General features: G+C 45.1%; 5 protein-coding genes across 7 annotated transcripts; 3 read left to right on the forward strand and 2 right to left on the reverse strand.

The window, feature by feature from the left end:
- The first annotated feature begins 445 nt into the window (after positions 1 to 445).
- Positions 446 to 7569, forward strand: LOC105030356 (tubulin alpha chain-like). The gene is made up of 4 exons (XM_010904185.5): positions 446 to 573; positions 3862 to 4084; positions 4272 to 4420; positions 6297 to 7569. Exons 1-4 carry the CDS (start codon positions 571 to 573, stop codon positions 7269 to 7271), a joined length of 1350 nt encoding a protein of 449 aa, XP_010902487.1. The 5' UTR covers positions 446 to 570; the 3' UTR covers positions 7272 to 7569.
- Positions 7570 to 20561: 12992 nt separating this feature from the next.
- Positions 20562 to 24813, forward strand: mnx2a (motor neuron and pancreas homeobox 2a). Its single transcript, XM_010904186.3, has 3 exons — positions 20562 to 21949; positions 22802 to 22962; positions 23374 to 24813. Exons 1-3 carry the CDS (start codon positions 21526 to 21528, stop codon positions 23740 to 23742), a joined length of 954 nt encoding a protein of 317 aa, XP_010902488.2. The 5' UTR covers positions 20562 to 21525; the 3' UTR covers positions 23743 to 24813.
- Positions 24814 to 26616: 1803 nt separating this feature from the next.
- On the forward strand, positions 26617 to 56000 carry cfap65 (cilia and flagella associated protein 65). Of its 3 annotated transcripts, XM_020041171.3 has the most exons (34): positions 26617 to 26754; positions 27889 to 27965; positions 28446 to 28630; positions 31627 to 31729; positions 32743 to 32909; positions 33134 to 33333; positions 33506 to 33630; positions 33725 to 33947; positions 34163 to 34431; positions 34807 to 35004; positions 35133 to 35336; positions 35471 to 35638; positions 35893 to 36030; positions 36174 to 36413; positions 37097 to 37321; positions 37764 to 37910; positions 38722 to 38887; positions 38996 to 39124; positions 39270 to 39483; positions 39772 to 39900; positions 40509 to 40685; positions 40806 to 40872; positions 41171 to 41281; positions 41421 to 41612; positions 42005 to 42163; positions 43069 to 43200; positions 44355 to 44471; positions 45006 to 45155; positions 45298 to 45348; positions 45789 to 46015; positions 46421 to 46537; positions 46976 to 47263; positions 51661 to 51795; positions 55735 to 56000. In XM_020041171.3, exons 2-34 carry the CDS (start codon positions 27891 to 27893, stop codon positions 55853 to 55855), a joined length of 5349 nt encoding a protein of 1782 aa, XP_019896730.2. In that variant the 5' UTR covers positions 26617 to 26754; positions 27889 to 27890; the 3' UTR covers positions 55856 to 56000. The 3 variants fall into 3 exon arrangements, with proteins under 3 accessions (XP_019896730.2, XP_019896731.2, XP_034144592.1); XM_034288701.1 differs by lacking the exon at positions 26617 to 26754 and having other exon boundaries at positions 27718 to 27965; XM_020041172.3 differs by lacking the exons at positions 26617 to 26754; positions 55735 to 56000 and having other exon boundaries at positions 27712 to 27965; positions 51651 to 51725.
- A 93-nt stretch (positions 56001 to 56093) lies between these two features.
- On the reverse strand, positions 56094 to 91362 carry LOC105030358 (fibronectin). Its single transcript, XM_029115393.2, has 46 exons — positions 91025 to 91362; positions 90673 to 90798; positions 89655 to 89792; positions 88271 to 88402; positions 87844 to 87981; positions 86805 to 86963; positions 86333 to 86542; positions 85938 to 86120; positions 85061 to 85237; positions 82630 to 82785; positions 82321 to 82449; positions 81430 to 81573; positions 78116 to 78237; positions 77579 to 77747; positions 76818 to 77003; positions 76179 to 76307; positions 75768 to 75857; positions 75220 to 75426; positions 73177 to 73455; positions 72387 to 72650; positions 71938 to 72032; positions 71301 to 71469; positions 71068 to 71154; positions 70646 to 70837; positions 69559 to 69831; positions 68712 to 68903; positions 68301 to 68390; positions 67935 to 68201; positions 67705 to 67830; positions 67311 to 67475; positions 66967 to 67122; positions 66774 to 66887; positions 66313 to 66582; positions 65912 to 66102; positions 65444 to 65531; positions 64994 to 65173; positions 64744 to 64833; positions 63974 to 64165; positions 62800 to 62889; positions 60252 to 62335; positions 60001 to 60139; positions 59279 to 59443; positions 58573 to 58698; positions 58048 to 58154; positions 57818 to 57940; positions 56094 to 57492 (listed from the first exon to the last, which is right to left on the reverse strand). The coding sequence occupies exons 1-46, from the start codon at positions 91179 to 91181 to the stop codon at positions 57403 to 57405; spliced, it is 9156 nt and encodes a 3051-aa protein (XP_028971226.2). The 5' UTR covers positions 91182 to 91362; the 3' UTR covers positions 56094 to 57402.
- Positions 91363 to 121263: 29901 nt separating this feature from the next.
- LOC105030362 (melanoregulin) lies at positions 121264 to 125870 on the reverse strand. Its single transcript, XM_020041052.2, has 5 exons — positions 125698 to 125870; positions 124550 to 124760; positions 122588 to 122678; positions 121872 to 122044; positions 121264 to 121444 (listed from the first exon to the last, which is right to left on the reverse strand). Exons 1-5 carry the CDS (start codon positions 125769 to 125771, stop codon positions 121364 to 121366), a joined length of 630 nt encoding a protein of 209 aa, XP_019896611.2. The 5' UTR covers positions 125772 to 125870; the 3' UTR covers positions 121264 to 121363.
- Positions 125871 to 141317: the final 15447 nt, after the last annotated feature.

Consider the following 141317-nt stretch of genomic DNA (forward strand, 5'->3'; position numbering starts at 1 on the left):
TACGTGTCTGTGCCACCTACTGGTCACAAATGAGAATGCTAGAGACACCAAACTGTAATGTCACTGATTTATTGTATCGTGTTCGGTAGGGAAGATACAAATCACATCAGTGAATAGATTAGCCTACATCAAAATAATATGTGCATCTCAAACCAAGCCAAAACCAATGGCTACCTCAGTAGCGCAAACAAAAATATGATCTCTCACGAAGTTATAATCTGCATGACTGTATCAACAAAAATGTATGTAAGCATTGAACAAAAAAATAAAGAGTATTTTGCCTCTTCCTAAAATATGTCACTCTTTGGTGGATTCCACCTTTGCGGTTATGGACTACCGTACGACAAGTTGCGATAGGCTACGGACACTGCGTATACTAATAAAATGAACAGCAGTAGGAGGGACCGTTTCATGACGCCACTACAAGATTGAATATATCGTGACTGACCGCCGCACAGCGGGCACAACTTACTCACGGAGACCACATTAACGGGCGCTGCGAGAAGTCTGTTTGACATTGTTATTTTTTCCTTCTAGAGACCCGGCAGGTAGTGCTACTTTAAAGGCGAAATGGTGAGTATTTGTATGTGGAGAGCTTCAATTTTGGTCTATATGGCATGTGGAAATGGTCCAACTTACATTGTTGTTTTAATTGCGTGTGTGTGTGTTATGCAGGACATCTGACTATGGCACAAAAACGATATACTAAACTTCATCATATTTAATTGTTGTTTCTCAGTGGCTGTTGAAGCTTGTATGTATGATATTCGGAATATTTAGCACAGCTACCATGCGCCACCTATCCATTCCACCCCAAAACCCAGACAGACGGTTCAGAAGGTGCATTGCAGATGTGCCTACCGATCGTATAGTGGGCAACTCCACCGAACCACAGTGACGCATTAAAAAACCCACTTCTACTGCACCTGAAGGGAGACATACAGAACACTTCAGCACTATAGACACTTCAGCATTTATTATTCATCCGGATTATTCATTGAATCTTTCGGGGTAGATGTCACTTCGAAAACGGTTAGAAGCAACCTGAATGGGAAAAAACTGTCTGTAATTGCAGATTACTCAGGCTTACTGAGCAGGATCCGCAAACACTCAAATATTTACTTTATGTCTTGCTCTCCCGGTAACGAGGGCAGTTAGGGTTGGGGTGTGTCTAACAGCAACATGCTCAGGGTGTTATTTGAGTTGTTGCGCAATCTCAGGCCACAGCAGAATCTGCATGCGATATTTAAATTGGAGACTCGATGACGTAATGAATTACTCCTCCAAACGGACAGGCAACCCACCGCTGTCAAATACTTAAAGCAAACTGTCTCCAAGGAGTTTGGGGTCCCATTCATTATCATCAGTACCATACACCAGGGTGGCCCTCACGTGGCCAATATTATGTTGCAGTACCTACAGAGGTAATTATGGGTCTATTCTCGGTTCAGCAGCCCAGTCTCAACTTCAGAAAGCCTGGTTACAGCAGACTGAATTCACTGAAGCGCTGGGCTCGCTTTTAAGCAAAGCATTCAGTGTGGGGAAACCAGGCTGGAGGTGCAGCCTTTTGAAGGGTTGTAATCTGCCTATGGTGCGTTGTGGTTAGTGTGCTTTGCCACGCAGCCACACCCTGTTTGACTGTTACAGGCCGAGGATCAGGAGCACGGTGGCTGTGTCATGGCCGCGTTTTACCGCTTGACTCGCCGGTCGAGTCATGTGGTATAACTACTTTGACGTCGTTGTTGGTAGAGGCTGTGTAGCTTGCCACGGTATCCTGTGACACAGTTCTAGGTGTATGGTAAGAGTTTCGGTTCCAGAGAATTAACAGTTGTGTGGACGTTTTTTTTCCTTTCCCTTCCGGTGTTACACAGACTCTGTCCTTGAGAGAACGTGTTATACAATTCCAGAGTTATACAAGTTCCCTGTCTGAGACTATGCTTCCTGTTAAAAATTTATTTTACTAGGTCTGGGTATTGAACGGGGAGTCAGGACTGAGTCAGATCATTTGGTCAGGACTCGACATATTGAGGCCAACAGATGCTTTTCAGAGATCCCCAGAAATAGCGGTCAGCTGGTCCCCTGACCTGGGAGGCGCTGCCCAAACTTGGCCATCATCTTCCCCCCGGCAGGCCACTGTCAGTCACTGCTCCGGGAGTCGGATTGGGACAGACGGGGGTTAAAAATAGTGCCCTGACGAGTGTGGGGAAATTATCACCAGTCCCTTGCAGAGGCCCAGAAGCCCCACAAGCGGACCAGCCTTCATGGCTTACGTCTACGGACCAAAGCCCAGTCTGGTGCATTTTAACTGGTGACTCGCCAATGAGAATCATTTGTGGCGCAGAGGCCAGGCCTAGTCTGAGGAGAAAATCTGTGTCTTTGCGCACCGAACGACGCAGGGCCTGGAAAGTGTGTGAATTAGCCCGGTACCACCGGGGGTATCGGGAGTCAAGACCGAGACACAAATGACTCGTTGTCCTGCGGTCACCTTCGGTCAGGTGTTTAGTTTTCCCCTGCAGAGTTCTGTTCTCAGACCATCACAGGCATTGGGGTTTTATGGCTTTAATATATTCTAGCGGATGAGTAATGGAGGCTCTGCAGGGACTGGCGATGGCCTAGTTATCTCTCTGTCAGAGATGTAAAGCTGTCACAAACTGCACCCTATCGTGGGTATAGTGCACTATTTTTGCACCACATAGGGAATAGTGTGCCATTTGTGACGTGGAGGCAGTTTTCCTGGATGGAGCTGCTGAGCAGAACAGAACAGGGCTTAAAGAACCGCAGTGTCGTTTTGGAATGGTGTCAGAGAAAGAGAAGAGGATTACACTGTTAGTTCACTCTGTTCTTGGCTGCTTGTTATCTCTGCAGCAGGCACCCAGAAACCCTCCTCTGCTTTCTCTTCTCCTATCGCCTTTCTTATCCACTCAAATCTCCTATCTCCTGTCCTGTCTACTCAACTCTCCTATCTCCTCTCTTGTCCTCTCCTCCTATATCCTTCTGTCAGCTCCCTCTCTTCGTATCTTGTCTCCTTTCCCACTCCTCTGTACTCTCCTCTTGTCTCCTCTCCTTCTATATCCTCTTCCCCTCTCAGCTTCCTCTCCTCCTCTTCCCTCTCTCGTCCTTTGCTCCTATGTATTGTCTTCTCTTTTCTCCTCTCTAGCTGGTTGTTTCTGTTTAAAATGCGAATCACAGAGTAGCAAACACCCTTTACAGCCTATTTAATGCACTACTTTCCCCAATGGCCCAAAGGGCTGTGGTTAAAACTAGTGCACTAATTTCCCCAATGGCCCAAAGGGCTGTGGTTAAAACGAGTGCATTATGTTATGAATAGGGTTTCAATGTGAATGAATGAACTGTACAACTGACATACTGCCCTGACCTGGTTGGTTACTGGCCTGTCTAGACAACTCAAGTCAACAACCGCAAAGTAAACACTACTACTGGGTCAACTCTGCCAGGTCAATGCAAACACATTGTCATGAGGCAAATATACACTGTGAATCAGGGATCCCTTCACAGACGTCTCAACACAGCAACAAGGGGCCGCCAGCCGAGTGTCATAAACATGATCTTAAACAACAGGTGCTCCCTACCTCACCCCTCCCTCATTCTGGTCTCTCTCCCTCCATTCTGTCTCCGCCTACTGGAGACTATGGGAAACACCACAGAGATCTCCAGGATGACACAACACCAGTCGTCCTACCCCTTAGGGGCCAGACAGTGCACTTAATCTGCAAACACATCGCGATCATTACGATTATGTAATCCGTATTATGTCATCGCTCACTGTCTATTTAATCCTTGTCCGTCACCCATTCTGGTCTCCACTCATTTAAAATGGATAACTCTGTCATCTCTCTCCAGCGTGAGTGTATTTCTGTCCACGTGGGCCAGGCAGGTGTCCAGATGGGTAACACCTGCTGGGAGCTGTACTGCCTGGAGCACGGGATCCAGCCGGACGGACAGATGCCCAGTGACAAGCCCATCGGAAACCTTGACGACTCCTTCACCACCTTCTTTAGCGCCACGGGGACGGGCAAATATGTGCCCCGCGCCATCTTTGTCGACCTGGAGCCCACGGTCATTGGTAGGTTGTTGGTCTTTTTTTCACAGTCCATTTGATGAACCAATTTGTTAAAAAAAAATATTTAATACACCTTTTAAATGTGCTTTACAGTAATTCACCTTCATCATAAAGACCAACCGGATTCACATAAAGCATCTACATGTGTCTAATCATGTATATTTTAAATGTGTGTTTTCGCTTTGTCCAGATGAGGTCAGGACTGGTACGTATCGCCAGCTGTTCCACCCCGAGCAGCTGATCTCAGGCAAAGAGGACGCTGCCAACAACTATGCCCGCGGTCACTACACCATTGGCAAGGAGATCATCGATTCCGTCCTAGACAGGATTCGTAAACTGGTAAGAATTCTTCTGTACTGACATTTTGATGAAGTATCTTCAGAAGATGATATTATCCAGGGTGACTTACAGTTACACCTCAGCCCCATCCAACGTGTCGTGTTACCGTCTGCATTTTGTTAATGTGAAGTTTTACTCACAACACTTGAAACCAACCGAAATAAGCGGGTTCATCTTAAGTTGGCTAGGTGAGTCAACAGCTTATCATAATTTAAACAAGTACATTTTCCCTCAACAATTTATTTATCAACTGCAGTTGCGGAGGAGGACCTAGACACTCCTTTATGCTTTTACAGAGGGCCTAAACACTCCTTTGTGCTTTTACCTAAACGTTTGTTCCAGGTCGGGACCAGTTCATTGATTCCACTTTGCAACTTATTGAAAACTTGAAAGATGCCAGAGGTGGTGTAATGGAGAGTTTTAGCTGAGCCTAAAGTTACAGAGACAGGCTCTGGTTTGGTTTGAATCCTGCTTGCGGATTTGCCCAGGGGTCCCACAAAGAGCAGTGCAATTTACCAGCACTGTCTGGCTTTCGGGACTAGTAATTGAATCTGATTTACTTGCTTTACCAACTCCATGTGGCGGCTTTGGCTTCAATGAGGTAAATTGAAGTAGAAGACTGGAGAGTGCTTTAATGACATGCTGTTGTCCAGGGTAACGCCAAGGTAGAATCCAATCCAATGAATGTCAGAATGGGAAAGAAAGGTGATTTAAGCAATTTTGAGCGTGGCATGGTTGTTGGTGCCAGACGGGCCGCTCTGAGTATTTCACAATCTGCTCAGTTACTGTGATTTTCACGCACAACCATTTCTAGGGTTTACAAAGAATGGAGTAAAAAGGGAAAAACATCCAGTATGCAGCAGTCCTGTGGGCGAAAATGCCTTGTTGATGCTAGAGGTCAGAGGAGAATGGGCCGACTGATTCAAGCTGATAGAAGAGGAACTTTGACTGAAATAACCACTTGTTTCAACCGAGGTATGCAGCAAAGCATTTGTGAAGCTACAACATGAACAACCTTGAGGCGGATGGGCTACAACAGCAGAAGACCCCACCGGGTACCACTCATCTCCACTACAAATAGGAAAAAGAGGCTACAATTTGCACAAGCTCACCAAAATTGGACAGTTGAAGACTGGAAGAATGTTGCCTGGTCTGATGAGTCTCGATTTCTGTTGAGACATTCAGATGGTAGAGTCAGAATTTGGCGTAAACAGAATGAGAACATGGATCCACCATGCCTTGTTACCACTGTGCAGGCTGGTGGTGGTGGTGTAATGGTGTGGGGGATGTTTTCTTGGCACACTTTAGGCCAATTGGGCATCGTTTAAATGCCACGGCCTACCTGAGCATTGTTTCAGACCATGTCCATCCATTTATGACCACCATGTACCCATCCTCTGATGGCTACTTCCAGCAGGATAATGCACCATGTCACAAAGCTCGAATCATTTCAAATTGGTTTCTTGAACATGACAATGAGTTCACTGTACTGAAATGGCCCCCACAGTCACCAGATCTCAACCCAATAGAGCATCTTTGGGATGTGGTGGAACGGGAGCTTCGTGCCCTGGATGTGCATCCCACAAATCTCCATCAACTGCAAGATGCTATCCTATCAATATGGGCCAACATTTCTAAAGAATGCTTTCAGCACCTTGTTGAATCAATGCCACGTAGAATTAAGGCAGTTCTGAAGGCGAAAGGGGGTCAAACACAGTATTAGTATGGTGTTCCTAATAATCCTTTAGGTGAGTGTAGACAGCCTTGTTGTAAACCTTTCCACACATTTTAGGGTGTCTGATCATGCTTGCTGTGTTGAATTAGCTGGCGGAGAATTAGCTGTCATTCTAAATGCCTGTATTATTGTCTTCCTCAGGCTGACCAGTGCACTGGGCTTCAAGGGTTCCTGGTTTTCCATAGCTTTGGAGGAGGAACTGGCTCTGGATTCACCTCCCTGCTGATGGAGCGCCTATCTGTGGACTTCGGGAAGAAGTCCAAGCTGGAGTTTGCTATCTATCCAGCACCCCAGGTGTCCACAGCTGTGGTGGAGCCGTACAACTCCATCCTGACCACCCACACCACCTTGGAGCACTCTGACTGTGCCTTCATGGTTGACAACGAGGCCATCTATGACATCTGTCGCAGGAATCTCGACATTGAGCGTCCCTCATACACCAACCTCAATCGTCTGATTAGTCAAATTGTCTCCTCCATCACTGCATCCCTGCGATTTGACGGAGCCCTGAATGTGGATCTGACAGAGTTCCAGACCAACTTGGTTCCCTACCCTCGTATCCACTTCCCTCTGGCCACCTATGCCCCGGTCATCTCTGCTGAGAAGGCCTATCATGAGCAGCTGTCAGTCGCTGAAATCACTAACGCCTGCTTCGAACCTTCAAACCAGATGGTGAAGTGTGACCCTCGTCACGGCAAATACATGGCATGTTGTCTCCTGTACCGTGGTGATGTTGTTCCAAAAGATGTGAATGTAGCTATCGCTGCTATCAAGACCAAACGTTCCATCCAGTTTGTGGACTGGTGTCCCACTGGGTTCAAGGTGGGAATCAACTACCAGCCTCCGACTGTGGTTCCTGGTGGAGACCTGGCTAAGGTCCAGAGGGCTGTGTGCATGCTGAGCAACACCACGGCTATCGCTGAGGCCTGGGCACGTCTGGACCACAAGTTTGACCTGATGTACGCCAAGAGGGCCTTTGTGCACTGGTATGTGGGTGAGGGTATGGAGGAGGGAGAGTTCTCTGAGGCCAGAGAAGACATGGCAGCCCTGGAGAAGGATTATGAAGAGGTGGGCATCGACTCTTTCGAGGAAGAGGAAGAAGGAGAGGAATATTAGAAGAATATGTTGATCAGGAACAAGATGTAACAAGATGAATTGCCAAATGAGTCAAAAGGAGCCATCGTCAAACATATATATTTTTGTCTCTGCATTATGCATGGTTGAATTTGAAAGTCTTCAAAACTTAACATCTATATCATGTAATGTTTTTGCCTCGCAATGTTTTTGTTTTTTACAGAGTTATTCTCAATCACTATTTTATGGAAGGCTTAAGGACTGTACAGGAAGATTATAGTTTTTATAATGAGGCCCTCATTCGGATGTCCAAGCTCAATAAAGTTATCCTCAAAATTAATTACTTCAGTCTTGGATATTTATTTTAAACAACTCAACAACAAAAAAATGAAAATGCCTGAAATGAAAAAACATAAAATCTGACTTTTCCCAACACAATGTACACACATTACCCGACAATGTCCAAGTGAAAGAAAATGTAATCAGTAAAATACCCTGGTGTGGTTGTTACCAATGTAGATGTGAAAGGCCAAAGAACACAAATGAAATTAGACAAAAAAAATATTATTTTCACCAGTCGGGCAATGGCTATAAAAATATCACTACTCTCCTGAAAATATCCCTCTCCATTATTGGGGCAATAAGTAAGAAATGCAAAACAGTGATGAGTCTGTCTGGAAGAAGTATCTTGCCACATGTATCTATCTACCTCCATACATCGCCATGCATTAAGTAACCTGATCTCTAACAGACAGGTATATGCCTTTCCAAATCACGTCCAATCAGTTGAATTTGCCACAATTGGCAAATCTCAAGGATGATCAAAAGACATAGTATGAATCTGAGCACAATCTGGTGTTTTGAAATGAAAATGAAAGGGTAAATATGTTAGTAAATAAATTATAAGCCTTCATTTAAGGATAATCCACTGTTGCAATGGTTACAATAAGTATGTTTCAGGAAAGCTTTGATCTGCCAGCAATTCATATAGGCATTTATTTACAGTAACTGGATACAACTGACCATGTTAAATCCTCATATGGTACATTATCATACAGTGCCAATCTACTGACATTTTGATTACTGCCATCAGTCTTGAATTGATTAACTCGTCTCGACCTTCATAAATGTCATCTTGAGAAGATATATTGATGATAGAATAAGGTTTGACCATGTATCAACAGTGCATTTGCTATATTTATGCATACATGTTGTACATAAAATATGACTTATTTAACTACCTAAATTAAGGTATGCTGTGCAAATATTTGTTTTGCCTATACTGCAATGTTCAGTGAGATCATCTGCCAATTGGTACCTTATTGTCTTCCTTCTCAAAACCCATTAAATTAGACGGTCAAAGAGGAGCGACCTCTGATGACTTCACTAAGCGTCTTTTGAGAAGGCAGGGAAAACGGACTCAAGGGATAATGGAGATAATGGAGTTAATGGAGATTGTCCCGCTGCCTGGATCTGCTTGGGACAGTTGTAGAAACATATTCGTTCCACTAGGTGTCAGCAATGTCGTATCGGTTGAGTGTAAAAGGCTGGTCATATAAAACCCAAGTATTCAACTCTTACCCTATTGGATCCGGAGCCATTGGGTTTTCTGTTTTACCTCATCATGAACTGTACCCGCCTGGTATCCCAGGTCCACGAATGTTGAAATGAAACGTAGTGGAGCCGACCTTGAGATGTAGAGTTGAGTATGAGGGCCATAGAAAATGACACATAGAAATCATACATTGTCATACTGTCTTTCACTGTGCTGGTCACAGGGGCCTGCTAGGTGATCAAACCAACAACCCAGTTTATATAGTGCTCTAGTAGCCAAACAACAACCGCATTTCCTAAAACAACTACATTGTTTTAGGACATGCGAGGATCATGAGGATCCAACATTGAGGATCCAACATTGAGGATCATGAGGATCCAACATTGAGGATCCAACATTGAGGATCATGAGGATCCAACATTGAGGATGCAACATTGAGGATCATGAGGATCCAACATTGAGGATCCAACATTGAGGATCATGAGGATCCAACATTGAGGATCCAACATTGAGGATCATGAGGATCCAACATTGAGGATGCAACATTGAGGATCATGAGGATCCAACATTGAGGATCCAACATTGAGGATCATGAGGATCCAACATTGAGGATCATGACAGAGGCGGGAGGAAGCAGGCGGCACTGAGGTCAAGAGAACAACGCTACACCTTGCTGGATTCAGCGCTTCTCTGCCACAGTGATGCTAGAGCTGAGGGGGGACACAGACAGCCAGCTGAAGAACGGTTTAGGGGCCATCTAAGCTCCAACCGTCTACCCAATGTTCCCAAACTGCCACCGGGAGTTATCCAAGAGATGGCGCCGGAGAGCGGTTTGTCCTTTGATTTTCCCCACAGCCTCTATGTTGCCATTAATAAAACACACTCCAAGGCCCTGAACACTTGTGATGTGTGAGTACCTGATGACTCTCCTTGTTACAAAATGTACCAGAGCTAGTTCAGGATTTACAGATAGAAACTATTACTGTAGGCTGTTCTGGATTTACAGATAGAAACTATTACTGTAGGCTGTTCTGGATTTACAGATAGAAACTCTTACTGTAGGCTGTTCTGGATTTACAGATAGAAACTAGAACCGTAGACTGTTCTGGATTTACAGATAGAAACTAGAACCGTAGACTGTTCTGGATTTACAGATACAAACTATTACCGTAGACTGTTCTGGATTTACAGATAGAAACTATTACCGTAGACTGTTCTGGATTTACAAATGTCAAGGTTGGCAGGACCAAACAGACGTACCTTCGTCCAAACCAATCTCCACTGCATCAACACACAGCCCTCACCAAGACACAGACCCTCAATTAACCACAGCTAATACTGTATGACTACCCATAAACCTTATCAAATTCAGACACACCCTCTCCATTTCTCTCTCTGACTCTTTCTCCCCTCTCTCTCCAAACAGTGGAACTGTGTCTCTTATTAACCCTTTTCCAAGTTATGGCCTGATTTCACCTGTCCTCTATCTCCCGAGACTCTGTTAATAATTTCAGAGACTCTGCTCAACACTAAGCATTAGGTGTTTCAAATCTGCTGTTATAACATCCTTCCACAACATCACATGGTAAATTAAGGCAATTGGACTTAATGTCTGTTATAATGGCTTATAATGTTAAACTGTTAAATGGGAATCTTCAGCGGCTGTTGTAATTCAACCCAGCAGGTGATGTCATGAACTGACTGCAACAATGAAAAAAGAACATCCCTCGTGCTTTAACGATTATTGTGATTAATCAATTAGGTTTTTATTGAATTAGTGCTGCATTATGGGTCAGCGCTGAGTGCCTCTGATAGCGTAGCGTTGCCATGGCCATCTCAATCACCACGGTCATTTACAGTGACGGAGGGAGATGATTAAAACACGTCATGGTTGCCTCCACAGCTGCTGGACGCCTTATCCCGCGGGGCGCTAGTTTTGACACTCGTACCAGGCCCTCGTCAGATGTTGTTCACTATGTAGGGCGTAGTGTAGCTACAATTTTAGATACTGTACATTACGTTCGCGCCATACGCCGTCGCCTATCAAAGCGGTGGGGAAATTAGAGCAATCTTTAGAAGTCTTAAACGGTCTTTAAGATGCGTCAGATAGTGTTGACAACAAACAGAGATGTTTGCTTTTAAAGTGACTGAAAAAATGGCTCTGGTGGGTTAGACCAGGCCAAAATAATTCTGGTGTGTGCACTCGAAAAAGAAAATGTTCTTGGATAATCCTTTATGGGTTCTCTACACTGAAACTGTGTACCTTTTGACATTTTGCACAGAAGAACTTATAAGATTTCCCTCGGCCATTTTAAAGTAGAGGCTACTCCAAGAACCTTTTCTTTTTATGATGTGTGTGTGTGTGTGTGTGTGTGTGTGTGTGTGTGTGCGCGCGCGCAGATGGTGATACAAGAGCTCCCCCCAACCCACACTCCTCCCTTGTTGCCTATTGCCATGATAATGGATACAAATTGATGAAGACATTTCACTCACTCTCTGACAAGTGTTTGACGCGGTACACAAACAGTCCACCGCCCACTATCAGACATTTATCACACATCTCCTCCCTCCGTCCTCCGTACCCACTGCCGCTCCGCCAGCTTTAATCAGCTAATTCCCCCAGTTCCTCTGTAACTCTCTCCCAAGACACCGTTTGCGTGTGTGTGATTACTGTGTGTGACTGGGTGAGACTGTGTGTGACCGTGCCACGCTAGAGCCAAGAGCTTAATAACTAATGGAGTCCTGATCCAAAAAGTAGGTCCAATCACAAAACAAACCTTTTCTTTTTAGGCTACGATTAAATAATAATCAAGCGCTGATAGGATGTCGCTATAGTCTTCATTTGAATACCTAATTGGACATTTGAATATGGGACTTATACCAGTATACCTCAGTTGAACGAAGTGGACCAGATGCCCGTAAAATGGCGGATAACCCATGAAGCCTCATTGTTCAATGCATGAAGTCAGCGTTGCTGCGGTGTTTTTTGGGATGTAAGTATATTTGATCACTATTGTGTCATTTAAGAAACGTATTTCTCAATTAAACTGTGTACACCTGGACCTGCACGCAAGCCAAAAATGCACACAAGTGGTCTCAGAAAACGTCAACCTGTAAATGACTCGCGCACAAATGAAATGCACCTGCTTCCAGAATCCAAAATGAAAATGGATTGATTCCCTAAAAGACGGATCGTTGTTCGGCTGTTCACCTCCAGAGGTGTGCTTTAATTTGATCACTGAGTAATACCTGATTTATACCTCAGAAAATCAACTGGTGGACCTCCCAAATGGAACCCTACTGCCCGTATGAGGCACTACTACGGAATAGTGTGTCCCCAACGTGTTTCAATACGGACACATGCGCACCTTCCATGATGAAAAGAACCCAGAGGTGGTTACAAATCAATATGATCGATTCACGCAACTAAAGGCTGACTGACACCTTCAATTTCATGCAGGAGACAGTTTCAGTCTTTCGAAGTCTTCGTCCTGGCCTATCCCAGGGGGCGACAATTCCATGCTGATCCTTGATCTTACCAAGTAAGACACATAAAAGGTCCTGTTCTCAGCAGATTCTATTACCTATGGAGGTACAGGGGGAATGGTCAACCGATATGTTCACTTCTTAGCAGGCATGGATCACATCGAACAACTTACATCCAAGAGTAAATTTCAACAGCAACGTAGTTGTTTGAAACTCTGTGTCCCCTTGTAAAGATCGGTCAGATTGTTATTAAGTTTTTTTTTTTGTTGACTGCTGTTTCAAATGTGTTGCTATTGGCCAATAGCATGGCTGGTCATTAGCCTCCACTGTGACCTGTTCTAAATTCTAGAGATATATTTTAATGAATAACACCCTGGCAGGTCAAAGGTGAGGGAAAGTGCCAAGCTGTGTAGTGCAATATCACTTTGGCCTCGGCACGAGCTCTCTGTGAAGCCCTTTTGGACTGTGCGAACCGCAACAGCTGGGAGATGGCCAGATAGACAAAGTGCCTTTACACACATCATTATCTGGTAATTGACACAAGTTAAAGCAGGTGTACAGGTAGTTCTGACTGATAAAGAGAGCCTACCTTGACTAATAGCCCCGATAAGGGACGCGGTGACACCAGACACCGGGCGATGAAGCAGATCGACCAGGGCCACATTATGACGCGCCCTCGGTCAGTTTAGCCCAATCTACCTCCCCTACGGCTCCCTCAGGGTTCAGCTTCGTACTAATTAAGATGTTCACACAAGGCTGTGTCATCTGTTTGGTCGAACAGGAGTACCAGGGACAAACGGAGGGACATCTGTCGACCGTTTTGCTTCCAGTGGGCGGTATCTAAATACTCTTGTTAAATGTATCCACCTGCTTGTGTAGCTCCCATATGAAGACATTTCTAGACCACGTGTGTGCTTGCTGCTGCGTGTGCTTGCTTGCGTGTGTGCTTGCGCACCTGTGCGTGAGTTTGTGTGTGTCTGTGTGAATCTGTGTGCGTGTGTATGTGTGTGTCTGTGTGAATCTGTGTGTGTGTGTGGCTGTGTGTCTGTGTGTGTGTGTGTCTGTGTGAATCTGTGTTCGTGTCTGTGTGTGTGTGTCTGTGAACCTGTATGTGTGCGTGTGTGTGTGTGTGTGAACATGCCAGCGTGTGTTTGACCTTGTCCACGGTGACTCCTGTCCCTTTGATGTTGTGGGACGGAAACTGCTGTGTGTTTTGTTCCATAAATCATCTGTATTAATCAAACCCCCTCATTCCTTTTTTACAGTGAAGAAACGCACTGACACACCACCAGTTCAGGGGACCCAGTTACCACGGACGCTGGGCCAGCTGGTGGCAGGGCCCCCCCCAGGAGGCGATAAGGGGAGCGGGGAAGCAGCAAGTAGGGGAGTAGGTCGAGAAATGAATGAAGGAGGCAGGAAGGGAGGCATAAGAGGAGGTCAAAGAGACGTAGCTGGATTCAAATTAGCGGCTGAAATTTCACGCTCGATGCGGGAACGGGAGATTATTTACGGTTGCCGGCCCCACCCTCTTAGACCCGTCAGAACCACTGACAAAACAACCAATTAACGGATTGGTAATTCCCCAGTTAGCCTCATGGGCCCTTCTGTCCAGACTTTGAACGACCACTTCTAAAATTAGCATACGTTTTGTTTTGTTTAGCAGGTGGTTGGCCGGATGGCTCGCGGCCCCGTCCAATGGAAATCCTTCAGACTCTTACAGGAAGTTCCAGATAACCCCTGTAGAATTTGGAATATTCAACCAGTTCTAAAGAGAAAATCCACATAAAGAGTCTGATTATGTTAACAGTGGAAAGCCTATAGAACTACACTCTATCCATTCATCTATAATGCATCAGTCTCACTGGTAGTGCTGGCCAGGTGAATGTTCTTTTCAAACCTTTTAAATCTGAGAATTGACAGTATATTTACTGAGAGGAACATATAGTGCCTGCAGGTTCGGGAGATGTGAATTACAACAGCGCATAGCAAAAGCAGTTGCCAATTAATAATTCTTGATTCATGTAATGGAGATTTAATGAAATTATTTAAATCGGATCCCATTGCAACAGAAAGTATAGTTTAGCCTACTATTGATTGTCGAGTTCAGAAAGTGCCAAAGTTGCAGTAGCCTACTTCCGTTGTATAGCCAACTTATTTGCGTGAAAGATATGGTGTGGCGATAAATTCCGCTGTATGTGTGTCAGCGGCGCTACTGAGGTTGCAGCAAAAGATGTCTCCACCAAATACTACCTATTTTTTACATATATTTCCCAATGGAAAGCCAATGTCTTCTTTAAAATGTTATTTCAGTGCTTTAAAATGCTTTTTCAAACAGATCAAAATTCCAATATAGGCTACCATGCGTAATTCTGTAATATGAGAGAATTGGACGTGAGTTTTAACTCTTTTGTTAGGCATTGTAAGAACATACTTAAAGTATTGATTAAGAGCGGATGTTCGCACTAAACCAACAGTTTGCACTACTACGAAACTAGAAGCTGACCTCTACACTAGCAGTAGACATGTTTTTGTTACTTGTGCCAACCCAGTCAATGAGGAATACCATCCTGAAGGCAAATGTGTTGACATAGAGGAGATCAGTCTCTCCAGAGTGTTTGAGCAGCGGAGACCCGTGTTTGTCCCTCTGACCTTGGGTAACAACACATAGATCAACCAGGCAGGACATTTAAATACCCTTGACAGGCCCTGCATATACAGAACAGAGGCTCCAGAAGCACTCAGGAAATTACCATGTCTGTTTTACATGCAACAGCCCTCGAAGCATTCAGATAAGGCGCTGGTTTTAACAGTTAACCCCGTCTGTCACCTGATGACAGGTCGAAACAGCATGCCCGTCCTGTATCATTCTAAATAAGGATGAGCACACAGCAATCTTTCAAACCAACATGCTTGGTATGGTAATTTATGTTGCGATATAGCAGGCGTGGACCTGAGCTATGTGCACGAGCTTCTTTCCGGTGTTCTACCTCTAACGCATGAGAGTTTCTAGATCAGCAATCCCACTCAAAGAGTCGATCAGGTACAGAAAATGGATAGACAGCTCGTAATTGAAGTACCTGGCCTAAACTAACATATAACATATTTTGCAGGCACACAGCCAGGGGCGATGACCCCACTCCCTATTGGTGTCTGGGGGGGGGGGGGGGGGTGTAATGGAGAAGAAAGACATTTCCATATGTGACAGCACACATTTAACACTGGCATGTCCCAGAATCAATTTAAGCAAGAGTAGAGGAGTTAAATTATCCTTAATGTTTCTACTTTCACATAGGCCTACATGTGTTTACTGAGGAGGAACAGAGGATGAGGGCATCCCAGAATAGTCTACTAGAAAGACAACCTGCCATTTCGGACACATCCAGGATACGTTTAGGGTTAGAAGGTGATAATAATTAATCATTTATTTCCTCCCGTCCTGGCCCTCCCAGAAGGAGGAGGGAAACACCTGATTAAAAACAGGCGGTTCTATTGGCGGGTGTGTCGGCTCATTAGCTAACCGAGCAGAAGGCACCCGGCTAATTGAACTGTCAACTTTAATGTCCTCGGTCGCTGCTGCAGGGACGAGAACGGAAAAGATGAAGCCCAGATTAAACTTGGTTAGAAAATATATACCTGAAGTGTCGTGGATGCTCATGAGGACAAACAGGAGCTATATGATTAGATCAGGGAAAGTTATCAATCACCCGCTTTTATGCCTGCCAGTCTGTCCTGAAGGTTTGAGGGTATGGTCAATGGGAAGTATAATCACATCAAATCTAACAGCCATTTTGTTCCTTCTTTTAGGAATTCCCTGCAATAGTTTAACAGCCGTCGTGCCTTTGTAATGTCGTAGAACCTATCAATACACGTGTAATTCGTGGTTTTTTATCAATTATTGGGTAAACAGGGTTATTGGAATTGACATCAATCTGCATACAGCAGAGCTTGCTTTAACATACGCTTTATTAGCCCGTAAACTGGTTAAAGATAAAGGAGAGAGTTGTTTTTCTTGTAAAAGCTCTGGGCCAAGTGCGAACCGGCACTGTAGCGGAGGCAGCGCAGACCGCAGGACCAGGCCACACCGCAGGGCTTGTTAAATTAGCCGGCCCATCGGTGCCCCCAGGCGCGCTCCGAGTGACTACAGCCCAACCGTACCGCAGCCTTGGTCGTGGCATAACAGATGTTTGAGACAGCTCTCCAATCCCAATCAGTCCCTTCACCTCCCTTTCTCCACTCTCATTGTGCTGCATGCCTACGTGTGTCTGTTCGCCGCGGCGGTAGAAAATCACCTCGTTCACAGAGTTAGCATCCAGCAGTAATTATCGGCCAACACGCCCCCCCCAACAAACCCTCCAGCCCCCTTCATTGTGTTGACGTGTCACCGCGGCCGCCATCGTTAATCACGTCATTTAGGACTGAGGTGAACCCGGAGGCCCTGTGCCGCCCCTCTGCCTACGGCTGGTTAGTGAGGAAATGTTCAGTGTTCCGTCCCCTCCCAGCTGGGTCACGGAAATACAAGGACACAAAGAAAGACACGGCACAGAGGGGATGATTTTCTTTTTATTGTTTTGTCATATCTGTCAAGTGTCTAGACATGACGGCCTATCCACGCACTATTCAGCCAGTTCTGAATTAGTTTTTTTAATTATTTAATACGTCTTGTTCTTGTTTTTCATGGTTGGGTTTTATTTATTCAAGTATTCATATATTATGTTTGTAATTTGTTTTTGTTAATGTAGGATGTGAGAAACTTAAAATAACGGCAAGAAATATTTACAATAAGGGGAACCTAAAAACTAATTTTCATTCGCTGCATGTGCATTAATAAAATAGTAAAAAGACTGAAAGTTAATAAAACCAGTCTACACCATTTCCTGGTTGCACCTCATTGGTCCACTGATGAAATGTCAATGGAATTGGCTCTTACATAAAGTAGGCCTATGTTTTGTCTAGCAGAAGCCTGGGCTCATGCAGTCCAAATTTGTTTGATTCCTGTCCTGGGATCCCCCCACACGTCAGATATATGCACCTAGGATTGTGATTCGCATTCGCACCGTTGGCTAAATTGCGTTATTAAGGATAGGCTTATTTTCGCTGAGTATAACATCTAGCGTTCAACTATAGCGCTGTGTTCTCTCTGCCTTCTTTGGCTGCGATGTAGTCCAGAGGTCAGAGAGGGGCAGCAGGGCATCCAGGGAAACCCCTGAATCTCCGAGTCACATTTGTATATGAATGACTGAGGGTTGAATGGCTCCTTTACTGCCTACGGTTGGGCTATAGTGTGGCTGCAGCCCTCATCTCGTCCCCTCCAGCCGGACAGTGGGTCCATAGTGTGTATGTACCCTATTGGCTTTTCTGAGCATCTGTGCGCTCCTGACTGTCACTTCAGAAGTTCACTTTAGTTTACTGTATGTTTAGCGAACAAACAAAGAAGGAATTGTGCACAATTAATATATAATTGGAATTCGTTTGTAAAGGCGCTGCGTCTTAATTCTAGCATGTGGTTGCAAAAACTGTCCCGCATAGCAGCACATGCTAAATAAATGGCGATTTCCTTTTGTGTCAAAGCCTCAAAGCCAACAAGAAAATGCTATTTTTTTATTAAGCATATTTCCAGTTTCTTTAGGACGGTTTCCTGTTGTATGAAAATCAATTAACCAAGATCCAAAATGCTGAGAAAATATTTTAAATGGATTTCCCACCATTGCATTTACTATTTAAGTGCATTATTTGACCAATGTTTCTTTTTTCCATGCTACCCAGGTATGGGCAATAAAGGCGGCTATTGTTCAAAAGATCATACAATCAACAACACCTGACAGTGTGGAACTGATCATATCATATTTACAGTCATAGACGTTTTACAACGTCTGGTAGCCTATACAGCTACAATGCATGCCTTTGTTTTACTGGTCAGACATCAGCCATAAACCATCATCAAAAGGCCATGATGCTATGCTAACTATAATGATTGTTTGATCGGTCCTTTCATACCTTGCGTAAGGGCCTATCGGACGATCACAGAGTGTGTAATAATGATTTTACAACCGGAATTTACGGTCATAACTTTCACACGTAAGAATTGCCATAGAAACGAGCGAGATCAAAGAGAGAGAGATCAAAGCATATGCAGATATGATGATTATACAAGTTTCTTTTTTCCTCAAAACACTTCCAGTAAACCAGACACCTTTTCCAAACAGTATCACTTGCAGGGGATGTTTTATTTACACGATTCTCCCAGCCAAAGAACGGTTCTATGAGTTCCAACCTAGTTAATGAATGACGGGAACGCGTTTAATAAATTACCGCTATCTCAGTAATGGATTGACCGTAATTGGGGTTCCAAGGTCTGGCTAGATGTGATGATTTATCTGGTCATTCGAAATGTGTGGGAATTAGCCTAATTAACAGGCTAGCAGGCCATCCGCCCACTCTTTCCCATGCATTGGGGGAAAAAACACTCTGTTTACATATACATTTATCAAAGATACGGTAGTTAGGGACTGCTCAGACCCTGGACTGCAGTCTCTCCCGGATTATAGCCTACGCGTTTGTGAAAATCACTGAAAACGTCACATTTCTCGGTTCCAAATAACATGAACCGACATTGTGGTAGAGGTAGATATTATTTCTGTAGATGGCCTGTTGATTATAGCACACAGGTGTAGTCTGTTTGTCTTTGATTTACACTGGTAGGCTCCTTATCAGCGCTGAACAAACTGTTCTATGACTAAATTAACCGCAGAGTTTGTCTATGATTAGGTATAGTTATGATTAGTGGAAAAAATCCCTTAAAGAGTGAGACGCGTTTCCATCAACTTCAGCAGGCGATAATGGTGTTTGTGATGGATGATAAGCACCGTAATGCTCTTGCTTTTTTAATAAGTTTAATATCATTAAAATGAATTATATCATTAATACAGGCCTATCAGTTATAGAGTGATGGGTTCAATCGACCTTTATATTTGCTGTACAGGTGTGTGTGTGAATACTACAGAATTACACCAGTGGGTAAACGGTTTTTATAAAGATGTTTCCCAAGGAATGACACGGTCTCACTCGTTTACAATTGTTTTGTTTTTAAAAGATGAAAACAGTGTCGGAATGATTGCAAATAGAGGTTGGAGGATGTCAAGGGGCAGTTCGCAGACTATTCGAACCCAGGCCAAATATGTCAGCCACTTACTGAAACCTCTTTAGACACCATATAGGTACGGCAAGTGAGAGAAAACCATGTCTCATTGGCAGCAGTGAAAGCTAGAAAATAGACGGGCATATTAAGATTAAGGTCAGATAAATTATACAACCCTTTGACCCTACAATGAATGCACACTTTTCGAACCCTATATTCAATGTCCTTTAAAATGTGAAACTTAATATATTCGTTATATCGCCCATTCGTTACCGCAAATCAATATACAGTATACAAACAAACAACATTCCAACATCCCAAAGAACATTTCATTCATTTGTGTATTTGTTGTGTATGCTAGTTGTGTCGTGTTTTTCTTTATGCATTTGTTTTATTTGTGTCTGTGCTGTAGATACATAAATAATAATAATGGTGATTCTTGAACAAAAGTGTCTAAACTATGGAAACCCTCCTTCAACAACACGTAGAAAAATTACAAAGCGGGACTACCACACTCCACAGAAATACAAGCACATTTTTCGTTTGCAGTTGTCCGAGATACTATTTGATAAGTCAGGCTTTTAATCTAGACAGTATGTTTAAAAACAGACGCGAATGTACCTTAACAAAATGTTAGCCATAGTAGAACATAATCTGGAATTACTCTTTAAAACAAAGGGAGAAAAAAACAGTTTAGGCCCATGCTAATTATTTTCTGCATGTCCAACTGTATGGGTTATGATCTCATGTTTAATCATTATAGCCTATTCACTTTCAAAGGGATAATGTAAAACTTGTTTTATATGGGGGGAAAAACGAATGCCGTATCATAGCAATGTTGGCTACATTTGTTTATACGAATTTGTTTCACACGCTATGTTAAATTATACTCAAAAGGCTTAAAGACTTATGGCCAAGCTTGTTCTTTATTGTCTAACAAACGAAAACTGTGTCTAAATGTGAAGACTGAAATGGTTAATCCCAACTGTGCTTTTAAGATTTATATTGGGTTGAGATAAACCTATTTACTACACAACATAAGGTTATTTCTCTGCAGAATGGATGTAGGCTATGTTTACTCGGAAATTCCAGTGATTTTCTTCCTGGAGTATGCTAGGCTATAAAATAAAACTGCAAACTATTTCAACATTAAGGACATTGTATAGAAATAGTAATCTATAAATCCATGTATTGTAGGCTGCAATCGATATTTTTATACACCCCAAAACAGACTAAATGTATTCTAACACGGGCTTCATTTTGTAAAAATTAAGGTTTTTAACTCAATTGCTCCTCATCTTACTGAAGATTTCTCATTAGTTATTAAGTCGGATTGTGTTGCTTTCTATAATGGCAAAAACAACAACAATCACTGTTTGATTCTGACGTTTTCATGTTTTTTTTTTCCTTAACGAGTTTGAGCAGCACATATTGTCTTTTAAATGTATTTTTCGACACCATTGTTGCAGGTTTAGGGTATTTCGGCGTGTGCCGGCGCTGAGTGGGGAGCGTGTGACAAACTCGAGCGCACTGGCACGGGTGAATGGGAATGTAATTAGCTAATTACAAAGCTGTCTGGGGCTCTGACCCTCGCGTGCACGCTGAGATTATAGCCAATCAGATGCCGTGTTGGGGAGGTTCAACTGCAGAGCAATGTGAGAAGAGTTCGCAATAGCTGGTGGAAAAATATTATAGGCTTCAGAGTTGAGGAAGGATCCAAGACTGGACGAGCTGCTAGAGAAATTCCGTTACAACAAAGACTGAAAAGGGATATAGTCCAGAACTTTACGTTTCAGTTGTTATTTAAAGTTAAAAACTGAAACGGTAGGCTTGCACCGTATGAAAAGCATTGTTTGACAACTGAATTATAGATTGATTCGTTTTTGCCCAGAACAGGGCTGCAACTTTGGTCAAACAGGGCTGAAACACCTCTTGTTTTTCTTACTCATATTCGAGGACTAATTCATCCCTGGGACACAAGGTTAGTTAAATTAACTGGTAAAAACAAGATCATATTCATTTCGGCGCAGAAAAACTATAGCTTAACAGTCATAACACATAAAAAGAAGCTGATTGGTAACCCACGTTTTGAGTTGGTCAAATAGAGTTTCACGAATACAATGGCGAAATCTAAGAACTTTGGAATCGATGCGCTGTTGGCGCACCGGGTGGACCGGGATAGCTTTCCGGGACTGTGTTCTGAGGATAACCCTGTCTCGTGCCACCGGTCGGAGACACCATCCCCGCGGAGGACCTCGAACGGTATCCACATTCAGGCGGGACTTATTCCCAAACCGGGTGTAATGAACTTCTCTCACACTGGATTGAGCCAGTTGTCTCAGGGGGGCTTCCCAGGAATGTATCCGACACATATGTACCCCATTGCGGCCCTGGGGGGCCAGCACCCAGCATTCACTTACCCTGGCTTCGCCCATCTTGCCCAGCCTTACCCAGAGCATTTGAAGGCGGCAGCTATGTCTGGGTTCCCGCTAGAACACTGGATTAGAGCTGGAATGGTGATGCCGAGACTAGGGGACTATTGTGGTAAGGAGCCGTCCGTTTGGATTTATTTTGAATATATTTAAAATAACTAGCCGACAACACTGCTCCATTTAAGTTAGCTAAGAACCGAATGTTGTCTAACCCTTTGAAACCAAATTCATATACTGGATCTGCATTACCCTACTTCGGTAGTTTATTTTTATTTTTATTGAATTCATTGATTGCATTATTTTGCATTTTATTTCGTTGAACATTGTCCATTTACTACAATTAAGTATTCATCAAGTGGATATTAGAGTTGGCTACTATTTATTATTTTAAGTCACGGAATGTTATGTAGGGCCTATTATAAAATTCGTTATTAATTGAGAAATGATTGAGGGGAATCAAACATTAACCGCCTTTAATTGAGCTACATCCGGAGGCTTTTTACTCTTTACTTATTTGCCTGAATTCATTTACCTTTTTCATAAATAAAATGTCAATTCATATGTTATAACCAAGTGGACGATTTAACAATATAGCAATAAACACCTGAAGCAATAAGCCTATTTCAATAAAGTCCTCGGTATACATTCATATAGCATTTTCATTAAGATAATGGCACTGAGTTTTATAGGCCTGCTAAAGCAATATGTCCTCGCCCTCATGGCAACTGTAAACTGAAGTCCAATAAAAAATATCAGGAAAGGACAGCTGTTGAGGTAACATTTTACAGTCGCTATTTTATCCTGTCTTGGACTTCACATGCGAAATGTCCACAAATTATGCACACGTTCATTCTCATAATGCTGCATGAATGTGATTTTATGTAATCCATTTTCTTGTGTATTATTCTAATGATTAGGCCTTTATTATTAAAAAGTGATTGATAACGCCTGTCTCACTCCCCAGCTTCTCCTCAGACAGGTCTGATGGGCAAGTGTCGGAGGCCCAGAACAGCCTTCACCAGCCAGCAGCTTCTACAGCTGGAGAATCAGTTCAAACTCAACAAATACCTTTCCAGACCCAAGCGGTTTGAGGTGGCCACCTCTCTAATGCTCACTGAGACACAGGTAAGCAGCTACAACAGGAAGATTATTTAAGATTTAGTAAATTCACCTGCAATTGAGTGTCATTGATGTTAAAGATCAGGAGTCGAGTTTATTTGACATTATTAAAATGATTCCATTGGAAATGGTACTCACCAAAGATCTCATTATGAAAATGGAATTTAAGCAGAGCAAGATATCGATGGAATGCATTATAGACTACATAGAATATACACTAACGAATTGTGGCAGATGCTCTCATCCAGAATCACTTTCAGTAGTCAGTGTTTGCCATCCTGTCCCAGTGCGGGAATTGAACCCACAACACTGTCGCACGTGCCACATTCTACCAGTTGAGCTACACAGGGTTAAGCAGCATATTGTTTGACTGGTCTGTTCAGTCCTTCCCCGGCCTAATTCTCCCATTCCGTCCAGGTGAAGATCTGGTTCCAGAACCGGCGCATGAAGTGGAAGCGGAGCCGCAAGGCCAAAGAGCAGGGCGCCCAGAGCCAGGGGGACTCGGACTGCCCGCACGGCGGAAAGCAGGGTGTCAAGACCGAGTCCGGGGTCACTTGCAGCTCTGGAACCCCGGACCGAGACCGCCAAGACGAGGAGGACCTGGAAGGCGAGGAAGAAGACGATGAAGGGGAAGACATGCTTAGTGCCGGCTTGGGGTCTCGTCCGACAGATTTCCTGAGGCACAATGCGACGGAGCTCGGCTACAGCTCTCAGGGATCCTACTCGGATGATGAATTAGAGCAGGCCCGACCGGGGTTGGAGCGGAGGGTGACCGCAGGGCTATGAGGAGACGGGATTCCATGGGGGCATCCCAACTGGCACCATATCCCCTAAATAGTGCTCATAGATCTGGTCTAGATCTGGTAGTTCAGTTAATAGGGGATAGGGTGCCAGTTGGGATGCCAGTCATCCTCGTTAGTGACTAGTGATCAGGACTGTGCATGCATTCCAAATTAGCCATAAGACAGTAATTTTTGCGTTATTGCTAATATTTTCTCTTTTATGCTCATTGTGATTTTCTCTTTGCCAAATGTCACACTGTGTTGTTCGATTGTCTTCGGTGTCGCTGATGTCAGTCTGAAATGCCTCTTGTTGAACAATCTGCAGTACGTTTCACAGTCCTATTTTATCAATCTTCCCCCCAAAGGTTTGTCCTACTTTTATTGTAGATGTTGGCTTTGACTAGCACTGTTATTCTTTTATTCAACTCACCAAAAAGGATGATTACCTCCAATGAAGAGTTTTGCTCTCATTTTCCTGCAACTTGATGCAGGCATCTAATCTGTCTGAGCCAACTTTGAACGGGATCTGAACTGTTACTTTTCACTTTCGCTCAGGTTTGAACAGCTGTACACACACTCTCCACTACACATACCTTATTGCTTTTAAAATTAACCTTGTCTTATCTAGGTAAATTGTCGATTACTTTCTGTCATGTTGTGTATTATTTAAACGTGTTTTTATAAGTAATATATTTATTGAAAATATAACACTAGTGCTCTTATGATTTATGAAAGAAATATTTAAAAGAAGGTAATCATTAAAGTCGTGGATGCAATGTTGTAATTGCAAAACCTCATAGAAGTTGCTAGCAACTGTTTCTTGATGAACCTAACTCAATAATAAATATATGATTTGGCATTCTATTAGAAACTTCTATTAGGAAAAAAAAAATATGAGTTCTGTTTACCTAATTATGCTGCTCAGTATTTTTAATACAGGCATATTTACAGCAAACGTTGGCTTCTGATAATGAAATGATTTACTTTATTTTATACTGTTTTGCAGTGAGGTAAAGTAGTTCAATGGTACATTTATGCAAATGCATCTCTGCCCTACTCATCATAGTCAGCAGCAGTCCACTCAGCTTCTGTTTTAACCTCCAAATGACACCCAGTGATTCAACACATGGATGAATCTACACCAGTGTACAGTGGAGAGGAGAATTTATGGTCATGGCTTTCAAATATGAATTACAGATGGCAGGTTTACTGATAGTCAAATAATTAAGTTAATGATGAGGAAGTAAAATAATCACGATGATGTCAGCAAGGCTATTTAATGTGTGGAGAAGTAAATTATGATTATCTCAGACTGAATGGAACTTTACTGGAAGCCAGAAAGAGAGAGGTGATTAAATAGAGTGTGACTCCCAAAGAGTGGTGTTATATATATCCACTCCACAATACCGGTAATTTATTTATTCAATAATGTTTTTTATGATTGTATTGTTGGTGATTTGACAGACATTACATATTCCCTAAATTATTAGGAAGGATGTGATTTCGTTCAGATGAGATTAAATGTTTACTCCTTGACATAATTTCTTATGCGTAACCAAAACAATTTATAGCAATAGCATACAGATTAGAAGCCAAAGGGTTTATGGTGTCCAGACCTTGTTTTGATAACTGTTGCAGGTATAATTGTTTTTATATCTAGTTGGTGCCGGATAACACCTTATCTGAACGTGGAGGTGAATGGATTCGGAATTCCAAAGGTCCTGTTCAAAAGAGGTGGTGAACTAAGATTCAAACAGTTACAAAGAGTTGTCCCAGGTATTACAAATTAGAAAAGTTTATTTGAATAAATATATTCAACAGTCCCCAAAGACTCTAGACTCTAGAGAGTTAGTATTGAGGTATGTGTCCTACGGAGCACATCCGATGCTATTCTGGTTCATATCTAGCTGCTCGCGCAGCCAGGAAGTGTATGTACCACAATCTCAACACGCTGGAGGGGATACACTCTCTGCTCCTCTACATTGAGATCACACGTACCCAAGCTGCCACAAGGAGACGTTTGACTGCAACGAGGCAAGGCAACCATATTCCATTACACTGCACAGGTATCAACCCGATTTCACAGAGGGCCTAGTGTATGCTGGTTTAGTTCCCAGTTCCCAGACCTAAAACACCGGGTGAGGTTAGAACCTAACCAATTAGTGACCTAATTAATCAATCAAGTACAAGGGAAGAGCGAACACCTGCAGACACTCGGGCCTCAGTGGAACCAGTTAGACACCTGTACGTTACGGATACCCAAACCCCAATTGCATCGCTCATTCAACTCAGCGTGACCCCTGCGCAAATCTTCGAGCAGGATTCACAGCCTGATCTCCTTATAATGAGGCAGTGACTTTACCACTACACTATTCAGAGGTAGGCCATTGTCATTAGATTTTAATTTGGAAATCAGGTCAACTAATCATTGTCTTAAATCAGTGGCTCCCAACCTTTTTCAGTTACTGTACCCCCAAAAAGAATTTGCACTGCTTGGAGTACCCCTGAATTACCCACTCATGTTAATTTCACTAGTAAGTCTATGGTGTCATGAGTGTTTTCAAGTACCCCCTGTGGAAAGGCCAAGTACCCCCAGGGGTCCTAGTACCCCTGGTTGGGAACCACTGTCTTAAATAAAGAGTCGATGTATTACAGCTGTATGCAGGAAAAAAAAATATTTTTTGCAATCCCTTCCTTTAACCCTTTCTCTTAACTTATTCTAAACCAGGTTAACAAACATAAACAGTTCTCACAGCCTATAGTGTAATCCTCCAAAGAACTAGACTGCATCTTTAAACCTACCGTTGTTTCGGCTTTCCTATCGCCAGGAATTTGCTGGAGAATATAAATGTCCCCCTTAGGCTGCCGTCGTTGCTATGGAGACAAAAACAATTCCATCCTGTTCATGACAACTTGCGCAAGGATGACTGCTTTAAGTTGGTATAGACAATTAGACAATCACTAAATCAAACCTTTGCTACATTTATATTTATTTTTTCGGCAGCAATTGAATCAGGTAAGGCCAAGGGCTCTAAGCAAAAAGCAAGCTGTCAGAGGTCTTACAAAAAATATCCACGGGTGCAACTCTTAACGTCGCTAGATAGCTTGCTAGCTAGCTATACTAAAGTAGTGCCTAGCATTCTTTTTTTTTTGCCAAAAAAGCTTTTACTTATACAGGACCTCCTCTCTAGTTTTGATGACAAACCTGTGGAAAAAATATACTTATAGTATTGGCTTGAATGTTTGCCAATAAAACGAGTACATATCAAACATGCCCTTTTTATTGGTTAGTTTTGTAATATCAGCAACATGACCTAGTACAATACTAGCTAGTAAAATAAATCTCGTGTGGTTGGACCAATCAGCAAATTATTTAATCAGCGACAGATTGGATAAGTAATCCCTGTTATTGCTCATTTCTCCCCATGCCTTCTTGCCCAGTCATTTCACTTAAGGTAATAAGAAATGGAAAGCAAGGGAATGAATGACGGGGTCCATAAATCGAATGGCTGTTTTGTTTTTGTGATAATAAAGGAGAAAGATATATTTTTTTCCCGTGGCATCAGATATGCTGACATGGTAGATGACCTCACATCTGAATGTGTACGGGAATCCATATCTTATTGATTGATCAATATATACAAAACAGTTATGGTGAGCTTGGGTCGTGCATCAGCCCAGCATAAGCAGGATTAAGCAACAAGGTTTATAGGTCTTGTGGTATATGAAACATTTACAACGCAATGCATGGAGTGCCTGGATTTAGCCCTTAGCTGTGGTATATTGCTATTGAAAACAGGTACTAATGCAATTAGGTGTAGAACACAATAACGTTCCGTGGTGTTATACCTGTGGTATACTTAAGAAATAAGGCCAGAGGGTGTGTGGTATATGGCCAATATACTATGGCAAAGAGCTATTCTTATGTGCCTAGACACAGCACTTAGTCGTGGTATATATTGACAATATACCCAAAAGGCCCAAAACCCTGTTATAAGCTGGTTACCAACACTGATATATACCACGAGACCAAGCCAATCAGCATTCAGGATTAGTAAGGTTTATTTAATGACCTGTAACCGATTCCCTTTATGTGTACAGTTCTAGTAAAGATGTTTTTCACCCAGCTTCACGTTGTCTTTCTTCCTAGAGATGTCGGCCGAGGTCATGGGGAACTCTGTCCAGGACTGTGGTGTCTGGACTGACACCCCTGGTTATGAAAAGAAAGTAAGAAGTAATTAGCTATTTATTAAAGTTTTTCTTGATACCATTTTAGTTGGTTTAATGAAAAACAATCAGATGGGCTACAGTTGCTCTGGCAGATGAAACTTTAAGCTAAAGCTAGTGGAGCAGCACCCCCTAGTGGCACTATGCATATACTACACACTGTGGCATTGCTATGTTATCACTGACTGTAGCAGGTTTGTCTCTAGTCTTTAATGTGCATATTCTGATGAGGGCTTTTTCCTCTTTGCCAGGAGACCCCATTTAGCTCAGTTCTTGTGGAGTTACATTTGAATTGAAGTCATTCTTATGCAGACAACATAGAGTAAAGGTTACATACTTTTTCATACTTTGTGTTACTGCCCCCCACGGGGATCCAACCCAGAGCCCTGCCATTGTAAGTGTCACAATTTACTAACTGAGCTGCATGGGGCCCCTTGTCTGCAGTTAGTCTGTTTTGCCTCACTGTCATGCCTCACCCAGGGCTTAAGACCAGACCTGCAGTGTCCAGGGGCTCTGCAGGGGAAGATGCCCCCACAGCGGTGCTGCTTCCTTGGGGTGGAGACGAGGACAGAGCTGCGGTGGGAGAACTGGAAGCTGGGAGGGGAGTTCACTAAGACCCTGCTGCTGAAGAACGTCCACAGCAAACTGCAGAAATTACGCTTCAGGTGATGCGAGTTTAGGAAATGTCTCTCTAGGACTTTGTAGTGCATTAACATTGACTGGAGTCAGTTAGAAACAACACGCAACTTGCAGGAATTAGATTAGAGAAGAGAGTAACATCCAGGAGGCTCATTGATGGAGATAGAACAATGTAATGTTTTGTAATTGTCTTTCTCAGGGCTCCTGTGTTTAGTAATGTGTTCATTGTCTTTCTCAGGCTCCTGTGTTTAGTAATGTGTTCATTGTCTTTCTCAGGCTCCTGTGTTTAGTAATGTGTTCATTGTCTTTCTCAGGCTCCTGTGTTTAGTAATGTGTTCATTGTCTTTCTCAGGCTCCTGTGTTTAGTAATGTGTTCATTGTCTTTCTCAGGCTCCTGTGTTTAGTAATGTGTTCATTGTCTTTCTCAGGCTCCTGTGTTTAGTAATGTGTTCATTGTCTTTCTCAGGCTCCTGTGTTTAGTAATGTGTTCATTGTCTTTCTCAGGCTCCTGTGTTTAGTAATGTGTTCATTGTCTTTCTCAGGCTCCTGTGTTTAGTAATGTGTTCATTGTCTTTCTCAGGCTCCTGTGTTTAGTAATGTGCTCATTGTCTTTCTCAGGCTCCTGTGTTTAGTAATGTGTTCATTGTCTTTCTCAGGTCTCCTGTGTTTAGTAATATGTTCATTGTCTTTCTCAGGTCTCCTGTGTTTAGTGATGTGTTCATTGTCTTTCTCAGGTCTCCTGTGTTTAGTAATGTGTTCCTTGTCTTTCTCAGGTCTCCTGTGTTTAGTAATGTGTTCATTGTCTTTCTCAGGTCTCCTGTGTTTAGTAATGTGTTCCTTGTCTTTCTCAGGTCTCCTGTGTTTAGTAATGTGTTCATTGTCTTTCTCAGGCTCCTGTGTTTAGTAATGTGTTCATTGTCTTTCTCAGGTCTCCTGTGTTTAGTAATATGTTCATTGTCTTTCTCAGGTCTCCTGTGTTTAGTGATGTGTTCATTGTCTTTCTCAGGTCTCCTGTGTTTAGTAATGTGTTCCTTGTCTTTCTCAGGTCTCCTGTGTTTAGTAATGTGTTCATTGTCTTTCTCAGGTCTCCTGTGTTTAGTAATGTGTTCCTTGTCTTTCTCAGGTCTCCTGTGTTTAGTAATGTGTTCATTGTCTTTCTCAGGTCTCCTGTGTTTAGTAATGTGTTCATTGTCTTTCTCAGGTCTCCTGTGTTTAGTAATGTGTTCATTGTCTTTCTCAGGTCTCCTGTGTTTAGTAATGTGTTCCTTGTCTTTCTCAGGTCTCCTGTGTTTAGTAATGTGTTCATTGTCTTTCTCAGGTCTCATGTGTTTAGTAATGTGTTCATTGTCTTTCTCAGGTCTCCTGTGTTTAGTAATGTGTTCATTGTCTTTCTCAGGTCTCCTGTGTTTAGTAATGTGTTCATTGTCTCTCTCAGGTCTCCTGTGTTTAGTAATGTGTTCATTGTCTTTCTCAGGTCTCCTGTGTTTAGTAATGTGTTCATTGTCTTTCTCAGGTCTCCTGTGTTTAGTAATGTGTTCATTGTCTTTCTCAGGCTCCTGTGTTTAGTAATGTGTTCATTGTCTTTCTCAGGCTCCTGTGTTTAGTAATGTGTTCATTGTCTTTCTCAGGCTCCTGTGTTTAGTAATGTGTTCATTGTCTTTCTCAGGCTCCTGTGTTTAGTAATGTGTTCATTGTCTTTCTCAGGCTCCTGTGTTTAGTAATGTGTTCATTGTCTTTCTCAGGCTCCTGTGTTTAGTAATGTGTTCATTGTCTTTCTCAGGCTCCTGTGTTTAGTAATGTGCTCATTGTCTTTCTCAGGCTCCTGTGTTTAGTAATGTGTTCATTGTCTTTCTCAGGTCTCCTGTGTTTAGTAATATGTTCATTGTCTTTCTCAGGTCTCCTGTGTTTAGTGATGTGTTCATTGTCTTTCTCAGGTCTCCTGTGTTTAGTAATGTGTTCCTTGTCTTTCTCAGGTCTCCTGTGTTTAGTAATGTGTTCATTGTCTTTCTCAGGTCTCCTGTGTTTAGTAATGTGTTCCTTGTCTTTCTCAGGTCTCCTGTGTTTAGTAATGTGTTCATTGTCTTTCTCAGGTCTCCTGTGTTTAGTAATGTGTTCATTGTCTTTCTCAGGTCTCCTGTGTTTAGTAATGTGTTCATTGTCTTTCTCAGGTCTCCTGTGTTTAGTAATGTGTTCCTTGTCTTTCTCAGGTCTCCTGTGTTTAGTAATGTGTTCATTGTCTTTCTCAGGTCTCATGTGTTTAGTAATGTGTTCATTGTCTTTCTCAGGTCTCCTGTGTTTAGTAATGTGTTCATTGTCTTTCTCAGGTCTCCTGTGTTTAGTAATGTGTTCATTGTCTCTCTCAGGTCTCCTGTGTTTAGTAATGTGTTCATTGTCTTTCTCAGGTCTCCTGTGTTTAGTAATGTGTTCATTGTCTTTCTCAGGTCTCCTGTGTTTAGTAATGTGTTCATTGTCTTTCTCAGGTCTCCTGTGTTTAGTAATGTGTTCCTTGTCTTTCTCAGGTCTCCTGTGTTTAGTAATGTGTTCATTGTCTTTCTCAGGTCTCCTGTGTTTAGTAATGTGTTCATTGTCTTTCTCAGGTCTCCTGTGTTTAGTAATGTGTTCATTGTTTTCTCAGGTCTCCTGTGTTTAGTAATGTGTTCATTGTCTTTCTCAGGCTCCTGTGTTTAGTAATGTGTTCATTGTCTTTCTCAGGCTCCTGTGTTTAGTAATGTGTTCATTGTCTTTCTCAGGTCTCCTGTGTTTAGTAATGTGTTCATTGTCTTTCTCAGGCTACTGTGTTTAGTAATGTGTTCATTGTCTTTCTCAGGTCTCCTGTGTTTAGTAATGTGTTCATTGTCTTTCTCAGGTCTCCTGTGTTTAGTAATGTGTTCATTGTCTTTCTCAGGTCTCCTGTGTTTAGTAATGTGTTCATTGTCTTTCTCAGGTCTCCTGTGTTTAGTAATGTGTTCATTGTCTTTCTCAGGTCTCCTGTGTTTAGTAATGTGTTCATTGTCTTTCTCAGGTCTCCTGTGTCAAAGTTCTTCACCACCCTGTTTCCACAGATGATCACTTTGAGTCCTGGAACCTCGTTCTCTCTTCCCATTACGTTCCGACCACTGGACAGGGTATTAATACATGTATAATCCTGGGACTATTAATCCCATATTCAGTTAGAAACTTCTGAGCATTTGGGATTGCAACTGTTTTAGTTACGCTTGAAATAGTTAGTACACAATAACAAAGCGGCATCCCTGAAAAGGGATGTGGCAATGAGACAGTTTTCGTCTGTGTCTGTGATTGTTGTGTGTTGTCTGTTGACCAGTGTGACTACCAGGACAGTATAGAGTTCTCATCTGTGTCTGTGATTGTTGTGTGTTGTCTGTTGACCAGTGTGACTACCAGGACAGTATAGAGTTCTCATCTGTGTCTGTGATTGTTGTGTGTTGTCTGTTGACCAGTGTGACTACCAGGACAGTATAGAGTTCTCATCTGTGTCTGTGATTGTTGTGTGTTGTCTGTTGACCAGTGTGTCTACCAGGACAGTATAGAGTTCTCATCTGTGTCTGTGATTGTTGTGTGTTGTCTGTTGACCAGTGTGTCTACCAGGACAGTATAGAGTTCTCATCTGTGTCTGTGATTGTTGTGTGTTGTCTGTTGACCAGTGTGACTACCAGGACAGTATAGAGTTCTCATCTGTGTCTGTGATTGTTGTGTGTTGTCTGTTGACCAGTGTGACTACCAGGACAGTATAGAGTTCTCATCTGTGTCTGTGATTGTTGTGTGTTGTCTGTTGACCAGTGTGTCTACCAGGACAGTATAGAGTTCTCATCTGTGTCTGTGATTGTTGTGTGTTGTCTGTTGACCAGTGTGTCTACCAGGACAGTATAGAGTTCTCATCTGTGTCTGTGATTGTTGTGTGTTGTCTGTTGACCAGTGTGACTACCAGGACAGTATAGAGTTCTCATCTGTGTCTGTGATTGTTGTGTGTTGTCTGTTGACCAGTGTGACTACCAGGACAGTATAGAGTTCTCATCTGTGTCTGTGATTGTTGTGTGTTGTCTGTTGACCAGTGTGTCTACCAGGACAGTATAGAGTTCTCATCTGTGTCTGTGATTGTTGTGTGTTGTCTGTTAACCAGTGTGACTACCAGGACAGTATAGAGTTCCAGAGTAACGACGGGTCCTTCACGGTGACTCTGAGTGCGACCCTCCCCCGCCACGCCCTGGACCTACCCGAGTCTGTCCTCGTGCCTCCCTGCGCTGTTCTCCACCAATCACAGACCACCTTTATGTTCCGCAATATCAGGCAGGTGACACCCACTAACCAGGATGTTTGAAGGGATCACCACGAAGGTTCAAATCGTATGGTGAGGAGTCCTGTCGTTTGACAGGCCTGGTGATCTGTGGGTCACTGGTTCTGTGCTGTCTGACTGCAATGTGATGATCTCAAGCAGTGTCCAGGTTGTGGCTTCTGAGTGCGCTGGTTGGTTCTGAGGCTGTTTATTTACCCCTGTTCCCTCCAACACCCAGTAAGCTCCAGACATGGTTCCAGTGGGAGGTGTCCTGTCCCTTCCAGCTGTCTCCAGAGAGAGGAGTGCTGCAGGCCCACCAGGAGTGTCAGGTCACGGTGCTCTTCAGACCACAGGAGGCCCTGGTCTACCAGGTGGAGGCCAGCTGTGTCTTCGGAGAGGAGGGAGAGAACAGCTGTACTGTCTTACTGCAGGGCCTGTGTGAGTGACAGACTGACAATGCCAAAATGAATGAAACTCTTTCATGAGGTTAATGAGGGCTGCACGGTATATTGAAAGCAGGTGATTCACCACGAACCAGGCATGACAGGATATGTTTTCACAGTAATTATTCGTTCATTTTGCCATTACAAACGATTTATGTGTTCCACAGCCAAGTACCCGTTCCTTCAGGTCAACGCCTCGGGCCAAGAGGAGGGGTTCAAGGTGCTGGAGTTTGGCAGCGTGCCCGTGGGCTCCACGGCAGAAAGACACTTGGAGATCCTTAATCCGTGCTCGGTGTGTTCACCCCTCCTGTACACAGTGATCCTTTGACCAGAGCTTGTCATTACATTGAACCCCCTCAACCCCCCCCCCTTTCATTTTCTACCAGATAACGACTTCCTTCAGTGTGTCCCGAATGCGTCACCCAGCGCTGTCTGAGTCTTTGTTCCAGTGCAGCGTCCAGAAGGGGGAGTTGGCCCCTCGGACCTCCATTAAGGTCCCGGTGTTGTTTACTCCTCTGGAGGTGGACAGTTCCTCTGTGGACTACCTGTCTCTCAGGTGGCCCGGAGCTCTCAGCAAAACCCTGATCAAAGTCACCGGCGCCTGCATAGGTACACAACAGGAGCAAGCCTCTCTGGGCCTCCCAAACCTCCTCTCAGGCCTCCACAGAGGTTTCCCTTATTTGGTTGAAGCCCTGATTGGACTCACCTGCTTCAGTCAGTGACTGAATGAGGTTTGAAATGTCTGGAGAGGCCGGTGGAGAGTTTGGCGAACGCTGTTCCGGATCTGAGCGGAACGTCCTTTGACACCCCCCTGTGTCCCGCAGGCCCCCGGGTGACCCTGTCCTCCTCTGTGCTGGACTTTGGCTGCGTGGAGGAGGGGCAGGAGGCCAAGCGCTCTGTCGTCATGGTCAACTCGTCTTCGGTGGAGGCGCGCTATCAGTTTGACCTGGATGCCTCTGGCAACGGTGTCTTCAGCCTGGAACCAGCCTGGGGGGTCCTGCCGGCCAACAGCAGCCAGAGCCTGAAGCTGACCTACAGACCTCAGCACCCCATCGGACACCACCGTAGACTGGCCTGTCTGCTGCTGCACAGGGTGAGCCTGAGCAACTACACAGGACACTATCACTAGATTATCACTGTACTATCACTAGATTATCACTGTAATATTACTATATTATCATTGTACTATCACAATACTATCATTAGATTATCACTGTACTATAACTACACTATCACTACATTATCACTGTACTATCACTAGATCATCACTGTGCCATCACTATACTGTCACTAGATTATCACTGTAATATCACTATACTATGACTGTACTATCACTAGATTATCACTGCACCAACACTGTACTATCACTAAATTATCACTGTACTGTCATTATATTAACACTGTACTATCACTGTACTATCAGTATGATGATGATAATGATGAAATGCCTGTTGTCCTTCCTGCTTAGGAGCCTCTGTTCCTGGATCTGCTCGGCACCTGCCACTCTGAGCAGCAGACGCCAGCCACCCTGAGACCCAGACACCTGGTTCTGTACCAAAAGAACTGGTCCCGTGGTCTGACCTACTACCCTCCAGATGTGCTCAGTGCCATGCTGGCAGAAGGCAAGCTCCAGGTGGACCAGGAGGGAGCTCTGCTGTTACAGGAGGTGTGTGCAACACATGACGACTCCTCTCTCGACTGCGCTGTTGAATAGCTGGAGTTTCAGTTGAAGTCTGTGAAGTCAATGAGAACATTGCTTTGACTGCGTCCCTGATCACCGTGGCACCTCCTCAGTATTGTTCACAGCCTGATGTCGTGGTGCCTGAGGAGAGAAGCCCAATGGAGGAGTATTACCAGGACTGTGCCGGGGGCATCATGGACGCCGAGCCAGGGGTCAGACTCTCCTCCTCCCACATCACGGTGGACCCCCCGGAGCTGACCTTCTACAACAGTTCCTCCTCCTCCTCCCAGTCGGTGACCGTCTACAACCACACCAAGGTTGGTATGACTGGAAGAGGACTGGCGACCACTCTGGTTCTGGTCCGGTAGCCCCTGGGCCTCTGCTTTGCTCCTCTGGGTTCATCTGTAGGCCAGGTGACAACTGGTGGATGAATGTGTTGATTTCATTGAAGGGCAAGCTCAGCCTGTTCTGGACGTCGGCTAAGGACTCCACCTTCTCCGTCTCACCCTGGTCATGCGATCTGGGACCCCTGAAGTCGACCTCGTTCAGGGTCAGCTACACTCCCCGGCAGCAGAATACCTTCCACGGGGCACAGCTGGAGTGCTTTGCTCTGTACAAGGTAACATTCAGCAGGCGGAGTGGTGAGTCACGTCCGTTCTGCCTCACTCTCTCCGCGCTGTGAATGGGGGGGGGGGGTGACTCCTGCACAGCAGTGGATCTTTAGGCTCAGTAATGAATGAGACTCTCATGGAATTCCAGGTCTAGTTGCGGTTACAGGGATTCTTTTGCCGACCTCGCTCTCTCCCTCTCTCTCTCTTTCTGTATTTCTCTCTCTCTCTGCCCTTTTCTGTCTCTCTCTCTCTCTTTGTCCAGGTGTTGAGGGATTTTACGCTGGTAGATGAGCGAACCCTGTGTCCCTCCTGGTGTGTGACAGTCCGGGTCAGTGGACACTCTTTCCAGCCTGACCGGGAGCACTTCATACCCCGCCTCTCCCTGCAGCGCCCCCAGGTGGTGGGTACCGTCATTATTTTATGGCATTCTTCCTCTCCTTTTGATCTTCTTCCTTTAGTTTTTTCTCAGACACTTTAGATGAATCCTCCTCCTCCTCCTCATCATCATCATCGCTGTGTGATTCGTCCCTCCCTCCTGTCCAGGTCTTCCCTCCTCTCAGCCTGGTCTCATACCGTACCGTGCTGTTGGAGAACCTCGGGGACCTGCCCCTGGTCTTCAGGCTGGACCCAGAGGAGTGTCCGTCGGTCAGTGTTCGGCCCACCAGCGGCCTGGTCCTGCCGGGACAACACCAGATCCTTACGCTCCGGGCCGCCCCGGCAGAGCACTGTCCTGTCCGGTTGCCCATCTCCTTGCATCTCAACTCCAGCCCCAGATACACACAGGTTGGTGGGACTGATGTCAGCAGAACGGGCTAACGGACCAGTTTAGTCTGTTGTCCCACACACACGGGGGACTAGGACTAACTCTAGCCCATTACCAGGGGAATAACTCCAGCCCATTACCAGGGGACTAAATCCAGCCCATTACCAGGGGACTAAATCCAGCCCATTACTAGGGGACTAACTCCAGCCCATTACCAGGGGACTTACTCCAGCCCATTACCAGGGGACTAACTCCAGCCCATTACCTGGGAACAAACTCCAGCCCATAACCAGAGGACTAATTCTAGGCCATAACCAGGTGACTAATCCCAGCCCATTACCTGGGAACTGACTCCAGGCCATAACCAGGGGATTAACTCTAGCCAATAACCAGGGGACTAACTCTAGCCCATAACCAGGGGACTAACCCCAGGCCATAACCAGGGGACTAACTCTAGCCCATAACCAGGGGACTAACCCTAGCCCATTACCTGGGAACTAACTCCAGGCCATAAGCAGGTAGAAACATTCTCCTCCTGTCATTTTATCCAGAAATCACCTTGCATCATAAGTGTCCGGTCGGGCCGAGCCGAGCCGGTCTGATGATGTGTGTGTTCTGGACTGACTTGTTGGAGTCTGTGTGCGTTAGTGCCCGGTCGGGCCTAGCCGGTCTGATGATGTGTGTGTTCTGGACTGACCTGTAGCAGCTGCGGGTGGTCAGCGTGCTGGAGAAGCCGCGTGTGTGTCTGGAGGGCGACGGCAGCCTGTTCTTCAAACCCACAGCGGTGGGCTCCTGCTCGCAGCGACCCCACAGGGTCAGGAACCTCAGCAGCCTGCCTCTACGGTTCCTCTGGAGGATCTCCGGACCTGACCGGCGCCTCCTCTCTGTGGAGCCTGAGACGGGCGTCCTGCTGCCCAACGACACCATGGTGAGAGGAGGAGAGGAAGGCTGGGTGTCTGAACATACATGATACTCACACACTGTTGATTTAAAGTCGTCGTTAGAACTTTGTCTCTTGGCTGAACGGTTTCATTTCCCTTTAAGTTAGAAATGACTGATTAACGGGAGTGGATTCATATGATTGTTGGGATGAATAAAAATGTGTGATTCCTATTTGACCTGTGTTGGTGAATGTTTGAACTGTGTTGGTGAATGTTTGAACTGTTTTGGTGAATGTTTGAACTGTGTTGGTGAATGTTTGAACTGTGTTGGTGAATGTTTGAACTGTGTTGGTGAATGTTTGAACTGTGTTGGTGAATGTTTGAACTGTGTTGGTGAATGTTTGAACTGTGTTGGTGAATGTTTGAACTGTGTTGGTGAATGTTTGAACTGTGTTGATGAAGTGGCGTTTGTGATTTTCATTATCTTAGGTGCAGACTTGGTCCTTCACTCCATCAGAGGAGATGGTTTACAATCTGAAGCCCAAACTGACCTTCTGGCCAATCCAGATGCCTGGTTGCAGGAAGTCCCGCCTCCCCTTGAAAGTTGTGGGCATGGCCTCCAAAGGTTCCATCCAGGTGATTGACTTCTCCAGTTCATGAGTTAAGGAGAGTGTTCAGAGGCCAGGTACATCAGGAGGCGGTAAAGTGAGAAATAGTTCCATGGCTCTGGAGATCCGAACCCCATTTGGGATGACTTAAGACTTTTATAATGACTTATATCTTTCTTGCTTTGTCTCGATCCTTTTCCTCCCCTGCTGAGCTGACCACTTGACAGTGCAGGTGACATGTAGTCTTTTTAATATGCCGTGACTCCCCTTCCTCCAGAGTGTTATTTAGGTACTTCCTTCCCTCCAATCAGGGTGTGTTATGTCATGACTCCCCTCCCCCCAGTCAGTGTGTTATGTCATGACTCCCCTCCCCCCAGTCAGAGTGTGTTATGTCATGACTCCCCTCCCCCCAGTCAGAGTGTGTTATGTCATGACTCCCCTCCCCCAGTCAGAGTGTGTTATGTCATGACTCCCCTCCCCCCAGTCAGAGTGTGTTATGTCATGACTCCCCTCCCCCCAGTCAGAGTGTGTTATGTCATGACTCCCCTCCCCCCAGTCAGAGTGTGTTATGTCATGACTCCCCTCCCCCCAGTCAGACTGTGTTATGTCATGACTCCCCTCCCCCCAGTCAGACTGTGTTATGTCATGACTCCCCTCCCCCCAGTCAGACTGTGTTATGTCATGACTCCCCTCCCCCCAGTCAGAGTGTGTTATGTCATGACTCCCCTCCCCCCAGTCAGAGTGTGTTATGTCATGACTCCCCTCCCCCAGTCAGAGTGTGTTATGTCATGACTCCCCTCCCCCAGTCAGAGTGTATGTTGTGACTCCCCTCTCTCCAGGCAGAGTGTGCGGTGCTGGCCCTGGGGGAGGTGTTGGTGGGAGATTGCAGGACCTTCCAGGTTCCTCTGATGAACAACAGCACCTGTCCTGTCACCTTCTCCCTGACCGTGCTGCAGAGGCTGCTTGACGGGGACCAGGCTGAGGATGTCCACGGTGACCCTGTCGGTATGACAAATACCTTGATGACCTGTGACCCTTCGGGTGTTGTCTCATGAGAACACAGCTCCTCCAGGTTCATTGAGTAATATATTGGACCTGTCCTGCATCTTGCAGCTCTGGAGTTGGACTCTATGAGAGGCACCATCCCAGCTCAGTCCAGGCTGCTGATCCGGTCAACAGTGAGGCCTGCTAGGAGGGCTAGATACTGCTGGGAACTGACCTACCAGACACTCAGCTCTGCAGGTACAGCTGGCCCACAGCCATGAGAAGTGCGGACCGTAGCGGGACGTAACCTTTGACCCACACCAGTCGGTCTTGTCTTTCCCCCGTATTGTTCCTGTTCCTCACACCTGTCCTGTCTTTGCCACGGTCTCCTGTCCGGTCCCAGGGTGTGTCCTGGAAGTCCCCCAGCCTCTCTGCCAGGTGCAGGCTGAGGGGGTGTTTCCCACCCTGGAGGTGACAGACGGCCGCTGTGCTGGCAGCATGGAGGGGCTCAGCAAATTGCAGCTCTGGAGCCTCTTCTCACTGGACCACCTCAATTCCTACCTGAAGAGAGACCCCGCCCCGCCAGAACTCACCTACCGCGTCCCCACCAGACACAGGTCAGTTTCCCAAACTCTGCCCTTGGGACCCCAGTGGATCAAATGTTTGTAACTTGTCAAATACTTTCAGGGTTGGTATCAATTCTAATATAAGTAGATTTTAATTGAGAAATGAGAATTGGCCCTAACCCATACACATCCACATCTGCAATATTACTTATTGCTACTCGGCAGACATGGGTTGTCCTATGAACATTCTGGTGACTTCTTAAGAGGCTTTCTTCCTTTTGATTGGTCTGGATTAATTGCTACGTACCGCACTGTATGTGTGCTTCTTTACCCCTCCAGTTTACGTCGCTGCCCCTCCGTCTTCACGTCAGCCATGTTGGATTTTGACTTCAGTGCTGCTCCACTGGGCTCGGCTCCCTCCAGCGTGCTTCTAATGTTTGAGAACACTGGCAACATCCCTGTTGAGTGGTCAGTACCTGTCAGATACTCCCATATGTCACCATGCTATGCTGTACTGGGTCATGCTACGCCATGCTGGGTCATGCTATGCTATGCTAGGCTATACTGGGTAATGCTAGGCTATCCTGGTTCATGCTAGGCTATCCTGGTTCATGCTAGGCTATGCTATGCTGTGGCATGTTAGGCTACACTGGGTCATGCTAGGGTATACTGGGTCATGCTAAGCTATCCTGGGTCATGCTAGGCTATGCTATACTATGCTAGACTATACAGGGGCATGCTAGGTTATACTGGGTCATGCTAGGGTATACTGTGTCATACTAAGCTATCCTGGGTAATGCTAGGCTATTCTGGGTAATGCTATTTTGGGTCATGTTAGGCTGGCTATACTGGGTCATACTAAGCTATCCTGGGTCATGCTAGCCTATGTTATAGTATGCTAGACTATACTGGGTCATGCTAGACTATACTGGTTCATGCAAGGTTATACTGGGTCATTTATTGCCTGCAGCCCAAAATGTATTGCCAACAGCCCAACATTTCTTTCTCTGTGGCAAGGAGTTGTAAACACCAACAGATGCTTCATCGTAAGGTCCTGTCATTCGCGTCCCCCCCAGGTCATTTCTGTTCCCAGAGGACCAGCAGATAGAGCTGGAGTACTGGGCTGAGACGGGGGAGTTTAGCAGCACAGAGCTGCACCAGATGAAGGTCCAGGATAACAGGCTGTTCAACATAGAGCCCCGCTCTGGAAAACTACAGCCAGGACAGCAGAGAGCAGTGTCTTTTACCTACAGGTGTAGACACACACACAGTATGCCTTTGCTGTCATATGGGGAAAAAGTACTATCGTTAACAAATGATCCAATGTTTTTTTCCATTCTTTGTGTTCTTCATCCTCTGGTCATTCTTCTTAGACATGACTTTACTGGTCCGAACCGCCTCCCAGTCCTGTTCAAGCTGTCTCATGGCAGAGAGATCCTGGTGTGACTCCATATTTCTTAATCTCCTTTAAATCCTTACGTCTGTTAACACCTGGTTTTAACACGCAACCTCCATCCATTCTGATTAGTGCGATTGAAAGATTGCTATGAGACCATACATGTGATAATAGCTGAGATCGGGTAAAAAGATCAGGATGATGGATGGGTTTTTAGAGGCAGGTCTGAACAGGGGTTTACGTCCGTCTCGGTCTTATTAGATGTCTGGGTTGAGAAAGGTTCATTGGAACTGAACCGTACCTTCTGTTCGTTCTGTCTCCCGTGTGTGTGTGTGTGTGTAGTTGAACTTCATGGGGGTGACAGTGTTGAAAGACAAACCCTACCTCCGCCCTACCTCCACCAAGCATGTCTTTGCCCCCGTCGCCATTGGAGGGTTCAGTCCGCCTAAACAGGTCAGTAACTCAGTACGGCCTTCATAATAATGTGTTGAATGCTCCCAGTGTTGCTCAGCTCATCTACCACCACTGGTTTAAAGCCTACCGGGTGGAGCCATGTTGCCGTAATCTGCCGCGTTACGTGACTGTATTCAAGGTGTTTGAGCTGTACAACGGCGGGGCAGTCCCGTTGACCTACCTGGTGGACACGGACCCCCTGGAGCAGCTGACGGCTGATAACTTTGGCCACCCGGTCCTGCAGTGTCTCACCCGCCAGGGAGAGGTGCAGCCTGGGAGGACTGCCCTGCTGGAGTGGGTCTTCTACCCCTTGGAGGCCAAGACCTATAGTGTGAGTAGCCAACGCCTGTTCATTAACCATGGTGGGATGAGAGAGGAGGCCCTGCGTTCGGGGAGATGGAGTTCCAGTCATGGTGGAAGTTTCCTTTAAGGCAGTGTTTCTCTACCCTGCTCCGGGGCGCCCCCTGCCCTGCATGTTTTAGATCTCTCCCTGCTGTGTCACACCTGATTCAAATGATCAGCTCATTATCAAGTCAGGTAACAGGTATGGTAGGGCAGGGAGAGGAGGGAAGCCCAGGAGCAGGGATGAGAAATACTGGTTTAAGGGATGTTCTTGTTTACTTTCAGGGATTTTCAAGTTGAACTCCTGCTTCAACCTCCTTGTCTTCTTCATCTTCCACCTTCCTCCTCTTCCTCCTGAAACAGTCCTGTGTTTGTTTACAGGTGGACCTCCCTATCACTGTCCTGGAGGGGGACACCCTTCTGATGACATTTGAGGGCTGTGGTTTTGATGAACAGGTTCTGGCGGAGTCGGCTCCAGTCCAGCTCATGAACCCCCACATGTCCGTGCCCAGCACTCAGAGGTTACCGCTGCCTGACCAGGTGGGCCGACCCACAGCCCCCTGGGGAAGTGTTGCTAGTTGGTTACACTTTACAATAAGTTCACCTTTATATCTTTTTTAAAGACTTACTCTGGACATTCTGTGTCTACATTACCTACGGCACTTGTTGCTTTAAGCATGTGTAGTGTATGATACATTTTAAGTGTTGCTTTAAGTATGTGTAGTGTATGATACATTTTAAGTGTTGCTTAAAGCATGTGTAGTGTATGATACATGTTAAGTGTTTCTTAAAGCATGTGTAGTGTATGATACATTTTAAGTGTTGCTTTAAGCATGTGTAGTGTATGATACATTTTAAGTGTGGCTTAAAGCATGTGTAGTGTATGATACATTTTAAGTGTGGCTTAAAGCATGTGTAGTGTTTGATACATTTTAAGTGTGGCTTAAAGCATGTGTAGTGTATGATACATTTTAAGTGTTGCTTAAAGCATGTGTAGTGTTTGATACATTTTAAGTGTTTGCCAGTTTCCTAGCAATTCCATTTCCATTTCTACACATGGGACATAGTACCCATTTTGGGGGATCTGGTTTGGCTATTAAGTGCTGCTTACATAAATACATTCAGTCTTTTCAACTGAAATGTCTTTAGTTGTAGAGCTAACTCACTTTGCTCGTTAGCTAAGTAGTTGTAATTAGCTAGTTGTTATTAGCTAGGTCTTATTAGCTAGTTTGTATTTGCTAGATCTTATTAGCTAGTTATTATTAGCTATACCTTATTAGCTAGTTGTTATTTGCTACTTCTGATGAGCTTTTTAGTTTGTTATTTAATTATTAGATAGGTCTTATTAGATGTGTCTTAGGTTGTTCATATTAACTTACCCTCTGTGGGCATGGTGTGTGTGTGTGTGTGTGTTAATAATACATTTGTGTGTGTGTCTTTCTCAGGTGGTCTACCTGTCAGAGGAAAGAGTGTCCATTGGAGACATCCCAGTCTGCTCTCGATCCACGCGGATCCTTTTCCTCACCAACGTGTCCCACACTGACAGAGTCCTCTATGCCTGGAACATAACAGACCAGGTGGGGGGGTGTGTCCACGTACATGTCTGTGTATGTCTGTATGTGTGTGCTCTTCTCATTTCACGTTTATGTATACATGCTTTTTCACGTGGTGTCTTTGTGTTGGCGTGTGGTGTCTTTGTGTTGGCGTGTGGTGTCTTTGTGTTGGTGTGTGGTGTCTTTGTGTTGGTGTGTGGTGTCTTTGTGTTGGCGTGTGGTGTCTTTGTGTTGGCGTGTGGTGTCTTTGTGTTGGCGTGTGGTGTCTTTGTGTTGGTGTCTTTGTGTTGGCGTGTGGTGTCTTTGTGTTGGCGTGTGGTGTCTTTGTGTTGGCGTGTGGTGTCTTTGTGTTGGTGTCTTTGTGTTGGCGTGTGGTGTCTTTGTGTTGGCGTGTGGTGTCTTTGTGTTGGTGTGTGGTGTCTTTGTGTTGGTGTGTGGTGTCTTTGTGTTGGCGTGTGGTGTCTTTGTGTTGGCGTGTGGTGTCTTTGTGTTGGCGTGTGGTGTCTTTGTGTTGGTGTCTTTGTGTTGGCGTGTGGTGTCTTTGTGTTGGCGTGTGGTGTCTTTGTGTTGGCGTGTGGTGCCTTTGTGTTGGCGTGTGGTGTCTTTGTGTTGGTGTGTGGTGTCTTTGTGTTGGCGTGTGGTGTCTTTGTGTTGGTGTCTTTGTGTTGGCGTGTGGTGTCTTTGTGTTGGTGTCTTTGTGTTGGCGTGTGGTGTCTTTGTGTTGGTGTCTTTGTGTTGGCGTGTGGTGTCTTTGTGTTGGTGTCTTTGTGTTGGTGTGTGGTGTCTTTGTGTTGGTGTCTTTGTGTTGGCGTGTGGTGTCTTTGTGTTGGTGTCTTTGTGTTGGCGTGTGGTGTCTTTGTGTTGGTGTCTTTGTGTTGGTGTAAGGTGTCTTTGTGTTGGTGTGTGGTGTCTTTGTGTTGGCGTGTGGTGTCTTTATGTGTTGGCGTGTGGTGTCTTTATGTGTTGGCGTGTGGTGTCTTTGTGTTGGTGTGTGGTGTCTTTGTGTTGGTGTGTGGTGTCTTTGTGTTGGCGTGTTAGTGTGTATATCTGTAGTGTGTTATATGTGTTGGTGTATATATCTGTAGTGTGTTATATGTGTCGGTATGTTTAGCTGTAGTGTGTTATATGTGTTGGTGTGTATATCTGTAATGTGTTACATGTATTTTGTGTGTCTGCAGGCGGTTCTGATCCAGCCAGATCATGGTACTCTGGCCCCAGGGGAGACTTCTCTGTGTGTTCTGACACTCCTGGCCTCGGGCAGTCCCAGCTTCTACCAGCTAGACCTCATCTGTGAGGTGACTTACCAACCAGTACCTTTATCAAACACATTTCTCCACCACATTCTTGGCCCCTTTATGGTCATTGTGCTGTCTGAGTGTACTGTTAAACAGCTACTCGGTCCAACTACACTGCTGGTTATCTTGACTCCTAAACCTTGAATAGGTACTGAATTCTCTGTGGTGATCTGTTGATTTAAAAGGGTAGAAATCACTTAAAAATGTCTATAGTGTTTGGAGAATGTCAATGAATGACAGATAGTGAGCAATGCAAGTCCAAGTTTTATAATCAAACACTTAAGATTATCTTTACAGGGATTTTACGTTAAGTTTACACTATGTTTACCCTAACTTAACACTATCTTTGCACTTACTTTACACAAACATTACACTATCTTTACATTAACTTTACACTGATGTTACATTAAATTTCCAATATATTTCACTATACATGTATATTATACTAAGTTTGTACCTCCTTTACGCTGTCTTTACTCTTACTTTGCACTATGTTTACACTGGTCCATTGACATACTAAGTTGTGGTGCCCAGGTGACCCTGGAGGAGGCTGTGTCTCAGTACCACCAGGAGCTTCAACGGTGGGAGCAGGAGAGAGAACGACAGAACAATGAGTTTACTATCACTGAGAAAGACCTGCAGCAGACAGGCAGCATTCCCCTGGGTCACACACAAAACACTCAGGTCAGAATCACACACACACACAGACACACACACAGACACACACGACATTAAGGTCAGACTGTTTAACACAATAAACAATATCTGTGTTATCTCTGTTGTTGTAACAATGTTGATGTTGATCTAAAATATTGTCCTGTGTCAGGAGTGTGATCAATTTCCACAGAGACCAGGCCCAGCCGTCAGGAAATACAAGGTGACTGAAAACCTCTTATTAAAGCCTTAAATTAAGTTTGTTTGACCACTTTTATTTTTGCTTTATTACCTCGTTTGGCGTCAGACCTGTTTGTAATATGAAGCTGTGAACTTCTGTGGATTTTCTCTTGCCAAGTTCAACACAAGTGGTTTTGCAAAATTCCAGGGACTATTAATAAATTCCCTGTTTTTCCCCCAAATCTCTCCTGAATGATTTGCAGAATTAGGAGGGGAATAGGCAGAAAACTCCGGATTTCCAAAAAATATATGAACAGCTCCCAGAATATAGCAACATAAGACCTGACTGTTAACCTGAGAATTGTCAAGAGAGCAATAACAGATGAAGACATATTCTCTCTGTTTTTCTCCTCTCCAACCTCTTCCTTTCCTTGTCTGTCTCCTCTCCCTGTCTCGTCCTGGTCCTCCCTCTCTCCGGCGCAGACCCTGCCTCCTATCCGTGGGAGCAGCAGCAGCTCCCTGGTCGGAGGCCCGTGTTCCAGGCCAAGCCGCGCCGAGCGGAGGGCCCAGAGAGAGGCAAGCAAGGTGTGGAGGAAACCTGAGCCTCCCCGCCCCTCCATGCTTCACCTGGGGGTCACCGCCCGCTCACACTCCCTTCTGGAGTTCCAGGCTTTCTTCCCCACCCTGCTCAGCAGGCATCATGTCAACAGGTACAGCGGCCATCTTGCCAGTGTTAGGTCATGTCCTATGGTCTCCTGTGAGGAGGCCAGGCACTCTCAGTGGAACCCCTGTGAGGAGGCCAGGCACTCTCATAAGAACCCCTGTGAGGAGGCCAGGCACTCTCAGTGGAACCCCTGTGAGGAGGCCAGACACTCTCAGTGGAACCCCTGTGAGGAGGCCAGACACTCTCAGTGGAACCCCTGTGAGGAGGCCAGACACTCTCAGTGGAACCCCTGTGAGGAGGCCAGGCACTCTCTGTGGAACCCCTGTGAGGAGGCCAGACACTCTCTGTGGAACCCCTGTGAGGAGGCCAGGCACTCTCTGTGCGACCAGAGACCCACCAGTTATCTAGAAGGGGCTACGTCATTATGTTTTACATGGTTCCGTTGTTCCAGTTTGTCCCAGGCCATGGTTACCCGCTCCGGTTCCGGTCTCCCGCCTGCAGACATCCCTCATGTTCTCCACGGGCCAGAAAGAGAGATCCTCACGCATGTCATCACCTCCATACTCAGGTGTTCCTCCTCTCCACTATTCACCATGAGAGTGCAGGTGTATTTAAAAAAAGGCCCACACATTAACATTAGGCTATATGTGCACTTCCTGTAGTTTGGTCACAGTGTGGAAACTAGTTCTGTAGTTTGGTCACAGATGACGCTGTGTGGAAACTAGTCCTGTAGTTTGTTCACAGAGGACGCTGTGTGGAAACTGGTCCTGTAGTTTGTTCACAGAGGAAGCTGCGTGGAAACTAGTCCTGTAGTTTGGTCACAGAAGACCCCGTGTGGAAACTAGTCCTGTAGTTTGGTCACAGAGGACGCTGTGTAGAAACTGGTCCTGTAGTTTGGTCACAGAGGACACTGTGTAGAAACTGGTCCTGTAGTTTGGTCACAGAGGACGCTGTGTGGAAACTGGTCGTCTGTGACTAAACCTACAGCTTCACCATTTCCCTGCAGGAACCTCCTGGACGATCCTCAGTTCCACCTCTGTCTGCTGGAATCCGAGGCGGTGCCGTACTACGCCCAGCTGACTACACACGGCCGCGCCTCCTTCCCAACTCCCCCCGCCGCCTCCACGGCCTACCTCCACGGAGCCACTCCTGGGGAGGCTCCTCCACCGAGCCCTGGCCTACCTCCACAGCTCGGCACAGGGGAAGGTCTATGTGGCGCAGAGGTAACAGGGTCGCAGATTCAGGAGGCAGTGAAGAAGGAACACCAGCTCAACGTTCAGGAGACCATCCGCAGGTTAGGGGGAGTGGGCCAAGGGCAGTCAGTTAGGAGATATGAGACAGGCAATACTTTAACATACAAAACCTTAAAATACAATTTTAACATTCAAAACCTTAAAATAACACTTTAACATACAAAACCTTAAAATGAAATTTTAACATACAAAACCTTAAAATAATACTTTAACATACAAAATCTTAAAATAATACTTTAACATACAAAACCTTAAAATAACACTTTAATATACAAAATCTTAAAATAATACTTTAACATACAAAACCTTAAAATAACACTTTAACATACAAAACCTTAAAATAACACTTTAAAGGTCCCCTGACATGAAATTTTTTAACATTAATATGAGTTCACCTAGCCTATATATGGTCCCAAATTTTCTAAAAATTCCATTCGGTGTAAATTGAGCATTTTCTATCTTTCTCTGACTTGGAGAAAACGGAGAATCAAACAGGCTGATCTGGACCCGTCTCTTTGTGACGTCGCAAGGAGAAATTGTTAACTCCCATGGTAACTCCCCTTTTTCTGCTTTGCCCGCCCAGAGAAAGAATTTAAATAGAGCCAGGTGTGAGGCACACGTGTGTGAGCGCGACTTCAATTTGTCTACGCGACGAGGAGGGGCATCATGGCTTTTGAGCGAAGGAAACACAATAATTGCTCAGTAATAGGATGTAGAGATGAGCAACAAAGCCTTTTTTTACTTCCTTCGTACATGCCACAGAAGAACCAGTGGAATGATTTCATTTTCTCCGGAAAAGCGCCGACACAGCTTCCCAAAGTTTTGCATGTCTGTGGCAAACATTTCACTGACGACTATGTACATAATGTTACACAACAAAATGATTTACTCCTGCGCGCACATAAATATATAGGCTTTATATATCTTGTGTAACGTGACTTCATGATATGAAGGGAGAATTTTTACATTTAAAAAAACCCTCTTCTCTAAACTAGAATATTTACTGATATAGATGCTAACACAGCTTTAAAATCATCACAAATCAGAGAAACATGAAAAGGCAAAAGCAGATTAGCTTTAGCTTTAACTTACATGATAATCAGACATCCTAACAAAGTATCATATAGACATAATATTTTTAACTAACCATTCGGAAACATCCTTCTGGAGGCGCTGAGTTGCAACTTCTTCATCCGTTGCTTCTCCATCTGGGTCAAACTGAAATGCTTCAATGTGTCTTCGTGCCATTGCAATATGATCCAGACATACCGGTAAACATGCACGTTACCTTTGCCGCAAGATAGTAAAGGCCACGCCCACCCACCACCATGCCCCGCTCACCCACCACCTTGCCCCGCCTTTTTCATCTTCATTAAAATTTAAAGTCACAGACACCAATATGGGCCGTTTGAAGGAAGCTCATTCTGTGACTGTATTGTAGTGGCTATAATTCTGCAGCAAGGCTGAATTTTTGAAAAAAAGATTTCAGATACAGTACTAGGGACCACTATGGCCTATATTAAAGCCTACAAAAAGTAGCATGTCATGGGACCTTTAACATACAAAACCTTAAAATGAAATTTTAACATACAAAACCTTAAAATAATACTTTAACATTCAAAACCTTAAAATAATACTTTAACATACAAAACCTTAAAATAACACTTTAACATACAAAACCTTAAAATAACACTAACATACAAAATCTTAAAATAAAATGTTAACATACAAAACCTTAAAATAATACTTTAACATACAAAATCTTAAAATAAAATGTTAACATACAAAACCTTAAAATAATACTTTAACATACAAAATCTGAAAATAAAATTTTTACATACAAAACCTTAAAATAACACTAACATACAAAACCTTAAAATAATACTTTAACATACAAAATCTGAAAATAAAATTTTTACATACAGAACCTTAAAATAACACTTTAACATACAAAACCTTAAAATAACACTTTTACATACAAAACCTTAAAATAACACTTTTACATACAAAACCTTTAAATAACACTAACATACAAAACCTTAAAATAATACTTTAACATACAAAATCTTAAAATAAAATGTTAACATACAAAACCTTAAAATAATACTTTAACATACAAAATCTGAAAATAACATTTTTACATACAAAACCTTAAAATAACACTAACATACAAAACCTTAAAATAATACTTTAACATACAAAATCTGAAAATAAAATTTTTACATACAGAACCTTAAAATAACACTTTAACATACAAAACCTTAAAATAACACTTTTACATACAAAATCTTAAAATAAAACTTTAACATACAAAACCTTAAAATAAAATTTTAACATACAAAACCTTAAAATAAAATTTTAACATACAAAACCTTAAAATAAAGTTTTAACGTACAAAACCTTAAAATAAAATTTTAACATACAAAACCTTAAAATTAAATGCTAACATACAAAACCTTAAAATAACACTTTAACATACAAAACCTTAAAATAACACTTTTACATACAAAACCTTAAAATAACACTTTTACATACAAAACCTTAAAATAAAATTTTAACATACAAAACCTTAAAATAAAGTTTTAACATACAAAACCTTAAAATAAAATGTTAACATACAAAACCTTAAAATAATACTTTAACATACAAAATCTGAAAATAACATTTTTACATACAAAACCTTAAAATAATACTTTAACGTACAAAATCTTAAAATAAAACTTTAACATACAAAACCTTAAAATAAAATTTTAACATACAAAACCTTAAAATAATGTTTTAACATACAAAACCTTAAAATAAAACTTTAACATACAAAACCTTAAAATAAAATTTAAACATACAAAACCTTAAAATACATTTTTAACATACAAAACCTTAAAATTAAATGTTAACATACAAAACCTTAAAATAATACTTTAACATACAAAACCTTACAATAAAATGTTGACATACAAAACCTTAAAATAAAGTTTTAACGTACAAAACCTTAAAATAAAATTTTAACATACAAAACCTTAAAATTAAATGCTAACATACAAAACCTTAAAATAACACTTTAACATACAAAACCTTAAAATAACACTTTTACATACAAAACCTTAAAATAAAACTTTAACATACAAAACCTTAAAATAAAATTTTAACATACAAAACCTTAAAATAAAGTTTTAACGTACAAAACCTTAAAATAAAATTTTAACATACAAAACCTTAAAATTAAATGCTAACATACAAAACCTTAAAATAACACTTTAACATACAAAACCTTAAAATAACACTTTTACATACAAAACCTTAAAATAACACTTTTACATACAAAACCTTAAAATAAAATTTTAACATACAAAACCTTAAAATAAAGTTTTAACATACAAAACCTTAAAATAAAATGTTAACATACAAAACCTTAAAATAATACTTTAACATACAAAATCTGAAAATAACATTTTTACATACAAAACCTTAAAATAATACTTTAACGTACAAAATCTTAAAATAAAACTTTAACATACAAAACCTTAAAATAAAATTTTAACATACAAAACCTTAAAATAATGTTTTAACATACAAAACCTTAAAATAAAACTTTAACATACAAAACCTTAAAATAAAATTTAAACATACAAAACCTTAAAATACATTTTTAACATACAAAACCTTAAAATTAAATGTTAACATACAAAACCTTAAAATAATACTTTAACATACAAAACCTTACAATAAAATGTTGACATACAAAACCTTAAAATAACACTAACATACAAAATCTTAAAATAAAATGTTAACATACAAAACCTTAAAAAATTACATTTTAACATACAAAACCTTAAAATAATACTTTAACATACAAAACCTTAAAATACAATTTTAACATTCAAAACCTTAAAATAACACTTTAACATACAAAACCTTAAAATAATACTTTAACATTCAAAACCTTAAAATAATACTTTAACATTCAAAACCTTAAAATAACACTTTAACATACAAAACCTTAAAATAAATTTTAACATACAAAACCTTAAAATAATACTTTAACATTCAAAACCTTAAAATAATACTTTAACATACAAAATCTTAAAATAAAACTTTAACATACAAAACCTTAAAATAAAACTTTAACATACAAAACCTTAAAATAATACTTTAACATACAAATCCTCACCGTAGTTCTTTAACATACAAAACCTTACCGTAGTTCTATAACATACGAAACCTCACCGTAGTTCTTTAACATTCAAAACCATACCGTAGTTTTTTAACATACAAAACCTTACCGTAGTTCTTTAAAATACAAAACCTTACTGTAGTTCTTTAACATACGAAACCTTTCCGAAGTTCTTTAACATACAAGACATTTGATGTATATACCCACAAGGAGGGCCTATTTTTAAGATTCCTGGTGTTTTTCGCATAACACATCAGTCTCTCTTAGGTTGCCAGAGTTCTGTGACCTGGCAGAAGAAGTTCTCCTCAACACCATACAGAACCTGATGGTGGAGGCCTTCCTTGGGGAGCTGGTCCTCACGGCCCGTCCGAGAATCATCGCCCTGCCGCCGGTTTGTAACAGGTCCGTCAGAACCTCCACCAGAACCTCCAAAGTGTATGATTGTGTACTCCTCTCCAGGCACATTTTAAAACACCATGAATGGAAGTCAGCCAGTATATTTGGGACGTGGACAATCATTACTAGGGATGATGCCTAAAGCACACAATCCCTAGTAATATGACGCAGCCCCCACAATACCAACATCACTGATCACGGTTCAAACCCCCTACCGCCAGGGTGGAAGCTATGTTTTTCTGTCCATGAGCAAGACAGTTAACCCTTATCAGACTGTCAATGCCTGTCTTGTCTGATAAGAGTGTTTTCAGTTATCTACAGGTACGTGTTATTGCTGTTTTTTTGCATATGCCGACTTGCACCTTTAACTTGCCTTCATTGCACATTTAGAACTGCCACTGTTCTTGCCTTTTCAGTGGCTGTACATGTCTACCTCGGGAACCTCATTGCTGCTATCCCTGCTTTTCAGTTGCACATGCTACCCTACGCCTTCAATTTGCCTCGATTGAAAATTCAGAATGCCATTTAGAATTGCCACTTGTACCCGCACAACTATTTATCCCACTTCCCATTTCTGTAAATGTTGCACTGCACAATTAGAATTGCCATTTGTACTTTTATTTCCTCATCGCACAACTATTAATTTCCAACTTGTACATACAGTGGATATAAAATGTCTACACACCCCTGTTAAAATTCCGGGTTCTTGTGATGTAAAAGAATCAGACAAAGATAAATCATGTCAGAATTTTTTCCACCTGTAATGTGACCTATAACGTGAACAATTCAATTGAAAAACAAACTGAAATCTTTGATGTTCAGTTGGATTCAGGTCTGGGCTCTGACTGGGCCATTCCAAAATGTTGATCTACTTCTGGTGAAGCCATGCTTTTGTGGATTTGGATGTGTGCTTTGGTTCGTTGTCGTGCTGAAAGGTGAACTTCATCTTCAGCTTTGTAACGGATCGATTTGTGCCAAATTTGCCTGGTATTTGGAGCTGTTCATAATTCCCTCCACCCTGACGAAGGCCCCGGTTCCAGCTGAAGAAAAACAGCCCCAAAGCATGATGCTGTCACCACCATGCTTCACTGTGTGCAGTGTTGTTTTTGCGCCAAACATACCATTTGGAATTATGGCCAAAAAGTTCAACTTTGGTTTCATAAGACCATAAAACATTTTCCTACATGCTTTTGGGGGCTTGATGTTTGTTTTTGCAAAAACTTCAGCCGGGCTTGGATGTTTTTCTTTGTAAGAAAAGGCTTCCGTCTTGCCACCCTACCCCATAGCCCATTCATATGAAGAATACGGGAGATTGTTGTCACATGTAGCACACAGCCAGTACTTGCCAGAAATTCCTGCAGATCCTTTAATGTTGCTGTAGGCCTCTTGGAGGTCTTCCTGACCAGATTTCTTCTCGTTTTTTCGTCAATTTTGGATGGATGTCCAGGATGTCTCTGTTGTGCCATGTACATACAGTACTGTAATAAAGTTGAAAAGGAAGGTTTGGAGTGAGGAACAGAAGGGTTAAAATTCAGATACCACTGCAAATTGAACGCTTCTGTTCATCTCTTTTTTGGAAAGGAAAGAAAAAGGGGCATTGGTCTCTTCATTTCTCCGGAGCTGTACACTTAATACTTGTACATTTTCTGTCCTCCTCTATTTGCTTCCTGCCATATGTAATGCATTTGCATTAACTGCACATTTACACACCCCACCACATCCCACATACATACAGGTGCTGGTCATGAAATTAGAATATCATACAACAGTTAATTTATTTCAGTAATTCCATTCAAAAAGTTAAACTTGTATAATGTATACATTCATTTCACACAGACTGATATATTTCAAGTGTTTATATCTTTTAATTTTGATGATTATAACTGACAACTAATGAAAACACCAAATTCAGTATCTCAGAATATTAGAATATTGTGAAAAGGTTCAATATTGAAGACACCTGGTGCCACACTTAATCAGCTAATTAACCCAAAACATCTGCAAAAGCCTTTAAATGGTCTCAGTCTAGTTCTGTAGGCAACACAATTATGGGGAAGACTGCTGACTTGACAGCTGTCCAAAAGATTACCATTGACACCTTGCACAAGTAGGGCAAGACACAAAAGGTCATAGCTAAAGAGGCTTGCTGTTCACAGAGCTCTGTGTCCAAGCACATTAATAGAGAGGCGAAGGGAAGGAAAAGATGTGTTAGAAAAAAGTGTACAAGCAATAGGGATAACCACACCCTGGAGAGGATTGTGAAACAAAACCCATTAAAAATGTGGGGGAGATTCACAAAGAGAGGACTGCAGCTGGAGTCGGTGCTTCAAGAACGACCACGCACAGACGTATGCAAGACATGGGTTTCAGCTGTCGCATTCCTTGTGTCAAGCCACTCTTGAACAAGACACAGCGTCAGAAGCGTCTCGCCTGGGCTAAAGACAAAAAGGACTGGACTGCTGCTGAGTTATGTTCTCTGATGAAAGTAAATTTTGCATTTCCTTTGGAAATCAAGGTCCCAGAGTCTGTAGGAAGAGAGGAGAGGCACAGAATCTACGTTGCTTGAAGTCCAGTGTAAAGTTTCCACAGTCAGTGATGGTTTGGGGTGCCATGTCATCTGCTGGTGTTGGTCCACTGTGTTTTCTGAGGTCCAAGGTCAACGCAGCCGTCTACCAGGAAGTTTTAGAGCACTTCATGCTTCCTGCTGCCGACCAACTTTATGGAGATGCAGATTTAATTTTCCAACAGAACTTGGCACCTGGACACAGTGCCAAAGCTACCAGTACCTGGTTTAAGGACCATGGTATCCCTGTTCTTAATTGGCCAGCAAACTTGCCTGACCTTAACCCTATAGAAAATCTATGGGGTATTGTGAAGAGGAAGATGCGATACACCAGACCCAAAAATGCAGAAGAGCTGAAGGCTCTCATAACACCTGAGCAGTGCCACAGACTGATCTACTCCATGCCACGCCGCATTGCTGCAGTAATCCAGGCAAAAGGAGCCCCAACTAAGTATTGAGTGCTGTACATGCTCATACTTTTTAAGTTCATACTTTTCAGTTGGCCAACATAAAAAATGTTTTATTGGTCTTAATATTCACTTTCTGAGATACTGAATTTGGGATTTTCATTAGTTGTCAGTTATAATCATCACAATTAGAAGAAATAAACATTTGAAATATATCAGTCTGTGTGTAATGAATAAATATAATATACAAGTTTCACTTTTTGAATGGAATTACTGAAAAAAAATCAACTTTTTAATGATATTCTAATTTTATGACCAGCACCTGTATACTTACTATACTTAATACTTAATACTAAATGTTCTGCCCTTTTCTATTTGAACTTCTGGTTAGATGTTAACTGCATTCCATTGTACAGTACTTGTACTTGTTCAATGACAACAAAGTTGAATCTGATCTAAAAAAGACAGTTAACCCTAATTTCTCCTCCTCCTCCCCTCGAAACGTCCCCCCCCGCCACCCCCATCGTTGCTGAAAATAAGAATTGGTTCTTCATCAACTTACATCTCATCTCATCTTCATCCGCTTGATGTTTAATTCAAATGTAAATGATATAATTCCACCATGGGTTTCTGTAGATTTGTGGCCATTGTATCGTTTTATGTCATTGCGCATTAGCTGTTAGCTTGTTTCCTGAGGTACTCAGGAAACAAATCACTCAGAATAAAGACATTGATAGATTGAAGTGGTTTTATTTAACCTTTATTTTAATCAATCAAATAGATTTTATGAAGCCATTTTCCCCAAATCAGTTGTCACAAACTGTTTTTACAGATTACCGGTCTGAAACCCCAAAGAGCAGGCAACAAGGGTTAATGTTGGTTTATTGGTTCATTTCCCCAGCCAAGTAGATTTAGAACAAACTCTTACAATAATGGCCTGGTGGTCTAACTGACTGCTGTGTCTTCTGGTTCCAGAAGAACCAGCTGTGGTTCCGCAAGGCTGTCAAGAGCAGCTGCGGGCCCAGAGAGGAGCAGAGAAACCAGGGGGGCTTCTCCCGTTCTCAGCTCCAACCCTACTAACCTGGAGCTCCAGTGACCCCTGGGATCGGTGGTATGACACGGACCACACCGGTGTTGCTCTCCACACCATTCAAGCATTAACATATGACTTCACACCCATTAAGTATTTCCATAAACTCTTGCTGTTTCAGTGCCAAAACGGCTCTACTGTCAGGGCTTGTGGACTTTCATTGACCCCATGGTACCTCTGTGTGAAGAGCTAAACAGTATAACTATTTGTGGACTTCATAATAAATTCTGACGCTGACTACAGATTGTATCCAATTTTTTTGTAAAAGTTTATTAAAAAGGAATTTAGTCCACAGTAGTTCAGACCTTGGCACCTACAATATAAAAAAAAGAAAAAAATAGTGTACACCCCAAATAGCATTAAAACAAAATGCTTGTATAAAAAGGGATAAATAAAAAGTTTTGTTTGGGTTTTTTTAAGCTTGAAAAATACAAAAATGCACACCAGCTGAGATCAGTTTCAAAGAACGCATCTCAGCTGATGACTTTCCATACAACCGTACACAAAATGGCGACAGCAGATGAAACAAGATACTACTCCTGGACAAGGACTTGACACCAGCTAACTGTGGCTCTGTGGTACAATGCTTGAATTACAGACAGTGACAGTGCTTGGTTTAAAAAAAAAAAGGGAATGTTGTCAGAGGAATAAACACACTAGCTAGTCACAATAGGCCCGACTCAGACATGAGATGAATTTACTTAACATGGGACGATAGTATGTTAACGTGAACTTCAGTTGAACATGTTAAACCAAATAATCTAAAATCTGATTCCGGCCGACTTTCATTACTTACGTGTAGTGTTAGAGAAAGAGAACAAGACAACAGTATAATTCTATGTGAGAGCAAGGCTGTGTCCAATATCCTCCCGTTCTCTATATCGTACACTAATTCCAAGTGGAGCTGACAGAAAGTAGTGTACTATGTAGGGAAAATGATTCTCAGATGCAGCTCTTTGTTCTCTGTAGGACCAGTTGAGCAAAATGGGTTGAAAGATGAAAATATTCTCCAGGCGTGTGATGAACGCAGTCAGACATTCCATTGTAAACGTCTTAATGTCTCTCTGGGTCAAGGTCTCACAGAGATGGAGAGCTCTGCTTGAGGCAGCGCGGGAAGAATACTGGACAGCTTTACAATCCTTCTGGTGATTTTCCTTTTTCTCACAAGAGAGAAAACACAAAACTTCTAAAGACCATTCCTTTGCCTTGGGGGCTCTTTTGGTGTGATGCTGTGAAAAGGCGTGGCGATGTGGACAAGCAGCAGGATGGTAGTCATCGGTCAGACCAGACCACAGATTAATTACTGAAGGAACAGTAAGGCACTATAGAGTTAGAAAACCTAGAAGGCGCACATCATCTATCTGTACCATTCAGCTGTTCTGTGATAGCATTGAAATACAGCACACAGACAGTCCCATCAAGTTGAGTGATGATGGCGTTGCGGTCTGGCGCCAGATGAACCATCTATGTTTTATAACTCTGTGGAAGGCACACACACATAGTCTTAGGAGGAGGGTATTCCCCCTTTCATTTCCTTTCTCCCCGTTCCGGCTTTACTCTGAGGGCTGCTGTGTATCCGCCAGGAGCAGCTGTGCCGACGCCAGGAGATCTGGTCTCAGACACTCGATGGGACACTGGATGTTCTGTTGTGGAAAACCAAGGAGGGATTAGCATTTTAGCAACTGAGTAAACACTCTTATCCAGACAGACTTGCGCTTAGCTCACTCATCTTCATGGTAGACTCTGCAGTATAATGTAGTCGCCCAAAGTCAATGCCACAACAACTAAGAGCATTGCAGAGTAAGGAACAACTTGTCTACTGTTTTAGTCCAATGGCGGCCATGCTGAGACAGCTAACTCACTGTGCACATGCAGAAAATGTGTGAATATTTGAGCTCGTTGCGAAAAGCTCCAGTCTACGTTAAAAAGAGAGCCAGTGAAACTGATCCAGAATACAGAAACTCCCACCAGTTTTTTCAAGGCGTTCTCTCTGTAGCGGTCGAACGCGTCTTGGGGTATCTGGGGGTGCAGGACATCCACTTCCACCTCGGTCTGACCTCCTGGCCTCCTGCAGTTTTCACAACGCCAGCCCTGGCAAAGGGGGGACACGTGGTTAAGGCACAGCCGGTAAATAGGTGCGTGGTCTCGAAAGCGAACAGCAGACCTGGCCGTCAAGAGGGCCGTCTACAGGGTCCTACCTGCTGTCCTCCATAGCAGGTGCAGGTACAGATGGCTCCCAGGTACTCCTTCTGCCACTGGTTGCCCACCTGGTACATCTTTCCATCATCGTAGCACGTTGACTCATCTGTGGAAACATGCAGAAAGATGGAGACAGAGATGATTCACAACATCTGGGATCAACATGGCAGTCGGTACCGACCCACTGACATGCAGATGCGTCTGCTGCTTTTGTATATCGGAAATGTCTGACCTTCGACTCCGGTGCTTTTGAGAGCATTTGGAACTAAACAACTGGAAACTAGCAATCCAATAAATCTTAACATGCATTTAAGTCAGAATTCCCAGTTGGAATCCCTGCAGTCATACAGCTCAGACATTCCGACCAGAAGACTGCAACATTTTTCTCAGACTCCACTTAACAAGCGTGAACACATTTACAGCAACAAACTGGGAGTGATTAGGGTTAATTGCCTTGCTCAGAGATCCCATGTGAACTCTGTCCTGAGAGGACTTTGAACTAAGACAGCCACCAGCAGACTTACGTGGTTCACACTTGAACTCTCCCTTCCCATTGCCAAGACAGGTGCAGCTCATCATGTGACCATTCTCAGCATGCCGGTCCCACTTCTCACCAATACGATAGTTGTTGCCGCTGTCATGGCACCACTCTGTTCCGGTGGAGGGGTAGTGGAGAGAGGAGAGAGGTGGTGGGGGTAGGAGAGAGGTGGTGGGGGTAGGAGAGAGGTGGTGGTGGGGGTAGGAGGGCCCGTCAGGTTTATTGTGAACAATGCTAGAAAGATGGCCAAGACTGGCTCACTGGACACAACAGTTTGAGTTTCGTCGAGATTTGACTGGACAATTCTTAGCTCATTACACAGTGTCAAGTAGTCAATAATTGGACCTTTAACCCCATGACCTTTAGCATTCAGATGTGATGACAGAGGTCTTGAGGTTTAGCATCGTCTTGTTATAGATTGCCAATACAAACCCCAGACACAACAACAACAAGCTGGTGTCCCTTTAAAGGGGCATGTTTTAGGGTGACAGGACACCCAGAACATGCTAACAAAAGCGGGCTAACATAGGCAGACCTTGACCTTCAGTCAAATCTTCATCCCGTAGGATGCACTTTTTAAAATGTTTTATCTTTCACACTTTCACTCTGGTTGATGCTGCCAGGCCTGCCCATGCTAGGCTGAGATATAAGCGCTGACACAGTTAGAGGCATTATGGGTTAGAACCACTCACTGGACGAATCACATCTGAAATGGCCACTGCCCAGCCCCAGACACCTGCACCACAGCTTAAAGCCGGTTTCTGACATGCGCTCCCACTCTGCGCCTGCTTCATGGTAGGTGGCCGTGAATGTGTCGTAGCACACATCCCTGTTCACTGGCAGGCTGTCTCCTGGAACTGGACGGGAAGGAAGGAACCGAGCAACGGGTTAAGAAAAGGATCAACTGCTGAGGATCAATAAAGAGGTCAACATAATCAGCTGTAGCAAAACAACACTTCTATATAAAAACACTGACGTGACCCAATGACAGATTAATTGGACACTGGATGAAAACACTTTAAACAACATTGTTAAACTGTTATAGTACAGTGTAATTCACTGATTCTGACCCTTCCAAGACCAGACATTTGAAATTGAACAAACAGAAAAAAAGGTATTCAACTGTCATTGACCCATTAGGGTAGATGTGCGTTTTCCATGACAGACTTTGAGTTGAAGGCTGCACTGCTCCAAAGGCAGAATCACGTTATTGGTTAGGTCAATAGTAAGAGCAGAGGTCACAATTTGACGAGGGTTATTGCTTATCCTAACCCAAACTTAACCCCTAACCTGAAAGCTAAGCGTAGCCCTTGTCACTCAGCCCACATTTGGTGGAGTGCTACTTCCGAAATAACACGACTGATGCTAAACTGCTATTAGCAAAGGTTAGGAAGTTAGTGGAATGTGGTCCTACCAGAGTTGTCGGCCGTAACAACCTCCTCCAGAACCTTCTCCCTGCTCTGTCCTCTCATGGCCTCCACGATAACGTTGTAGGAGGCTCCAAATGTCAGGCCGATCAGTGTGGCGCTGGTGGAGGTACCTGGTAAACGCATCTGAAGGAGGGATCAAGACGTCCGATCAATCACAGTGATTGTTGGGGACTACATACTAAAAAACACCATGTTTCCTTCACCTGTGTGTGTTTAATGTGTGCAGAACATTCACCTGGAACGTCTGCTCGTTGAGGTTGCTGATGGGATTGCAGGTCACCACATACTCCGAGGTCTGAGGAACCCCGGGCCAGGAGATGGTGGTGTGTGTCTGCGCCTCTTGTGGCAGCCCAAACCCTAAATCTGTATCGTTCTCCGGGAACCCAAATGGCAGACCTGGTAATGGACCCTCAATCACCCGGACCAAGGGCACCCTCTCGCCATCGGGGCCCGGGACAGGGATGTAGACCAGGGGCTGGCGGTGGTGGGGAGATGGGCCCTGGTTGGGCCCCAGGTTCTGGTACTCCGTATAGATGTGCTGGCCCTGCTGGCCCAGGCTGTCCTGGCCGGTGGTCCCCACTACCTGGAAATTGTTGTTGAAGCTGGGGATCCCACTGGGGTTGGCGTTGGGGTTTACATTGAAGTTAGGGTTGTTAGGGTTGCCGGGTAAGTTGGTATTTGGGTTTCCGTTGGGGTTGAACTGGTCGGGGTTTGGGTTAGGATTGTTGTTATAATTAGGGTTTGGGTTGCCAGTACCATGGAAATTGGGGTTCCCGTTTGGATTGAGTGGAGAGTTGGGATTAGGGTTTGTATTGGGGTTATGGGGCAAGTTGGGGTTGGTATTGAAGTTGGGGTTCACATTGGGGTTGGTATTGGGGTTACTATTGAAGTTGAGGTTCATGTTGGGGTTGGTATTGAAGTTGGGGTTTTCATTGGGGTTAAGGGGGAAGTTTGGGTTCAGGTTGGGGTTGGTATTGGGGTTTATATTGAAGTTGGGGTTCTCATTGGGGTTATGGGGGAAGTTGGGTTTCAAGTTAGGGTTGGTATTGGGGTTTATATTGAAGTTAGGGTTCGTGTTGGGATTAGTATTGAAGTTGGGGTTCTCATTGGGGTTATGGGGGAAGTTTGGGTTGGTATTGGGGTTAATATTGAAGTTGGGGTTGGTATTGGGGTTACCAATGGGATTCAGGGGGAAGTTTGTGTTGGGGTTTATATTAAAGTTGGGGTTCTCATTGGGGTTATGGGGGAAGTTGGGGTTCATGTTGGGGTTGGTATTGGGGTTAGTATTGAAGTTGGGGTTCATGTTGGGGTTTGTATTGGGGTTGGTATTGAAGTTAGGGTGCACATTGGGGTTGGTATTGAAGTTTGGATTCTCATTGGGGTTATGGGGGAAATTGGGGTTCACGTTGGGGTTGGTATTGGGGTTAGAATTGAAGTTGGGGTTCACATTGGGGTTATGGGGGAAATTGGGGTTCACGTTGGGGTTGGTATTGAAGTTTGGATTCTCATTGGGGTTATGGGGGAAATTGGGGTTCACGTTGGGGTTGGTATTGGGGTTAGAATTGAAGTTGGGGTTCACATTGGGGTTATGGGGGAAATTGGGGTTCACGTTGGGGTTGGTATTGGGGTTAGTATTGAAGTTGGGGTTCACATTGGGGTTGGTATTGAAGTTGGGGTTCAGATTGGGGTTTGTATTGGGGTTGGTATTGAAGTTTGGATTCTCATTGGGGTTATGGGGGAAGATGGGGTTCACGCTAGGGTTGGAATTGGGCTTACCAATGGGATTGATGGGGAGGTTTGTGTTGGGGTTTATATTAAAATTTGGGTTGTCATTGGGGTTATGCGGGAAATTAGGATTCCCGTTGGGGTTGGTATTGAAGTTGGGTTTCATGTTGGGGTTGGTATTGAAGTTGGGGTTCTCATTAGGGTTATGTGGGAAGTTAGGGTTCACGTTGGGGCTGGTATTGGGATTACCAATGGGATTCAGGGGAAGGTTTGTGTTGGGGTTGATACTGAAGTTGGGGTTCTCACTGGGGTTACGCGGGAAGCTGGGATTGTTATTAGGGTTGGTATTGAAGTTGGGTTTCCCGTTGGGGTTGATACTGAAGTTTGGGTTCTCATTGGGGTTAAGTGGGAAATTGGGGTTCACGTTGGGGTTGAAGTGGTTAGGATTTCCAATAGGGTTGTTGTTATAGCTGGGGTCGACAGGGCTGAATTCAGGGTCGATGGGGAAGTTAACCTCGTCCTCTGGCACATCCAGGATGTCCGGTCTGGGCCGGTGGGACACAGGGAGCTGAGGCACTAGCTGGGACGCCAGTTCTAGCGGAGAGAGGGGTTAGGAGCAAAGCAAGCACAGCATTAAGAGATGACAGCAGTTGCAGTGGCTAGTTTTAACCAGCAGGGGGCAAGAGAGGGATGCTGCATCCGGTCATCCCCACGGGAAGTGGATTCAGTAGCCTGCTGTTACTGTACTTCACAACCTTTGCATCCAATAACCCTGGTTTTGGATATTCAAAGGACAGAGCATTGTTTTAAAGCACCTCGGCTTAACAGGTAGTATTTTGGGTAACCGATAGGATGTTGGGTTATGGGATGTTTGGTGAGAATAGAATGATTGGGCAGGAATGGAGAGGTAGGCGATATGGAATGATATTTCTTGCTTGATGAATTAATGTAACTCAACTATCGCAATTACATCATCTTTTTCTGTGACTGAATTATTGTTAAAACACAGAAATAAAACAGATGCTAATTTTCAGATGCTTAGAACTAGTTGTACTTACGAGTTCTAGCCTTGCCCACTAGAGGAGTGCTTCTCAGAGCATTCTGCAGTGTAACAATCTTGATGATGTACTCAGTTCCTGGTTTCAGACCTACAAGCAAAGCAAAAAGAAACTATGAAGGAAGCTATAAATGGATATCTAATCAGAAGACCATATATATTAATATACTTTTTTTAAACATATTAAGGAACAAAAAAAGACAAATGCCCCTAAACGCAGCTCAGCAGCTTCCCCTAACATGGAACCCAATCAGGCCTCATTTGAGGGAAGATAAAAAGACCCCAGGAGAGCAGCTCGTGGAAGATGACATGTCGGAGGGAGACGCAGAAGCCAAATTGACACATCCGATGCCGGCATCCCTTCAGGTCACACTGCCTTAGTGATGATGAAGCCGACCAAGGAAGGAGGAAGACCGTTGACAGAGGACCAACCCAGCCAGGGTAGGAAGAGAGCCGACCGAAGAGGAAGAGAGCCGACCGAGGAGGAAGAGAGCCGGGGGAGGAGGCCGGGGGAGGAAGGGAGCAGAAGCCACCTCCCCAGATGGAGTCTGCCTTATCCAGACCCCAGTGGTTTATCTTTTCATTCTCCCGCTGGTTCTCCTGCGATTTCTTTTAACAGACAAACTGCACCACCAGGGCCCTGATCTCCTGCCGGGTGTTTCTTCCATGTCTCATCCATGTCCCTTCCATGTCTCATCCATGTCTCATCCATGTCTCATCCATGTCCCTTCCATGTCCCTTCCATGTCCCTTCCATATCTCATCCATGTCCCTTCCATGTCTCTTCCATGTCCCTTCCATGTCCCTTCCATGTCTCATCCATGTCCCATCCATGTCCCTTCCCGTCACAACATATGGAACATTTTAACAGTAACAACTACAACACGCTGAGTGTCATCTAATAATAATGCAATTCAATTAAATCATGTTTTAATGCCCATTTCAACCTAACTTTGTAGTTTCACCCTGTTGTTCTGCTGTATATTCCCCTCTGATGGATCGGTTGAAATTCCCCTTGCCTTGGTTCAATGCAGTTGTGTGAACCGCCCTTAAATCTGACACAGAAGAGCCATTCCAAAACAAACCGAAATCTAGGGGTACGTCCCAAATACCACCCTACTCGCAGTGGGCCCCGGTCAATACTAGTGCCATGTACGGTCATCTGGGCCCGTTTACCTGTGATCATTGCGTAGCTGCGTGTGGCAGCGGGTCGTGGGGTGAGTTCTCGAGGGATGCCCCCTGCTTCTTCATGGGTGACGTAGTAACCTGTGACCCCGGGACTACGGGACGGCTCCCAGGTGAAGGAGATGCTGTTGGGGGTCAGGGAGGTGAAACGGATGTTGGTGGGCGGAGACACCACAGGCTTAGCTGGATAAAAAACAGACAAGGTATCATCAGTTATATGAGTTGAACTGATGTCAGTGTTTATACTGTTCTAACAACACGTCTGTAGGATATGAACTGAGGTCAGTGTTAAGGCTGGTTTATATTGTTCTAACAACACGTCTGTAGGATATGAACTGAGGTCAGTGTTAAGGCTGGTTTATATTGTTCTAACAACACGTCTGTAGTATATGAACTGAGGTCAGTGTTAAGGCTGGTTTATATTGTTCTAACAACACGTCTGTAGAATATGAATAACGGCACCAGGTCCATGCTAACCCATAGTATTGGGTCTGTTTTGATAAATCCAGCTAACGTTAACGGAGCACGGACCTGTGGGAGAGGGGCGGGCCATGTAGAGGAGGGGCGGGACGTGTAGGAGAGGGTCGGGACGTGTAGGAGAGGGGCGGGACGTGTAGGAGAGGGGCGGGACGTGTAGGAGAGGGGCGGGACGTGTAGGAGAGGGTCGGGACGTGTAGGAGAGGGTCGGGACGTGTAGGAGAGGGGCGGGACGTGTAGGAGAGGGGCGGGACGTGTAGGAGAGGGGCGGGACTGTGGCCTACCTGTGGTGGCAGTGAGGGTGAACGGGGCACTGCGGCCGTTCCCATTCAGGGTATAGATGTTGATCTTGTAGGTGGTGCCAGGCTGCAGCCCTGAGGAAAACAACGGAGGATTAATTACAGGTTAATATAATCCAGGGCTCAGTCTGGGTCAGGTTCATTACGCGACAAAGAAACAGGGACAGGACTGGCTGGACTGGTCCAGCGAGCCGGATGGGGTGTGGAAGCTGGTTCGGGAGGGGCAGCTGGGTACCTTGGATGGTGTAGGAGCGGGAATCAGAGGGGATAGTCCTCTGGATTGGGTTGTCGCCTCCGGTGGTGGGCAGGGCCTCAACCAGGAAGCCAGTGAATGGCTCGGCCTTGGAGCGCCAGGTCAGCGCGATGGAGGAGTCCTTAACGTCGGCGATGCGAACACGTCGGGGCGGACTGATATCTAGATTCGAAGAGACAGGAAGTGAGTTTGTTTTCTGACTGGTTCTGGCTGGTGTAGGTTCTCATGCATGTTGCTGTGATTGTGTTGTCATTTATCCATGTCAGTCTTGTCTGGAATAGTTTCAGACTTACTAGCATTTACTTGGCTGATAGATTCTTTATTACGACACATCACATTTACTGACTTTGACGGCTGTGTTATTCCCACCTAGCTAACCTAATGGAGTTGTTCGGACAAGAGCATCATCCAAATAACGAAAGAATAACTCACTGTCCAGCGTGGTGATCTCTCCTAGACCTGGGCGGCTGGTGAGTGTGTTCTTCAAGGCATAAACGTGGACCTCGTACACCGTGGCGACCTACACACCGGACAGCAAAAGACAGTCAGTTCCTCACGGCCCTGGTGACCTTTGCTTCTTTGACCTCACACGCATCATCTTGAGGACCACAGCAGTGTCTACACAGTGTGTTTTGCCGCAGATGGTGAATACAGGGAAGAAGAGTGCTGTGGTGGCCCTTTAACGGTCCCAGCTGGAAAATGACAAGGCTATCCCCTCCAAGGGGCCCCCCAGGGCCGTGGTGAAGCTGGTGCAACATGTACGGAACAGGGTGCCCAGTTGGACTCCTGCTGTAAATGAATAGGCGGGATGAAAACCCACAGGCATTTCCGCAAACCAACAACCCCTGCTAACCAACCCACTGGGTCTTAGTAGTTCAGTGGGCTTTGCCTGGTCTTTACCATGAGTCCCGGCACGTGGACGTGTGTGGTGTCTGGGGCTACGTTCATCTCCTTGGTGGGGCCGCTCTTGTTCTTTGGGTTGACGACCACCCGGTACCCGGTCAGATGGGCGTTGGGTTCAGGCCGCCAGGTGATTGTGAAGGAAGACGAGGTGATCTGGGAGAACTCCAGGTTGGTCGGGGCAGGGATCGCTGTGGAATGACAGAGCAGACTATTATTCACTCATTTAACTTGGATGATTTCAAAGACACTCAACGGTGTGCAGTTCCCAAACGATGTGGCGTCCAAAATAACCTTCAATTCAGCACTTCACCACAAAACCCTTTAGACCCACTATGTGTCAGGAGAGGTCCCAACGGGGGCGGGGGGTGTATCCAATCAGTCTGAGGTGTCTAGTCTACCTGTGGCCTGAACGCCCACCAGGGGAGGACTTGGTGTGCGGTCGTGGATGGCGATGACCTTCACTGTGTATTCACTTCCGGGTCGGAGGCCGTGGATCGTGGCTGACTCGGCATCTCCGCGGGGCGCCGGGAGCAACTCCCTCTCGCCCTCCAAGGGGCTGGCGTACAGGACGCGGTACGACGTCACCTGGCCTTCGGGCGAGTCCCAGGATATCGTCATGGAGGTTGAGTCGACGTCGGAGAAAGTCAGGTCTGTGGGTCGGCCCACCGCTGCAATGGGGTGAGGGGGGTCAGAGGTCAGACGGGTAACATTCAGGAGGTGAAAACTGCATGAGTGGTGGTCGGTCATAGAGCTGACCTGAATACGCACCAGGTCATGAGGCATGTTCACTCAACATAACGTTCCCCAGCGTTGTGCCCGGCTGAATGCACCCCAGGGCGGCCCTGTTAATCACACTCACCCGTCACAGCGGTCTCAACCAGGGGAGGACTCTCTCCGTCCTGCCCCAGAGCGTACACACTCAAGACGTACTCCACTGTGGGCTGCAGGCCCGAGAATGTCATCTCCGTCTGATCTATGGAGTTATGCAGGTGTTAACAACAGGAAACACAACAGAGTATGTTCTACAGAGGTGTACAACCACATGTTCCTACCTGGAGCAACAGTCTCGGAGAAGGACGGCCCCTGTCCATTCCTTGGGACCCCAGTAATCCTGTATCCCTGAACGGGCCCCTGGGCCGGGGCCCACCGCACAGTGATGGTGCTGTCCTTCACGTCAGTCACCTTCATCTCCGTTGGAGACTCAACATCTACAAAGACAGACGGCAAAAGAGACTTAATATCTTAACACAGAAGAGAGGGGACCAATCAGAACCTGTCAAAATTACAATAATAACTTTGATTCCATCAGTAGGCTGTATCTGTGTCTATTAGCATTAGAAAACAAACGTAAGCCATCCTGATCGCAGGCCAGTTTCACAGACTAGTTTCCAGTCACCTGTTGTGTGTGTCACGTAGATGGGTGTGCTGGAGGCTGGGCTGTCTCCTCGGCCGGTCACAGCATACACCGTGATGGTGTAGTCCGTACCCGGTCTCAGGTTCTGGATGGTGGCCGTGGACTCGGACCCGGGAACCGTGAACTCCTTGGGGATGCTGTGTCCACCTGGGGGTTGGGGCCCACCCAAAAGTATGTTTTTACATTCTAGCTAGAGATGTAAAACAATGGATGTCGGATCTGGCTTCAGTTAAGCTGAAGAAGCGGCAAAAGACCACCCAAAATGCAATGGGCTTTTTGAGGCCTTATGCTCCACAGAGAATTAAGAGGTGTAAGTAGCCACTTCATACTGACCCGTAATCAAACGACAGATTACGGGAGGCTGGTTCTGACATACCTGATAGGCCAGACTCTCCATGGGTGATCCTGTAGTAGCGGACAGTTACCGAGGGGGCGTCCCAGCGGACGGTGATGCTGGTGGGAGACGATGAGACGACCTCCAGGTCCGTAGGGGCATCAGAGACTAGAGAACGCAGTGAGGAAGGACAGGAGGTTCAGAGTAACAAAACACAGCAGCCAGGATTGATTTGGGAGGAGGAACTGAAAGTGAAAGCAAGGTCTTCATACTGGTTTTCTGTTTGCCGGTGAGTGGCTCGCTGTCCGTCTGACCACTGACGGCGAAGATGTGGACGATGTACTCCGTTTCAGGGGTCAAACCAGTCAGGGTGAAGTGGTTCCTGGACGGCGGCAACCTCTCGTCCTTGGCCCGTCCCCCAGTGGTCATCTGGTAACGGATACGGTAGCCGGTGATGATGGCGTTGGGGGCCTGCCAGTGCACCGTGAAGGAGTTGGTCAAGACCTCGGAGAAACGCAGGCCGCTGGGAGAGTCCAGGGCTGAGGGACAACGCAGAATGAATGGAGTCAGCAGTGGCTTAGGAATCATTCAGGTGTCGTTTAAGAATCATTTAGGAGTCAGTAAAGAGTGAAACATACTTGTTCTCTGGGTGCTGACCAGAGGCGAGCTCTCCCTCCCTTCATAGACACAGACAACACTGACCAAATACTCAGTGTTGGATATCAGGTCTACAGGGACAAAAACAAAGTCAGAATAGATGGGCAGCACAACTTCGCTCAATAGGACTGACTGGGTAAAATATATGTATCCAAGCCAGCATGCATAACCATGAGTAACCAGGCGTAACCATTTGTAACCAGGCTTAACTATGTGTAACTATGCGTAAACAGACATAACCATGCATTACCAGGCATAAATATGTGTAAACAGGCCTAACCATGCATATCCAGGCGTAAACCTGATCCTATATGCCTTTAAACAATTTTCTCAGATGGCCTCAGACCGTAGCACAGTATTACACATGTGGTACAACCGTCCGGGAAACTTACTCTTAAGAACCACGCTGTCTTCCTTCCCCGCTACACTGCTTTCTGTGATGTCGTCCTCCTCGTCGATGGGGTGGTAGCGAATCACAAAGCTGTTGATGTGGGCGGGGTTAGGGACGACGGGGGCGGACCAGGTCACCCGCATTCTGTCGGGACCCACCTCGGGGAAACCCAGGTTTGTGGGGGCAGGAACGGCTGGGGGGGGGGCGTAAACTGTTTACTCAGCAGTTTGACTGTTTAGTGTCTTTAAAGTGTCTAACGGTTCCAGTTCTGTACAGATTCTAACGCCCCAGGGAGAACCCTGGGTATGGAGAGCTATCCCGAAGTAATGTGAATCTTTTTGTCTACGGTCTCACAACATGTTATAGACCATTTTGTGAGGGAACAAGCCGTTTTTGGGAAGGTAGAATGAGTAAAAATGAGCTAAAGCTTGCGTTGAAGAAACAGGAGTGAGTTCAGGTCAAACTAGAACAACATGGCCCTGAACCAAACGAGCAGACATGTTAAGCTCATGCTTCAGTCCCCCACCTCTCCCACCATCAGAAATGAACCCCAACGGATGAATAATCACCCAGTGGATCACAGAGAACATACTGTATATCTGCATAAAGGGACACTGCCATAGCACCCAGACTTCCATTTGAAGCGATAGATGATCAAACACACTGAATTTGCTAAATTAGGACATTTCTGATTATTCCGTCTTGATTCCTACATTTTCCCAAGTGAGAGTCCTGGAAAAACCTGGGCGTTTTTTTGGCAACCCTAACCTAAATGATATGGAGGGGCAGAGATTTCCTCCAATCCATGGGTGTTCATTCACACATTTGTGTCCATCTCAAGTGATTACCGGTTTGCTGCGTGAGCGTGGTGGGCTTGCTCTGGCCGCTCTCGGTCACGGTGATGACGGAGATGTCGTAGTCGATGCCGGGCTCCAGGCCGTGCACCGTGTAGTAACTGGTGCCGGGCTCCACCATGTCCTCGAAGATCGGCACGCTCTCCCCGGCCGTCACCACGGTGATACGGTAGCCGGTGACCGCCGTGTAGTTCAGGGGATTCCACTTCAGGCCGATGGTGGTGTCGGTGATGTCCACAAAGTTGAGATCTGTCAGCTGGGGAACGTCTATTGGGGGGGAAGAGGCCGGGGCGGGGGGGGGGGGGGGGGGGGGGCGTGCAGGCCGAATGGACAGGAGACGACACAGACCGGTGACGGTGGTTAGCGGGCTACCAGGGAAGCATTAGGGAACTGATGATCTGATTACCATCTCAGGAACTGATTACCAAGCAGATTTCTCTGAATTGAAATCTAGGTTACATTCCTGAGGGTGAGCTCAGCTGACCAGCTTTATTCACATTTTGTTAGCTTGGTAAATATTTTGATTAGCTTGGTAAATATTTTTTTACATTTCAAAAGTATCCTAATTGGGACAGTACAAAAAGTGCCAATATTGACAGAAAAAAGTTCCCAATATAGATAATTCTCAAATGTATGTAATATACTTAAAATAAAAAGTTGACAGTAAATGCATTTAAATTGCTCACACACTGTTGCAATTTAGATCGTTTTAAGTACATTCCTTATAATTTTCCTTCTTGGGACTGTTGGAATTAGCTATGAGCAGGGATAGTGCCAAAACAGAGTCCTTTCCATACTATTTATACAATAATTGTCTGGTAATCTCTGGTGTCTCTTAAAGCAGAGACCATACTTGACCATATTAGAGTCCATCATGGTACTAAAAGCAGAGATCATATAATACCACACTATAGATCCCATAGTGTTAATCTGGTAGGTTAAATGATAGCTGATTGAAATGACAACCAACTAACAACCAACTGGTTGTCATGGTATCATTTATAACCTAATAAAACCGTCCTGGACCCTCTTGTCCACACATGGCGATGTCACCGGTCACTTGACATTAAGCCACACCCACCCAGTGTGATGGTGGCCGAGACGGGGACACTCTCCGCGTCGTCCTTCACGGTGAAGACAGAGATGTTGTACTCCACGCCTGGGCTGAGGTTCTCCAGCTTGCTGGAGGTCTCGCCCGCATTCACAAAGCCCTCCAGGCTGTCTCCTCGCTGCCCATTGGTCGGGGTGCTTGTCACTCTGTAGCCAGTGATGTCTGTTTGGTCGGATGGAATGGATGGAGCACATTAGAATGCAGGAAGAGGACCCTGGTCTTGTTGACGTACCACGTTCGATCTCTAACTGTGACCATTCTTTTGTACTTGATGTGTCAGCACAAATACTGCTCTGATCCGTCCTTGTGTGTGTATGTGTGTGTGTGTGTGTTCGCATTTGTGTGTGTGTGCACGTGTGCCTGTGTGTGTGTGTGTGTGTGTGTATTCCCACCTGGGGTAGAGGCTTCGCTCCACTGGACGGTGACTTCACCGGTCTCGGGGTGAGACTCGAGGCGCAGGTCCGTGGGAGGTGACAGAGCTGGGGGAGGAAAGGGGATACGAGGAATGACTTTGCTGGGTTGCTCTCAGCTGATGAACTGGGCTTTATCACTTTTATCCATAACGCGTGGCAACCTGGTTAAAAAGGCCAAAATCCACACGGACACACAGACTGTGCTGACTCACGCGTGACTACACGTCGTGTGACCGGGTTGCCCTGCTCACGTCCGTTGACGATTGGCTGGACGCTGTACGTGTACTCAACCCCGGGGGTCAGGCCAGAGATGTAGATGCTGCCTGAGTTAGAGGTCACATCTCTGGGGGCCTCGCCACCCTGGCTGGGTTTCACTGTCAGCTGCATGGAAGGGAGACAGGAAGACGGACAGGGAGAGAGAGACAGACGGAGAGAGAGACAGACAGGGAGAGAGAGACAGACAGGGAGAGAGAGACAGACAGAGAGAGAGACAGACAGAGAGAGAGACAGACAGGGAGAGATGGACAGGAAGAGAGAGACAGACAGGGACGGGGAGAGAGACGGACAGGGACGGGGAAACAGAGGGAGACAGCGAGGGAGACAGGGACGGGGAGAGAGACAGACAGGGACAGGGAAACAGTGGGAGACAGCGAGACAGAGGTAGACAGACAGGATGAGAGGAAGGGATGGAGACAGACAGGGCAGAGTTAGAGGTTAGGGTTTAGGGTTAGGCCCTTCTCCCAGGATCACAGGAGCCAGAGCACATTCACAACTTTAGTGTGACATTGTTGTACAAACAGAGTCAGTGTGTGTTTGTGTGTGTGTGTGTGTGTTTGTGTATATGTGTACCTTGTACTCCACTCGGGGCACTGGGTTCCAGGAGATAATGATGGAGGTGTCTGTGACATCTGTGCTGAAATAAGGGGTGCTGCCCATTGGCTGGCCTGGAGACAACACACAGGGTCACGGGGTTAGAGGTCAGAGATCAGGTCAAACAAACAGGGTCCTTTCCCAAGTCAAATCCCTGCTCAAAACAGCACCAAACTATGCACTGATAACTCATCCAAGAGATAGGGAAGGCGTCTGTTGAAATAAGTGCTCAATAACACGCCAAGGTACCGTCAGAGATGAGTTAAACTTGTGAATAATTCGGTTTGGCTGAAATAATAATGACTCTGTGGTCCTGGAAGGCAGCAAGAGCGGAATACAGCACACCTCAGCAGACAAGAATATATTCAAAAAAAAATCTAAGCAAAAACAATGACAGTGGAGACCAAGAATGCAGGAGCACTACGTACTGGTGTAGAAGGTTCCGGAGGCCCCTTCACTGAGCGTGTTGTCCTGCTCGGCATGCAGTGTGGCGATGTACTCCGTGTTCGGCCGGAGGTTCAGCAGGGTGTACTGAGACAGGCGGACGGGGAGGCGCAGCTGCTTCGGGCTGGACCCTTCCATGGTCAGAAACAGCCGGTAGCCGGTTATACGGGCCTGGGGAGCCGACCACAGGATCACGGCGCTGTTCTCGGTCACGTTGATGAAGTGCAAATTGGCGGGGGAATCGGGCTCTGGGGATTGGGTCAACAGGAACCGTGGCGTTTACGTCAGGGGAGACGGGTTGCAGAATGAAAGACGGAACATTTTGATCTTGGTCTAAAAACCTTTCATTGATCAAGGGTTTTAGAGAGAATTCTGCAGCAACACAAAGGCCGTGGGTTCGAATCCCTGAAGGACGTCATACCCTTTACATTTAGAGAGTCTGCTTGATCAGAGGTTCTCGAGCCTCTCCCCGCAGACGACTCACAGTTTGGTCGTAGCCCCGAGCTAGCTCGACTGAATTTGGTCGTAGCCCCGAGCTAGCTCGACTGAATTTGGTCGTAGCCCCGAGCTAGCTCGACTGAATTTGGTCGTAGCCCCGAGCTAGCTCGACTGAATTTGGTCGTAGCCCCGAGCTAGCTTGACTGAATAAAGCAGCTGAGGGCTTGACGATCGGCGATCAGGCGAGCTAGCTCTGGCATACGTCCAGTATGCGGACAGGCCGTGGGCCCTGGGAGAGGTTTGAGAACCGAACGGTCGGCGTGTTCCTTCACTCACTGGTAGCCCGTTCTCCGACCAGCGGCGTGCTCATCTCCCCACCCTTCAGGGTGTAGACGCTGAGGCGGTAGGGTGTCCCGGGGCTCAGCGGGGTGACCTCTGCGTATGGGTTGCGTGTGACAGGGAGGTGGAGCTCTCCCTGAGGGGTGCCGTTGGGGCCTATCCGAGCCACGGTCACACGGTACCCCGACACGTCTGTATTGGGCCCGGTCCAGGTGATCACCATCTTCACGTCGGACACCTCGAAGAACTGCAGGTCCGTAGGGGACGGAACCTCCTCTGCAGACAGGAAACAGGATGTTGTCAAACACAGCGCCACGTGAAGTAGGCCTCTATCTAGTTTCGGTGTTGAGGTGGCTACTCAGCGCTTCAACCGGTTTCTAATCTGACCCTCTTCACCATGGAAACCTAATCATCCCCAGCATCCAACTGGCTTACTCGTCCGTCTCTTCCCCCCCCATGACTAAAAACTAGAAGAACTGTAATGTACTTGCACACGTTGGTAATTAATGTCAGATTTTAATAATGACAGCAGGCTGACCTGGAAAAGAGTTTCAGCTAAATGCATCAAATGTAATGGAATACATCGGAATGGGTCAGCTGGAACGAAATCCTGTGCCACTAACAAACTGCCATCTCCGTCTGACCGGTTGAAGTAGTACCGTTTCCTCCAAAAGCCTACTGGAGGAAAAGACCGAGTACCTCCCTCAGACTGCCTCGTCCAACCACCTTTCGGGAGGCGATGAAGAGGCACGGCCAGAGGGAGTAAAGGCGGGAACCTTCACAGGCCACCTAAACCTCCTGGACCTGGGATAGCCAGTCAAGCGCTACAACTGTCTTCTATAAACTCCCACAGAGAGGGAGGAATCCAAAAAAAGAGCCGGCCATCCAGCCAGACAGGAGAGTCGCCGGGAGTTGTGGGAGGAGAGATGGTTTATTATACTTCAGCAATGGAAAACTTAAAGGGTAGAGAGGAGTGGCGGCCACACACAGTCACAAAACAATTCAACCATAAGTTGAGAGGAGCACCTGTCTGAACCAGACCGAGGCCATGAGGCGCTCAGATCTCAGTATCTTATGTCACAGATAGGCAAAACGCTACCACACTGCGGGCGCCAGAGTGCACAGCTGGAAACCGAGAGCTCACTTCAACAGGTCTAGCTGCCTAGTGATGGCCCTTGTCTTAACCCCCAGACCCGGTGGTTGTATTCCACTGTCCCGGGAGGTTTAGGGTCATAAAGTCTTGTTTGTTCAGTGACATTGTTAGGCCAATTAACAATTCATTCAAGACAGAATAACAAAAAGTAAAATGGTCATTACGGAATTTTGGAGAAAAAAAGAAGTCCCTACACTTTGTACATTTATGCCTCTCATTGGCCAATTCTGATTGCAGACAGACCTGCTGACAGACAGAAGTAGTCAGCAAACAGACAAAAGGTGAAGGACGGTTGAACTGCATTCTGAGAGTTTATGGGAGAAAAGAAATATGGGAGAAACAGCGGAATGTCTTTCTGAGAGTCCAGTTCAAAAATTTGACTTTCCCTAAATCGGGCCTAAAAACAGTAGGAATCGTCAGGAGGGACTCTGTCCAAAACAGGAAGAGCTGACGGTTCCCAGTCCATCATACATCTTCAGCCCATGCGGCTGACGGAGCCCCAGTCAAGCAGGCCAGCCTGTCTGAATGAGTAGCTTCACAGCTGCGTTTGTTCTCCTGGCTCCATCTCTGGCCGGCACTCAGGGGAGTATTAGAAGGGCTTACATAAGTATTTCCACTGGACTATTGATGGAGCCTTTGGGCTGTGAACAGGGATACGTATTTACTGAACTCGACACAGTGGAATCTAAAGTTCATCTAGTTGCTTTAATGAATAATATGCGGGGGGTGGGGGGATGGTGTCCTCAGAGCACTGTCAGCCAGCCTGCCCTCTTCACGAGCCAGAGACAAGATAGCGAGTATCCCTCCCCCAACAGAGACTGGAGGTCCTGGCGTCTACGTTCCACGGACTCTGCATTCCACACCCCGTGTTTCCTCTTTGCTCCTACCTGGCAGGGGATCTCCAGTTGTGTTGACCTGTACAAAGACTGGTACACTTTCCAGGCTGTCCTCCACAGCGTAGATACTGATGTTGTACAACTGGCCAGGCCGAAGGTCACCCAGGGTCACAGAGGTCGCGGTGTCTGGCAGGGTCAGTTCTGTGGCGTCCCCATTGCTGCTGCCCTCTACGGAGGGCGTGTAGACCACCCGGTACCCTATTGGACAGGACACGCCCTCTTCAGGAAGTGACACATCTAACTGACACATTTACTTTCTACTTCTTATACTGGTTACTTTCTACTTCTTATACTTCTTATACATTTTGGAGATCAGATACAATATATTTGTAGAGAAAGGATTATTTGTTTCACCTTTTATTTTAATCTGTAGATCTCCATATGCTTAGAAATGGCAAGAATAACTTTCTGGGACATAAAGGTAGTGAAAGACAGAGCAGAGGGTGTTTGTTGAAAAGGCGCAGGTTTGGATTTGGGCCCGTGTTACTGCGGTACAGCTCAGACTGCTGGATCAGGCCACACACACACACACAACTGACCTGTGATGGGAGCCAGGGGTTTGTCCCAGCTGACTGTAATGGAGGTCTCACCCGCCTCGTCCACCTCGGGGTCAGAAGGAGCGTCTGGGGCTGAGGTAGAGAGGAGGAGACGTAAGGAAGATAGTTAGAAAGGAAGAGAACCAGGAAGGAGGAGAATGAGAAGGAAACAAGGGAAGGAGAAGGATCGAGAATGAGAAAAAGGAAGGAGGAGAAAGCGAGGAGAACGAGAAACAGGAACCAGTAGGAGGAGAAACAGAGGAAGATGAGAAGGAGAAACAATATGAGGAAGGAGGAGGAATTGAGTAGAATGAGGAGGATGAACAGGAAGAGGAAGGACGAGAATAAGAGGTGAGACAATGGCAGTAGTAGGAGTAGGTGTGCGTGCGTGTGTGTGTGTGTGCGCGCGTTTACCAGTGGTCTGAGACGTAGTGAGAATGAGGTTGGGCTCTCCGGTTGGGACGACCTCATACACATTGACCGTGTACTTCCTGCCTGGCAGGAGCTCGTTGATGTTGACCGAGGTGGCGGTGCGTGGGAGGTCTGGACACAGAGAGAACCATCACAAACCCGACAACAACACAGAACCATCACAAACCCGACAACAGAGAGAACCATCACAAACCCGACAACAACAGAGAACCATCACAAACCCGACAACAGAGAGAACCATCACAAACCCGACAACAGAGAGAACCATCACAAACCCGACAACAGAGAGAACCATCACAAACCCGACAACAACACAGAACCATCACAAACCCGACAACAGAGAGAACCATCACAAACCCGACAACAACACAGCCTTTAGACAGTCTGCAATACCATCCATCCTGTCAGAAAACAGTTACCAAGCCAGAACCATGAGACCAGAGACTAGAAGGGCAAACGTGACACAGACATGTTGAGGTCTCCGTCAAACGAAAGCTACGATCAGCGTCACGTGCCAAGAATCACAACGAGCCAGGCGATTAGGGCTAAAACACTGATTGCGATAAATTGCCTAAACAAAGCGTTTTCCCCCTTTATTGCGTAAACGTTGCCAACACGTACCCAGGATCATGGGCTGTCCCCTCTCTCGGCCCTCTTCGCTGAGCTCATACTCGATCCTGAAGCCCGACACGGTGTCGGAGGCAGACATCCAGGAGATGACGAAGCTGCTGGAAGTGATCTCTGTCACGGACTCACTGGTGTCCACCACTGGGGGGAGCTGGGTGGACTCGCCTTCTGAGGTGGCCACTGGAACACACACACACACACACACACACACACACACACACACACACACACACACACACACACACACACACACACACACACACACACACACACACACACACACACACACACACTGTTTACAGCAGCTTTTGCTTTGATTACACACAATCGAGATTACATTTTCAGATACAAACCTGTCTGGGAATAGGGTTTATGACCAGTGCAATTTGAAATACTTGCCCCTTTTTAAAAGCATTTCACAATGTATCTCCTTTGTACAAAAACACACATCTAGTTGTCCAAAAAGTAATTTTTAACCGCAATGTATATGACATCTGCAGCAATTGTGCCCTAAAACACATAAATCCCAGACCAGAGGCAGAAAAATTTTAACACACTGGTAATGCCATCAACACACTGGTAACGCCATCAACACACTGGTAACGCCATCAACACACTGGTAACGCCATCAACAGACTGGTAACGCCATCAACACACTGGTAACGCCATCAACACACTGGTAACGCCATCAACACACTGGTAATGCCATCTAAAGGAGACAACAGAAGGATGCCAACTGGCTTGCGGTCACTCACAGGAGCCAAATGTGGTGGTGAAGTCAAAGCGTGTAACCTCCCGCCGTCCGAAACGTAGAACGCTGATCAGCTGACCTTCGTAGGTGAGGCCCGGCTTGAGGCCTGCGATGGTGTAGGAGTTGACGTGCCCTGGGATATTCACCTCCCTCCAGGGTGAACGGCTGTTTTTCTACCAGACGGAGGAGGGGATCATATTATCAACTAAAATACCTTTAAAAAAAGCATTGCTGCATGTGAACATCTACAGAAAGGTGTATGTCAACGCCCCCCTACTTCCTCCGGTGTATGTCAACGCCCCCCTTCTTCCTCCGGTGTATGTCAACGCCCCCCTACTTCTTCCGGTGTATGTCAACGGCCCCCTACTTCTTCCGGTGTATGTCAACGCCCCCCTACTTCCTCCGGTGTATGTCAACGCCCCCCTGAACGTCCCCTTAAGTCCTCCGGTGTATGTCAACGTCCTCCTACTTCCTCCAGTGTATGTCAACGCCCCCCTACTTCCTGCGGTGTATGTCAACATCCTGACATTCCACTACTCACCACTCTCCATTTAAGGATGTACTGGGTGATGTGAGCGGAGGGCGGGGCGTTCCACTGGATGGGATGAGAGTTGGGCAGGTTTCCAGACTCTGTGAGGATGACCTGGACTGGGCGGTGACCACCTGAGTGAGTGAGAGAGAGGGAGGGGGAGAAAGAGAGAGAGAGAGATAAAAGGGGAAACAGTTACAAAAGGAGTATCCACAATCTACATACACTGGAATCCTACAGCATCAGAAGACACTCATCAACACAGCGTAGGCAGACAGACAGGACCGTTAGATGTGTAGGTTAGAGGTGGAGCTGGCCACCCACAATGTTGTTGGCACTCAACTGTTGACTTGGTCCTATAGTATTTGTACATGTAATTTTCAATGATGCTTTCAGACCAGAAGATACAGAGCTGTATCTTTTAACATTGAATTAGATGAATTAGATAATATTTTTTTAACATTGAATTAGATGATGATCCGTTGACACTTCAAAGCTGTTACTTTTGAACTTTGACCCAATGTTTTTGTCCTGTCAGCCATTAGGGTATCTGTCTTGAACTGTTTGGTATGGCACTGTAGTTAATCTGGATCCGACAAGATAACAGATTCATACGAACTCAGAACATAGTATTACAAGTTCAGCCCTCTCAGTTAAACCTGCTCTGCGTTGAACAGCACATAGGAATTAAAGCAGTGCAACGTTTCTGGGACAGGAGGCAGGGAGGGAACAGTGACACGTCCCTGTGAGATTCTTGAGAGCTCAGGTTAGAGCAAGTGGAGTCGAGACAGAAAACTAAGCTTCAGCAAATGGAGAACTCTTCAGAACGCTACATCCCTAAATTGATATAATATTGTGAACTGCTATTTGGAGCCAATGATTGCAAGTTTCCCAAAATGGATAATCTGTAATTTATGACAAGTGCAGTAATTTTCCACAAAGAAAAAAAAACAATCCACAAAAAGAGAGCACTGAAAGGAACTGTAGTTCTTTTGAGACTCAGGCCTGAGTGTCGCTACTTTACTCCCAGTACAGAACAACTTGTATCTAACCGTCTAAGCAAGTGAACGGGTTAAGCCGGCCAATAGGATTGCCGATATGAAAATCTGGTCTCAATTTCTCCCAATTACAGTTCCTACGGCCCAGTGACTGGGTAGATTTTATACAGCGTTTAAATCCCACTTAGTTTGCAATAGTTCCCAGCAGCCAGCCACCAGCAGGCTCTTCAGCCACTCCTCCAGACATGGGTTCAGTTTGTATTCGGAGTATTTCAAATCACGTCATCGGAGCTTGATTCAGCTCGCCAGGGTGTAATGGGACCGATACATGAGTCCAAACAAACCGTCAAACCTTGTATATCTGGCTCTCTGGGCAGGCCAAAGCAAACATGAGGTTTAAAAAGAGTTTCTGTTGATGTGTTTGAACCAGGGTTGGCTCTCCTTCCCAGCCATCTAACAGCTGCATGTAATTAAGAGTTATTACGCTGAACTTCAGTGCCCTTCACTTGAACAAAACACTGGGGGAGGAGATTGTCTTTTTCCCCTCAACCTGTGTATACATATTCAGTCTAGAATGGACAGGCCACAATATCTTTGTGTTGCTGATTCAAATGACTGGATAACCATCTTAAACTATGCAGAGTGTTTTGATCATGAGAAAGTGATACGAAAAATCTTTGAGGGCTTGCAAAAAAGGTTTTAACTTCTCACTCAGCAATTGTCACTCGTCTCTAAACAGTGGTCAACACTGTGCTTGCTCGTGGGCAGTTTTAAAAGCTGTATCAGAGAAAAACAAAGGAAGAGACAGAGACAGAGAGAGAGAGAGAGAGAGAGAGAGAGACACACAAAGCGTGTCAGGCTTAAAACATCTCACTAACATGAGAGGAGGAACATCAGTCAGTGCCCCTGGATGGTAAAACTAGCACAACGCGACGACACACAGAGAAGGAGGTGATTTCCCAACGTGTGAGGAGGTGGGTTACCAATGTGTGAGCCACCCCCTTTCTACCTGAACACCAACTAACAACAACAGACTTTAGAGGAGATCAGGAGGTGGAGGGTATAAAAATGTGTGCCAGCCCCGCCCCTCCTCTCTCCACTTCTTAAGTCATTTAACAGATGGTCATATGTACACCACTGGAAAAGTCTCCCCTGCTCCTCCACCCCCTGACACACACACACACACACACACACACACACACCCTTCCAGAGGTGATGAGAGGAGGGGGAGGTGAGCAATATCAACAACTGTATTCCTCCCCAACTAACCTCCAAGGGTTTAACAACACCCCCTGCCAGCTAACCAAGCTCCCAGGAAGCGAAGGGGGAGGTAGGTGGGTTTATCAACGTGTGCTACATAACGCCCCCCCCCCCCCCCCCCCCCCCCCGGCTCCACACCCCTCTCCACTTCCCTTGACTTCAAAGTGCATTTATGAAAAGTTTGAAACAAACAAGGGGCAGAGCGGAGGAACACACTCAACAGCCCTGGGGCAGATGGGTAAAATGAAAAGGGCTGGGTTGAAGAGAACGCCCTGCTTAGTGATGACATCATGTCATGCGTGTCCCAAATGCCACTCTATGTACTCCATAGGGTACCACTTCCAACCCAGAGCCCGGATGAAAGGAGATGCATTTCCTTACATATTTCTACTGTAGCCAGGGGCAGGAACAGATGTTTCAGGGGGGAAGAGGATCTAGAAGAAGGTGAAATGTTCCTCCCCCCTCACCCCATGGGCTCTGGGAGAAAACATTCCTCACCCCACGGGCTCTGCCATGCAGGGCAACATACCTATTCAGACCTACATCTTTTTCTTCACTCTTTTAATATCCTGGAAAAGAATGAGGGGCCTCAATCAGCCAAGTCATGTTGTGGCTGAAACCACTATGTCACTTTGAGTCTGATATGGGTCTCAGACAGTCGTGGCCACTGCCTGATGTTCGCGTCATATATCTCATACATCCATAATGTACATTAGTACAGTATGGTGTGTTACATTATCGATAATGTATGCTAGTACTGTATGGTGTGTTTGTTACCACTAATGTATGTTTGTACAGTATGGTGTGTTCCATTATCGATAATGTATGTCAGGACAGTATGGTGTGTTCCATTATCGATAATGTATGTCAGGACAGTATGGTGTGTTCCATTACCAATAATGTATGTTCGTACTGTATGGTGTGTTTGTTACCAATAATGTATGTTTGTATAGTATGGTGTGTTCCATTACCAATAATGTATCTTTGTACAGTATGGTGTGTTCCATTACCAATAATGTATGTTTGTACAGTATGGTGTGGTGCATTTTAGTATAGTCATGTGCTTACCACTGAAAGACTGCTGGGGCTCGCAGCTGAGCTCTCCAATGCCGTTGCCATAGCAATAGCACTTGTACATAATGCCGTGAATCAGCTTGTCCCACGATTGGCCAATCTGATAGAACACTCTGGTCTCCGGCTCCTGACACTGGTCTGAGAACAGTGATTAAAAACAAATTCAGATCCTCAGAGAGCATCACACAGTGTCCAAATCAATCAGAATGAATTTAAGCTGACATAAGGGACACAGGGAAGTCTACCCAGCACCATGAAAGGCTGGTCACGGATCAGTTTCTGGGTTCTGGCCCAGTTCTGTGGTCCCTGTCACACATCAACAGACCAAGGACCAAACGAGACAGCCCAAACTGATCCTGGACCAGACTAGTGAAGACCAAAAGAAGGGTTGTCAAAATCCTTCCCCAAAGGGCCTAAAGCCTGTTAGTTTTTGGTTTTATACCCGACAAAAGGTGGGGGAGTTCCAAACTAATCAGCGACCTTAAGCTTGAAACGCCACCACACAAACTGATCTTGGGTCAGGCTAGTGAACGCGCTAAAGTTGAAATATAAACACCCAAACTGATCTTGGGTCTGGCTAGTGAACGCGCTAAAGTTGAAATATAAACACCCAAACTGATCTTGGGTCTGGCTAGTGAACGCGCTAAAGTTGAAATATAAACACCCAAACTGATCTTGGGTCTGGCTAGTGGATGGGTTAAAGTTGAAATATAAACACCCAAACTGATCTTGGGTCTGGCTAGTGAACGCGCTAAAGTTGAAATATAAACACCCAAACTGATCTTGGGTCTGGCTAGTGGACGCGCTAAAGCTTTAAATATCACACAGACCAACATCTACAGATGTCAGTTAAAAGGCTGGCTTTGCAGCAGCGCAGGAACTCACCAATGGCATCACACTTCCAGCGGCCACGCCCCTGCCCGAAGCAGGTGCAATTCATCATGTAGCCCTCCTCGTGGAGCTTGGTGAAGGTCTGGTTCACCTCATAGGTCAGGCCGTCCACAATGCACTGATCTGCGACGGGAACGGATCAAATGGTCACGAAAACCCACCATTACCTACCTCTGCCTCAGGCAGATCAGCAAACGTTAAAATGGGGTCCAAGGAAACCAGGGCGGACGGCGGTACGTTACCACGGTACCGACCCCAGTATGACCTTTCACCTCCCGTTAACCATGTCTCTTCCTTCAGTACCTTTCAGCTGAGAGTAGGCGACGCAGCTCCACTCCCCGCGGCCGTTCCCCACGCAGGTGCAGCGCATCATGTGACCCAGGACGTCGTGTCGCTTGTCCCACTGGTCCCCCACGCGGTACATGACCCCCTCGCTGGTCGTACACACCTCCTCATGGGCTGAGAAGAGAGGACACAGCCCAGAATGTTAGACCGTCACCATGTTAGAACATAACGACATTAGAATGTTAGAATGTTAGCCCGTCACCATGTTAGAACATAACGACATTAGAATGTTAGAACTCAATGTTAGAATGTTAGCCCGTCACCATGTTAGAACATAACGACATTAGAATGTTAGAGCTAAATGTTAAAATGTTAGCCCATCACCATGTTAGAACATAACAACGTTAAAATGTTAGACCTAAATGTTAGAATGTTAGCCCATCACCATGTTAGAACATAACAACATTAGAATGTTAGAACTCAATGTTAGAATGTTAGCCCGTCACCATGGTAGAACATAACAACATTAGAATGTTAGACCTCATTGTTAGAATGTAGCCCATCGTCATGTTAGAATATTACGACATTAGAATGTTAGAGCTAAATGTTAAAATGTTAGCCCATCACCATGTTAGAACATAACAACGTTAGAATTTTAGACCTAAATGTTAGAATGTTAGCCCATCACCCTGTTAGAACATAACGACATTAGAATGTTAGACCTAAATGTTAGAATGTTAGCCCGTCACCATATCAGAACGTAACAACATTAGAATGTTAGACCTAAATGTTAGAATGTTAGCCCGTCACCATATTAGAACGTAACAACATTAGAATGTTAGACCTAAATGTTAGAATGTTAGCCCGTCACCATATTAGAACGTAACAACATTAGAATGTTAGACCTCAATGTTAGAATGTTAGCCTGTCCCATGTTAGAACATTACGACATTAGCATGTTACCCCCTCAATGTCAGAATATAAAAATGTTAGCCCCTCAATGTTGGGATAACAAAATGTTAGCCCCTCACTGTTATAATGTTAGTCCGCCAGGCAAGCAGCAGAGAACACCTGGAGTCGTCAAATAAAATCAAAAGCTCTTCAAGATTAAAACACAACCAGATGTTCATGACGTGAGTAGGACCAGATCCTCTGAAGGGGTTTACACACACAGTCTCTGTTGGCGATGCCAGCCTAATTAAAGGGAGATGAGTGGTTTACATGATTAGAGACATGGGTCTGTCATCTGTGATGGTGAGGGTGATGGAGGAGACGGAGGGCTGTAGATGGAGGAACAGAGAGGTTGACAGGGCCGGCTGCAGCTGGTTATCACAGGGACCAGCCAGACGGGGAGTCTGTCTCTTGGTTCTGCCTCTGGGCATCTCTCCCTCTTCTGGGTTCGATACTCGGGCCCTCTCTGCCTGAGGGTCTGCCCAATTCTGTCTTGTCCTATTCAATCACCATTACCTCTTCACAGGACAATCAGGCCTGTCTTTCTCATGGTAATTTACACATTCTCCTAATTACTTCTAAAAGGCGGCACTCGCAGCCAAATGACTGGCCGTTCCATTTAACAAGGGGTGATACCTTACTAGTGACTCATTGGGCCTAACAGAGATTAAATGACTGTGTGAACATGGAAACAAATGCCAAAGAGATTGAGGCCATGATAAAGAAGATGATATCTCAAATGACTCAGACGGATTCAGACGTCATTAGCATCTAAATTCTTTGTTGATTTAGGGTCTCAAACCCTTTTGTGTCCAAAGCAAATAAATGGCATTTAAAGGCTGCCTCAATTTAAAGGTAATCAGACATCTAATCTAAAACCCTATGGCTCCCCAACCCCATCTTAAGTGAACTGAGTGGAGGACAAATGCTCCTCAACACCTTGCAAAAGCTCTCCTTGATGAAGAGCTTTTGCATGTAGGTGTGAGCACCCACACACATGCCCCCCCCCCCCCCAGTGCAAGTCTGGAGAAAGAGAATGTTTTGGCAACAGAACACACCAGCCACAGGGCAGTAGAACTCGGAATAGGGGAACAAAACTCCCCAGCCATGGGGCAGAAGAACTCAGAATGGAGCAACTGAATTCACCAGCCATGGGGCAGTAGAACTCGGAATGGGGGAACAGAACTCCCCAGCCATGGGGCAGAAGAACTCAGAATGGGGCAACAGAACACACCAGCCACAGGGCAGTAGAACTCGGAATGGGGCAACAGAACTCACCAGCCATGGGGCAGAAGAACTCAGAATGGGGCAACAGAACTCACCAGCCATGGGGCAGAAGAACTCAGAATGGGGCAACAGAACTCACCAGCCATGGGGCAGAAGGACTCAGAATGGGGCAACAGAACTCACCAGCCATGGGGCAGAAGAACTCAGAATGGGGCAACAGAACTCACCAGCCATGGGGCAGAAGAACTCAGAATGGGGCAACAGAACTCACCAGCCATGGGGCAGAAGCCGAACCTCTGTTCTCCGTCATAGTTGGTGGTGGTGCCGCACCACTTCATTCCATCCCTCCGCCCGTCGGCGGTGCAGTCGGTGTAGTTCCTCCCGTTGTAAATGAAGGGAAACTGACACACGGCGCCGTTGGAATTGCCTCCCCTGGTCGGCACCATCACTGTGGATACAGATCAGACACCGTTTTAAACAGGGAATATATTGGATTGGATTTTGTCATATTGGTCTGTACCACCTGTTTTCAAAAGTGGAAAAAAACCTGTCAAAAAATTACCAATTATAATAAACGAAGATCTCTTGATTGCTTAACACCCCAGAACTGTTGCTTTGTGACAGCCCATTTGGCAGCAAGCACAATATTCAACAGTTTTGAATATTCAACACCATGAACGACTAAGTGAAACATTTTGGCAGATTTCATGTTATTCTAAATTAGATTCCAACAAGGATCAGTTGTACGACAAAGACATGCAAGGATAGAAATGTTCTACAATTGATCTGTATGATCCCCTTCTAAATAACATTTAGAAGGCAGCTTAAGGTGAAGCCAGTGAAAAGAGTGTCATTTCATGTTGGCTGGCTAGAATTACAATTGGCTACTCTGAAACGTAGGTTCAGCACCGAGATGCTTGTGTTGAGTTCACACAGACAACAACCTTGTGGACAGATCACTGCTCTGCTCTGATCTTCTGCGCTTCTGTTGCCCCAACATAAAGATGAGCGTGAAATGAGTCAGTTATCTACACAGCATCCGAGCTTACCAATCCACACTGAAGGAGAACATCTGGTCACTAACCAGCTCTCACCTAACATTTTCCTGAGACCTCTGAATGTCACAACATAGAAACGGTTGAGCTCACCATTCTTCTCAGTGCAGAAAGAGTACTTCTGTTCGGTCTCGCAGTCTGAGGAGATGCAGCACCACAGCTGGCCGTCGCTGCGCCCCTCCGATATACAGGAGTGGTATGTCTTCCCCATGTAGGTGAAGGGAAACACGCACGGCTGACCATTGGAGTTCCCTCCATACACTGGGGCTGGACCCTCTACAGAACACAGACATGCAGAAGAAAAAGTCAGAACAGTCACCAGCTCGTCTTTTTAGTGAGGTTTTCATGAGATCTGGAGGCCAAGATTTATATTGTATTAATTAGGGCAAATACGTTTGAAACTTTAGTTGTTGTGCATGCAGAAATGTATGTGACTCAAAACATCAACAGTCAGAGCTGCAGACATGGTGACGGTACTCAACACGTACCCCACTCTTCACAGCTGACTCCGTTTCCCAGACAAGTACAGAGCATCTGCTTGCTCCCTTGGGTCTTGATCCAGCGCATCCCCAGGGCGTAGGCCACTCCAGCATCCGTCCGACAGGCGCCCTCCAGGGCCAGACCGGGCGGAGGCTCCAGGCCGGGCTGGGGCTGGAACACAGCCGGCTGGATGTTGGTGATCACACGGGACCCTGTGCCTGCACAGAGACGGGGAGTCAAACATCACGTTCCCCGCACGTGTTGAGAAGTCTCTCAAGCCGGGCTGCTACTCCAGCAGTCTTTGGACAGCTAGTTAAGACGTCTGCGCTGCACGGGGGGAGGTATCAGAAATGAAACATGCGGAGGAGGGAAGTCTCTAAACACCTGGCAACGTCGCACTACTTAACAAGGTGTAGTATTTAGGTTAACGCGCCGAAAGACAGGAAGACAGAGACAGACTGGGCAGGCAGACAGACTTACCAAGGCCGGTGGTGTGGAGGGAGGCGTGTCTCTCACACTTCCACTCCCCTCGTCCATTCCCAGTGCACAGACACTGCAGCATGTGACCGTGGGCGTCGGCCTTCTTCCAGCTGTCTCCGATGCGATAGGATGTCAGCGTATCCTGGTCGTTACAGCGATCTGATGAAACATGAATTGCTCAGCTGTTCAGGACCTCTTCTACAGGGCGGCGTTCATTCAAGCACCAATCAGAACGGATTGAAACAGGGAGTGATGGATTGGAGTTGTCCAATAAGAGGGTATGGTTCTGGTTTTCGGTGGCAAAGTGTTTTGTTACATTTCGCTCTACGGAACACAACCCAGGTCGGTAACACCGACAGGCAACGGTTAAACATCTAACGCGTTTCATAATGGCGTAGAGCCGTGAAATCACTTTAAAATGGACGTGGCATATTGTTCCAGTTCCGCCACAGGCCATTTAAATTCCCATTCACCAACCCAAGCACACGTTTTCCCTTCATTAAGTCTGCCGAACGTAAATGTTCCCATACCCTCACTCACGCCGGACCTGCCAAGGTGTGCAGGAGCTAATTAAATCAAGCTGGACCGTGCCTGTGAGCCTGTGTGTGTGTGTGTGTGTGTGTGTGTGCCTGTGTGCCTGTGTGCCTGTGTGTGTGTGTGTGTGTGTGTGTGTGTGTGTGTGTGTGTGTGAGCCTGTGTGTGTGTGTGTGTGTGTGTGTGTGTGTGTGCCTGTGTGCCTGTGTGCCTGTGTGTGTGTGTGTGTGTGTGTGTGTGTGTGTGTGTGTGTGTGTGTGTGTGTGTGTGAGCCTGTGTGTGTGTGTGTGTGTGTGTGTGTGTGTGTGTGCCTGTGTGTGTGTGAGCCTGTGTGTGTGTGTGTGTGTGTGTGCCTGTGTGCCTGTGTGCCTGTGTGTGTGTGTGTGTGTGTGTGTGTGTGTGTGTGTGTGTGCGTGTGTGTGTGTCTGTGTGTGTGCCTGTGTGTGTGTGTGCGTGTGTGTGTGCGTGTGTGTGTGTCTGTGTGTGTGCAGGGCTGCCCTCTTACTTCTAGAGGTGCATGTGATTCGTCCGCTTCCCTCCCCCAGACAGGTGCAGTCCACGATCATCCAACCCTGGTAGGGCTTCTCCCAGGTCTCTCCCACCACGTAGGAAGTTCCAGCCGTGTTGTCATAGCAACGCTCCGCTGCAGACAGAACGAGAGGGGAGGGTTTTGGAAGTTGCCCTATTAGGTAACGCTAGTTTTGACGGCCAACTGCCAGAGCTGTCCTCTCTGTATAACAAACTGACAACGCTGGTTGAAGCAAAGGGCCAGGGGGTGGGGGCCGGGGGGTGGGGGCCGGGGGGTGGGGGGTGGGGGGGGGTGGGTGGGGGGGGGGGCACGACACAATCTAAATTTGACAGGATCAAAAGAAAACATATTTTTCCGGCGTTGCCAAACATGTTGCCGCGGTGACCACGAGCCCGGTTCTCACCGACGGGTTTGCAGGTCCATTCTCCCTTGTTGTTGCCCAGGCAGACACACTCCAACATGTAGCTGCCCGTGTCATGAGGTCTCCTCCACGTGTCCCCGATCTTATAGGACTGGCCCCCCTCATGGCAACGATCTGGGACACAGACAGACACGTCACTACAGACACATCACTACAGACCCTTGTGTATTCACTAACAACGATCCGGGACACAGACAGACACGTCACTACAGACACGTCACTACAGACACATGTATTCAGTAACAACGATCTGGGACACAGACAGACACATCACTACAGACACATCACTACAGACACAGATATATACACAGGTATATTCAGAAACACTTTATAATGAGTCCCAAAAAGGTGTTTGCAGATCCTCTCCAGACGGTCAGTAACATTTGAACTAACCCTTACCCCCAACGTAACCCTAAACCTACAACGGCTTACACCCTGAACCCTTAGCAAGAAGTTGCACATGTCCTGGAAAACAGAAAAGATGCAAAGAGGGGGCCTTGGAATCATAAAGCCGTGCTGATCTGCAGAGCAACCAAGCCATGTCGGTCTGCAGAACAACCGACTTCCAAACCTTAAACACACATTTTTATACAATACATACAATGATATTAGGTCCTCCCATTATGCTAATTTCTGGATGGATCCTTCCATCAATGTTTTTCACAACCCTCTGGGATTCGCTCCCCCAGCCACTACTCACCATGACTCATCATATTCTCTGAAATGGAAATATTTCCTTATCTATGGGCTCACTCATCCTCCCAAGATTTTGCCAAGACAGTCAAGGACAAGCTACAGGTCCTTCTGTCATCAATATGAGATAACAACAACCACTCATTGCACTGACCATGGGAACAATAGTTCATCACTCTCTCTTAACAATTAAAATGTTTGGGAAAATAATATGAGCCCTGGTTAAATGTTTTATCAATTAACACTCAATTAATATACAAGTGATCACATGAGACGTTCTGTCTACTATTCATCAGGTTAATGTGAAATAACATTTTATGAAAATATCCCTACACATATCAACAGGGTTGGTTGATAAATTGGAAATTGGGACTCAAAATAAAGTGTAACCCATTAAACAACTTACGCACTACCCAGCAAGAGAGAATGGCAGGCACACTCACACATGCAGACACATGCACACACACACACACACACACACACACTCACACACTCACACATACAGACACATGCACACACACACACATACAGACACATGCACACACACACACACACTCACACATGCAGACACACACACACACACACTCACACATGCAGACACACACACACACACACTCACACATGCAGACACATGCGCACACACACACATACACACACAATACAGCATACTCACTGGCGATAGTGCAGCTGATTTTGCCCCGTCCAGAGCCAATGCATGTGCAGTCCCAAATCATGCCCTCTTTGGGTCGTTCGTAGGTCTCCCCTACTAGATAGGATCGGGCGTTGATCTTATCGTAGCACGTCTCCTCAGCTGCGTAACAGATTTGGGGTTATTTTATTCCAAGCCACACCCTAATTCCCTATTTACTGTTCTACTTACAGAATAGGATTCCAGCTGGGTGTCAGAGAATTTAGTAAAAACACACAAAACACACAGAGACCAGATGCAGATAAACAGACGCAGAGACCAGATGCCCAGAGACCAGATGCACAGAGACCAGATGCAGATAAACACACAGATACCAGATGCAGAGATCAGATGTAGATAAACAGACACAGAGATCAGATGTAGATAAACAGACACAGAGATCAGATGTAGATAAACAGACACAGAGATCAGATGCAGATAAAAAGACACAGAGACCAGATGCAGTTAAACAGACACAGAGACCAGATGCAGTTAAACAGACACAGAGATCAGATGCAGTTAAACAGACACAGAGACCAGATGCAGTTAAACAGACACAGAGACCAGATGCAGATAAAAAGACACAGAGACCAGATGCAGATAAAAAGACACAGAGACCAGATGCAGTTAAACAGACACAGAGACCAGATGCAGATAAACAGACACAGAGACCAGATGCAGTTAAACAGACACAGAGACCAGATGCAGTTCAACAGACACAGAGACCAGATGCAGATAAACAGACACAGAGACCAGATGCAGATAAACAGACAAATATATTCATTCATTTTTTCAACTGGAGAAACTGATGAAGCAATAGCATGGACATAAGCAACAAGCCTTGTTTGGTTTAGGTGATTTGGACTTTTGGGTCAGATCAAAACCTAATCAATCACAGTAAGTAATTTTATCAGGCAACATGAGACATTCACAAAAAGTACATAGTCTTGCCACGTAAGCCAGCCTCCAGACATACATGAAAGAGTTATGAATGCAAGTTCACCTTCGGGTTTCGTTTTACACTTTATTCCTGCAACTCCGTGACAAGTGCAAATTAACATAGTGCCCAGATAGGGACGCTCCCATTGGTCGTTCCTGTTGTACATCTGGCCATTCTCAATGCAGCCGTCTGGGGAAGAAATGTAAACCACATAAATCATTTATTGACACTTCCGAGTATTATTTGTCTGTAGTTTATACAATCCCCGTGTGGTGTTTCACATTAATAAATATTCTTATAAATTCCAAAAAGGTAGCCTACAAAAATAAAAATTGTGATATAAAAACGTTTTACAATCAACGAAGCTTAAGTTCAATAAATAAAAAATCCATATAACATCAGTATGGAAACTCACCTTGAGAGACCGATGAGACTGAAGGTATTCTGCCTTCTCCCTGCGCATGAGCCTGCCTCCTGCTTTTGCCATTTCCTTTCGGCATACAGTTCACAGCGGTCCCGATGCAAAGCACCACCAGTACCCTAGCAATAGGGCTACTGGACATTTTCATCATAGGACAAAAAACGTTCAGGGGAAATGTGTAATATCTTTAGTTGGTTGATTTTTGAAAATCTGAGAATCCAAAAGTTTTGTGAAGTCAGAGGCTGGTTCCGTCCTGTCGCTCCGTAATGTTCTCCCTTTGAGCCTCCTCCAAAAATCTCCGGCCCCCGTCTGACAACCAGCTGCAGCGCTCAGAGTAGGCTCCCAAGCTGGCGAGCACTTTTATTTGGGCTTGGCTTTCTGGAGGAGATGGAGGAGGGCCTAAGAGCACCCCTGTCAAACACTACTACGTTAATACACCGCGGAAAGACGCGGAACTGCGATTAAGCAAGTATTGCAACACATATTTTACTTCATAGTTTATCTTTTTTTAATCGCATTTATTTTAGAAGCGTTTCCCCCAATATGGTAGTCTGTGTTTGATGACGTTCTTTGATAATTTATTGCCAATTTGAATTCCTTAAAAAATAAATAAATCTCTCTTCTGCCCCTGAGCAAGGAACTTAATCATAATGCCTCTCCAGCGAGAATGTGTTCCTATAGGCTACCCTTATAAAATAAGTGTAAAAGGAAAAAATCTAAATAGGTGCCATATTAACTTACAGTGTAAAATAATGGGTTAGACGTAGGACAAGGCGAATGCTCTAAGTGAATATTCCCACCACTTCTAAAGATTAGGCCTACAATGCAAGGACGGTTATCCAGTGTGATTGAATTTATTTTACTCGGCCCTTGGCTCTCGATTTTGACTCTGCCATTTCTTTAAGTGTCAGACATTTGAGGGAGTGAACGCTTACTAAGATTTAGGGGCTAAGTAGACACTTACGGGTAACTTACGGGTAATTTCACACAAAACAATGGAGAGGCGTGCCTTGTTATTTTGCACGTGCTTTTGTTTATGTCAGATTTCGAGACTTGATATTGACTCCTAAAAATAAGTATGTCGAAGGTTTAACAATTCCACAATGATTTGTTAATCTTACTTTAATGCTCGTTTTTAAAGTGGAAGACGAATTGTCCCGAAGTTAATGGTTTTAAGGAACCCCCCCCCCCCCCCACTCTGTGGATGTCGCAATCACACGCTATATCCCAAATGGACCCCTCCCTCACTCCATCCTCTGCCCTCCTTTTGCGCTTTCACGAGCGCTTCCACCATTTGTACAAGTATCCCAAAGCCGAGGGAGAAAAAACGACCGAGGGCGGAGGTGCTAATTACTGCGCGAATTGGAATCCTGTAAGAGTGAATTCCCATAAAGCGCCATGTTGTTTTTGAGCTTGGGCACAAAAATAGACGCATTGACTTGCCTAATGATAGGCATTTGTTGAAGTCTGTTAGACTCCAGGTTAGTAAATTGGATTGGATAAATGAATTGGATTGTCAGTAGACTGCTGGACAGCACACCAAGTAGACAAAAAGTTAAGAGATCTAAAAACATTGTAGCAAACCGCCCAAACACTGCAGGAATACCGAGAAAGGTGGATTGACTGTGTCAAGTCCCGAAATCAGACAAATAAGTCAAGGATACTTTAAATATGCTTAGGTGTCCTTGTGGGTCCTAGAAATGTTCTTTCTAACTCTCCTGGGGTCCTGTTTGATCATAGGAGGGCGTGAACACTTGAACCGCGCCTCAGGACTACCAGACCCAACTGACTCTTACTGTCAGGTTGTGTTGCTGCCTGATTGTTCCTGCTGTCACTGCCCACAGCCCACACGGTTGTCCCTGTCCTTGTTCACTTGGTTATGCAGCTGACCTGGATTCGGTTGAAGGACTCTGGACACAGTCCACGTGCATGTATTGACCTGCTTGTCTTCTGTTCATGCAACAACACTGACATGGCCCAAAGGGTCACTCTTATAAAGTTCACGTGACACAGCCAGAAGAGGACTGGCTACCTCTCAGAGTCTGTTTCCTTTCTAGGTTTCTTCCTTCATTTCAACCATATTAGGGAGATTTTCCAAGCCGCTGTGCATTAACTCTAGTTGCTCTTTGGGGTTTCAGGCTGGGTGATTATAAAAGCACTTTGTGACAACTGCTGATGTAAAAAAAAAAATTTTTTTTACTACATTTGATTGATTGATGCCATTAGACACGACTATCCGTTATTTTGTGTGAAACACAAAATGTGATGTGCATTCAGCTTCTTTCAAGACAAATGGTAAATTGTAACTTGGAAATCTCTGACCTCCAACTTCTGTTTGTTCAAGATACTTGGGAATTCCAAGTTGGAAACACCCGCATTAACCAAGACCTCTAGACATCCTCCAGCTTCTCCTCCAGTGTCTGCTAATCACAAAACAAGTTGGCTCCGTAAAGAGTTATTGGTCTCAAGAAACCAAAAATCTAGTTTTTGAATTTAGGCACGATGAGGCACATGTTTTATTTCTCACACTAGGCAAAATATTGGACATCTGTTTCTGGGGGAGTTTCTGGGGGAGTTATTGATGTGTTTGTCCTCTTTCACTCTGCAAACTCCCTGACGAACAGCTTCTGACCCTTGCTGTTAATTCTCAACGCCTCCCTGCCTCGCTCTAACCTGACCCCTCCACTGAACCCCACATCTGAGAGATGGGAGCAGTTGACACGCTTTTCCTCTTTCTCTCATTCTCTCCATTTCGCCATTTTTTTCGCTCTGTCTGTCTCCCACTCCCCATCTCTCTGATTGCATAGCCAAGCAGACATGTCTGGGACTGGAAGTGAACCAATCCCGCTCTCATTTCATTCATCTCTCTGCTCTTATGCTCGTCTCTCTGTATCCTGGTTTGTTATCGTCTCTTTGCTTCAGGCGTCCATTCAGCAATCAGACTTGCTCTCTTCTGTTACATTATTTATCTATGAAATTGGCTTCCACTGTTCTTTGGATTACAAGATATTTCTGTGAATGACATCAGCCTGGCGGCCTACATCTGCCCAGCCTGTATTCTAGAAGACTAGGCGACACACAGTATCTTGGGTATGTGTGTGTGTGTGTGCCATGAATCACATCTGACCCCAAACATTTGGAACGTTCTCCTGCGAGCCCTCCCTGGAGGAGCCACTGCCCTGGTGTGGTTTGGGAAATGACAGAGACGGTGTAAGCAAGCCCCGATGTGGAGTGCAGGAGTGGCGTAGTGGTGGTCAGGGGTGGAGGGGGTGAAGTTGTCCGGCTGGCTGCAGTGTGAAGAGGAGGTGTCAGTCTGGCTGGCTGCAGTGTGAAGAGAAGGTGTCAGTCTGTTTGGCTGCAGTGTGAAGAGGAGGTGCCAGTCTGGTTGGCTGCAGTGTGAAGAGGAGGTGCCAGTCTGGCTTGCTGCAGAGTGAAGAGGAGGTGTAAGTCTGGCTCGCTGCAGTGTGAAGAGGAGGTGTAAGTCTGGTTTGCTGCAGTGTGAAGAGGAGGTGCCAGTCTGACTGGCTGCATTGTGAAGAGGAGGTGTAAGTCTGGTTGGCTGCAGTGTGAAGAGGAGGTGCCAGTCGGCTGGATGCAGTGTGAAGAGGAGGTGTCATTCTGGCTGGCTGCAGTGTGAATTGGTGGTGCCAGTCTGGCTGGCTGCAGTGTGAAGAGGAGGTGTCAGTCTGGCTGGCTGCAATGTGCTGTGTGAAGAGGAGGTGTCAGTCTAGCTGGCTGCAGTGTGCTGTGTGAAGAGGAGGTGTCAGTCTGGCTGGCTGCAGTGTGCTGTGTGAAGAGGAGGCGTCAGTCCGGCTGGCTGCAGTGTGCTGTGTAGAGGAGGTCTCGCTCCTCGAAGCCACACCCTAACCCTGGAGAGAGTGAGGCTCTCTGCGTGTTTCAGGGGATCAAAGGAAAGTACCAAAACAGCTAATCTTGATCACGTAACAAAGGGTTATCTGGCAAAGACAGTGGTTTGTAGATCTGTGATTACTCCAACTTTTTTTAATGTAGTCAGTGTCAAGCACGCTGACATTGTCAGGCCTAACAGGGAGTGCTCCTGCAGCCGGCCTCCCACGGTCTCCACAGAGGCAACACCCTGCACCCAGGGAGACCCAGAGGGGGAGCCATCTGATGGGTCTGGCCCCTGGTCTGTGTGGGCCTCAACCATGGCTGAGAGCTTGGCCTGCCTGTGTGTGTGTGTGTGTGTGTGTGCTCCTGTCTATCTACATGCCTTTGCGGTGATAGCAGAGTCTTCAGCCTGGTTTATGGTGTCTGACAGGTCTTTGGCCGTTCCGTGCGATCCTCTCGGGGGTGCGTTGGGTTGGGGCTCCGCGTGTTTTCCCATGCATAACTCTCCATTTAATGGAAGCACAGGCATTCTTTGCACCGCAGAGTTAAATAGCTATATTAAGTTACATAGCATGTGTTAAACAAAGAGTATGTTGCAATATTTGAATATGTAGCATTGTACAAAAAATCCTGAATGCATTTAGAACCCGCGGACAGGCATGTGCGAGGTTGGCTAGGGCTGTTTAAACATCCGAGGTAGGCTCCAGTTTGGGCATTTACATGATGAAACCACACTTGATACCGTTTCAGGTACCAGGACATTACTCTGCGCAGCGACCGCCAGATTAACGGATTTACGATGTGGGGTGTGGAGCGTGCGTCACAGGGGCCTTAGGGGTTAAAGTTCAGGTTAACCTGTGGCCCTCATTCAGTCCCAACACTGCACAGTTACAGAAAGCACCAGCCCCTTTGAATAATTCCTGAGAATTCTAATCCGCGTTTCACCTTTCCTGTTGCTGCAGGACTGATTTCCTGTTGCTGCCGGACTGATTTCCTGTTGCTGCATGACTGATTTCCTGCTGTGTTAAACCGGCTGGATGTTGAAGCGGGTGATTGATGAAATACAAACTGGTACGGCCCATTGGCAAACACAGTGTTTAGCAAGACACTCTCATCCAGTCCAACTGCAACCCCCCCCCCCCCCCCTCCCGTGGGAATGAAACCCACCGTCCTGGCTTTTTAAGTTTCATGCTTTAGCCACTGAAATATACAGTGTTTCATCATTGGAGGTTTGACTTGGTTAACGGATTACATTTTTGTCAAGATGTGCAAGCAAGATAACCCCCCCCCCCCCCCCCCCCCCCCAAAAAAAAAAGAACGGTTTTATTTTCATAGTTTTATTGTTGATACCATTAGAAAGAGGCGCTTGTCAAACAGTCAATGCTTTACGGCTTAACGTTGATTCATTAGAAAGTCCCTGGTACCTTTTACTGTGATAAGAATGACCATCCCACCCATCACCCCCTGATGTACAGAGCCAAGAACGCACAGACGTTACCCAAGATAGACCAACCGGACTGGCTGACTCCAGCCTCCCAAATGGAACTCGCCCCCTGGTTTCTAGGACTGTTTTTGACCATGGTTCATAAGGGTCTTGATGAAAGTAGTGTACTATAGAGGGAATGAGTGTGTCATTTAGAAGAAAAAAAAAACATTATGGATGTTTTCTTTTAAAAGGGGGTCTTTTTGGTTTATTTTTATTGGGTTGTGATTCATGCTGGGTTGTCGTGACTAAACTGAACCAAAAACAATGGGAAGTTTCAGACATGCTAGCTCCAGCTAGCCTCTTTGTACTGACACAGTAGCTCACGTTGAACAAGCAAAGAGGTTCATATACTAGACTACGAGGTCAAATTTAACGGCAAACTCTGAGCGGGTTTAGGAGAACGACGGAAACAAATACTATATGTATATTTTAGTCATTTAATGTGTTAGTGGACAGCCACATGGTGTGAGATCGAGACGGTCGTCCTTAAAAAGCAGCAGGTCGGGTTTGAACCCAAAGTGCAGCAGCACACATGCACTGTAAGCAGTGGCCCGGGTCACTGCACAACCCTGGGAAACCCCCCCCCCCCACCCACCCCCGAGCTCCAAGACTTATCCCATAGAGGTGGAGAATTTCAGAGGAGAGCTGAGTGTGGACAGGCAATGAGGATAGCAGACCATGAAGCTAGACATGGGTCTCTCTTGTAGAGATGCTGAGATTGAGATAGTGGATAAGGGGTTTAGTCTGACAGACTTCCTGTTTCAGTCCCAGAGGGAATGTGTTTTCTGTCTTACGCTCTGACACACGGACGCCCTCTCTTTCACAGGGCACAGCGCCAACACCCGCCCCTATGCCTCTATGTTCCTGGAGAGCTGCGGATACTGCCGGAAATCGTCCCGGCTGGGCACCAGACTAAACCACAAGTCAGCTGATTGATCGGCGTGGCGATTGACGGAATGCAACCGGGTGTTTTCCATGTTGGTTAAATCAAAATGGCGACATTACGTTGTTCCTGGACTCGGTCACCGCTAAGCTGGCCAGACGTAGACTTCACTTCAGGTCAACCCCCCCCCCCCACCCACACACACACTCACACTGTCCTACATGAACAGAAATGTCCTTAGAAGACATGACACTCATGTCCGGCACAACATGGGAGCTCTGACATGATGCATCAGTTTTTCCCCTCGGCAACAGAGCCTCCATTGAGCGAGCCAGATCCTGACAGGTAGCCACTGGGATGTACAGGGACGCCTGTCATATCAACAGTGTTGACCTTTGACCTCCACTCTTCCTGGCACTGAGTGATGGAAACGCTGCCTCAGCTCAATTACGCCGGCCCGAGTGAGTCCCGGTGAAAACAGGATCTCCATGGTAACAGACCGGTCATCTCGCAACACTCCCTCATAAGGCAAAACCCTCTGCTTGGGTCTTTGGCCAGATGGTGCTATCTCAAGTGGTGACTTGATCTCCTGTGAGAGGTTTTGGATTTTGGGTCAGTGTAATTATGTTAATTAAGGGCCATTGTGCAGGCCGGTGTGTGTGTGCGTGTGTGTGTGGGGGGGGGGGGGCAGGGGGGGGTTGTTTGTGTGATGGATTGTTTCCGGCTGCTGTTCCCTTGGGTCACTCTGTTCTATCTCCAGGACAAACTACATCATGGCTCATCTGAACTAGGCTGTGCCTTCTCTCTTTCTATCTCTCCCTCCATCTCTCTCTCCTTCTCTCTCTCTCTCTCTCTCTGTTCTTTTCACTCAACCTTCCCCTCGTTTCCCCCTCTGTGTCTGTTATAAACAGGCATTGTAATGTTATGCTGCATGTTCTACCTTGGAGCGATGGCTTGCGTAGCTGCGTGTGGTCAATGGTGCTCTAATACATTCTCTAGACCATGAGAACACCACCCAGAAAAAATAAACACCATTTTGGTTTCCTCGTGTTTGCGAAACATCAGTCAACAACCACTAATCCATCTTGGCTGGACAGTGCTGCAAAACTATGAAATTCAGAGTGTGTACATAACCTCTGGTTTAGGAGTTATTAACAAACTGACCCGAAGATTGGTTCATTCTACCAATAATGACTTGGGAAACCAATCCATCTGGTTTGTTTATGGAGAAGAGGAAGTGGTCAAAGGGAGAGAGTGAGACAGGGAAGAAGGACAGAGAGAAAAGTGGGGGTGCTGAGAGAAATAAAGGGAATCTTTCTTTCTCTATCTCCAAGGACGGCCTCTGCCTAGCAACAAACCCCAGTGGAGATATAATCATGTTTTTTTCTCTTCAATCTAGATTGGCTTTAACTGCTCTTTTTGAAGCTGTGATTTACTTGGCTGAGCCAGTCCCCTAAGGACTAAACATCGGAGATCAAACCCATCTCTTAGCATCTACTAACTGTTCTGGAGGGACAGGCCACAACACATTCCCTCTGGTTCAAATGACAGCTAGCTGTGGAGAGGTAGCAACTGTACTTCCTGGATCAACTTAGGTCAAATGGAAGAGAGGAGAGTGAAATTGATACATGTGTACATAGACAGTTAAGGCGTGAGGCGACGAACAAAGAGAGGTGTTTGCTGAGATTCTGTCGCCAAACAGGAAGCGTCTGCAAAAGGGACCACCAACAAGAAAAGCTTCCCTTTAATGCCTAACACTAATTCTGACCCTAATTCCAATTATCCTAAATATAACACTTGAACCGAAAAAATTATAATAATGTGAACAAGCAAAATATCCCCATGAATCGTGTTTTAATGGCATTTTTTTATGACACAAACACACTTCCTGCTATGCCAGGCCAAACATAAAAAGTCTGGGAGCCAGTCAGGGCTGTAGTGTGTATTTGTGTTCTTCACAGTTGGATGAATCCACAACTGACAGAAGAAACAGGAGAATTGCTTTGCAGAATTCTAGGTGTGCGCTGTCAAGCATGAGATATGCCATTTAAACTCAGAAAAAACTACTGTGATGTCATCGCCTCATGCACTGAGTACTTTAATAATCAGATGACCATCTATGGTAGAAGAACTAGAACTTTAGGTTGGACAAGAACGTAAAACATCTACAGCCCCTTCAGATCCCCTTGGAAAAAGGGAAATGTGAAATTAAAATGAATGATGCAGCAGGAATAAACGGGGGTTTGGGCCCAGCGCTATACTGAGTTGTTGGAATTTTTTTTGTACACTTTCTGTACACTTATTTCTCTTCCATTTGTTTGACCCAATCCTATCCTCTGAAAATGTCTTTCAGAAGCCAAAATGGGTCACTGGCAATATTACAGCAGGGGTAGGCATGGCAACCCTGTTTCTGATTGATCATTCATTGATCAAGTCAATTATCTGCCAGCCCGTTGATTGATCAGATCAGCTATTGGAATGCTTTTTCATTGATGAGTTCATTGATTTATCAGTTCACTGATTGATCAGTTCACGTGTGTTAATCTCGGCCCAATCACTGCTCTTCCAGGTTCGCAAATCATTGGTCTGTTTTGCTTGTGTAGAGAGGAAGGTATGTAACCCTCTTCTCAGAAAGCCACAGTCATTCCATGTTCTATAGTCGAAATGTCACGCCTTCTTTAGATGTGTCAACTAATCATCAAGCCCTTGATTAGTGAACAGGACCCCCGTCTCAGGTCTTACGTTGCTATATTATTGTGCTGGGGGAGTAGGGTCAGTTCTCCTTCTCCACTGTAAATCCCTGTAGATCTAAGGTTACCCTGTCTCCTGACATTTTAACCTGGGAGGACATGAGGTCTTGGCCCACACCTGAGGAGAACCAGGCTTGAAAGACCTGATGCTGTCCCTGTCCCAAGTCCTCCTGGTTATGTTGCAGATCAAGATGATACCTGACGATTTCAGCTGCCACTGTGCTGACACCTCCCCCTCCCCTGTGTTGTCCCTGTCCTTGTCCTATCTGGTCATGCTTCCGACCTGGACTAAGTTTAAAAAGTCTCTGGACTCAGCCCACATGGACTCAGCATGTATTAATTATTACAATTTGTACTCTTAATATGTTTACCCGGCACAGCCAGAAGAGGACTGGCCACCCCTCTGAGCCTGGGTCCTCTCTATGTTTCTTCCTAAATTTGGGCCTTCTTAGGGAGTTTTTCCTAGCCACTGAAATTCAAATCTACATTTGTTTGCTCCTTGGGGTTTAAGGCCAAGTGTTTTGTAATAGCCCTTTATGATGTAAAAAGGGCTTTATGGTTGATTGGTTGATTGATTGAATCAGGTGCCTGTTCAGGGCTACAACAAAAGGGTGAACCATCTGTGGTGCCCTGAGAAGAGGCTGGGACACCACTGCTGTAGAGAGGGCCTCCCAAACATCTCCTTGGGCTTCCCAAACATCTCCTTGGGCCTCCCAAACATCTCCTTGGCCCAAGGAGATTTAAATTTGTTTAAACGCCAAACTGGCACCTTAATTAGTAAACAGAGCCTGAAATCTTAAGCTAGTTGACTAAGGTTTGCCAGGTAACTTGACTGTGAGACGTCTGTGTAGGCCACAGTGTGATGGAGGAATGCTATGCAGACTGGAGCATAGCCTCTCCAGTCTGTTGCAACAGCACAACGTTCTCCCACTCTAGTCATAAAGACCCAGACAGGGCTGAGAAGACATAGTGGTTTCGGTATTATGATTTCATGTTATTAATGAGCTCAGTGATTTTCCATGATGACCTGGGACCATTCCAGGGTTAACCAGAAGGCCTGTGATTGTGTCGGGGTTTACTTGATGACCTGTGACCATGTTGGGGTTGACTTGATGACCCATGACCGTGTTGGAGTTGACTTGAGGACACATGACCGTGTTGGAGTTGACTTGAGGACCCATGACCGTGTTGGAGTTGACTTGAGGAACCATGACCGTGTTGGAGTTGACTTGAGGAACCATGACCGTGTTGGAGTTGACTTGAGGACCCATGACTGTGTTGGAGTTGGCTTGAGGAACCATGACCGTGTTGGAGTCGACTTGAGGAACCATGACCGTGTTGGAGTTGACTTGAGGAACCATGACCGTGTTGGAGTTGACTTGAGGAACCATGACCGTGTTGGAGTTGACTTGAGGAACCATGACCGTGTTGGAGTCGACTTGAGGAACCATGACCGTTTTGGAGTTACCTTGAGGAACCATGACCGTGTTGGAGTTGACTTGAGGAACCATGACCGTGTTGGAGTTGACTTGAGGAACCATGACCGTGTTGGAGTTGACTTGAGGACCCATGACCGTGTTGGAGTCGACTTGAGGAACCATGACCGTGTTGGAGTCGACTTGAGGAACCATGACCGTGTTGACAGGTTGACACTAAGACTTGTTTCCCAATATCCTCCACACAGCAGCCTGTTTCTGCCCCCCATCCACCCCTCTCTCTTCTCTCCTTCTCAGCAGCAGTGTGTGTGTGTGTGTGTGTGTGTGTGTCATAGACAGTTGACAAAGTTGGATTTGCAGCATGATGTTCATCATGGACAGACCCTGCCGAATTCATGCATCTCAGTAATTAAGCTGATGGCACGCCCCCCCCCCCCAAGAAGAACCAAACAGGTGTAGACAGGGGTGGTGGGGGGATTTGCATGCTGGTATGACCATCAGCCAATCAAACTTTGTCACCTGGCGATTCAACAGACCGGTATGAATTCTTATATGGTGATAGGAGTGATCCTGATGTCAGTTGACGCATGACCGGCCAATCACGACTCAGGTTTCCTGTCTGAACTGACTATGCTCATGAATATGAAAACAACATATGTACGAGCGAAGGACCATCTGGAGAAGTGTCAGGATCTCTCAGCCTGTCAGTTATCCTCTAATTACTTACAGCCCAAACCAACCTGACTCACAGAACAGCAGGGCGGATGAGGGCCTGAGGGTACTGCTTCAGTTGTCATCCTCCTGCCGTCACCATCATCCGGTGGGTGACGGGACTGATGAGAAAACCAATGGTTTCCAGTGTCTGTATATGTGGTTTCGTTTGTGTGTGTGTGTGTGTGTGTATGCGTGTTTGTGTGTGTGCGTGTGTGTGTGTGTGTGTGTGTGTGTGAGCCAGGGTATTTGGAAAATGTCTGTTGTGTAGTTTTTTGGTCTTGTGTCGTGATGTTTCAATTTAGATTCTGAGTCAGTGTATGAATAACAGTAACGAGAACCCATTTATTTTATTGGGAAAACAGGATTTACCAGTTCCTACAAGAAGTGGTCTACTGGAATGGCAACAACAAACAGTTATACACATTTTTATTAAAAATAACAAGCTACATATAATCTAGTTGCATAGTGGAGATTTCAGACAGCCTGTATTCTTAATAAAGTCTTTGTCATCTCTAGCTAACAGACTGACCAGTCCAAGTCTGTCATCTCTAACTAACAGACTGACCAGTCCAAGTCTGTCATCCCTAACTAACAGACTGACCAGTCCTAGCCTCTGTCATCTCTAACTAACAGACTGACCAGTCCAAGTCTGTCATCCCTAACTAACAGACTGACCAGTCCTAGCCTCTGTCATCTCTAACTTACAGACTGACCAGTCCAAGTCTGTCATCCCTAATTAACAGACTGACCAGTCCTAGCCTCTGTCATCTCTAACAAACAGACTGACCAGTCCAAGTCTCTGTCATCTCTAACTAACAGACTGACCAGTCAGGTCTCTGCTCTAATCCAGCATCGTTGACCAGGCAGCTGGCTGGAGGTTAATGTCCTACAGCCCACCAAGCTGATGTTCACGGTCATTCCACAGCTGGATGTTTCTGGAACATCTGCCAAAGCCGAGGGACAGCAATCTGACCTCTCAGCTGGTCGCTGGCTGGGAGTGTTAGTAGAGATACTGATCTCCATTGATTGTCTCCTGTTCTATAATCATGTGTCAGGAATGAGGTGGGGCCTCGCCATCCCCCCTGGAGGGCTTCAGGGCGGTCTGCCTTCAGGGCGGTCCAGCTCTGGATGAAGCCCGGTCGCCCCCAGACCCCTAGCATGACACTCATACCCCCGGTCCCACCACCACCCCCATACCTACACCCAGAGACCCCCCTTCTGGGGTTACACCGTCGCCACGGCCACATTAATCTACAGTTGCTGTGATTTTCTGCTGCGGCTGAGAAAACAGACCTTGAGATCCGATGTTCCCTGGGGGAGCTAGCCTGCAGCCGCCATTGTTCCCTGCACATAATGTACCTTTTCAAAGCTATCAGGGAGTGAAAAATGAAGAAGTGTACCCCTTACGAAGTAAGACTAACGAGTAAGGCTTACGGAACTGAACGCAGTCACACAGTGGGTTTTTACTGTAGTAATTGTGCAGTGGAATGTGCTTGCGGCAGATAAGATAGTTATTCAGCATTTAATGAATCCGAAACACCACAGTCGACTCCAGTCACTGCGAGATCTTTCTGGAATCTTTCTGGTCTGCCTGTAGGTTCCAAGGCGTTCTGCCGGTAGGATGTGTGCAGGCAGACCAACATCACAGGACCGGAGATGTTTTGGTTAGTCGTTCACTCTCTGGGAGGCGGAGACGCTGTTCTGTTGCCTCATAGGAAAGGAAAAACCCACCGCTGTGTCTCAAATTGCACCCTATTCCCTATTATGTGCCCTACCTTTGACGAGGGCTCATGCTGCAGTCATTGCAGCCTCCTCCACAGAGTCCCACTGCCACACAATCTGTCTTCCGTTCCAAAATCATGGGCTTTTTCCACCACAATGAAAAGCAAACCTGCCCATAGTGAGTGACTCAACACTTTCAGGAAACGGCCCTGAGACCAGACGTGTCACAGCCGTGGAATTCTCTTCTTCTGTTATGGTGTTACCATGGATACTCCTTTTCCCTCCCTTTTCATCCGTCCCGTTGAATAACTGTTAAATGAAGAACTTTGGAGTTTTTGACGGTCGGCCTTGGAGAAGATCAGTTTTCTGTCCTGTGAACGCACATGAATCCTAGAGGGGGACCCTTCATTACTAAGATGATTATAGACGGCGCTCATAAGCCACTACGGCTGTTTTGGTCTTCGGCATGGTCTCTATGTGGTCTTCTGCTCATCTTATCTGTCCTCATCGTTATTATGGACACAAACAATCCAAACCACCTCTGGATGTAGCTGGATCTCCACAATGCCTTCTGTCCGTGTCCCGAATGGCTTCCATCTGCAGCGCAGACGGCCAGAGGCCAGGGTGTCCTCAAGACAAATCATCCCCACCCTCCTTCCCTCAAGCCATTCCGCTCATATGGGTCATGGTCTAAAGTAGGGTGTTATATAGACAATAGGGTGTGATTTGGGAGGCCGCCTTTGCCTCTCAGTCAGCACATTAATCCTGTTGGTGCCAGGGTGAGAGCAAAACATGCTGATGGTGATGATGTGAGATACTGCCTCTGCCCGAGTGTGTGTGTGTGTGTGAACGGGGGTGGGGGGGTTGCAGGGGGGGTCCTTCATCCCTTTCAGATGCTTAACCCCTAACAGCAATTCCCATAGCAGGACCATTATGGACCATTATCTGTGTGATCCGACTGCCTTCTGACCCCCCTCAACCCACCCCCCTCGACCCCCCCAGTCCCCCCCCCCCCCCCGCGGGCTGCCCCTGACTTCCTTCCACCCGGGGCCCCTGGGGTAACCAAACAGCTGCACTGAGGGTATCATCTGAGATAAACCGAATGCTCTTCTGTTGACGTCATCTCTGTGTGTGTTTACTAACCCAGTTGGATGCTAGGAGACAAGCTGGGAGGTTGAAAACTGAAAATGGTCAAATGCACTCCCGGTCGACGTTTGAATTAGATGCAATCTCATATTGGCAGTTTGCTTTTCAGGATACTGTTTAGTCTAGAGATGAGAATGGTTGTTGCCCTAACTGTCTCTCTGTCTGTATTCTACGGGTTTCCGCTACGCGTAGAAATGCTTTAGACTATATCAATTATTGGCAGGTCCAGAGAGACGTGCATTACAGAGAGACAAGCATTACAGAGAGACAAGCATTACAGAGAGATAAGCATTACAGAGAGACATGCATTACAGAGAGACAAGCATTACAGAGAGACATGCATTACAGAGAGACATGCAGGGACACACTTCCGGCCTCAGTTTTACTGCTCACTGTCATCTCCTGTAATGTTGTTTCCTGTCATCTGACATAGATACAGATGGAATGACTGAGACTGAACTGTGTCACGATGGAGGGCTTCGCGGCTTACCAAACACATCTACATTTCAGGTTTGCGCCTCCCCTCGAACCTGAACGATCTCCACCCTTGGTGATATTCCTGAGGTCTTCCTGCTCATTTGGAAGCTCAGCGTACTTTTCTGACAGGAACCCGTCAGTATAGATGAAGCGCAGGGCATGAAAGTATCTGTCGACCAAGACTTTATCTGGCGTAATGACACTGCTGTAAATGTCCACGGGAGACTCTCCAGGCAAACAAGGTTTGGAGCTGAGAGTTTCTGCTGATTGTGAGATTGAGTTTCGGGTTGCAAAAGTTCACATTGAGCCGCTAAGGATTGTGGGTAATCAGGCTGGCTGATGGGGGATTCAGGCTCCAGCTGCAACCCAATACGGCTCAGCTCTCCCTGTCTCCTCTTATCTCCTCACTCTACTCCCACCCTCTCCTCACATCACTTTTCACAGCACACTTCTATTGCTCCCCTCTTCTCTTCACCTTACTCCTCAACTCCCCTGTTCACCTTACTCCTCAATCTCCTCTCTTCATCTTGCTTCCCACCCAACTTCTTGACACCTCCTCTCTTCACCTTACTCCTCATATCCCCTCTTAACACTTTGTCTTCAACCTACTCCTTACCTCCCTCGACACTTTACTCCTCAACTCCTCCACTACCGTCCTTTCCTCCGCAGCCCTCGGTTCCCCTCGGTTCCCCTCTTCCCCCACACCCTCCACTACTCCCCCACCCTGTCCCCTGGCCTAGCAGTGTGAGGTCATGGTCTGGACAGAGATGTAGTGATTACAAAGAACTCTGACTCCAAGCCTCTTGCCTCATGACTCCTTCCGTGGCTAGCACACATCCTCCGTCATGTACATCTCCATGGTCAAATAATAGGCGTTACAGAAGTGCGAGTCCCATAAGCAGATTTGGTTTAGTTGGAGTCTAACGACCAATATGATTTATGGTAAATGTTATTCATTGTTGGCCAGTGAGACGGAGGTTTTCCTTTCTTTTAAATTGTTAAGAGATTATGAAAACCACGGTAAGGAATGCAACAGAGGGACAATGCATGAATTTAATTCTTTTTTTAAAAATGTTTTTGGTATTTGTATTCGCTGGATAATAGCAAATAAACAATTATTCACACAAAATCACCAGGTATCACTGTCACTCCACTATATATATGTCACAGTGTGGCTGGGGTAGCAGGACACAGGCGCAGAAGTTACTTAAACAAGGTCTTTTAATAAACAGACTCAAAATGGCAGGAACAAGGAACAGGCGACAGTGACAGCAACAATGACCCACCAGAAACACTGGGGCTGTCCTAACATAGGGACACAATGGGGGGGCAAACAAGACACAGGTGGAAGTATCAAAACAGAGGGGAAGCTACGTTCACAATATATATTGTGTGCAAATTCTTTTGCCACTTTGACAGGTTAAAATGTAATAAACAGAAAACCATAAAAAGTATGGTGGTTTTAGAACTATTCAATAATTTGTGTGGCCTCAGAATGCAAACCTGAAAGAAATACACGCGAGTCTGCAAAAGAAAATTCCTTCAGGTTTGCATTCTGAGAGGCCACACAAAACAGACCTAACATTTGACATTGGCAGCAGTTTTTTTGTTCATTCTCTGTCTTGAAAGTGGTTCCACAACGATTCAATTGTTTGTGCGGTCGGGGCTCTGAGGCGGCTGATCTTATTCTGTGAGTGATCCATCTGTATGAGTCTTATCCAAATCCTCTTTGCTGAGTGTTTGGTGTCGTTAACATGCTGAAAGATTAGCCTTTGGCCAAGCAGTGTGTTTCCCGAAAGTACAGCATGATAAGTCAACATACCTCCTGTCCTGGTTTCCCAGCATTCATAATTACATTGATGCTGACCAGACACCCCACTACACCGTTGGTTGAGATGGACCCCTGTGCCATGACCCAGCCGCCTCCAGACAGGCATCGATGTACTTCTCATCAACTCATTCTGATGTTTTGGCATCTTGGGGATCCAACACCATAAGGCAAAATTAAGAAGTTTAAATCAACTGGAGCTGTTTAGCGGTTAATGCATTTTGACCCCAAGAACAAAATATGAAAGAAAACGACTGCAGTTTGATGTAGATCAATAGAACTTTAATTAGTCCTATGGTCGGATAATGCGAAAAGAAAAACACAGAAGGTGGATCTGGCCTATATATATGGCCAGATGGCCAGAACAGGTATTTAGTCTCATAAAGATAATATCCTAATCCCCACTGTGAAGTATGGGGGTGTGCATGTGATGTAGCAGGTCTGTTTTGGATACTTGGCATCATGAACTCTATCAAGGATGGAGTGATTTTACAAAACGTGTCTGCCTCCGCCTGGAGGGAACTGGGTCAATCTTGGATCTTCCAGCAGGACAACGATCCAATGTATTAATCCATATGCACACTAACCACAGAATGCACATCTAAACCCACATACAGTTAATTGAAAAACTGTGGGGTGAACTGAAGAGGAGAATCCACAAGCAAGGACAAAGGACCCTGGAGGATCCGGAGAGATTCTGCATGGAGGAAAGGTCTCAAGTCCTTTCCTATGGGTTCTCCCACTGCTCAAATGTTATAGAAGACTCAGTGTTGTTGCTTTGGCAAGGGGAGGGTGCCCAGAATGGTATGCAGAGGGGGGCAAATTAAGTTTCATATCTTGTATGTATGATAAACAACACTGACATTTTATAGCCTTTTTTTTGTGGATCTTTACCCATACCTCTGGAGGGTACACGTTATACAACCTGCCTTTTACTTCCGACTTCTTCATGTGGGATAGTCATTATTAAGCCAGAAAACCATAATAAATGTAATAGATGCTTTGGGCAATGTTCTGCTGGGAAACCTTGGGTCCTGCCATTCATGTGGATGTTACTTTGACACGAACCACCTACCTAAGCATTGTTGCAGACCATGTGCACCCTTTCATGGCAACGGTATTCCCTGATGGCATTGGACTTTTTTTAGCAGGATAATGCGTCCTGCCACTAAGCAAAAATGGTTCAGGAATGGTTTCACAAACACAACAATGAGTTTGAGATGTTGACTTGGCCTCCAAATTCCCCAGATCTCAATCCAATCGAGCATCTGTGGGATGTGCTGGACAAACAAGTCCGATCCATGGAGGCTCCACCTCGCAACTTACAGGACTTAAATAATCTACTGCTAACATCTTGGTGCCAGATACCACAGCACACCTTCAGAGGTCATGCCTTGATGGGTCAGGGCTGTTTTAGCGGCAAAAAAGGGACCTACACAATATTAGGCAGGTGGTCATAATGTTATGGCTGATCGGTGTATATAATCCAGACACAGAACAAGTTCCACACAGAGTCTGTTGGAATCGGTCCAAATCTGGCTCCCCAAACTCAGATTTACACTAAACTCTAAATGAACATGTTGTGTATTGTATGAGTTGATATTGGACAAAACCATTGACTCAGCTCCTAAACATTCATCTCTCATCCGGACTGAGGTTCTGGTTTGCCAGTCATGCTCGCTCTCTCGCTCTGTCAACAACATACTCTCAAGTTGATTGCGTCATTGTCAGCAAAATATCTGGTGATTCATGTTTAATGGCAGATCACTTTGATTTCTCATCAAACTCAAGACATTTCCAGACTGTTTGACAAACTATTAAGACGTGTTGCAGCCTAGGACACCGTGTGAATTAACACAGGACATCCCTGTACATTTACACAAAGCCCTTATACCACACCGGACTGTGAAGTGTCCATTCATTGTAAAGATTTGCAAGTTCCTTGTAAAAAAATCATTGTAAAAATGGTTAAACTGGTAAGTTCCATCGTGGGGTCTCATTTCCAACATACAGTGCATTCGGAAAGTACTCGGACCTCTTCACTTTGTCCATGTTTTCTTATTCTAAGAATGATTAAATTGATTTCTTTCCTTTTCGGTCTAACACAATACCCCACAATGACCAAGCAAAAGCGGGTATTTAGAAATCTTTGTCAATTATAACAAATATATCCTGTATATCTTACATACATATGTGAGCATTCAGACCCCTTTAGTTGGTACTTTAGTTGGTACTTTAGTTGATACTTTAGTTGGTACTTTAGTTGGTTCTCTTTGTGGTCTTGGCTGTGTGCTTAGGGTCATTGTCCTGTTGGAAGGCTGACCTTTGCCCCAGTCGGTGACTAAACAGACAGGGGGGAATGGATGGAGGATGGAGTGAGGAAGTGGCTGTATGAGTCAGAGTTTACTCACAAAGGATCTATATGTCACCGATTCTCTCAATTGAGTATGTGCATTTCTTGGAGCAATGTTAACATATTTCAAAAGGTTTGAGACAAAACTCTTTCCAAAGATTCAAAGTGAAAAATGAAAGAAATATAAAACAGAAATGAATTGACATGTTATAGGTGTGTATATGCCACGCATATGCAGAAATTACCCTCACACCTGCTGTGATGCGACAATGGTCTTGGGTGTTATGTTATACTATATTTTAAATTATATATGGGTTGGTAACTCCCTGTTTTAGTCACAGTAAAACGTAACGCAGAAGGAAAACTCCACCAAGTGAAAACCACCATCCTGAGGTGGTGTTCCACAAGGAGGATAGTTCAGGGAGATTAACGTAATCTTACTGCTGCTCTGCTTTGGTCAGGTCTGGCCAGGGAGATAGTGTTTCAGCTCTGGCTTTCTGGGCTACTCTGTAATTCGTAGCATGTGTTGGCTGGGCTTTCTGTAAGTTCCAGGAGAACCTTTATGTTGCTGGTCTGGACTTCTGGATCCACAACAACCGGGCATGTTCTCCTTTAGGTCGTCTTCATGTGCCAGATAAAACACCATGTGTTTCAGCTCCGGGTTTGGCTAGTTAGTTGCGCGTTTGCTGCACCAAGATGCGATTACTTGCGACGTTATGAAACTCGTGGAATTGGTGCCTTCAAGTCACGTCTACGAGGGGACTTTCATCAAAGAATGTGTTTACACTTTTTGGTGTGTTGTTCATGTTTTTCCATTTAAACTAATGACATTCATGTGTAGCGTATATGTAGCGTATATGTAGCATAACACAAATCATGTCTTCATGTGTTGTCGCAGCAAGGGCTCATCTGTAGAAGAACATGCGGGCTAGGCCAGTAGTGAGAGTCTAGCTAGTTCTGCTGGATCCACCGACCGCCAGGCATCCTGTTCCCTATTATGTCCTCTTCGTGTGCCAGCTAAATCGCTACATCATCACGCTGTGTGGGAAACATTGAGCTGCATCCTGGACCCGAATCCCTGAACTTTATTTCCTGCCTGAGTGTGTCTGTCAATCTGCTTTACAACTGTGCGTGCAAAGAGCTATGGCGCAATTCATAACTGAAGAATGCGTTATATATTTCTTTCCTATTTGTCTTTTTATTTTCTGTTTATTTAGATGCCTCTTTGTGAAAAACATAAACATTTAAATAGACACAATGCTTGGTTCACAAAATGTTTTCCTGTACTAGTTTAACAAGGTCCGGTGGTATATGAAGTCAGTGGTTTTGGTCATCTGGAACATCGGGACAAACCCAAGGTTTTCTGGGACATCAGGCCTCATCTAAAAACAAATGGCCATGGCTAAAGTAATGTCACATTGAAAATGGGAGGAGCAGTGCTCCCCATGTGACATATCTCCCATGAGAACGTATTTACTCACGAATCATGTTGGCCTACAGTATAGGCTCTAATATCAACATAGCAATACTGCACATATATATAGTACAGCTCCATATGTTGTACATATATAATAAATGATGATATTTCATAATAATATGTGCATTGTGTATATGCAATAATTAGACTGGTGGACTTAAAACCATACACATTTACTGCACCTGCTACAACATCTGCGTACATGTGTACATGACCAATAAACGCTGATTTCGTTACGTTTCAACACGTCCCTCCCTGAGCCTGAACCTCGGCAGTCCCCAACCAAAAAAGCCCCACTCCAGCTGGAAACACCATGCCAAAAATGCTTTTCTCTCTCTTTTTGTCCCTCCCAAAACCTCATATTTCCACATGAGAACTTCCCATGTGCCTTGAGACCTACCCCCCACACACACACCCATACACACACACACACACACACACACACACAGATGTGTCTTGTCTTGACTCCAGCTGGTGATGATGAATCTTGATACTCCAGCTCTTCCCCCATGGTTGTAGAAGGTAAATATAGATCAAAACGGTTTCCATTCTCACTGCCTTCTGCTATGCTGTGGCCTCGGAAAGCTTCACCCACCGAAAGACCTCAGATACTCCTGAAGCACACTGTGATGTCCAGACAGGTCACTGCAGAGCTACGTGCCAAACGGCACACTTTTCCATAGTGTCATGCCCTTTCCCACACGGTGCCGCCGTTTCCCTAAATAACGCCAAGCAAGCAACAGCCTGACCGGTTGTGGACTTTATAGGGGGACAGGGATCCATTTGGGACACGGGCCGGCGAGCCTGAAGATGTCAGCGTCTCCCTGGTCGGTCCGACAAGAAATACACACGCTAGCGTTTTACACTATTAATACTGTGGGTCGTTAAAACGGCAATGCACTGTATTTCTCCGTATCCAGGCAAACACAGGGAACTTGGCGAGACGCGGAGTCATGTCCTCAGTGTGCTGTTTGACGTTATGTAGCAAAGGGGGTTTTGGTGGATATCGGAATTGAGTTATTCTGAGTTAACTGACTCGCTCGCGCACTAGCAAACGAACGGACAGAGTAACTGGCAGCGTTGATGAGGGTGGGGGTCAAACCCAGGCCAGGGAGCGATCACTCAGAAGGAATGCTGAATCATGTGTGAGGTGGGCGCCGCGGTGAAAACCTCTGAGTGGAGCAGAGGAGTCAAACCATCCTGGGCCAGGTGTGATTATGTCTGTGTGAGTCACGGTCCGGACAGACGCTCTGTGGTAGAGACCCAGGGTAGAGTGGCGTGAAGATAACTGTCTAGACCCTCTGAGCTTTTCAACAGCTATCTGGCCTGCTATCTGCCATAGAATGCCTCCCCAGGTGTTTAGAAAGACAAGCACACAGTCATGTTTACACCCACACACACACACACGTTTGTTTAACTATGAAAGCGAGGACTGACAATTTAGAACCATAAAAGAAAAATCTCAAACCAAACTCAACACCAAACCCTTATCCTAAAGTTTAAGCCTGCACTTAACCCTAAATCTAAGCCTAATTATAACTCTAACCTAAGTCTTATAAAGCGTCTTTTCTCACTCACACTTTCAATCACTGTAACACATTTACTCTCAGGCATTTACAAAGTGAGCAGTACAACAGCCGTCCTCTTATTCATGCCATGGGGGAGTGCCTGGCCCGGCCAACTGTCCAGCTGTGGTGTGAGACGGCCTTGACCTGCTCCGGGACAACCAACCACATGTTGTACCCAGGTCCAAAACAGGCTCACAGACACGGAGAAGCATCGCCACCCAGATATGTTTATGGTGCCTCAGACTCGATGGCATGGGGGGGGGCATTGGGGGGCAATACCCCTCCCAGCGAGAATGCTTTGCCCCCCAAAAATAGTTTGGGTAAGATGCTTCCTACTACTGTACTCACATCGTTAAGTATGATAAATGTGGTGGCCCGTGGAAATCAAATGCCCATCCAACACGTTTGTTCTAGCGCTGGGCCTGTGGTGCATTAGATGGGAATGCACATTTAGACAGGCAAGGCTGGCCAGGATCTCTAACACAGAGTGGAACCTCGCTAGTCCCGCTGTTATTGTCTTACATAGACTGGCGATCTGTCCAAACCCATCAACACCAGGTAGCTGCCTCTACACTAGTCCAAACCCATCAACACCAGGTAGCTGCCTCTACACCAGTCCAAACCCATCAACACCGGGTAGCTGCCTCTACACTAGTCCAAACCCATCATCACCAGGTGGCTGCCTCTACACTAGTCCAAACCCATCAACACCAGGTGGCTGCCTCTACACTAGTCCAAACCCATTCACACCTGGTAGCTGTCTCTACACTAGTCCAAACCCATCAACACCGGGTAGCTGCCTCTACACTAGTCCAAACCCATCAACACCGGGTAGCTGCCTCTACACCAGTCCAAACCCATCAACACCGGGTAGCTGCCTCTACACTAGTCCAAACCCATTCACACCTGGTAGCTGTCTCTACACGAGTCCAAACCCATCAACACCGGGTAGCTGCCTCTACACTAGTCCAAACCCATCAACACCGGGTAGCTGCCTCTAAACCAGTCCAAACCCATCAACACCAGGTAGCTGCCTCTACACTAGTCCAAACCCATCAACACCAGGTAGCTGCCTCTACACTAGTCCAAACCCATCAACACCGGGTAGCTGCCTCTACACTAGTCCAAACCCATCAACACCAGGTGGCTGCCTCTACACTAGTCCAAACCCATCAACACCAGGTGGCTGCCTCTACACCAGTCCAAACCCATCAACACCAGGTAGCTGCCTCTACACTAGTCCAAACCCATTTACACCTGGTAGCTGTCTCTACACTAGTCCAAACCCATCAACACCAGGTAGCTGCCTCTACACTAGTCCAAACCCATCAACACCAGGTAGCTGCCTCTACACTAGTCCAAATCCATCAACACCAGGTAGCTGCCTCTACACCAGTCCAAACCCATCAACACCAGGTAGCTGTCTCTACACTAGTCCAAACCCATCATCACCAGGTGGCTGCCTCTACACTAGTCCAAACCCATCAACACCAGGTAGCTGCCTCTACACTAGTCCAAACCCATCAACACCAGGTAGCTGCCTCTACACTAGTCCAAATCCATCAACACCAGGTAGCTGCCTCTACACCAGTCCAAACCCATCAACACCAGGTAGCTGTCTCTACACTAGTCCAAACCCATCATCACCAGGTGGCTGCCTCTACACTAGTCCAAACCCATCAACACCAGGTGGCTGCCTCTACACTAGTCCAAACCCATCAACACCAGGTAGCTGTCTCTACACTAGTCCAAACCCATTCACACTTGGTAGCTGTCTCTACACTAGTCCAAATCCATTCACACCTGGTAGCTGTCTCTACACTAGTCCAAATCCATTCACAACATTAACAAACTCTGGCTACTCTGAAGTTTTTTGTTTCAAGGTTTATTGTCAAATGCACCAAACAACACAGCATCATCCTGCACAATGAAATGCTTATGACCTGGCACCCGACAACTACGTAGTGAGAGTTAAGAAGAAGAATATATAAGCAAAAATATAACCAGACAAAAATAATGAAAAAAAATAAAGCAAAAATATATATATCATTGTGCACTAGCAGCAGTTTAAATAAACAAGTACTGTAAACTAGCAGCCATCTGGGTAGTGTTATTGAACATTTGATATGGCAAGTATAGCAGTAATATACATAACAGTGTAAACTAGCAGAAATTGGTAGAGTTATTTAATTTTATAAATACATATGAGAGTAATATGCTTATGGGTGGTGGCCCAGCACACTACAACTGCGCAGTGAGAATTTAAGGAGACATGTTTTTAAATGGGTGACTCCTAAAATGGCTGCAATAGCCAGACCCGCCCACCCTGAATTGCTCTCTCCCTCCAGCAATCTGTTTCCATTAAAAACCAACCTGACGACGGACTACAATCAGGAAGTGTTCTGACGTTACGTCACATTCCACACAGTTATCCACGCTGCCGATCTAATGTGCGGCAAACTATTCTTCTCCTCTAAATAAGGAAATTATATGCAGGTCCCAGCAGGGATTTGCACTGAGCTTGTGTGTCGGAGTGTGTCGATATGAGCGTGTGTGTCAGCGTGTGCGTGCGTGTGCATGTGCTGTCCTCTGAGCAGGTAGTATTTTGCAGGTCGCAGCGGGGGCTTCTGTGCTTTGTTGCGTTCATGACTAATCTTACAACAAGGCCATAATAATGTCACAGTACAGACATAGCATGTAAATCTGCCCCGTGTTTACATCCAGCAGTAAGAGGATTTAAACCTGTGTTTGTTGATGGTTATTTAGGCTGTAAGCTGCCAGAAATATAATTACAAAACTGTCAATGCTGGTAATTTTACACTGTGTTGTTGTAGGTTTTCAGTACATTTAACCAAATTATGAAGCTACGTCAGAATGAGATGGCATTACGGTCTTACACCTGTAACCCCACGGTTGAGCGGTTTGTTACACAAACTGCACCAATCACAGCATTCCGGTAACTGGAACACAGCAACGGGAGGATGTTTCTTTCTAGAAAAATATTCTTCTTGAAAACCACTCATACAGATTCAGGCAACTTTTTTCTACAGAGAGGGACAGTGATAGTGAGTAGAAGACAGAGAAACAGAGAATGAGACAGCGAGTGAGACAGACATCAGGGTGAGATATTGACACAGAGACAGATAGTGAGACAGACATCAGGGTGAGATTGACACAGAGACAGATAGTGAGACAGACACCAGGGTGAGATTGACACAGAGACAGATAGTGAGACAGACACCAGGGTGAGATATTGACACAGAGACAGATAGTGAGACAGACATCAGGGTGAGATTGACACAGAGACAGATAGTGAGACAGACACCAGGGTGAGATATTGACACAGAGACATATAGTGAGACAGACATCAGGGTGAGATTGACACAGAGACAGACGAAGAACCTGAGACGGAGAGTGAGACAGACGCAAGGGTGAGATTGACACAGAGACAGATAGTGAGACAGACATCAGGGTGAGATTTTGACTCAGAGACAGACGAAGAACCTGAGACGGAGAGTGAGACAGACACCAGGGTGAGATTGACACAGATACAGACGAAGAACCTGAGACAGAGAGTGAGACAGACGCAAGGGGTGAGATAATGTGTTGGCTCCTTGTCCGCCTCATCCCAAAGGAGGGGAGGGGACTGCAGAGAGATGAGAGCATGCATCTCAAATCACCCTATTATCTTCACCATGGTTACTTTCAACCAGGATCCATGAGGAGAACATAGGGAACAGGGGTCCATGAGGAGAACATAGGGAACAGGGATCCATGAGGAGAACATAGGGAACATGGATCCATGAGGAGAACATAGGGAACATGGATCCATGGGGAGATCGTAGGGAACAGTGGTCCATGGGGAGATCGTAGGGAACAGGGGTCCATGGGGAGATCGTAGGTAACAGGGGTCAACGGGGAGAATGTAGGAAACAGGGCTCCATGAGGAGAACATAGGGAACAGTGGTCCATGGAGAGATCGTAGGGAACAGGGGTCCATGATGAGAACATAGGGAACACTGGCCCATTAGGAGATCGTCGGGAACAGGGGTCAACGGGGAGAATGTAGGAAACAGGGCTCCATGAGGAGAACATAGGGAACAGTGGTCCATGGAGAGATCGTAGGGAACAGGGGTCCATGATGAGAACATAGGGAACAGGTCCATGGGGAAAACAGTGGTCCATGGAGAAAACATAGGGAACAGGGGTCCATGTGGAAAACAAAGGGAACAGTGGTCCATGGAGAGATCGTAGGGAACAGGGGTCCATGGAGAAAACAAAGGGAACAAGGGACCATGGAGAGATTGTAGGGAACAGGGGTCCATGGAGAGAACATAGGGAACAGGGGTCCATGGGGGAAACAAAGGGAACAGGGGACCATGAAAAGATTGTAGGGAACAGGCGTCGTCCTCGTGGGATGCAGACTGGGAGTGTTTCTGCCAGACCTGTCGGCTGAAAGCACATCCCTGGAATCTGGTAGTGAACTACACAGGGAATAGACTGCCATTCATCCCTCAGCCTTTATGAGAGACTGACCGCTCTCCTCGGCATGCCCCATTAAGCCCCATTAAGCCCCATTAAGCCCCAACATGCACTACCGTCATGAGGAGAACCTCCCCGTCTCTGCGCACCAACCGCCGCTTTCCTCAGTTTTCGTGTGTGTAGCTGTGTCCAGGGACATGGCAGGAGTGTGTATCCCAGCAATTAAGAGTGTTACACCACTAACAAAAGGGCTCTGCCCTTAAGCTAGGCAATTAACCCTTATCATTTCCCAGCCCCCGAACTGTATCAGGGCCTGGCACCTCCGATCAGAAGGGATAGGTTAAGAGCGGAAGGCAAGTTTGGGTAAAACCTTTTTTGTGATTGATTATGAAAGAGGATTAAATGTCATGAATCTTTTTATTTCGTATCTACATTGCTGTTTGTCGAGGTGATGTTGACACGCATTGTGGTACATATGATTTAAAGTTACACTATAGCAAACTGACTTACAGTGCTACTGGAAACACATTCATGTGCTTTTTGTACATAAACAGTTCCCAGAGTTAAGTGGCGCTGCTAGCAGAAGACAACAATTACAGACAGAATACACAATGACAAAGTTTACATTAATTAATTAATCAATTAATTACACACCAATATGTGGTGAGCATATAAGATAATTTAAGCTAGATGTAAATGGTGAATGTAAAATATACATGACATTACAGTGGATTTATGAATGTACAGAATGTGTATGGTAAAATATGTCAAGATGCAGAGGAATGAACATCCATTTTACAGTTTAACAGTCTCTTTTTACATAGTCCTACTAGTCTCAGAATGGCTGGTAGGGGTTTGCAGATGCCTACTTCACTGGGACATTTTCCAGATGGTTGGAATATTAATTCATGATTTTGCCTTGAACCCCTGATGTCTAACCTTTACCCCCCCCCCCCCCCACCCCCAAACGGCTAACCCAAATTCTAAGACAAACGCCAAATATAACACACAGCAAAAGTGCCCTAACACGGAAACAAACCCTAACCCCAATCCTAAAATAATATTTTTTCAGTGAAAACCAGCTAAATGTCCTCCATCACCAGATCAGCCTTGGGAAACTATTCTCCTGAGGATGTTTGGTTCTCAACAGTATAGTAACACACACACACGCACACGCACACACACACACACACACGCACACACACACACACACACACGCACACACACACACACACACACACACATACACACATGCTGGCCCCTTCCAATCTGCTTTTATGTGTTGGTGAACCTTTCCAGAAGTTTCTCTGGGGGTGTCGACTTTTCCAGACGTTTCTCTCTGTGGATGTCAACTCTTTCAGCAGTTTTTTTCTGGGGGTGTCGACTCTTCCAGCAGTTTCTTTCTGGGGAGACATCGACTCTTTCTTTAAGTTTCTTCCTGGCGGTGTCAACCCTTCAATACGTTTCATTCTTGGGGTGTCGACTCTTCCATAAGTTTCTCTTTGGGGAACGTTGACTGTTCTAGCAGTTTCTTTCTGCCAGATTCTGAAAGTGGTAACGTCACACAAAGAGTAGGGCAGGATAATGAGAACGAGGTGCACACACACACACAGTTATTGTTTCTGCCTTTCACTATGCATAGCAGCACAACCAGAGAGTGAGAGAGAATTCGGAGAGAGAGAGGAGACAAAGGTTTGCAAAAGAGAAAGAGCAATAGGAGAGAGAATTGAGTGAGAGAGCATAAAGAGCCAGAAGCACCCGTTCTCCTCTAAAGAACCCCCCTGCCCTCTCCCCCCCTTTGTTCCCTCTCTCTCCCTCTCCTTCAGTTCCACATCTGTTTCCAGACCCCAGAATTAGGAGAGAACTGTGCCCCCATCCCAAACGACACCATGTTCCCTATATAGAGCCCTATTATTGACAAAGGCCCCTTGATCTGGTCAAATAAAGTGTACCAAGTAGTGATTAGGTTTCTATTTGGGACTCAGTGCTATATATATGTAGGTCAGTATGAGCTGCAGCTCACATCAGGACTTCATCCATGAAGCAGACCTGGGTCCTGGACTCCCACATGGGAGGGTTCTCCTGGGGACTACCAGACCTGGGTCCTGGACTGCCACATGGGAGGGTTCTCCTGGGGACTACCAGACCTGAGTCCTGGACTGCCACATGGGAGGGTTCTCCTGGGGACTACCCGACCTGGGTCCTGGACTGACACATGAGAGGGTTCTCCTGGGGACTACCAGACCTGGGTCCTGGACTCCCACATGGGAGGGTTCTCCCAGGGACTACCAGACCTGGGTCCTGGACTCCCACATGGGAGGGTTCTCTTGGGGACTACCAGACCTGGGTCCTGGACTGCCACATTGGAGGTTTCTCCTGGGGACTACCAGACCTGGGTCCTGGACTGCCACATGGGAGGGTTCTCCTGGGGACTACCCGACCTGGGTCCTGGACTGACACATGAGACGGTTCTCCTGGGAACTACCAGACCTGGGTCCTGGACTCCCACATGGGAGGTTTCTCTTGGGGACTACCAGACCTGGGTCCTGGACTGCCACATGGGAGGGTTCTCTTGGGGACTACCAGACCTGGGTCCTGGACTGCCACATTGGAGGGTTCTCCTGGGGACTACCAGACCTGGGTCCTGGACTGCCACATGGGAGAGTTCTCCTGGGGACTACCAGACCTGGGTCCTGGACTGCCACATGGGAGGGTTCTCCTGGGGACTACCAGACCTGGGTCCTGGACTGCCACATGGGAGACACACCATTCCAGACACACCCTTTGGGATCTTTAGGGTTTCATCTAATTTCCAGCCACCTCATAAAGACGACGGTGCTGCCCTCAAGTGGTGATTAGAGCTACATAATTTCAAAAGCTCATAAAGCGCTGCAAGGAATGTAATGAATCAAACCCTGCATTGAGATACTCACATATATGTTAGGCGATATACCGCAATGTGCAATTACAGGCAAACAATATGTGACCGGCTGACATGAGAAAAGGATCTTGTTAGGTCAAATATTTTGATTACAACTAATGTGTGAATCCTGTGTCACAAATAAATTACTGAAATGTTAATGAACTAGAATCAGAATCAGAATGTTTTATTGCCAAGTAAGTTTCACAACAAACTACGATTTTGTTCTGGCCGTTGGAGCAACAATTTAAACATAAGGAATAAGGGAAAGAAAAACAAAGCCCTTTCTGAACAAGCCTTTTTATACAGCCTCAATCATATTAATGTTGATTGTATTTCTGTTTCACCTGGAGCACATCTGGCACTGGAGCATTTCACTAATGTTTGAAATGCCTTCGCAGAGATTTACATTCCATACAAAATAGTACAAGTGAAGAACAGATCAAACCCTGGCTTACTTCAGCTGTATATGATGCTAAAAAAACCTCTTCTGACCTGCTAGCTTTTAAGTAACTAAGAAACATGTGTATAAAGCAAAATCTCACTATGTAGCTACACATTCGGATTGTAGCAAGAAGCCAGCCAAACTCAAAGATGGAGACAACTCTGCAAACCACTTCACACACCACTTGGCAAAACAATTCGTGGTTGGACACTGGACTGATTACAGACAAGAACATTATTGCTGATGCCTTCAACGGCTACTTTTTTGCAGCAGGCAATATTTTTGAGAAAAAAATATATTTTCACCATAACCCTACACATTAATGCAGAACTGCTCTGGTGTTACGATTTTTAGCATAGTTTTCTCACAGAATAACTCCTTGATGTTTTCCTACCTATTAGTGGTAGGACATGTGTTTGTTTTTATTACCGCTGTAATACATGGCACAACCACAAAAGAGACCTGATGCTTCCCCAATCACCACTCTGGTGTCCTGGTTGAACTGAACTATGCTTATATAGAAAGAATAAAAGGCAGAAAAGAACGTGTTTCAGATTGTATACAACTGATAGACAATGCATAAAACTGATACATAGAAGTAATTTTTGTGCAAACACACACATTAATACAGTTATGATAATATAATTTGTATAGAAAATTACTTTAATATGTAAAAAAGTAAACGTCTTACAAAAAGGTAAAAAGGAAGTCTGTTAGAAACAGTCTCTGAATAAAACAATGTGCATATGTATTGCACTTATAGTAACATTCTCCTAAAATATCTATTTGTCTCTCATTTATTTCACACAACTCTTTGGATATTTCTCCTTAGCCAGTCGGATAAAGTCCTCTGCACTGTCCAGAGACACCAAGCGATCCTGGGGGAGGAGGGGAGCAAGAGGAGATGAGGTGAGGACAGAGACAAGATAAAAGGGCAGAGGTGAGGAGGACAGAGGAGATGCATGGAATCAAAGGTCAACATTTACAGCTAAAAACCACCTTACGTACATGTAACTGCTCAGAATGAGAGACTGAAACCTTCTCTAATGTCAGTAGGACTAGAGCAGAACTGCCTAACCCTGTTAATGGAGAACAAACATCCTGTTGGTTTTCTCTACAACCCTACTGTAACTCAGCACACCTGATTCCAATAATTAGCTGAATGAGAAGCTAAATTTGGTCAGTTACAATGGGGGTGTCCTGGAACAGCGTTGGGCAGGGGAGTGTCTGTGTGTGTCTGTGCGTGTGTGCGCGTGTGTGTCTGTGTGTGTGTGCGCATGTGTGTGTGAGTATCAGCAGCAGTACCATAACAAAGAGGTATCTGTCCGAGCTAGCCACTCCTTGTGGGAACAGACTGGAGCCATCCACTGTGGCCTGTAGCATCTCCCGGGCCCTGTTCAGGCTGTCCGAGTCATTCAGGGAGCGTCTGTAATGCTGCCGGTTGACTGTCAGGAGGGAGTCCACCTCCCGCTGGTAGCCTACACCAGACACATTTATAGAGAATCAGTCACAGATATAGAATGAACAGAACCCACTGAGGAAGATCTCTCCAGGGCATGGCAAGGGGACGCAAGTTGTATCTATTCAATTTCTATGATGCCAACCACTTGAGGAAGCATTCAAGCATGTAGAACAGACAAATGTGTTCAACTCAATAGTCCTCAACAGTCATCAGTGATCCTCAACAGTCCTCAGTGATCCTCAACAGTCCTCAGTGATCCTCAACAGTCCTCAGTGGCCCTTAATATTCCTCAGTGGTCCTCAATGTTCCTCAATAATAATCAATATTCCTCCATTGTATCCAATAGTCATAAATAGTTCTCAATGGTCCTCAGTGTCAATGATCCACAATGGTCCCCAATAGTACTCAATAGTCATCAATGGTCCTCAATAGTACTCACTGTGCTTGTGTGTAGTAATAGCAACAATAACATGTATTGCTTGGAAAATGCCCCCAGAAGATGTCAGATTAACACAAAGCATTTTCTCCAGGGTTGAAAAGCATCCAGGATGCACCTCACCGAGCTGTATGAGAATCTTCCTCCATCGGCTGATGACCTCTCGTTTGGTGTACCGCAAAGTGTGGATGTCGTAATTGAGCTTCTCCCACTCCTGACACAATACCGCACAGACACGTACACACAGACACACACAGAGACAAATGAATAAAGGGGGGGGGGGGGGGCAGAGGAAAGATTAGGGGAGAGGAGAGATTAGGGGAGAGGAGGTAGCAGATGGGCGAGAGGAGAGGTAAGATGGGGGAGAGGGAGGAGTGGAGGAGTATGGAAGTTCATAGATACACGACCCTGCCGGCTGATGCTCTACATTCCAGGCCAGGAAGATCCCAACACAATGCCTCCTCTGTCCCGTATCTCTGTGCTGTAATTCCTCACATCATGCTTGTTGCTTCCACCTGAACCGGCCGTTCTCTGAGTGGCTGCAGGAGCAGCGTGTGTATTCCACTCTATCCAAGAAATGGACCGCATCTCATGCCTGACATTTAGGACATGCTACAGTAGGGCAAGAGTCTCGATCCTTGGTTGACCCCATGAACAAAAAGGTGTCAGGGGGTGAGGATTAGGGAGGTGGTAGGTTTGTCAGGGGGTGAGGATTAGGGAGGTGGTAGGTTTGTCAGGGGTGAGGATTAGGGAGGTGGTAGGTTTGTCAGGGGGAGGAGGATTAGGGAGGTGGTAGGTTTGTCAGGGGTGAGGATTAGGGAGGTGGTTGGTTTGTCAGGGGGAGGAGGATTAGGGAGGTGGTAGGTTTGTCAGGGGGAGGAGGATTAGGGAGGTGGTAGGTTTGTCAGGGGTGAGGATTAGGGAGGTGGTAGGTTTGTCAGAGGGTGAGGATTAGGGAGGTGGTAGGTTTGTCAGGGGGAGGAGGATTAGGGAGGTGGTAGGTTTGTCAGGGGGAGGAGGAACCATTGTAGAATGTCTGGAACCATATTAGAAAATCTGGGATCATAGTAGAATGTCTGGGACCAGTAGAATGTCTGGGACCAGTAGAATGTCTGGGACCAGTAGAATGTCTGGGATCATAGTAGAATGTCTGGGACCAGTAGAATGTCTGGGACCAGTAGAATGTCTGGGACCAGTAGAATGTCTGGGATCATAGTAGAATGTCTGGGACCAGTAGAATGTCTGGGACCAGTAGAATGTCTGGGACCAAGCTGTTTCTAGTTTGCTCTTCAGCCCAGGGACCCACATTCCTTCCACCTCTGTCAGCCTCTGTCAGGTGGCCTGGGTGATACTATTGGGTTACTTTAGGTCTGCCTGGGCAAGTGAGTAAGTGACTTAACTAGAAGCATGTGCTCTCTTTCTCTCAGTATGCCTGTGGAGCTGCACAGGCCAAGGCAGCAAGAAAACATAAAAACCCAACACTACATCCTGCCATGACCGTTTGCAGTGTAGACAATGAATAGAAAATGACCTGGAAAGATTTACATATTAATGAAGGGGTGAGTTGGGTAGTGGGGTGGGTTGAGCAAGTGTGATGTTATGATGGATGACACCGGGTCAGGTGGAGCAGTGTGATGTTATGATGGATGACACCCGGTGAGGTGGAGCAGTGTGATGTTATGATGTATGACACCCGGTCAGGTGGAGCAATGTGATGTTATGATGTATGACACCCGGTCAGGTGGAGCAATGTGATGTTATGATGTATGACACCCGGTCAGGTGGAGCAGTGTGATGTTATGATGGATGACACCCAGTCAGGTGGAGCAGTGTGATGTTATGATGTATGACACTGGGTCAGGTGAGCAGTGTGATGTTATGATGGATGACACCCGGTCAGGTGGAGCAGTGAGATGTTATGATGGATGACACCCAGTCAGGTGGAGCAGTGTGATGTTATGATGGATGACACCTGGTCAGGTGGAGCAGTGTGATGTTATGATGGATGACACCCGGTCAGGTGGAGCAGTGTGATGTTACGATGGATGACACCTGGTCAGGTGGAGCAGTTTGCATCTCCCTCACCTCTGTGTATGTGTCTGCCTCATTCCTCATCACAATGAAGGCCTGGAGCTCTACGTCCGACTCGGCACCTCCCATGGAGACCCACTCATCCTGCACAGTCCCGCTACACAGACCTTCCTGATCTGGGTCGCTGCTACTGGACCCACTGGTTCTGGACGTCTGCTTCTTGGAGCTGTGTTTCCTCAGGGTGGTCTGGGCTTTGGTCTCATGTCTGAAACACAAGATGAGTTCATTTCCATATTCAAAAAGCACAAGGTGTTGATTTTGTGTTAAAAAACATCAGTTTGGTTGAAAATATGTTGAAATAAGCTCAGTCGCTGTGCTGGGTATGTAAATCTGACTTGCAGTATTAAAGCAATGATTCAGTGAGGACTGAGCACATGTGTTGTGATTCTGTGGATGGGGTCATGGACACAGCTTAGGAAACAGCCTACAACAGCTTAGAACAGCCCAGGAAACAGCCTAAAACAGCTTAGAACAGCCTAGGAAACAGCCTACAACAGCTTAGAACAGCCTAGGAAACAGCCTACAACAGCTTAGAACAGCCCAGGAAACAGCCTACAACAGCTTAGAACAGCCCAGGAAACAGCCTAAAACAGCTTAGAACAGCCTAGGAAACAGCCTACAACAACTTAGAACAGCCCAGGAAACAGCCTACAACAGCTTAGAACAGCCTAGGAAACAGCCTACCACAGGTTAGAACAGCATAGGAAACAGCCTACAACAGTTTACAACAGCCTAGGACAGGGCTATCCAATTCTGGCCAAAACATTTCTGGCTAACAATATGGGACTGATTCAGACCTGAGATGCCAAGTGAAGGCAATCAACTAGCAGGTAGAACCAAAAACCAGAAGTGTTTCGGCCGTCCAGGACCGGATTTGCATAGCCCTGGCCTAGGACAAACCCTAGGAAACAGCCTACAACAGCTTAGAAAAGCCTAGGAAACAGCTTACAAAAGCTTAGAACAGCCTAGGACACAGATTAGTACACAGCCTAGGACACAGCTTATGACACACTATGACATAGCCTAGAACAGGTTATGACACCTACTAAGGCAGGTTATGACACAGACTAGGACACAGCCAAGCATTCACATTATATCTCAATGTCCCTTTATACATATAATATGAAGAAAATTGTTATTACCTTAAAATATAATTATTTTCTTCTTTTTTCTGGTGGCAGTAACTCTGCCAGCAACAGGAATACAATGCCCCCATCAGATCCAACGATGTCCTGGATTAGGTTTTCCAATAAATTAATCTACATGTCAACCTCTAAAATAGCCTGAGCAGTTTCCGACATTGTGGTCCATAGCAGGCGCTCCTTCTGCATCCCACGGTGTGGGCGCGGGGGCGTGGCGTTGAGGCGTTAAAAAACATTGAGCATGTGAGTCTACTCTAGAAGCATGAGAGCTTATCTGGAACCAATGAATGAGACACTTTATGCTGCTCGTTGTGCAGAATGTGAGACTCAGCTAGAAGACGATGTGGAGACAAATCAGCAGGAAAGAACCTTGTGAACTTAAACACAATAAAGACAATGAGCATCACAAGGTAGCCAGTCAGAGACAATGGAAAACCTACTGTGAAGCCACGCTATATTTGACTAATAAGGCCCACAGGGGTGTGGTGTTTGGCAAATATACAACAACTAAGAGCTGTTCTAAGGCAGGGCCGTTGTGGATACAGCATTTGGCCGTCTATCTAAATACGATGAATTGGACAAAAACGTTCTTATTTGATATTTTAGTCGTTTCCACACTAATTAATGCATTTAATTACCCCCCCCAGCACCCCCCACCCCCCAAATGATCTATTCACCATACTCTACACTTGAAAATGGATTTCTTTGCTACTGTGAAATTAAATTATCTGTTTATTATAAGATGAAGGAATGTAAGCATGATGGTAGGAAAGTTATTGCACAGCCCTGATGTCCACGAGGGGGCGCTGTGCCTGACAATGTTTGAGGACAGGAATAATAGCTCCCTCTGGTGGACACTATTGCTAAACCCCTGCCTACAGGCAAAGGAAGTTTATAGGAGTGCTTTCCAAAATGTGGACATTTTGTTTTCCCCCCTATCACTACCAGCTAAATAGTCTGGCTTTCAAATTAGGTTTTAAAGTCATTAGCTTAACAACAATTTTTTGCAGTACAACTGTCACACAAATAAGCACTTAAGAAGCATAATTTGTTTAGATAGTGGCTAGAACCTCATTAAGTCATGATGCTAGAAGTACTCAAGTCCCATTGTGAGGCAGAAAGGGACAAAGACACCATTACATTAAAGTGCTGTGCCAGACTGGCCTGGAGAAACTGGTTCATTACATCACTCCACCCATGGGTTCCCACTCATGTTTGAGAAAGTCAGTGTTGGTACTGAAAAGAATACGGTTTCAGTCACTGGAACTGGTTTTAATGGTTTTAGTTGCAATGTTATGACATGGTTGTAGTGGTTTTTCAAGATAAGTGTGTTTACAGCTGGAATACATTTGCATCACTGGAAGATCGCATGATAGAAAGTTGAATTATTAGTGATTATTTGAGCCCCTTCAATCAAATGACCAATAATTAACTATCACTTTAGTGAAAATGAGTACATTATTTAATTGCAGATTGTGTAATAGTTTAATCATGTTCCCCATCCTCTCCTTGCTGGATACCATTGATCTACAAGAGGATTATTACCACATTCATTAAGATCCTTGAGAAGGGTTTTCCACATCCCTGAACATAAACAGATTTGACTGGAGAGATGACCAGTGGAGGTGCCACTGTGTACCGTTAGATCCTCTTCAGCTTGACTTCAGGAAACCTCTCCATCTCTTTATTTACAGTCTCTTCCAGCTGAAGCATGGCTCTTCTCCGAGTCACCACACAACCACTGTTGTGAACACTGATCTCAGACCAGTGACTGGTAGGTGGGGGGGAACAGAGAGCCGGGCAGCTCTGCAGTAGAAGAAAGTGGCCTCAACATTTGAAAGTTTCTCCAGCTCAATGACTTCCCTCTGCAGTTCTTCCATGAAGACATCAGCCTGCATTTGTTCTGCTTCAAGTCTCTTCATAATCTCCACAATCAGCTAAACTTGGCTCCTCTCAATGTCCTGCAACATAGCAGCCAAGACCTGCTCACTGTCTGCTATCTCTCTCTCTCTGAGTCTCTCTCGCTGAGCTCCACTGCCTGTTGGATGTCCTTGACCTTCTGCTGCCTCTCCTGGATCATCCTCTGAACGTTAATCTGAGCCTTCCTCACTTCACACTCTTCTGACATCAGGACAGTTACATGAGTCCTGTTCTCTGTCTCGTATCAGAACTGACACACACATGTCTGTTCTTCCCTACAGAACTTCTCCAGGGGTCTGTCGTGCTTCATGCAGACCCTCTACTCCAGGTCCTCCACAGGGTCGATCAGCTGGTGTTTTTTGAACAGCGCCACCCTGTGGTGGGGCTTTAGGTGAGTCTCACAGTAAGAGGCCAGACGCACCAGGCAGGACTTTGTGGCCGTGGGCTTTGTGTCAGTGCAGATGTACAGGTTTGGTAAGACTTTTGGTTTGTGTTTGTCCTGGGGTGAGGGGCGTGGCTTCAACCAGAGCCAGCTTCTCCAGCCGAGCAGCCATGTCAGAAATGAACATATTTACAGGAATGTCGGGTCTTGTGTTGAATGTCTCATTGCATGTGGGTCAGTGCTGTCCCAGTATCTGGTTATACAGGCCTTGCAGAGGTTGTGTCCACATGGGATGGACACTGGCTCCTTGAACACATCCAGGCAGAGGGAACAATGAAAAAGCTCATCAGACAGCAGAAGGCTGCAGGACGTCATTGATTAGGACACATCCAACACTTATGAGTCTGAAATTAGTGTTTTTCTACATCAGCAACATACAGATGAACCCTTTACTCAACTCAGCATGTGGAAAGCCCTGGCAATTCTGTCAGGGCACTGATCCATACTGTTCTCAACAGCAGGTTTCCAGTTTCACTTTAGGAAACTGATATTAGCTCCTCCCTGCCCGGTATAGATATAGTGGAAGGCAGTGAGAGAGAGACAGAGAGAAAACAGAGTAAGAGACAGAGACAGAAAGAGAGACAAAGAGAGAGAGAGAGAGACAGAGTATGAGACAGAGAGAGAAGGAGAGACAGAGAAAGAGACAAATAGATTACGAGAAAGGGGGAAAACAAGGCTGCCTTGTAGCATAGCATAGCATAGCATCATCTTCCGCTTATCCGGGGCCGGGTCGCGGGGGCAGCAGTCTAAGCAGGGATGCCCAGACTTCCCTCTCCCCAGACACTTCCTCCAGCTCTTCCGGGGGGACACCGAGGCGTTCCCAGGCCAGCCGGGAGACATAGTCCCTCCAGCGTGTCCTAGGTCTTCCCCGGGGTCTCGTCCCGGTGGGACGGGACCGGAACACCTTCCCAGGACATTTGGGCATGTTCTCTATTCTCCAGGGCTACAACAAAAACGTGGGTCCTCGAGAAAAGTCTAATGTTGTGACCTCGTTATAAGTAATTTTAAAAATACATTTCTAATATTTTACCACACTGCATTCAGACAGCCCTGGATATCTGACCCATCACCATGACGATGCTGCCCTGTAGTGGCAAGAATAGATACATCCTGAAAAAAACACCCAGAAAGAAAAAAAAATATATATATTTTTTTTATTTATCCTTTATTTTACCAGGGGATGTCCCATTGAGATAGTCAAATCTCTTTTACAAGGGAGCCCTGGGGCAACAATTACACAAATTACACAGAATCACAGAAACAGTCACAACAACAAAATTGATTTACAAAACATGTGAAATTATTAAAAATAACATAAAGGGGTTGTTTAAAACATGCGCATTGTTCAGATTTGGATTGCTTAAGTAATTGTTTAAAATGTTCAAGTGGAATGAAAACAGAAAGCTTCAAAACTTTTTGGAGCAAATTCCAACACCAAGGAGCAACATAACTAAAAGCAGTCTTACCAAATTCAGTTCTTACACGTGGGATATTTAGAGTCAGAATGTTATTAGAGCGGAGATTGTAAATGGAATGTTTCCTGGTTAACAAACTAATAAGATAGCTGGGTAAAATACCATTGATAGCTTTATAAATAAAATATTATTTATAGATATTATATTTCAAGATGTGTTTATAGTAGTTGTTGTGATTTACGTAATTTCAGGCCTTTTATAACATATTTCTATTCATTTGTTTTTACAAAATATCACAAAAATGAAAGATAGATAATTCTGAATGTCAGCATGGGTGTCAATGATATAAATGGATTTTCATTCTACATTACGGGACAATTCTGCAACACAGAGTTACGGTTAGTTAAGCCTAGTTCAGGAGCTAGTCTACAACTGTCTTGGTTTTGTCCAGAACACTTGGTCCATGAAATAAGGAAGGAGGTGTGTTAGGGGTCTTCACTGTAAAATGGAAACATTAAAGCACATATAAAACATGCATAGCAGTCATATCAGTTGTGTATTTTCAAATGGTAATATGGGTTTCACAAATTACTCACAAATCCATAGTTACTGACCTGACCACCACATTTGGACATTCAACAGCATTAAGAGGAGTTAAGAGGAGTGTTTGGGCAGAAGATGGACATGTTTCATAAGAATTTCACAAAGGTTACTATGAGAAATGTGTGTTATTGTTTGGTTGTTTTTGCCTGACTCTTGTTGCCTAATTTGCCAATTGACAGCCCTATACAGTCTCATACATCATTATCTGAAGCCCAAAAGGGTCTCCAAGAACTGACAGGGGATCTTGAAAAGGAAATGTCATGATAAAAAAACTTATTTTACTAAATATTTTATTCCTTTACCACTTAAAATACAATGCCTTGCAAAAGTATTAATCTCTCAAACCATATTATGGAATTAAAAATAGTACATTGCCCTTTTATAAGGTTACAGATACTTATTTTAAAACACCAAAACTCAAACTCAATTATTGTAAGGTGACGTTAGTTTTATATTGAACAGAAATATGAAATATGTTGCAGAAGTCATTCAAAGCGTATCCTCTTACAGTATTTCTCTGTTTTTCTCCATCCATTCTTCCTTCAATCTTATCAAGAACCCCAGTGTTACGTCCCCTGGACTGTTCTCTGTGTTTGTACTTGTTTGTCCTTTGTTTCCTTCTGTCATCAACTATTCAGGTGGTGTTCTGTGTTCCTGACAGTCCCTGATCATTGGTTCCTTCGTCTGGTTGCAGTGGTCCAATCAGTGGCCACTCCCTCTAATTGCTCCTTTACTTAGGGAGTTCATACAGGCCAGATGTCCATGGGCTTAAATTCTTCCTTTAGAACTGACTTGTCTACACACACTGGGTCAGATTCAGGGTGGACCTCCCCATGTATTTGTGTAGATAGAGAGCCTAGCTGTTCTATAGTAGGATACTTCAGTTAGAGTTTGTTTTTATTTATACTTTCTTTCCTTTGTTCCTGCCCTTTATCCCATAATACTGTGCGTTTACAATAAACTATAGTTATTACACAGTATTCTTGGTGTCTCTCATCTCTGTGTGACCTCACTATTCTGGCCAGTGAACAGGAAATAGTTTCATTCAACGGTTTCACACTTCCTCAGCTGGCAAACATTTTTATTGTATTATTTATAATAGACCAAAACTATGAAATTACAGTAAATACAGAAATGAACCCAAACATGGACAACACATAAACAACTAGACTGATAGAGGTGACAAACACAAAGCAAAACAGCTATAAAACAATTACAACATCATCACTAAAGTAACTGTATGTATAAAATGTATACAGCTTTCAAACTGTGGTTTTGACACACACACACACACACACACACACAATTACTAACACATACACACTTTCAGAAGTGTATGTGTTAAAACCGCTGTCAGCTAACTGTCAGGACCCAGGAGTTTAGTGGTTGACTTGTTCATTAGTCAGAGATGGTTTCTTCATGCTGTATACATACTGTTACCTTAGTTAAGTGTGAGAATTGTGTTCACGACTGACTTCATGAGAGGCCCTGGAAAAGGGGTTTGATGTAAATTGTACATTTGGGCTTTGTCTTAGAAGTGGTGTTACTTTTTGGTTTAGGTGTAAACATTAATGTTTGGGTTGTATTAACGCTAGGTCTCCACAAAGGTAGAATAAAGTGTGTGGGCATTTTCATTTTACAGATCTAATTAGGACAAGAATTCAAAGTCCAACTTTAAGGGTTTAGAGTCAAACTTCCAATAATGGTTAGTCTTAGAATCAGGTTTACTTTTAGGTTTGGGTTTTAAAGGTTGAGTGCAGGGTTAGGAATAGGGGTTAGGTTTAGGCATTATAGCCAGGTTATTGAGGTTAGGGTTAGGTTTGGGGAATATACATATAATATTTCAGATACCCATAACAATATAACAATAGTGTGTGTGTGGGTGTGTGTGTGTGGGTGTGTGTGTGTGGGTGTGTGTGTGTGTGTGCACCAAGGTTTGAGTCCAGGCTTAATCAAATCTACAGGTCATCTATATGCGTAACAGGTGTCTACACAGGTGTGCCCTGTTGCTTTATATTCAGTTTGTTCTTTGTAATTCATGTTTGTTTTTATTAAATTCAACTACTCAAATGCAAGTCAGCCTGTGCTTGGTTCCTCCACACCTTCACCACGTTACACTCCCATTCTTCTGTCATCCAAAATTAGAATAGATCCCATTACGTGGGGCCCATTTAGCCAACCACTAAGATATGACATTCAGAAAATATACAGCCAAACAAAGGGAGAAGTTCATCTGAGAACAGACAATATATCCAATATGGCATGTAGCTAAAGCATAACGACAAGTTAGTAAAATGTATCTGTCTGTATGTGATGGTAAAGAGGCGTGATCTACATATGTTCTCATCATATAGGAAGTAATGGGTTTGATATGTAGAACTGTAGACCAGAGACAGACAGAGACTCATCAGGAAGTCAGAATGGATCACTCCTGGTTCTGTTTGCTACTCTGTGAGTATTTACTTTGGGTTTTTATGTTTATTTACTAAGATTAATAGCACCACTCAACACTATAGAAACTACTGAATTAATTTAACTCACCCCAGATATTTTGGTCCTACTCAATGTTTTAGTTTAGATGAACTCTTCTGTCAGGGTGCCTTGTCTTTCAGGTGAATTGTGGAGTTTCCACTGATGACTGTATTGGTTTGTAAAATGGTTGTTGATCAATTTATTAATCAGTGTTTTATATTATGGTGTGTTTTAGGAGTCCATATATAATGTTTTATCCAAATATACGGGATTGAAACTCATAGAATTGACATCGAACACATCCATAATTATCGTATTTCCCAGGGCCCTTTCAGTTAAAATAGACAAAAAAATTGTTTTAACAAATATTTGCTCAGAAATGTTTAAGTGAATTAATGTTAAGCTGCATGAAAGTGACATTCATTTTCTATACAAATTAAATTGCATTTGAATTGAATGCACCCATTACTGAAATGATTGTCCCAGATGATTTAAGTCATTTTGTTCTTCCAAACCCTGTCAGGATTAATGCAGGTTCCAGGTGGAAAAATAGAAAGGCAAAGAACCATGTGGATCCTTCCAACATGAATTCAAAAGAATCAACTGTTTGTTCGTTTTGAACTGTTTTGTACCAGAGGTGCATGAACCAAAAAAGTAAATTAAACTTTTAGGGTCGGTTTCTCAGACACAGAATGAGCCTAGTCTAGGACTGAAAAAAGACCAGCTCAGTGGAGTTTCGGTTGAACTAGACATTTTTAGTCCTAGACTAGGCTTAATCCATGTCTGTGAAACCGGCCATTAGTGTTTTATGTACTTAGAAGGGCAAGGCACACTGGGAATTATACTGAAGGCATATGGTTTGGACAGGGTGTGAATTCAGTTAGTTATATTTGCCACCCTTGACTACATGTATTGATCACTTACATTTAGTAGCATGAGTCATTTATCAATCCATATCAAGAACATGTAGAGACATATGAAATTAACATGCAATAGAGCATGCTGGGAAATATGATGTGCTTGGATAAATGTGATGTGTGTGGTTATAGCTCCTGTATTTAGGTACATTAGATTAGCTTCAACATTATTGTAATTGAACAAGTACAAGTACAGTACAACGAAATGTAGTTTGTGTCTCACTACAAGTGAGATAAATAGTTGAGCACTGAGGTTCCTGAGGTAGATGTGTGTGTAACATTTGAAAATGCAAGAACAGTGGCAGTTCTAAATGTGCAATGAATTCAGGTGAAGGTGCAGGTCGGCATATGGAAATGAAATACAGGAATAGAAGCAATGACACGTACCTGTAGATAACTGAAAATGTATCAGACTTAAGTTAGTGACAGAGTCCAGTTGTACAAATGGTGGGTATCCTGTTGCTAGTGATGGGTCAGAGTTTAGCAGGGTTACAGTAGATGGAAAGAAACAGTTCCTGAGCCTGCTGGTGTGGGAACAAAGAGACATTTCTTCAGCCTCCTCAAAAAGTACAGGAGCTGCTGCACATTTTTGTGACCAGGGCTGAGGTGTTGAGGGTCCAGGAGAGGTCCTCTGAGATGTGGACACCCAGGAATTTGAAACGGGAAACACGCTCCACCTCAGTGCCATCAATGAGAACTGGGGTGTGACTGCAGACTGTCCTGTAATCATATGAGCTTCATGAGATATGCATGTTACTATTAAATATCAAACCATGTATTATATATTACATTTAAAACCTGTAAGCATATTTTACTGTATGACAATGTATTTGCTTAGGTACTTTGTTTAGTACATGGATCTGAAATTGAAATGTGACACTATAAGAAACACAGTGTTGAGTGACAACTCATCAATTAACTTGAAAGACAAGGCATTCTGGGAAATATTCACCTCAGATATCAGCAATAACACATCTCAAAAAGTTTCCACCTGTTGTCTTGTGATAAATTGATTGATTAATTACTGCAGGAGTATTGACTATAGTACAGTAATGATATTGATTCATTTTGTTGCAGTTCTGACGACCTTCATCTACTATAAAGTTGAAGGTAGATATTAATTCATCTGATCATACCTCCACCTCTTCATGTTTCATCTCTTCCACTGCATTTCAATCCACATGTTCATTATTGTTTGAGATCTTCCCATTTAGAAAGTGAAATACCAACAGAAAAGACAACACTGTTCAGACAGAAAAGTACATGTAATACAATAAGTGGTGAGGTTATGAGAAGATGGCACTATACAGAATAATCAAAGTATATCCTATATATTGACATATAGTAGATGTACACATTTACAGATGTATAATTCTGTTTAAATAGTACATCAATCCATCTAGTTTCAGGGAGATGTGCAGAAGTTTGGGAGTAATGTAGTACAACTGTTTAGCTGTCAGTTTGGATGTGACTTGATGTAGCGATCATAGTCCTGTTTGTCTTTGTGTGGATGATGGATATTTACTGAGGGCCAAAGAAACTAGTGAATCATCATGATGTTGTTTTGGTCATGATTCATCAATACTGACAGTCTGTTCTGCACCATTCAGAGGATCATTATATAACAGTGGGTGGATTCTTCACTCTTTCTATCCCTTCAGTCCAGTAGAAATATTCATCATAATGAAGAAATCAGCTCAAACAACAGTCTGACAGATCAGGAACCCCCTCCAGGAAGTAGACATGAATGTGTCAGACACAACTTTCAGCAGAAACCTTAACCAGCATTACCACAGTCTACATTACCACAGTCTACACTACAACAGCGTAAAAACAATAAAACAGTTAGGCATATGAACATCTTGGCCTGAAAGTATTTCAAAGTTAGAGGAGACTTTTGTAAGAAAGTCTTGTTGAAGATGATTCAGACAGACCCAAAATGAAGCCATAACACAAATGAAGTTTTGTGCTATGGCTTCAAGAAGGGCCAAAACATGGAGAATTATTGATGTTGTCTAAATGGTGAAACCCATATGTACACAAATGCCTTCAGCTAAAAGCTGAGAAAATCTAATTTAGCCAGTTATTAGGTATAGAGCCAAAAGACAAAAAATGTAATAATCATAATATTTACTGTAAGTAGCCTACAGTACAGATAGAGCCAATGTTGCATGTTTTCATTCTATTTCAGTCGTGGCTGCTAGCATTTCTTATTGAGACAAAACAGGAAGTTCAAATATCCATTAATAAGTTAATTAGCATGTGGCCAGTGTTCATCAACTACCCCAAAAATCACTGCAAGGGATTTGCCCAGACATTTTGGTTTCAACATGGAACGGTTTGCCATAGTCTGCCTTGGTACTAGTTTGCCATAGTCAGCCCCATAATTCCACAATAGCATCTCCACATACCCGACTCCATTGAATGAAACAGTTGAACGAGTCCCTAAAACAGGATTAGTTTCTCACGAGTCAGTAAAAAGAGTTGTTCAAAAAAAACAAAACATTTGTGAGTTGCCCATGACATATTTGATTAAACTTTGGGAAATGAAGATTATTTTTGTTAAAAACAAATGTTCTGTCAGAGTCAAAACACAAAATTTGGGAACAGAAACCAACTGTGGTACATGCTGTATAAATGTATATGATAAAAGTCATCAATCAGTACAATACAAGGAGGAGGAGCCCCTGCGGCTATTAAGACGTTGCCCCCAAATAGTAGGCTTCTAGTGGTTTCTGTTAGGCCCAAGGCCCTGTCTTCCACACATAGATGGAGACTTCTAGTGGTTTCTGTTAGGCCCAAGGCCCTGTCTTCCACACATAGATGGAGACTTCTAGTGGTTTCTGTTAGGCCCAAGGCCCTGTCTTCCACACATAGATGGAGACTTCTTCTAGTGGTTTCTGTTAGGCCCAAGGCCCTGTCTTCCACACAAAGATGGAGACTTCATCTAGTGGTTTCTGTTAGTCCCAATGCCCTGTCTTCCTCACATAGGTGGAGACATGGAGCCTTGCTCAGCCGACATTACATTCATTACAATGTGTCTGGATACAGAGAAGGGAAAGACATTGACCATGGAAGACATAACGATTGTCATTCATAGTACATTAGGTAAACAGAATAACAGAAACTCTGAAGGAATAATCAAAGTACTAAAATACATTTACATTAGAAGAATATATTTTCCACAGCCCACTATTGATATTTTCTGCCAGGATAAACCTTCTTGCCACTAGAAGTGAATCTACATAGACTGTATGTCAGCCTGGGGTTTTCTACCAACAGACTCATTGAAACTGCTTCTGTATAGATTTGGTGAGGGGGCAGCTCCCCCTGGTGGTGAGATGGTATATCCACTGTATTTAAAAACCTTTTTCGCCCTCCACCCCATTTCAATATCAAAAAATTATTTCAACCCCAACCAGGTGAAGAAAAATGATATAATCGTTTTTTTTTTTTTTATTTGAGGCTATGAGAGTTAATTGTAAAACATTCTCCCTTGACATTATTTTCATAGTAGGTGAACCCACATCGGGTTGTGACCCCTAGTTTGGGAACTTCTGCTTTATTACCAAGGAGACCAATGGATGAAGCTGGTGCTGTTTAGTACTGATTTAAAGGGATCTGGAGGTTTATTAACCTAGTTTTATGCTGGGTAGTTAAAGGTAATATTCATGTTTTAACCCTTAAATAAAACATCAATATTACTGTTAACCATAGTTGCCTCATCAACAGGGTTTAATTACTCTGAGAGAATTGTGACATAAATCATTACAAAGCCAAACATTTTCCTGTTCTATTCAGTTTTCACCCCTTCATGCAGATGTGTTTTATCTTATAGCCAGTGATTTGTTTAGGTATGTTATTAAGTTATGTGACCTCACATTGTGCCATAAAACAAGTTTGTGAACCACAGTATTAAACTTCTACAATAATAATAATAATAATACACTGTTCTGGGACCCAAAGACGCTTTACATCAGATACAAAACAAACAACATCTAAGGACAGTGACTGGACAACACACAGACAAACATAAAGAAAATAACTTGGACATGACACTGGATGAAAGGAAAAGGGAGGGGCCAGGGGTAGGTGAAAGGGGAGGGGCTAAGGGAAGAGGAGGGCCTACGGGTAGGGAGAGGGGAGGGGCCAGGGGGTAGGGAGAGGGGAGGGGCCAGGGGGTAGGGAGAGGGGAGGGGCCAGGGGGTAGGGAGAGGGGAGGGGCCAGAGGTAGGGAGAGGGGAGGGGCTAGGGACAGATGAACAGATGAGGCTTGTTTGAACAGATGAGGCTTGAAGAGTTGGATGAAGGTGATATTTTATTTAGATTGATTGTGGAAGAGAGTTCCAAAGGCTTGGAGCAGCCCTAGAGAATGACCGGTCTCCACAGATCACTAGCTTGGACCGGGGGATGATGAGGTGACCACCTGTAGCAGAGAGGAGTGACTGAGAGAGCCGGAAGGCAAAGCTCTCAATATACCGGTCAATTTTCGTTCCTACCCTCACCTATGGTCATTAAGGCTGGGTCATGACCGAAAGAACATTATCGTGAGTACAAGTGGCTGAAATGGGTTTTCTCAGAAGGGTGGCTGGCTTCTCCCTTAGGGATAGGGTGAGAAGCTCAGCCATCAGTGAGGAACTCGGAGTAGAGCCGCTGCTCCTTTGCATCGAAAGGAGCCAGTTGAGGTGGTTCGGGCATCTGGTAAGGATGCCCCCAGGACGTCTCCCTAGGGAGGTGTTCCAGGCACATCCAGCTGGGAGGAGACCTCGGGGTAGGCCCAGGACTAGGTGGAGAGATTATATTTTGACACTGGCCTGGGAACACCTCGGGATCCCCCAGACAGAGCTGGCAAATGTGGCTCGGGAAAGGGAAGTTTGGGGTCCCCTGCTGGAGCTGCTGCCCCCGCGACCCGATATAGATAAGCGGATGAAGATGAGATGAGATGAGAGATGAGATCATTTTGAGTAACATGATTAGACATTAAGACAAAAAAAATAATATAAACCACAATGTATTATTACATTTGTAAATACATATTTCAGTTTGAATTTTTACTTGGCTCTAGGCCTCCTGGGGCCATAGACTGTTGTCTACCTTACCTACTGAAAGTTTAAACTGATGTCCCTTTTAGATAAATATCCCCCTACTGTAACTCAGTCCAGCAGCTCTATTTGGTCAACCTGTATCATTGAGATAAAACACTGTCACCCTTCAGTTAGATACACCTCTAACAGATGAATACAGTGAGTCTCTCCAGTGTAACTGGGGACAGTTGGTGACAGACATCATATGAACTGAGAAGGACAAGGGCAGCATGTTCCTTTCATTTGGTAGAACAACTGACAATGTGATCATACTTTGTATAGATTACTGCACTAACTCCATATACATTAATGTGTTGTGTGTTTTCACAGCTCTGCCCAAAGCTACTCTGACAGTAGATCCAAACCCTGTGTTCACTGGAGAGGAAGTTACTCTGACCTGTTCTGTTGGATCTGACAGTGACTGGAGATATACATGGTACAAAGACAACACTATGATTACAGTGTACCAGTTTGAATACATTATATCAGGGAACAACCTCATCATCAGTAGTGTTGAAGTGTCTGACCAGGGTTCCTACCAATGCCAAGGAAACCAACATGACAGACCCACATCTACATCCACCAGTAATCATGTCACTATATCTGTGGAAGGTGAGTTAGACACTTTGTTGTGTGTTTTGTGTTGTTGTCATTGAGTCAATCACGGTCTGGTTCAATCAGTGGTGGTTGTAGTGATTTGGGGGCCCTAGACAGACCCTGGTTGAGGCCCCAACATCATCTATGTTTTACCTTATTGTCCTCATCAAAGACACACCAGTGACATTTACACACCTTCTTTCTGTATTGTTGAATGGAACTGGCACTTCCAAAGACACTTGCATTCCTGCCCCTTAAAGTAGAGTAAGTCAAGTAGTTAATAAATAATTATCTGAAGGATACATGCTGCCTTATAAGCTACGAATACAGTAAAGCACTTATCCACTATGTTCAAGTGTTCAGGTTCTTAATCATGATTAATCAAGTGCATTCATATAGCTTCCTTTTCTCACTATGCTGCATGTTTCATTATCTGTCATCTAGGAGGGCACTACATTATTTCACCACTGTCATTATCACCATCATTATCAACATTACCAGGCAACAACAATGACCAATTAGCTTGGACAGGCAACTTATTGATACCTGTTACAGAAATGAATATAAAGCTCCGGAAAAAATGAAGAGACCACTGCACCAGGAAAGGAATGTTTTGAGTGAGGAACAGAAGCATTCAATTTGCAGTGGTTTCTTAATTTGAACCCTTCTATTCCTCACTCAAAAACTTCCTTTTCGACTTTTTTGGAAAGGAAAGAAAAAGGTGCAGTGGTCTCTTAAATTGTAGGACCCAAAATGTCAAGTCGTAACATCTGGCCGAAAATCGCTTGAGACCATTATGGGTTTTAACTGATGTCCCTTTTAGATAAATATCTCCCTACTGTATCTCAGTCCAGCAGCTCTATTTGGTCAACCTGTATCATTGAGATAAAACACTCACTCTTCAGTGAGATTCACCTCTAACAGATGAATACAGTCACAGACACCAAATGAACTGAGAAGGACAGCGTGTTCCTTTAATTTAATATAACTGATAATGTGATCATACTTTGTATAGATTACTGCACTAACTCCATATACATTAATTTGTTATGTGATTTCACAGCTCTGTCCAAAGCTATTCTGACAGTGAAACATTTTAAAGACTAATATAACTTGCCCATTACCCAAATGATGATTTCTGTTCCTGAAGGTGGATTACCCCTTAATATTATGTTATCATAGGTATCTATTATTTTCTGTTGTCATGGGAAGTCTATTTGGAGTCTATTTGATTTTGAAGATAGAAAATCACTATAGTACAGGGGTGGGCAATATTTTTCACTGGGGGGCTGTCAGGTCTGTGCCCTGTTCACGTCATTCCTCACTGGGAACCGGCGCACCTCCTAGACCACAACCTTCCACTCCACATGAACACATCACTCTTCCCGCCTCACAGTCACCAGAACACTGATCACCTGTGTCACTTCCCTGTTCCTTTGTTTTCTCCCAGTGTTTAGTTCTCCCAGTCTCAGCCTTCTGACTGTGAGGTATTGATTGTTAGTTCGCTGCATCATTACTAAGCCCTTTCGGATTGTTACAGTTACATTTTGTGTACCGACCCACTTCTCCCTGATCTACCTTTTGATTCTGATTCCCAGTCGAGTCCCTATCTGTACTTTTGCCGGTCTGCTGGATTACAGTACTTTGACTTTCTGCCTGCCTGTGACCTGGAGACCTGCCTAGCCCTCTTGTACCTCAGTCTGTGTTGGTGCCTTCTGTGTATGACCCCAGCCTGTATGTCTGACCACGTTTCTACTGTTCCCCGTTGTCAATCAGAGTAGCACCACAACTGGAGCCACAACACCTGCCTCCGTCTGGTATCGTTACAGCCACAGAGCATCGTGGGCCAGATTACTTTTTTAACCAACATGCCTAAAAAACACACAACATAGCTAACTCTGTTAACTTGCATATTATATATTTTTCATAATTGAACTTAATTTACTTTAACAATGTTTTTTTTTATTATTTTCTGTTGACAATTTTTATTATGGCAGGCAAAGTCCTAAAAAATACCTTTTTAGGGTTATTACTCAACAGAAATGTTACAGCACATATTTGCCCTAAAACTTAACTTTCAACTCAACATAGTAAGCTACATTACATAAGGTATAGTGCATAACAGTTATATAGGTATAATAGTTATTAGGGCAGACATAAGTCTATGAAA

The sequence above is a fragment of the Esox lucius genome, chromosome 20, assembly GCF_011004845.1.
Source record: "Esox lucius isolate fEsoLuc1 chromosome 20, fEsoLuc1.pri, whole genome shotgun sequence".
Taxonomy (NCBI): domain Eukaryota; kingdom Metazoa; phylum Chordata; class Actinopteri; order Esociformes; family Esocidae; genus Esox; species Esox lucius.

Excerpts from the sequence above, each read along its gene's own strand:
- LOC105030356 (XM_010904185.5), top strand. Across the intron at positions 4,085-4,271 it reads CCTGGAGCCCACGGTCATTG|ATGAGGTCAGGACTGGTACG; the intron begins GTAGGTTGTTGG and ends CGCTTTGTCCAG. Across the intron at positions 4,421-6,296 it reads TAGACAGGATTCGTAAACTG|GCTGACCAGTGCACTGGGCT; the intron begins GTAAGAATTCTT and ends TGTCTTCCTCAG.
- mnx2a (XM_010904186.3), top strand. The coding sequence starts at position 21,526 with ATGGCGAAATCTAAGAACTTTGGAATCGATGCGCTGTTGGCGCACCGG. Across the intron at positions 21,950-22,801 it reads GAGACTAGGGGACTATTGTG|CTTCTCCTCAGACAGGTCTG; the intron begins GTAAGGAGCCGT and ends CTCACTCCCCAG. Across the intron at positions 22,963-23,373 it reads TAATGCTCACTGAGACACAG|GTGAAGATCTGGTTCCAGAA; the intron begins GTAAGCAGCTAC and ends CATTCCGTCCAG.
- cfap65 (XM_020041171.3), top strand. The coding sequence starts at position 27,891 with ATGTCGGCCGAGGTCATGGGGAACTCTGTCCAGGACTGTGGTGTCTGG. Across the intron at positions 36,414-37,096 it reads CCAGCCCCAGATACACACAG|CAGCTGCGGGTGGTCAGCGT; the intron begins GTTGGTGGGACT and ends ACTGACCTGTAG. Across the intron at positions 38,888-38,995 it reads TGTCCACGGTGACCCTGTCG|CTCTGGAGTTGGACTCTATG; the intron begins GTATGACAAATA and ends TGCATCTTGCAG.
- LOC105030358 (XM_029115393.2), bottom strand. The coding sequence starts at position 91,181 with ATGATGAAAATGTCCAGTAGCCCTATTGCTAGGGTACTGGTGGTGCTT. Across the intron at positions 68,904-69,558 it reads CACGCTCACGCAGCAAACCG|CCGTTCCTGCCCCCACAAAC; the intron begins GTAATCACTTGA and ends CCCCCCCCCCAG. Across the intron at positions 67,476-67,704 it reads TGGAGAGTCTGGCCTATCAG|GTGGACACAGCATCCCCAAG; the intron begins GTATGTCAGAAC and ends CCCAACCCCCAG.
- LOC105030362 (XM_020041052.2), bottom strand. The coding sequence starts at position 125,771 with ATGGGGGCATTGTATTCCTGTTGCTGGCAGAGTTACTGCCACCAGAAA. Across the intron at positions 124,761-125,697 it reads GAAAATAATTATATTTTAAG|ACATGAGACCAAAGCCCAGA; the intron begins GTAATAACAATT and ends CTTGTGTTTCAG. Across the intron at positions 122,679-124,549 it reads AGGCAGACACATACACAGAG|GAGTGGGAGAAGCTCAATTA; the intron begins GTGAGGGAGATG and ends GTATTGTGTCAG.